At 44.1% G+C, this 139,314-nt stretch overlaps 7 protein-coding genes and 1 pseudogene across 16 annotated transcripts; 4 read left to right on the top strand and 4 right to left on the bottom strand.

Moving 5' to 3' along the window:
- Window positions 1-12,626: 12,626 nt before the first annotated feature.
- Window positions 12,627-15,195, top strand: LOC120112367 (uncharacterized). Its single transcript, XM_039131493.3, has one exon. It carries the CDS (start codon window positions 13,002-13,004, stop codon window positions 13,929-13,931), a length of 930 nt encoding a protein of 309 aa, XP_038987421.3. The 5' UTR covers window positions 12,627-13,001; the 3' UTR covers window positions 13,932-15,195.
- Window positions 15,196-18,790: 3,595 nt separating this feature from the next.
- On the bottom strand, window positions 18,791-19,720 carry LOC120112368 (uncharacterized; annotated as a pseudogene).
- Window positions 19,721-23,493: 3,773 nt separating this feature from the next.
- LOC120112370 (uncharacterized) lies at window positions 23,494-31,988 on the top strand. Of its 2 annotated transcripts, none has more exons than XM_039131495.3 (2): window positions 23,494-24,838; window positions 26,960-27,453. In XM_039131495.3, exon 1 carries the CDS (start codon window positions 23,885-23,887, stop codon window positions 24,830-24,832), a length of 948 nt encoding a protein of 315 aa, XP_038987423.2. In that variant the 5' UTR covers window positions 23,494-23,884; the 3' UTR covers window positions 24,833-24,838; window positions 26,960-27,453. The 2 variants fall into 2 exon arrangements, with proteins under 2 accessions (XP_038987423.2, XP_088570497.2); XM_088714371.2 differs by lacking the exon at window positions 26,960-27,453 and adding an exon at window positions 31,855-31,988 and having other exon boundaries at window positions 23,736-24,838.
- LOC103703266 (uncharacterized) lies at window positions 29,207-53,256 on the bottom strand. 2 transcript variants are annotated; one of them, XM_008786049.6, is made up of 10 exons: window positions 52,798-53,256; window positions 47,618-47,661; window positions 42,418-42,544; window positions 41,830-41,962; window positions 36,090-36,685; window positions 31,894-32,230; window positions 31,290-31,560; window positions 30,985-31,077; window positions 30,142-30,606; window positions 29,207-29,842 (listed from the first exon to the last, which is right to left on the bottom strand). In XM_008786049.6, the coding sequence occupies exons 1-10, from the start codon at window positions 52,970-52,972 to the stop codon at window positions 29,498-29,500; spliced, it is 2,586 nt and encodes an 861-aa protein (XP_008784271.4). In that variant the 5' UTR covers window positions 52,973-53,256; the 3' UTR covers window positions 29,207-29,497. The 2 variants fall into 2 exon arrangements, with proteins under 2 accessions (XP_008784271.4, XP_088570495.2); XM_088714369.2 differs by lacking the exon at window positions 52,798-53,256 and adding an exon at window positions 47,752-47,993.
- Window positions 53,257-54,652: 1,396 nt separating this feature from the next.
- Window positions 54,653-62,930, bottom strand: LOC103703267 (protein Brevis radix-like 1). The gene is made up of 5 exons (XM_008786050.6): window positions 62,444-62,930; window positions 61,916-62,319; window positions 56,280-56,415; window positions 55,757-56,175; window positions 54,653-55,210 (listed from the first exon to the last, which is right to left on the bottom strand). Exons 1-5 carry the CDS (start codon window positions 62,576-62,578, stop codon window positions 55,132-55,134), a joined length of 1,173 nt encoding a protein of 390 aa, XP_008784272.4. The 5' UTR covers window positions 62,579-62,930; the 3' UTR covers window positions 54,653-55,131.
- A 4,626-nt stretch (window positions 62,931-67,556) lies between these two features.
- On the top strand, window positions 67,557-101,301 carry LOC149750956 (phospholipid:diacylglycerol acyltransferase 1-like). 8 transcript variants are annotated; one of them, XR_016398945.1, is made up of 4 exons: window positions 67,557-68,022; window positions 70,592-70,766; window positions 70,877-70,980; window positions 97,191-98,052. XR_016398945.1 is itself a non-coding variant. In XM_089928346.1 (4 exons), exons 1-4 carry the CDS (start codon window positions 67,901-67,903, stop codon window positions 101,191-101,193), a joined length of 363 nt encoding a protein of 120 aa, XP_089784472.1. In that variant the 5' UTR covers window positions 67,557-67,900; the 3' UTR covers window positions 101,194-101,301. The 8 variants fall into 8 exon arrangements, 3 of the variants coding, with proteins under 3 accessions (XP_089784472.1, XP_089784471.1, XP_089784470.1); XM_089928346.1 differs by lacking the exon at window positions 97,191-98,052 and adding an exon at window positions 101,167-101,301 and having other exon boundaries at window positions 70,657-70,766; XM_089928345.1 differs by lacking the exon at window positions 97,191-98,052 and adding an exon at window positions 98,099-98,280 and having other exon boundaries at window positions 70,657-70,766.
- On the top strand, window positions 72,493-95,970 carry LOC149750957 (uncharacterized). The gene is made up of 3 exons (XM_089928524.1): window positions 72,493-74,825; window positions 74,962-77,089; window positions 95,929-95,970. Exons 2-3 carry the CDS (start codon window positions 75,593-75,595, stop codon window positions 95,968-95,970), a joined length of 1,539 nt encoding a protein of 512 aa, XP_089784650.1. The 5' UTR covers window positions 72,493-74,825; window positions 74,962-75,592.
- Window positions 95,844-102,416, bottom strand: LOC103703268 (putative lipoxygenase 5). Its single transcript, XM_008786051.6, has 9 exons — window positions 101,800-102,416; window positions 101,183-101,463; window positions 100,666-100,903; window positions 99,451-99,774; window positions 98,277-98,362; window positions 98,043-98,150; window positions 97,580-97,884; window positions 97,172-97,438; window positions 95,844-96,834 (listed from the first exon to the last, which is right to left on the bottom strand). Exons 1-9 carry the CDS (start codon window positions 102,170-102,172, stop codon window positions 96,078-96,080), a joined length of 2,739 nt encoding a protein of 912 aa, XP_008784273.4. The 5' UTR covers window positions 102,173-102,416; the 3' UTR covers window positions 95,844-96,077.
- Window positions 102,417-139,314: the final 36,898 nt, after the last annotated feature.

Below are 139,314 nucleotides of genomic sequence, written 5' to 3' on the forward strand. Positions count from 1 at the left end.
CAATAAGAATGTTAATTGCTTTAGCTGCTCAAAAGAAATGGAAGATCTATCAGTTAGATGTTAAATCAGCCTTCTTAAATGGAGTATTGGAAGAGGAAGTATATGTTGAGCAACCTCAAGGGTTCTTAGTAGAAGGGGGAGAAAATAAAGTTTATAAATTGAAAAAGGTCCTATATGGGCTGAAACAAGCTCCCCGTGCCTGGTACAGTGAAATTGATAAATATTTTACCTTGAAAGGGTTTAAGAGGAGCAAGAGTGAGCCCACATTATATGTTATGAAAGAAGAAAATTATATTCTCATTGTTTTAGTCTATGTTGATGACTTAGTTATTATGGGCAATGATGAGAAGGCTATTCAAGACTTCAAGAATGATATGATGCAAACCTATGAGATGTGTGATTTGGGGTTACTACATTATTTTTTGGGAATTGAAGTATGCCAAAGGAAAGATGGAATTTTCATTTCCCAAAAGAAATATGCAGAAAGTATTTTAAAGAAGTTCAACATGGCTGGTTGCAAATTAGTACATACTCCTTTAGTTGCAAATGAGAAGTTCAGAAAAGAAGATGGTGCCAAGAAGGTTGATGCTTCTACATATAGGAGTTTGATTGGGAGTCTCTTGTACCTTACCATCACTAGACCTGACATTATGCTTGCTATAAGTTTGCTTTCAAGATATATGCAAAGTCCAAGTCAGAATCACTTTGGAGCTGCAAAAAAGTGTTGAGATACTTGAATGGCACACTTGAGTATGGAATATTGTACAAGAGTGCAAACACCTCAAAGCTATTTGGGTATACAGATAGTGATGGAGCTGGTTGTCTTGATGATATGAAGAGTACCTCTGGTTTTGTTTTTATTCTTGGTACAGGTGCATGCTCATGAGTCTCTAAGAAATAGAAAATTATGGCTCAATCTTCAGCTGAAGCAGAAGTATGTTGCTGTAGCAAAAGCAACAGCACAAGCAGTATGGCTGCGAAGGATCCTTAAAGATATTGGAGAAAAACAAGAAGAAGGAACAACCTTGTACTATGATATATAATAAATCAGCTATTTCCATTGCCAAAAATCCAGTCAGTCATGGTCGCACCAAGCATATTGCCATAAAGTATCACTTTATCAGAGAAGTAATAGAAAAACAAGAAATTTAGCTGGAACATTGTAGAACTGAAGATCAACTAGCAAACATATTTATCAAGCTCCTAGCAGACATATTTACCAAGCCCCTCACCAAAGAGAAATTCTTTTATCTTAGAGAGTTGATTGGAGTTATAAAGAAAGTGCACGAAGGGGGAGTGTTGAAATGTAATGCACTCCTTTGTTGTAATGAATATTCTGATGTATCAAAAATATCTCTGTATGTGTCTCATCTCCAGCTGTTTCTTAGATAAGGGTCATGTAAGTGTTGAGTCTGTTCAGTTCCCTATGAAAGGCTGTTCAGTTCTATGGGAGATATGAGTAGTCCATCAGTCACTATTGTTGTACAAATAAAAAAAAAAACTCTGAAATATTCTGTGTTCTGAATACTCTGTCTTCTCCGTTGATATCTCCAACAAGGTGTGTATTCGCTGTCCTAAAAATTCATCGCTTCAATGACTGGTGAACACCTTGTGATCATAAATTTCTCTTACACTTTGGAGGAATCTGGTCTAAACTGCAAGAATGCTGTCAAGTAATTAAAATCTCAGCTCTTTAATGGCCTCTTTGGCTCCTCCATTCCTGTCAGACTACAATTGCGGTATGCCCAGACCTCAGATGTCGCTGGCCGAGAAACATGCAAATAGGAGAAGCAGCAAAGCAAATGGGGGATCCGCCCAGGTTAGTGGGGCTTGGAAATATAGAGAAAGAGCAGAGTTTTTGGCCGCGGCCTTTGAATCTTCACTCAATTTCTTAGCTTTGGAGCATGGGGTCGGTTTCCAGAGGATACATTATATGACGATTGACCTATTTCAGTTGGAAAAAAATATTGAAGTCAGTTTTTTTAACCTTAAACCCTTTTAGCTATTCCGATCTCTCTTACCTTGTAACAACTCTCATGATGTACTGTAACAGTTCCTCGCTGTTGTCTCGAGTCTTCAGGGGTGAAAGTGCCATGTCTCTGCTGTAAATTTTTCAAATTGAACCAGTAATGAAGGCCGTGGCTTTTGCCTCCCTTATCTCGATATATATATATATATTTGAAGCTTCTTGAATGGTGGAGTTGCCTTTGTTTTTTTTTTAGTTTTTTTATTTGTTATGGAATCATTTGAGCTATCATCCAACTAATAAGGTGATTTAACATTCAAAGAGCCATGATAACTGACAAAAATTCACAAGACTCTGCTGGAACAGGCCTTCTTGTTGGAGTCAATAAAGATATATATATTCATGGTTGGCTTCCATATCATTTAGACAGGCAGCCTTATATTAGTTCTCTCTTATGTAAGATATGAACCTTGAATGAACGAGACATGAGATTTCTTTTTTTGTTTCAATGAAGAACGAGATGTGAGATTCCCTTCGCAAAGTCTGAACCTCCTATATATAAACTTGAGTGGCCAAGCAACTCCGTTCTTTGCGGCTAAAGTGCAATTTGCACGTTATCAAAAAGAGGGTAAAAACGAAAGAAAAAGAAAGATTCCGGTCTTATCTTGGTTGCAGTAATTTTTTTAAAAAAATTATGACTGCGACTTAGAAAAGAATAAAGGAAACGACAGAGGATGATCAGATGGGAGTTGGTAACCGGCCTTTTTTTATACGCGGCAAAGCTCGCTGCGCACCAAAAGATAAGGACCGAATTGGCAAGAATGCATCCAATGAGTTGCCGATTGGATGCATTCATACTTCATAAATGCATTCACGTTAGTTTGGAATCTGGTCATCGATTTCAGTGTTCAGCTGCTTCAGAAACCAAGTAAAGTTCATGTGAATGATGTTAATGATCCAATACATGAGTCATGCATTCACCTAAAATGTTGTTAATGTCACGTAGAAGTCAAGAATGAAACGTGACATCCAATGACTTGGTTGTGTGAGCTCTTGAGTACATCTCAGAACAAGTTGATACTCATGGTAAATATATAGGCTATATAAGAGTCAAGTCAGGTCAATTGGGTTCTCACTGGACTTTTAACCCAGACTCAGAGGCAAAACTTCATGGGTCGTCTCACAAACTATGAACTCTCCAGGTGTTCGTGGCAGCTTTATAAGCTATGGATTCTGAACACCAAGTTATCAACTCTAAGGCTTCTGGTAGTGCATATTTACTACTATGTTTTCCACTTTTCCTTCAGCTTATGATTTTATCTTATTTTTCATCAAACGTGCTTCTTTTTTTCTTTTCTTTTTTTGGTAAAAACGGTATTCATATTGCTCTTACATGAGTACAGTCTGTCAAGTCAGAAGCAATCAAATGATACAATGGAGAAGGAACCTAAGTAATACCAGTCCAAAAGAACTCTCTAGAGTGTCAAACAACGTAGGAGGCGACCAAATCCGTGACTCTATTCGCCTCCCGTAAACATGCGCTGCCTGGAACGATGCCAAATGCCTAACCAGTCTGCGGGTCTCAGTAATCAGTGGGTGACCGTCCTCGTATCGATCAACTCTCCATATCCAATCGATCATCATTGAGGAGTCCCCCTCTAAGTATATCTGGTCTGCATACAATATCCTCCTCGCGTAGGAGATGCCCTCCCAAGCTGCTCGAAGCTCCGTCTCAATGACAGTCAAACTCGGGATGCGCCGACCCCCTGCCACTACCAGTGTGCCCTGGTGGTCTCTGATCACAAATCCAACTCCTCTATGTACTCCATCCGCCGACATGCCGCCATCAAAGTTGACCTTGAGATGACCAATGGGTGAGGGCACCCAAGAAAAGAATGCAAACCTGGGCAGTAAAGTAGTGGAACGGGTGTCCCCGATGTCCCTGGCTATCCCAAAGAAACTCAACGCAGCTTCTGCAGTGATCTCAGTAGCCTACCGAAAGGCTCTGTCCACCACTACCCTCGGAGCCGATCCACTGCCTTCGAAGAGGCGGACATTCCTATCCAACCATATATGATAGGCCAGGTATGCGCACCTGATACCCTCCTCAGCTGTGCCCAGTCTCCTCATGGCCTCCCTCAAAAAGTGTAGCAGGTCCTCAGCTGACTCTAGTGCCTGAGAGAAGGTGCCCAAAGCAAGCTCCCAAACCTGTACTGCCCTGGGGCATCTAAGTAAAGTGCGGGTAATAGTCTCCTCACAGTCTGGGCACAATGCACAGAACGGAGTGATCCAAACCCCTCGCCCTACTAACATCCTCCAGGTCGGTAGGCAGCCCCAGGCCACCTTCCATATGAATAGGGCAACTTGAGGGTGGATACGTATCTTCCAAATCCAACCTCCTTCAAGCTGCCGGCCTGGCTCCCCACTGAACAGCACATGAAGATCCCTGGCTCATACCATAGATCGCCTTACCGGTACCCATACCAATATGTCAGACTCCTCCCAGGACGGAATAGGCAATGCCAGGATCCTCTCAACCAGATGCTCCCCAAAGACCTCCTGGATTAGGTCCTCCCTCCATCTGCCCCAGGTATAAGCAAGTCACATATCCGAAGTCCGGCCAACGTAGCTATATCCACTATGGTCGGCAGATGGCTGATAGGCATTCCATCACCCAACTGTCCTCCAGAACATCAACTGACCGCCCGTCGCCTATGGCCATCTGATCGCCAGGAGCACCTGTGGGGACCTGGCACACATTTCGATCCCTCTATAACGGTGAATGTGGCATCGCGCCTAGGTGCTCGCCTCCACCGGGATGGCCCCATACTTGGCCCTTACTAGAGAAGACCACATACTCTCCGGCTCCAATAAAAACCTAGCTACATGACTCACCCCAAGGGCCTGCATCGCCAACGTGCTTCCTTCGTACCTACATGTTGAGAAAGACACATCGATAAAGTAATGATGTTTTAATTATTTTGTTTAATTAAATATGTGAATGCTCAATATTTACATTATTCTCCTTATATAACATTCGTTATATTCAAATAATGTTTAATAATGGTGGTAAAAAAATGAAAATCATTTATCAGGTGTCCATCATAGGCATTGAAAACCTTGTAGATCGTGATCGAAGTCGTTGGCATTTAAAATTCTTTCAAAAACACAAGCGGCCTTGAGGAACTAATGCCCTTGAGCTTAGTGTTTTGCATGAGATGGGCCTCTACCCGTTGGAATTCTCTCAACGGGTTCCTCAAGCCCTAGAGCCAGTAATTATCTATAGTGTAGCCAGGAACGATCCGCCAAGCTAACCTTTATATTAGGGTTGGGGCCTTGGGGGGCACCTACTAGTCCAAACCTATCTCACCAATTCCAAAATCCTTGTAATTTTCAACAATGCTATAGTGTAAGTTAAAGGGCCTCCACAAACGGACACCTCAAAAATAAGTGGTCCACTCTGTCAAAATTGCTCCTACAATTCACGCTTTTGCTCAAAACGTTCCAAACTTTTTCATTCATCCACTTGCATAGATCTCGATAGAACCATTGCACGGTCGAATGGTGGATTCCTGCGGAAGAGGCATCCTCTTCCGCACAAAAGATATAACCTCCGTCAGTAGTCATCGGCCGGCCAACGATTTGTTTCAAATCATTAGCTATTCAAAAGTTGTTGCTTCACGCAAAGTGATGGTACTCCAATGGATGCATGCCACCATTGTTGAAGAACCTATAGAAAGACAAATAGAAGATAGGACTGAAAAGACCCACATTGATTCAGGAGCAAACTCAATAAGATGTAAAACATAATTGTAGGATGGATTTATTTCGACGGAGACTCAATTAAAGCACCAATTTGTATCATAATCAGGCAGACAGTACCATATTGTACATGTATACAGCTGGACAGTAAACTAAATATCGAGTCTTTAGTAAAGTACATAATAATTCAAATTCAATGATTGGCCAAAATAAGTTAGAGATCCATAACATTGATCATAATATATGCAATCAAAATTATCTAGGAAAATCAAAAATTATATATTTTCGAGATCTTTAACTTATATATCAAGTGGGTGCAAAAATGGTTAGTTTCAATCCAAAAGATGGTATCAAGTATTCAAGTTGTGCCTGGAGGGTGGCAGACAAAACATGGGACGTCGAACTAACAAAACCTGTAAGATTTTGATCCAATATGAGCTCCACCTGACCCAATATAGGTTGAAACTTGAAATCCTAGATCCCAAATTTATGAAGGTTAGGTATGGGTCATACCGTGTATAATGTTTACGCTAATAGAATGCTAAATACAACCTCACAATCATGATTATTTGATGTCTAATATATAGACATATTCAAGTTAATTTATGTTAAAATAATTCAACATAATAATGTAGTATGGTGGATCACGAAACTTTGCAACTTCTGTTCCACAAACCATGGTTCTTTGTGGCTGGAACATAGTAATCTTCACATAGAGGAAGAAAGCAGTGCAAGTTTTTTTTTTTTTTTTTCTCTTTTGGCCCCTTCTTTAAGTTGGTTATTATTGTTTTACTCTATCTGCCTGCCAACTACAACTATCCAGCTTGTTTAGTTGCGTGGTACTCGTTTAGGTTCACTTCAAAGCTCCCTTATCCAATAGGAGGACCACGAGATGATAAGCCACCGAATTGCTCAGGACCTAGTAGCACCAAGAAGAGCCCCATGCACATACTCCTAAATATAACAGATCTATTCAAAATATAATCATCTATTTGGTTTCTAAATTAACATCATGGACTAAGCTTACATGATTTATTTTATCCCACGCTCACTTCAAGTTGGAGGAAAATAAACTGCTTCTATAATAATTTTATAGCAACAAAAGTAAGTAATAATTTCCTTGTACGAGGTTAGTGATATATTGTTTTTCTTTTTGAGGTTCTTGAGTATAGCACCTTGTATGGATAGTACCATATGTAAAACCTTAGAATAGCAATGTTCATATGTGACATGTCTTTGCCAGCAAACTAAACTAAGCCTACAGGGCTAGATTCAAAAACATTTGTCACTTGAACAAGACCACTTGGATAATGAATCTTAACAAGCTTGCTGTAACTTCATGTTTTAATTTGGCATCTCTTCATACCCGGGACAAACAAAACTGCGTTCCAAATTATACAAGCTCAAAGGAGAAAGGAGCAAAAGTCATCACTTTGAAACGGAAAATGCTTCAGGGTTCATTGGATTCACACCTGCTGATTTAATAACTCCACAATCAACAAACTCCCTTCTAAGAATGGCAATGGATAGAGTACACACAAATTTTTTCCTTTCGTACCGAACTCATTTAAAATTCTACTATCTAAATTGTCTTAAAGTTGATTAAAATTTTGCCCAAAAATTTCAAACTTGTCCCATCAAAAAATGGTAAATCCATTGGAACCCGAACCTATCCGATTAATCTTTATTCGTACCAAGTTATTTAGGTTGGATGGGGTACCCAACTTAAAATTATAAAGAAATAAATAAATAAATAAGAAAGGAGGGGGGGAGGGTAATATCAACTAAAAATGAGTATAAACAGTTTGGCAAACAATCTAAATAAAAATAATTTTTTATAGCATAGATTTTAAGGTAGAGGTGAGTTCAAGTCCCCTCACAATATATATTTTTATAAAATTTTATAAAAAATATATTATATATAATCGGGTTTGGGTAGTAGGTACCCGAGGCACAAATCCAAGATCTATCCCAAACCCTAATCAGTTTTAATTTTACATTCCAAGCACGTTCCAAATCTTATAGGATTTTACTAAACAGATCCAACTAAGGTTTGGGATGGGTTGGATACCCAAAAAAAAATTGCCCGGCTGCCATCCCTACTCCCTATCTTTGGCAACAAATCCTGCATGTTGTACCAATCTTTTTTTGCCACATGGCAAGAGAATTGTTTGTATGCATAAAATGAGAAAATTGTAGCATTACTCCAAAGTGCAAGGATAACATCACTATTTTAGTTGTCTCGATAGAAAAAATCATGCTTTTATTATCCCGTCTTTCTTGGTTGTTTATTCAAAGAAGTTATTATAAATATGGCAAGAAATTTGCATTAATAAGCAATGAGATTGATTTCTTTGTTCATGGAAATAATGTCTTACGAAGACCGGGTATGTAGAACGATGGAAGAGAAGCAAACCAAACTATACCCTCAAAGGGAATAGTTTAAATTAATTTGGATGATTTTGTTGACCACGAAAGCTTCACTCCTAGTTATGCATATGTAAAAAGGATCGAGCTAGAGTACTAAGCTAAGGCACATAAGGAGTATGATGGACTTGATGGATAAAATCAAAGATGAAAAATTGCAAATTCATCAAGAGGAAAATTTTCTCCCTCCTTTGGAAAAGAAAAAAAATGCAAATCCAACATGAAGTATGAGTTATAAGTTAAAACCTAATCCTTCTCAAAAGCTAGGAGATATTCAACTTCTTATTTGTCTTCAAACCACATACTTTGGCTTTTAACGTCTAGGGTAATTCAATGGGACAGTTATGGATATGATAGTTTAAATCAAAGATAGTGATTTGGTAATCCATCCAGACAGGAGTTCTTTCCCTCCTTTTTCCCTGAAAAAATGCAAAGCCTTCATTTTGTACTAGTAAGGAGATATAAGTTAAAACCTAAATAGTCCATCGGAGAGGGCGGGAGGTATTCAAATTTTCTTGTTGCTTCAAACCAAATATTTTGATTGCTTTTAACTATTAAAGTTCAATGGGGAAAAAGAATAGTTTAGAGATATGATATTAAGATAGACATGTCATAACTAAAAATAATTTTTGGAGAAATTAAAATTATAACTACAAATTATGGATAGAAGTTTGACATGCATGCAAAATGTTAAGGAAGATTAAGTTCTCTTTGTCAACGTCGCCTCTCATGGTGTGCGGGGTGATGATAGTGACGACATGGCAAAGGTGACAAGGTTAGGTGGTTGCAAATAAGGCAACCATGCTAATGAGGTGTTACTAGAATATGTTATTAGCGTTGGTGATGTTGAGACAATGGAGGGAGAGTGACAATGGAGGTACCGTCCAATGATGAAGCTGACAATGGTGGATTTTAGGGCCCCAAAATTATTCGCTAAGATAGATAGGAGCAATAAGATTAGATGTAGATATTGGCGATCATATCAGCAACGCTAAGTGGACAAATATATCATTTAAGATATACTTGCCACGAGTGGAAACATGGTATGTGTTGCATCCAAATGCTTTTCCCGCTAAAAAAAAAAAAAACAATTCACAAGTCTAATACTAATACATAATTAAATATCTTGACGTGCAATACTAAAATTACAAAAACGATTAAGAATCAAAATTTCAAGCTAATTAATTTTTTTCCTCGAATGTTAGTTGGATGTTTGCACCATCTACTAGTCTTGCAAGCAACTTAAATGCTTACTTGTATCTATACCTGCCCCAAATGCCATAATTTTCTCTCAAGTATCCCAAAAAAAATACAAAAGAATAGATATGTTTGTAGTATTTTTTTGTAAATCAGGTTTCTCTTGCTTTGGAAGCTGGCTAACATGAACTGGGCTTCATGTGGGATAAACATTATTTAGCACCAACTCATTTTCTTGACTTCATGTTTAAGAAACGTATTCAGTACCTTCATCCCCTTCTACTGTTCCTCTCTAATGCTGCACACCCAAAACAAAAGGGTTCCTTTCTAACGATTTTGCCGAAAAAATCATTGACTTCATGTTGGAGAAACATATCCTTAGAACAATTGTCTAACCACCTAAAGCTTGGAAGAAAACAAAGTACTCCATTTTTTTTCTCAATTCTTTTTGTGTAGGGTGCCATTCAAAGCCCACATGACCTATCTGCGCCACCTTTGACAAAATTTTTGTGTCCTAATGTACATGGACCTTGGCTAATAAGAAGCAGCTCCCCTCCGGGCATGGCACACTCCTTTTAATAGGCATTGGTTGTGTGACTTAGTGATCATCTAAGGACTTAGGTGAGTCTTGTTAGTTTCAAAATTCAACAATATCTCAATTGGTGAAGCAAGCTACAAGCAGTCGAGATCATTTGTTATGTATTCCATTGCAAATTGTAGTTAGATGTCCTTGCGATAGTTTTAGTCATTGGCATGCATGTCTTTTATTTTCTTCAGAAAAAGGCATATATGTCTTCTATATTACACCAGATATGTGTAAACTATTGAAGCACTACAAGAAAAAGGAGCTTTGGCGACGCTTTTTGAGGCTTTTACCGACGCTTATAAGCGTCGGTAATTTTCTTCCCGACGCTTTTCAAAGCGTCACCAAAGCGTCGGCTATGTCGGAGTGGAAAAAAAATTGCTGACGCATTTGAAAAGCGTCGCTAAAGTTATTTTTAGAAACCAAATAGTTATTTTTTAAAATTCTTCAACCAGTTCAATTAGCGACGCTTTAAAGCGTCGTCATAAATTTTTTTTACAGAAAAAAAAATAACGATGCTTTTGGTTCCATTCGAATCTAGGGTGTTCCCAGTTGGGCTTCAAGATTTCCACCATATTGACGATGCTTTTGATCATGTCTTGGCAGTGACAGTTCACAATCCCTCGAGGGCTTGGCTTTAATTCCGATCGAGCGATCCGGCGAGCGACCGTGGTGGGAGGAACGTCGGCGGGGCCATGGAGTCGGGATCGATGAAGCCCTCGCCGCTGGATCTGTTGTCGGCGATCCTCACCGGGAAGTTTGGCGTTGAAGGGATGTCGCAGGAGACGGGGGGCAGCGTTGATCGCCGAGAACCGGCAGCTGCTGATGATACTGACAACCTCGATCGCGGTGCTCGTGGGGTGCGCCATCGTGTTCGTGTGGCGGCGGTCGACCGGGAAGAAGGCGAGCCGGCCGGTGGAGCCGCCGAGGCCGCTGGTGGTGAAGACGGACTTGGAGCCGGAGGTGGATGACGGGAAGAAAAAGGTCACCATATTCTTCGGCACGCAGACTGGCACCGCAGAAGGGTTCGCCAGGGTTCACAATCCCTGGTGCGATTGGTACCTTGGCGGGGGAGAAGGAGGAGGGATCGGGGGCTTGGGTGGCCTGAGAAGGCATGAAGCCGACGCCGGAGAAGAGGGAGGAGCTCCATCGAACTCCATCGACACCGGAGAAGAGGGATCGGGGGCCTGGGTGGCCGCTCTCTCTCTCTCTCTCTCGCTTCTTGGAAGGATGGGTTTGAGGGATCGGGAGAGGGGAGGGGATTTGTAGAGAGGAGGGGGGAGTGGGCGAGCGGCGGAGAGAGAAGGGGAGGGGGGCGGCTGGATGGGTTAGGGATCGGGAGGAGGGGAGGGGGGGATAATGGCCTCCGACGACGCTTTCTAAAGCGTCGTTGGGAGGAAAAAAATAAAAAAAAAGGATTTTTGCTTCCGCCGACGCTTAAAAGCGTCGGCCCAAGCCACGGATTGCGACGACGCTTATAAGCGTCGGCGGAAGCCAGACTTTCTGGGAGAAAAAATAAAAAACAAGGATTTTTGCTTCCGCCGACGCTTAAAAGCGTCGGCCCAAGCCACGGGGTGCGACGACGCTTATAAGCGTCGGCGGAAGCCAGACTTCCAAAAACTTTACCGACGCTTCTACTTAGCGTCGGCAGAAAAAAGTCGGGAAAGATAGTTATTTTTGTAGTGAAGCTTACGGAGGGACAGCTGGATGAGATTCATGAGGGCAAGGAATATGATGCTGCTATCTTGATCACAACTAAACATCGCTTGTCCATGCAAACCATCAAACACGTGTTTATACTTAAGAGGAATCCAAAAATCAGGCTTTGCTATATTGCTAGACCATATGTGTGCATATTGGCCTTGTGAATTTAGTGTTTCGAGCACTTGCACATCGATCTATATCGGATTTAGGTCCAATTGGTGTAAATAATGTTCCATTTTGGTTATCTCTATAGCTAAGTTACGATCAACTAAAATTAAACTATATTTTCCATTTATGAATTCAAACATGACCTAAAATTCAATGAGTTTGATGCAGGCTAGATCATCTAGTTCAACCTATTCGAGTCGAAACTATTTGATTCGTTAAGTGAATAATGACCACAAATGAAGGAATTCGGAATCGGAGCCCTCAGGCTATCACACATAGTTTGCTTTGTTGCCTCAAAACGTATCTCCATTAATCCACTCTTCAAATATTTTTTCTCAAAATCAATTCTTGAAATGTAAGGTATAAGCTATCCGGGGCTCTAGTTGGTCAAACTACGTAATGTAAGCCTGCCCATATTGGCTGCCCTTCCACTGGTTCCCGTGGGTCAAAGCCATCTCCACACCGGTTCCCCCTGTGGTGCCCAAACACAAAAAGGCGGCTTTCAAGGCCGTTCCCTAAAAGTCCGAGACGAAAAGTTACGCGTGTTTATTTAAAAGCCCCCAAACGGCGCAGCTCTTGCGTGGGAACGACGGAACGTTAAGAGTTAGAATCCAAGCACTAATTCCAAACTGCTCCTAATCCTCCCTAGGTCAACTTTTTCCCTTAAACAAATTATCACTTTTTTTTTAGGGATAGGAATCAGCACATTTGTTGGAAGAAAGTTTTAGGCAGTATGGAACTTGGAAGGGCACTAAGACCATTCCTCCATTTCTAGATGGCCCATGGGTTCATGTCATCATGCATCACCCACTTACAAACGAGCCATTAGGTTTCAACCATGTGGTGAGTAATCCATCCCATCCCCCAAGCCAACACCCCCATTTAGTTCCTTCAAAGTTTCAAACTTTTATTAGAACCATCTAGAGTACTCCCTTTGAATCCCCACCTTAAATTCCCCCCCAATCCCTCCCACCACCTTTCCCCCATCACCCTCCCATATCCCTTCCTCTCCCTCCTCAAATCTCCCTCATGGCCCTATAAATCTTGAACCAAACTCCAAGAAAGAACACATCTCTTGGCTTTCTCTCAACCAATACCTTCGACTCAACTCAAAACTGTGTCTCAAGTAATAGCTTCACCTTGTTTCATAGCCAAATCCAGGTGGCCAACAAGAAGACTTGGTAGTTGATAGCCATGGGCACTTTGGTAGGCCATGTAGCCCCAGGGTTTGGGTTCTTAGTAGTTGGGCTATGGCACCTCATCAACCACATCAAACTCCACTCCCTCCACCCCAGCTCCTATGTTGCACCCCCATGGTTCCCCACCCCAGTTTTTAGATACCTTGAGCTCATCCTGATAATACTCGGCAGCCTTGCCTCCATCGCCATGGAGCTCGTCATCGGCCCAGAGACCCATCAGCCCTTCGACACCGACGGAACCATCCCCTCCAACCACCTCCACAACTTCGAGCACGCCTCCATCTCCCTCACCTTCCTCATCTACGCCGCCTTCGCCATCGCCTTCGACCGCATCAAGCTGAGGCAGCGCGCCGGGATGACGCAGCTCCTCGGCGCCGTCGCCTTCGGCCAGCAACTGCTCCTGTTTCACCTCCACTCCGCCGACCACATGGGCGTCGAAGGCCAATACCATTGGCTCCTCCAGATCGTGATCGCGCTGTCGTTGGCCACCACCTTGATCGGGATCTGGCTGCCGAGGAGCTTCATGGTGAGCTTCGTGAGGTCGATGAGCATCGCGTTCCAAGGTGTTTGGTTCATCGTCATGGGCTTCATGCTGTGGACTCCGAGCTTAATTCCCAAGGGATGCTTCATGAACTCGGAGGAGGGGCACCAAGTGGTGAGGTGCCGCAGCGGCGAGGCCCTCGACCGCGCCAAGTCGCTGGTGAACATCCAATTCAGCTGGTACGTGGCCGCCATGGCACTTTTCTCCATGCTGCTCTACTTGTTCTTGACCAAGAGGTACCCCGAGGCGCCGGAGTACCTGCCGTTGGTGGAGGAGGGTGTTCAGGAGGATGATGAGGACTTGGAATCCCAGAGGAAGCTCGAGGAGTCTGATAGCTTTGTTCATGCGGGAAAGGGGATGAGGGCCATGGAGCTTGAGAGGTAAGTGGAAGGAAGGGTCTTTTTCTTTCTTTTTCATCACTCAGCCTTCTTTTATTTGGTTTTCAAGGTGTTAATGAGATGGAAAGATCGATGCAGCTGGTGCAAGCTTAGGGGATTCTTTTTTTGGTTGGAGCCTTCTCTGGTTGGATGTATAGAAAGTGGGGTTTTTATTTGATCTTGAAACAATTGTATCAAACTTTCTAGTGCACTTTTAAGTTGTCACAATGTGAAATCAATATCTTGGCTATGAACGGACGCTGTTGATGGCAATGGCTAATGAAGGAGGTACAACCAAATCGGAGATACGGGTTTGTGTTGGGCTAAACATATTAAATATATGTCATATGACTCGCATGTTGCCACATATCACCTCTCCTTGTGCTAGACAATACAGGGAAGTTTCAGAAGCTCAATTGAACCCCACCAAATCCACCTACTCCCAAAAAAAAAAAGTTGTGCTTTAACCATCCTAAATATAGTTTGATATAAAACTCCAGGACATCAACGTCTACTCTAGGAGGAGAGAGATGCCACCGTCAAAATGGGGGTTTTGTATCACCACTATATAGTTTTACCAAGGTTTTAGCTACTTGAGCAAAGGAAAGGACCCTATACATCGTTGACATGTTAGTAAATGGGATGGGCTTAATTGAACCAGAGGGTTTATTGGGCAGACCATCAAAATCAATAATAGACACAGCACAACATACGCACTATTTTAAGTCCTATCATGATTGAGGACGATTGTGTTTCCAAGGCAATTTCAGATGGGCCAATCAACTCAAGGCACTAGCAATTACTTTGAGCAAGAATCTCTCCAGAACAAGGGAGCATTGTTTGTGAAATCCAATCAAAAAGGCCTAAAAGTTGTTGCCTCTGAGGTATGGGCATTCTTTTCAATGTCCTGATAGGTAAGCTCGGCGGCTGCTCCTGATCCACCGTGTGCTGGAGCCATTGCATATTTTAATTGGTTGATCCTTTTGGTGAGCTATAGCCGATTTGGAGACTTATCAAAGTTGTAAAGTAATGCTAGCCAGACCCAAAATATGGCATGCTAAATTGGCTATGATATAGACATCCAACTAGATTATCTAAATTAAGCAATGCATTTTGGGATTAAAGAGGACAACTCATCTACCTCCCCAACCCAACCCCAAGCCGCATGTAAAGGAGACCAATCTCTATCTCAACTCCCTCTTACCCTCACCTTGCTCCCGACCTTCCTCCGGCCATGCTGCTATCGCCGGCCACCTCACCACCTATGGTCCAATAACCTATTTTGAACTTTTTAGTAATCTTAAAACTTTCTAAAATGTTTAGCTAGCATCCAACTCAACATGCCATATAGGAAGTTCCAGCAATCTATCCCACATTTGGGTTTAACTGGCGCCTTCCAAGGTTAAATTCTTGTGCACTGCACTAACAGTGCCCATGATGTCCATATATGTCCATTACTTGGACTGCAACATGGGAGGAGCATGAGGCGGAACTTAAATCAAACGGTAGATCAACTTGTGACATCAAAGCCTCTGAAGAAGGATGTGGGATTGCCAAAATAATGGACAACAATTTAGATTTTAAGAGGTCTGTATGTGCATGTAAGAAAATATAAAATATATAAATAAATCTATCTCATCCTATCAGCTTAAGCTTTTGGAACAAGTGGTGATTTTAACATGGTATCAAAACAGAGGTCCTGAGTTCAAACCCAGTCTCCGCACTCTTTAACTCATTATTAAAAATTTCACATATTGGACTCACCCATTAAAAGAAAGTATGGCCCACATGTGAGGGAGAATATAAGAAAATATAAAAAAAAAAATCTGCTTTTGGAACAAGTGGTGATTTCAACAATACATGTATTTAGATTGAATGAATGAATGATCTTGACCATTCTTGCGATAGACTAATTTGGAAGATTGAAATAACTGATATGCATCCAAGATGGAGACTTATACCATTCTGCTGCCAAGGGATTCATCCATATGAAGGCCTAAATTTAGAGCCACAGGGAAGGTTGCAGTGGCTCCTTGGCTCATGACTCCATCCACTCAAGCTGCTCCCACTTGGAAGAGGAGCCAGCCACCACTAGTCATCCTTTGTTTGACAAGGAGGAGAAGAAAAAGAGAGACTATCCTTTCTTGTAGGCAAACTATCAATCATGAGATAGCGTGGGCGTAGCCCATTGGTTTGTTAAACTGCTTCAAAAAGTTCTTTAGTCATCCTTGAAAAGGATTCTGCTGGAAAGTGAAGTCTATTATTTTTCCTAACCAGAAATGAGGTTATCCGAGAACAGAGCTCAAATTTTAGACTTTGTATTAGGCTAAGTAGCAAAATAAACTTAAGCCTCTGACCTAAAGCTTATTGTGATGGTCCAACACCAAAAGGAGCAACTGTGGATAGTGCCATGGGAATTCCAGGTGCTTAATCTTTTTGACAGGCAACACATGAATATTCTAATTCAATGGTAATTGATACACTACCATTCATGCATTGATTGCGATGTTAAGAGCCACCAAGACCGTAGCATTGGATTCGCTCTCTGCAATTGGTATTCTTTACGTTTCTTTATTTGTTCTCTCTTTTTGATTTTTGTATTCCCATTTTCTATAGCGTGAACGACCTTCTTTTCTGTATGGAATATTTCAAGAAACATGTTCTAATATCATAATCTTTTTATCTGAATTGTTTGAACTATCAAAGAAATTGTTGCTGGATACCGTGGGCTAGATGGCATCAGGTTCTGGAATTCGGTGTCTTCTCATGGACAAGATATTCGGTTTGATGTAAGAGAGATGGCTTCTTTATTACGATGATTCAATTTAGAGGCACATGTTTGTTGTTGGCAGCCATTGGAAGAATGATTAGTGAGAGGGACATGTACCAGACTTTTGGTCCGAACTAAGTTTTGGATAAAATTATACTTATCTAATAGGCTTAAATTTTGATGCAGTAGATTAAATTTTAATAGATATCTATTTTTACACTTATAAAATAAAGTTTATGAGCAAGATTTATTGTTCTGGTCGCTATCGATACATATCGATTGTACTATACCAATATATAGTATGGGAATGTCCCAATAATCAGTATAGGATAATTGGTACGGAAACCGGTACTGAGATAACGACCTAGCTTCTGGGCATCTATTCTTACATGAGTCGGGATATATGTCCTCGAATCTTTTCCTCTGTATCATAATTTTAGCTACTCTCCTTCTATCAAATAAAGATATCCTTTCGAAAAGGTAAATTTAATATGTGAATTGGTAATAAGATAAATTTAATCAGATTAGGAGATCATAAATATCCATATTTCCTTTTTTTTTTTTTTGCTAAGGCGAAAAGGAGGGGGGGAGGGGAGAACCCCACCCACGTAGCAGTCCCCACTAGGCAACCTTCCACTAGGAAATGTTTGATGCCGGTAGAAATTTTCTCATACCCTCTCCAACCCCTAGGTTATCCCATGTGTGAGTACGTTACCCCAACTCCACCTCAGTGCCAGCTGGACCAAATAGCGGTCCCATCGAGCGTGTCCAGGCGGAGGGCATCCGGTCCCTACATTTAATCGACGTCCGCGTGTTTCGAACCTGAACCGCGCTGGTGGAAACAAAGCCCCGTTCCAACCGTGCTACCACCTTGGCGGCCATATTTCCTTTTTTTTTTAACTGAAACAAAAGGAGGGGAGAGGAGAATTAACCCCACCCACGTAGTAGCCCCCACTAGGCTCCCTTCCACCAGGGAATGTCCGATGTAGGTAGAAAGTTTCTCACACCCTCCCCACCAGCACGGGCGAGCCCGCGTGTGAGTACGTCACCCCAGCACCACCTCAGTATCAGAGAACCAGTAGCACCCCCAACGAGCAAACCAGATGGGGGGCATCCGGTCCCCGCATTTAATCGACGCCTGCGCGTTTCAAACCTGAATCACTTCGTTGGAAACAAAGCCTCGTTCCAACTGTGCTACCACCTTGGCAGTGCGGCCATATTTCCTTTCAAAAAGAGAACCACAATGTTGCAGAAGAACTTTTATACAAAGGTAACGGGGATCATTTGCTCCTTTACCTTCTTTAGCTCATGTCTAAAATAATGGCTGCTTTTGTCATTATAACAGCCACAATAATGGTTATAATGATTTTTTTTGAAAGTGCAGTACATGTACTACAAGTTCTAGTCTTCTTATAGGTCAACTATATTACCCTTGGGGAAATAGTGGAGCTTGGAATTTTCTCAAAAAACAAGAAGCAATGTTTGATGATTGTGCAAGCTCTTGGTGTCCATTCCTGGTGAAGAAGATTGCAGGTTTTGGGCTCAAAACTAGACCAAAATGGTGCAGGCTGGGTTGGAACTCAAATCTCCTGAAGCTTGCAAGGATGTTGCAAGAAATATCCATTTCAATTCAGTGCAATGCAGATCTTGTGTCTAAGTACGATGTCGACCTAGTGCTAAGTCCGATGCTTGAGCCACTGAGACTTGAGTTTGTCCCAAATTCTAATCCCCTTTTTAGTTGGGAACAGAACTCTAATCCTGTTTGCTCGACAAGTTCTTTGTGTGGTCTATTATTGCCCAAGACATGTAGTATTGCACATATATAGCTGAGTCATCTGAAAAGAATTCTGCAATTAAATACCTAGCAGAAATATAGAATGAACCAGGTGCAAACACATTGATAAATCAACTGCAGCTCAATAGTTAGGATTGTTCTGGAGATTCAGTTCAATAAACTCGCTGCTTTCCTCCTTGAATCATGCTGCAAGTCCATTTTAAGTTCAAATCCAGATAACAGATCTGATATAGCACCCAGTTATCGACAATTTGCCAAAAGAAGAGAATGTCGGCATGAGCATCACCATACATATACATAGTTATTGATTCTCCTAACAAGACATCTAACATATGGAAAATTTCAGAGTCGAAGAAATCCAAGCCAGGGATGAATTGCCCAGGAAACACCAGACAGACATCGATCGCCAACATAACTGAGAAGTGAGACCTGCTGCTGAGACGCTGCTATGAATTACGCTGTCCCCCGCCTTTTATGATTCCCCCAACAAGGGGATGCAAGTTGGTGGAGAAGTTGAGATGATGATCCTGATGCTGGAATAAACCTCCATTAATGCTGGACACGGTTGTAACGTTGTAGCAAGTAGGTGAGCCTGTTGCACCCGTCGTGCCATTTCGCATGAGGAGGATTTCAGATCCCGGGAGGCTCCCCTCTCCACCTCCACTCAGTTGCAGCAGAGAGGACCTGGTGGCATTCTTGACTGCTGCTGGAGCTGCTTTGGTGTTTAAGAATCGCCCACCTGAACCCCTTGCTCTTTTCATAGCATTGCAGATGCTGAGACTCATGAAGGAATGGTTGAACAAGACATGCAGCAGCAGATTGTTGGAAAAGTCAAGTTAAAAAATTGTAGCATATAATAATATGCAAGGAAAATAGAAAACCAGCAGCCCTTCACATACAAAAGGGACAATGCAACTATACAATGCTTCAAAACAGACTTTATGCTACTGCAAAGAGGTATCATGGCACAAGCAAAATTTCAGTGCCTTGAGAGAAACTCATTGAAGTTTATCTCAAATTACATAGCACTTAACCTCTCGAACCTCTCAGAGCGCAAAAAAAAAAAAAAAAGAAGTTGGAAATGACATTATGAAGACCAGAGGATAGGACCAGCAAATGTATAATAAGCTACCTTTCAACCTTTGATGAGTTTATTCTGAGCCTCTAACTTGGCATGCAGTTGCCTCTGTTGCAGTATTCCAGGATATTGTTTTGCATTGACATAAACTGATTAGGGATGCTAGGATGACAGAAACCTTGCCTCTAAATTTTTTTTTAAAAAAATAACGATAAAGAGGAATCGGCAGAATGAAAACAGTGCCAGAAGAATGAAACAAAATCCACAAATAAAGAGTTTATAAGTACAAGTATGCACAGTCAAAGATGAGCAACTATTTTAAGTTATTGCAGCCATGTCCATTGGTCATCACACCAAAAATGCACCGATGAAACAGAACCATAGTTTGAATTGCAGATGAATGTACACATACAAGCACGCATTGACCAAAGTTTGGATTGCAAATGAAGAAACTTGCTTATGCACACGCATGCACACGCGTATAGTATGCATGTATATATAGTTGACGATAAATAATTAACTTTGTATAAACAGTAAAGGATGATTTTAGTTCCTTTCAAAGCACATATAAGAGAGACCACTGAGTGCCTTGCAAGCAAGAGGTTTTCCTTTAGACATGATTTAAGGGAACAAGTCTCAGATAATGAGCAAAATTAACGCCATCATAAAATTGAATAGGTAGCCATCATTAATTAATTGACGCCTTCATAAGAAAGGCAACAGACTATATTGATTGTTATTTTGGAAATCTGGGCAAAATTTTAAATACCGCAGGACCTCTAATATTTCAAATATTCATGGACTGGAAATAAAATCTCAGTACTTGTTTTTTCAGTATGTTCTTTTATTTAAAACTGAAAATTTAGATGCTACTTGTTACCTTATCCCAAACAAACATGTGGCATCAAATATCCTGTGAAGATGTAAACAAATTCCTATACTCTTCACGCGAGAACAAAGAAATTTTCAGAAGACTGTTACAACGTATAACAGAAACTCAATGGTCCCAAGCATACACAATTCAAACAGGATTAAAAGGACAATTGAGAAAAAAAGCAAATCACCATGCCTAGCATGAGCATGAAAATGATCATACCATGACAATGTACATAACAAAATTTCAAAAGTAGTCGTAAATCCAGGGCAGTATCACCTTCATGAAGAACCAAACACTATTGATTAGAATAGTTAATAGAAGGAACTTGAAACATAAATTCCCTTTTTCTTCTTGCCAGGACTGTGACATGCTTTAAGAAATGTTATAAAAAACAAATAACCTTTTCTGCTCATGCTGTCTCCCCCACTCAACTTCTGCTCTTTATCACAAACAAAGATCCAGCAGTGGGCAGTAGACATATATGACGTAAGAAAGATGTGTCTAAGAGAAAGTATGGCAAGAAACAAAAATTTGTTCAAGAATACTAACCAAAGCATGTGAACCAAAAGCAGACAGAATCCCTCCATAGTATGGATCTGTATAAGGGTATGGAACGCAAGACTGCAACAGAAATAACAAAATACCAAACAGATAAATATATGCAGATATATTCAATTGCACAAACATGTGAAAAAAAAGACATTTGAAAGTCAAAATAATCAATTTTAAGTTCCACAAAAATTATGTGAACTCAAAATAGACTGGCTAAGATCAATTTTTTGAGGAAGGACAGCTGCTCCCAGAGTTAAAACTGGCTTCATATGACCTTCAACCTGCTTCTCAGAAGTTTAATTATCACCTGCATGAAAGTACAGTAACACCATCAGAGGCTTGTGCACAGGAGAGAAAGGTGAATCAGCAAGCTCGATAAATACAGATTACAGAATATTATTTTCCTGTCAAACATCATACCCCCAAAAAAGCTTCTGAATCATCTCAACTCAATCATGATTCAGAATTATACGGCAGAGAGAGAAGTCACTACATTGATCACAACAACTCAATTTTGCAAATTTAAAAACTTTAGATCCTGAATGCAGGATATATCTAATGTGTCTACAAAAGCAAAATGCAAAACGCATGCTTCCCTAGACAGTGCTACCACCTTACAAACAGAGAATATTACTCACCTAGAAAACAAGTTCCATCTTTTGGCCATTAACATAACTGTACCTGAAAATCAAAAGCTTGAACCATCAAAACTACTATACAACTTAACCTGTATATGCCTTATACCATCTCGCCCCTTGGAATGGCCACTAAATTAAAGCTGGAAATATACTGGTTCCCAAAAGTAAAATTTACAAACAAAATCACAAGAAAATGAGGATTCATTGATTGGCTAAGCAAAACACCTGAAATGTAGAGAAACTTGAAAAACAAATATAACAACCTGTATGCCTTATGCCATCTCTCACCTTGGAATGGCCAATAAATTAAAGCTGGAAATATACTGGTTCTCAAAAGTAAAATTTACAAACAAAATCGCAAGAAAATGAGGATTCTGTGATTGGCTAACCGGCTAAGCACATAACCTGAAATGTAGAGAACCTTGCAATTAAAACAAATATAACTAAAACCAATTGGGGCATAGCCAGAGCTGCTACTTCCTTCTTCATTTGGAGGTCCTAGATTTAAATCTTGTTGTTGAAGTGTTCCAGGATTTTCATCTATTGCATGTCAAATGATGCAGAGGGCTTTTGTCCCGCGGAAACTGAGTTCAATCGGTCAATTTTCAAAAAAGCAGGTGACCTGGAACCAAGTTGGCAGGAGGAAAATCCTAGAAAATAGTACTTAAAAAAGATATTTGAACACTAAACCTCCCATACAGTCACAGGACTCTCAACCACCAAGACACAAATTAATGCTATTTTGTTTTTTTTTTTTTTGGATAAGGAAAGCTATTTTGTTGTGATGGTATATTGTACTTAATTATAAAAACATTTCAATATGACTAAATGCTGTTGATTCAACTAGGTTGTGATTTAATAAACAATTCTTTCTATCAAAAGGAAAATAACCAATTCTTTTTCACCTTTTGGATATTTTCAGAACTTCACTATGGATTGTAGGGCTTGGTGCCCAAGTGGACCAAGGACCCTTGTATTTAACCTTCAAGCCTTAATGGCTGAATATTTGCATGGATAAGCTGTGCAGACTAAAGCATGAATGGACGCAGGCTGAAGCCTCCCATTCTCTATCCTTATTAAAGATAAAAGGTATATTGCAACAAGTATCTAGGTATATTTGCATGCGAAACTTGAAGTTCAAACTTAATGGTGATCAAGGAATTCGGGCAGGCAGAGGAAGAGGAGAGGGGCTGCGAATCGTCCACCTAGGTTTCTCCAATTGCTGTTGCTTCCCCATCCCCCTCGTCCACCCAGTGGAGAAAGGTGGCCTCGTTGTTCTCCGGCGGCGGCGGGGGTGGCGGCTCCTCCCCGATCGGGTAGAGGGTGCGTACGTTCGGGAGCTCGTCTTCTTTGGGCGGGAGGTTTTGTTCTGTGGGTGCGGAGGCGCCGCCATGTCCGTCGACCGCGAGCACATCGCCTTGCGCGCCACCACCGCAGCTGACATCTCGGTGAAGAACCCGCCTCGCTCCGCTTCGGGGACAGCGACACAGCGTTCCGTTCGCTCGTTAGACTGGGCGGCTTCTTTCTTTTTTTTCCCCCCCTTGCGCTCATGTAGCCACGTGGTGAAAAATAGTTGGCCTAGTCCCCACGTCACAATAAGAAAGCCCAAAAGAAAGTGCACCTACTATGGGTCGTTTCTGCCCCGTCACCATTACGTTCGCCTATGGAGACAGTGAGCAAGGCGACAGTGACCTCCAGTCGCCGGTAGCCAACCGTACGGAATCTCTACTTGTTTCTCGCTTTCCTCCGCCAATCATTTATTTTAGCCACTGACACGTGTCAATAGGTCGGCAAGAAATGAAAGGCGAAAGAAACCCATTCTACACCCAGTAAAATCATCCGATTCCGCTGCTTTCCCTTCGCTCGTTTTGTCGTACTCCTTTTATCGAACAGCCCTATCCATCTCGGCCCTCCCCCCCCCCCCCCCCTTCCCTTCCTTCACTCCATGAAACCCTAAGGTCCCCGCCGGAGATCAACGGGTGAGATCCGTCCACCTGTCCCCGGCGACATGGACGCCGGAGTCGGGTCCTCCTCCCTCTTCCTCGCTCTCCTCCTGATCTCCTCGAAACCCTAATACGTAATTCTTAGGGTTGGGGTTAGGGTTTCGTAATTTCTAGTAGAGATGAAGGAGAGGCCGTAGACATAGGGAAAAAGGGAGAGCTTGAGGGCTTCAAGGGGGCGACGCCGACTCCGGTGGAGGAGGGGGAGGCGTCGGCGGAGCTCCACCTCCCGGCGGAAGTCGATTGGGAGATGCTGGACAAGTCGCGGTTCTTCCTCCTCGGCGCCGTCCTCTTCTCCGCCGTATCCGCTGCCCTCTACCCGGCGGTGGTGCTCAAGACCCGCCTCCAGGTCTCCCACCCCCTGCCCCCCTCCGCCTGCGCCGCTGCCGCCTTCATTCTCCGCCACGAGGGCCTCCACGCCTTCTACCGCGGCTTCGCCACCTCCCTCGCCGGCACCATCCCCGCCCGCGCCCTCTACATGGCCGCCCTCGAGGTCACCAAGAGTGCAGTCGGCTCCGCCGCCTTCAGCCTCGGCCTCCCCGAGCCGGCTGCCTCCGCAGCTGCCGGCGCTGCCGCCGGCCTTAGCGCCGCCGTCGCCGCTCAGGTGGTCTGGACCCCAGTCGACGTCATCAGCCAGCGACTCATGGTCCAAGGCTGCCATCTCCAAGGCCCCAAATACCTCGGCGGACTTGATGTCTTCAGAAAAATCCTATCTTGTGACGGAATTCGAGGTCTCTACCGGGGCTTTGGCATGTCCATCCTCACCTACGCCCCCTCCAATGCCATGTGGTGGGCTTCCTATTATCTGTCCCAAAGGATCATATGGGGTGGATTGGGGTACTACTACTTCAGCCGCCAAGAGGAGAAGGGGAGCAATGATGGCGGCGGCGAGATGATAAGGCCTGGGTATGGGCCGGTGGTGGTGGTGCAGGGGGTGAGCGCAGCCATGGCAGGGGGAGCGGCGGCGGTGGTGACGATGCCGTTGGACACCATCAAGACGAGGATGCAGGTGATGGAGGGGCGGATGACGATCGGGCGAACGGTGAGGAGCCTCATGAGGGAAGGAGGGTGGGGTGCATGCTACCGGGGCCTGGGGCCAAGGTGGGCCTCGATGTCGGTGTCAGCCACCACCATGATCACCACCTACGAGTTCCTGAAGCGGCTTTCTGCAAAGAAGCAGGACGGCTTGGCCACATGACACGAGGTATATAGAAAAAATTTGCCTTTTCCTCCACTTCTTATGAATAGTTTCTTCTTTATCTTGTACACATTGACCTTTTCTCTTTCAAAGAAGGAAAGAGAGATGTGTGTAGAGAGAGCTTGGGTTGAGTTGTTGTAAAGAATGGTGTTTTTACCATGTAGATCTAATTCAATTCAGTTCATGGGGTTTTGTTTTTATTGCCCTTTTTTGTTTTTTAAACGAGTAATTCGATGATTTGGAATGGAAGGTTGGATGGAGAATTAGTAATGCCAAGGAGATATCTTTCAATCGAAACACTCAACACAGTCTACTACTACTTCTCATTCGAATTCCTGTTTCCCAACAGCACCCTAATGAAAAAATTAACTGTGTAATTCCAAAAGCTGTAACAAAGTCTATTAGTTGAATGATATACAATGGAAACCTTCTTTCTTTCATTAGGGTTCGTTTGATTGTACATAAAGGAATTACAGAAAAGACATGAAGTTTTTATTGCTCCTAATTCTAAGTTCTTCTATGCAATAAAGTATAAAATTATTGGAAAAAAAGTTAAAAATAGTAGAAATCTCTTAAGCTGCTGGGATAAAATTTCTGTTTTATCATGCTTTACCAATCACTTGAAAATTTTACCTGCTGAAATTCCCTTCAACATGAAAGATTTGTGAAGGTCCAGAGAGGATGTGATTAAGCTTGCCCATTGCAAAAGAATTTCCCTGTTTCTGTTGAATGGACCTTAGAAACATTACCCTCCTGTTTTTTGGTTCAGAGTTATGCTTGCATTGGGAAATTGTTTGGTTCAGAGTTATGCTTTATGGTGAAATATTTAAGTGATCCAAAATGTTCTTTACGATATACATTATTCAGATTCTCTACAAAAAGCTAAGACTTCAAGTGTTTTGTAGACTTGTTGCTTGTGTATTAAATAGTGACAAAACAATGGAATTTTAACAATATGGCTAATGACTTAATTTTGTCCATGATTCCATGGTTGGTTTTTCAACAATATGACTAATGACTTAATTTTGTCCATAATTCCTTGGTTGGAAAGCATTTCAATTGCTTGAACTTTTGGTCATAAATATATGTATTAATGCCCTAAAATACATGAGACATGATGGATGGTGAATAAGATTTGATCACTTTCCATGCATATTGATAAGGTATTTATTACTTGAGTTCATTAAATCTTGTCCCTTGTGTCGTTTTAACTTTTCTTACCATATTGAATGCTTTAAAAAGGCTTTTCTTGTTATCTGTTTCAGCACCTGTATAATGATGAACCCTAGACCTGTTACAAGTGGGTTAGTATAATTGTTCAACCTATATCTAATAGATATTTGTAGATGTTTTCCTGAATGCTGTGTAGAGAATGCTTATGTGGTGTTAGGTTGTGATTGAGATTCTTGATGTGGTATCGTAATTAAGTGAAAAAGAAATATAAATAGATGCCTTAAGATTCTCAAAATCTCATTCGTACCATGCAATATATTTCATTATATATTTGACTGAAAGGTTAGCCATCCATTTGATAACGGATAAGTTCGATTAGGTACTTTATTGATGAGCTACTTAGTAGTTGGACTTGTTTGTTAAAAAGATTCATTATAAATGCTCAATCTGTTTCCTTTATTGATGCCTAAAACATGACAGCAAAATGTATGATAAAAGTCAGAAGACCCTGTGGCCAGCACATTCGCAAAATATTTTTTTAAAGGAAATCTTTTTTGAGGGCATTGTTGCACACATCAAACATCTAAATATTGAACAGTATTTTGGAATAATAAAGTGGCATTGGCATCACACAATTACTTGTGCATCAAGTCTAATATAATGATTTGTCTAATCCATGTTTACGGTCACATTCAGGACTGTGGTATGTGAGCACTGTGAATTTTTACAGGAAGGGTTTGAAACCATTGCCTTTCGTTTTTAGAAAATAAAGGTACTTGTTTTTCTAGTGTCATCCAACCATCATAGATAGTTCAAGTAGTGGGCTTATATATAATGGTCATTATGGGTGTTGCTGAACATAATAATTGTTATCTTATATTAGCATGCTTAATCTTAATGATATGGCCTAAGATTATCTCAGGAGCTAAACATGAGTACCGCCTTTCTTGTTAGGTAAAGCTGATGATCAACATGATCTCTCTGCTGATGCTTTTGTGTGTTGGGGTCCATATAACGATTGGTTGTTGCTCTGTTACCAATGTATTTGCATGCAACTGCGACATGGTGATGGCCAATGATATCCATAGATTAGGATATAATGTAATGGATGATTGGCTTTGGGTGAGATCTAGATCAGTCTCTAGCTTGGGAACCCTTGGATGCTTCTGGGATTGGGATGTCAGAAATTTGGTAGGCTTTTGTGTAAATGATTAACATGTGGGGCAGGAAGTTTGTTAGGGCTTATAATGATTGATAGTGATTGATAGTGAAAGCTTGCTGAGAACAATTTCCATAGCAGGATGCTAATTCAATATTTTGGTTGATCGATGTATTAGGTTTAGCTTCCATTGTCATGTAGGAATCATAATCTTTGGCATTCATTTTGTTACTTTTTGTATTCTTTGAGACAAGATATGAATGGAAGATCACAGCTAGCTTAATTAGCACTTTTTGATGGTTGTACTGAAGACTTGGGATCTAATGTTGCCTTCATCAAGGGTAGGGAAGTCTGCAGATATAGGAGGGATATCACCATTCCATAGCTTGAAGTTTTTAAAGGCCTCCTGTATATAACAAGAATAAGAGAAATTTCTTACTGGTTTCATTGATACTATGCGCTTCATTAGTTTCACTAGTTTAATTCAATGGGTATTGTAGTTATGTGGATGAAGTATTAATGAATGTGACTGCTGTTGTGACCTCATCATGCGACACTTGTTGACCTTGTTAGGCCTTGATGATTGGAGAATTCCCATGTTAGCAAACTTAATGTGGAGAACAATTATCTTATATTAATTATAAAGACATGATCTAATGAGGTGGTTAGTTATTCTGTACTAATTTATGGTCAATATAATGGACTAATTTTTTGGGCCATTGATTTTGCATGTTGATGATAACTTCGAATGCCAAATATTGATGTCAACTAGCATCATAAACATATAAAATTGATGGAAATAACAAATAAGAAAACAGATGAAAATATACAACAAACTAATGTAGGGGACAAGTCTCATCATTTGATTCGGGTCAGTCCTCCTGCGCTATTAGTTCATATCTAATTTCAAGTTCTCAAATGCCTTGATGACTACCTCTGCCCTCATCTTTCCCATGATGGATTTTGAAAATTAAAATCTATTATCTTTTATCTTATTTTTAAATAGTGATTCAAAATGTAAGTGTTCAGTATTTTATGATTCTTTTTGCATTTTCTGTTGAATGGGAACATCCGTCTACTGTGCCCTTGTAATGGAGGAGCCATCTCTTGTGTAATAGGTATGTAAAGGACAAATATAGTACATTTACTAGATTGCTCCCTCTTTAAAGAAAAAAAATACCATGGTTTGAAAAAAACAGCTATCTTTTCTCTATCTCAATATCTATTAAATGAGTATGGGAGAGGCACTCTGTCCTCAATTTGAGAGAAAAAAATAAAGAAAATGGTGAAAAAAAAGACATTCCTCCATCTCAAATCTGAACTCCTCCATTTTTTTTCACTTGATATAAAAAAATTCAAATAAAATAAATACGAAATAGAAGAAAAACAGTCCCTCCAATTCAAACCCCAGCTTCTTTTTAATGGAGGGTTAAATCCTACCAACTGTGAGTCCCATAGCACCTCCCAAAAAGATATGACCGGTGGCCATATCTTAACCTTTTTCAGATTTCGAGTCATCTAGTCCTTCAACTTCTGGTTCCCAATCAAAAGTCGTAGTTCCATGAGGTGACGAGGGTAAGGATGGACATCTCTGGCCCCCACCATCATTCAAAAAATTAAAAAAAAAAAAAAAAAACAGAGAGAAGCCCACGAGTCAAACCACAATAAATGTTGCGAAAGAGCACACATGAAATTTTTATTTTTCTTTTTTTTGTCCCAAGAGCTTCACTAAAATCTTCCTATAGTCAAAAAGGATAACCAGCCACTACGCTCCCTCGCCCTGCATGGATTTTTATTATTTCCCTTGTCTTTCATTGCAACGAGTCATCAACCCACAAATGATGGTTATGGTTATGATCATGTTGGATAACCATCAATCCCCTGCAACTGATTCATCACAAGGAAACACACTTTTCGCTTCCAAGGAAGGATTACTTATCATTTCATCGAGCTCAAGAATTTGCCACCTCTGTATGGCTTCAACAACCCAACCATCAATTCTATAGAAATCACCATCTCAAAAATATTTTATTACATCTCTCTTTCCACAAATTTCAGTCAGCTTTATAAACACCTGTTGTCAATTATTCATATCAGATATGCTCAACTCCAGCATCCCAGAATGCATAATATGTGATACAGGTTAGGGTCATTCCAGTGGGGTATTAGACTAGTTGATCTACGAGGCAAAAGCACCAGACAAGAATGACTATTACTTAGATTTGGCTTGGCTTGCCATACAGTAAAAAAGAGTGCTTTCCATTACAAATAAAGCTTCAGCACCTATCTGTGCATGATGCTACTTCCATCCCTGACCATATGATACCACCCCTTCAAAAGTTGGCCATCCAATTCAGGTGACTAAGCTGGGGCTGCTGATAGGCCCCGATCTGGGGTCCAGGAGGTGCCACTCCAACTCCAACGCTCGCACCCAGGGCTGATGGGACCTGCTGGTGCACCATTTGATGGGGACTCGCGACGGAGGCCGGCTGTGGTGGATGGTACAAGCCTGGATATTGAACATTAGAGGACTGTGCTGCGGCATTGAACGAAGCATGACCAGCATGGGTTGGCATGTAAACTGCATGTGGTGCTTGCCCTGATAAATTATAATATGGTGCAGATTGCAAGCTCGAAAGCTCTTGTGGCGTCTGAATCCAGATATCAGATGTCTCTGCCTGGAACATAATAGGAAACCAAAACATATTATATTATGGATCAAGTCGATCACAGTTTGGGGGGGAAAGAAAGCACGAAATTTTGTATCAAGAAGCTTAAAGATCTGTTCCAGTATGTTTCATCCATAGACATCCATGATATCAAACAATCATAGAAATGTAGCATCATCATCAAACAAATGAGCATAAACATGCAACCATCAAAGTGTAAAACTGCCTCGATCCACCTGATTGGCCAAGAAGTAGTTGTTTTCGATTCATTTTCAACCATAAATGAAATGCTGAGGATTAGATCATACCTGGGGTGTTGGAACATAGAGGCTGTTGTCTTTGTATTTTATCCTGCTTACATCTTCAAGGCCAGCAGCACTGCCAATAGTACCAGGAGAATTGATGGTGAATCCAGCAGGATTAGCATAGTTTCCATACCCGGTTGGGCTTCCTACAGGAACAGGTTTATACTGTGAGGTAGCATACTTCATGCTACCTGCAGTTACGTGCGAGTTTGCTCCCGGCATCAGAAAATAGTTGTTCCCATTTGATGGATGAGGATATGCAGGGTTGTTTGAATAGTTCGGCATGGCCATTTGTGGGACATAAACTGGAGAAAATAAGTGACGATATGGCACAAAATTCGGGTAGTGTGAGATGGGAACTTGTGGATACAACTGAGCTACTGGCTGCTGCTGTGGCTGAATTGGTGGTGGCTGCTGAACCATGGCAAAGCTTGAAGAGCTGCTGCTCATTGAATGCGAGTTCAGGGCCTGCAGGCATAAAGTGTTGAATGGTGGCAATAATTAAGGATAGAATAAAATATGCCACTTAAGGACATCTCGAAATTCTCACAATATCAGATCATATCAAGGATTGAAATTTCAGCTGCCTAAAACAACCAAAAACTAATTAAAATTTTCAGTTTCAGTCATGTTTTGGGTGGAGGAATTGTCACATGGGCAAAAAGAAGGGAAAGCTCCAAATGAATCCACTGTGATCGGCTCTATAAACAAAAGAAGTCAGGGAAAGTAGGGACAGGAGAAACAATGGACAGAAGGTTTAAAGCATAACGAACAGTTATAAGACATATATAGCAAGGAAAACAATAAAGAAGGCATCTGAATAGGTTCGGAAGCAAGCCAAGGTACCTCAGACAGTGAAGATAAACCTTGTGAGCTCACATTTTCTTCCATCATCGTCCTAAAAAATGGGGCACCATAACTCATTTGGGGGTCGTATGCCTGTTTCAAAGAAAAAAGTTATTACTTTTACAAGTATTATACTATCTTCTTTAAGTATTATTAGTTTAAAGTATTATACTATCTTCTTTTACAAGTATTACAATCTTACAACCAAATTGTCAAACGTGTCAGCATATCTTGAAAAACTGGCTTCCATATTTCGCATTTAAAACACAAAACAGATTCTCAACATACTTGATATTTGGACTTACCAGGAAGCTTGACAGGGTTGATGAATTCTGTAGTTGCTGTGGTTCTGCTGAACTGTAGGGAGGGCTTGGGCTTTGGACCAACCCAATTTCCTCGAAACTCCCAATATTATGAGGGCTTAAGGACCCGCTATTTTCAGGTTGTGCTTCCTCAGATTCTGTAGATGATGTGGTAGAGTCAAGTTGGGAAGTTCTAGATTGGCCATCCACAAAATCTCCTTGGTCAGCGGCAGAGGCATCCTCGCTGGAGCCCAGTGGGCCAGTTGCTAGTATACTGCAGATATCAAATTAAATATAAGTATACTGCCCTATCTAGAACTGAACACTCAAAAAAAAAGTGACGCCAATCCTACACTATAATAGCAGTTGATGGGAGAAGGCATCCAAGCCCTCAACTATCAACTTTCAAATGGGCTTATAAAAAGAACAGAAAGCAAAGAAAAAGTCATGCAACCATATATGACTTCCACGTTGGATAGTTAAAGCTGAGAAGTTAAATAAAACCAACAATAGTCATTTTTCAGCATTATGAGATATTAATACCAAAATCATACCATGGTTCTTGCAGGAAATACAATCAAAATATAAGGAGGAAAAAAGGCAATACCTTAGAGTAGGTTCATTGCTGGTCTCTTGTGCATTTTCAGAAGCCTGAGAAGCAGATGTGAACCCCTTGGTGGAGTCAAAACCAGCTCCAAAACTACCAAATGTCAGTTGCGTATGTTCAGACTCTGACACTTGAAGATGCTGAGGTATGATTACATGCTGAGTTTCCAAAATGTTAATTTGTGAAAGTTTCTCTGACAAGCCAGGAACATCCGCTGGGTTTGAGCTACCAGAACCATCAGCATGGGAAAAGGTTGAACCTGTTTCAATCACACCAGGACTAATCGCAGCCGCCTTCTGAATTGATTTTGGTTTCCACTCCATGTTGGACTGCATGGCTGTTTAACCAAATATTCAGAATTTGTATGTAACAAAATCAGTATAGCAGACATAATTGTTCCATCTACTCAGGATTGACAATTTATATCATTTACAATATATAATTTAACATCTATAAGTTCAAGCCCAAATTTGTACACGCAAGTTTACCTCAAAGCTTCTCAAAACCTGAGATATAATAAATTTCCTTTTTTTGTATAATTTGCTATTTGCATTATCCATGTTCACTAGAATTATATAAAGTAAGCTAAACCCTAAACATCTTAACTAATGTGGCATATGAACAGTTCGAAAAAAAATAATGTTTGACCAATGGCTGAACATAGTTGATGATAGAAAAGATTGCAATTTGGTAGCCGAAAAAAAGATCACCATTTACTCAATAACAACCTCTCACATTTTCTAAGAAGAGTTGTATCTCCTGATAAATGAGCCAATAAATAACGAACTAAAAAAAAATTGCTCAAACAACAAATGTTGCTGCACTCTTCAAAGATTCAGCTCTGCTAATATGCCCAAGAGATCAGAAGTGAATCCTTCCCATCATTCTGTTATCAAGTCAACCAATGTTACATTCTCTCTAAATCAGAGACAACAGGTAGCATTCCATAAAAGATTGGCTATATAAAATCTTATAACTGTCCCAATATATGTTAAGCGATTGTGCCAAGCCTAAATAATGTAGATTTAGTATAGTTAATGACATGTTGAAAATGAATCATATAATTATTTGAAAATTGAAACATTGATGTATCATAGTTTGATCGATAAAGCCAACTTAATGTACATGGTATATGATATGAATGGGATAAGACTCTTTTGTGGTATTTCATTATTGTCAAACTCTAGTAAGGCCTACTCTCAAGCCAAAATCTTTATTTTTTATAAGTTGTAAAATAAAGCAAGAATCATAGAATAACAACAATGAACATGAGGACTTGTGCTTCATCTAAAAGATAGGGGGCTAGCCACTCAGAAGATGATTCATAGGTCAAAGTAGCTTAACCACTGTCAGGACTCAAAATTTGTTAGCAAAGTCTTTGTTGTAGCCCTCCATTTTTTGAACAAATAGACCATTGCCTAACCTCTCTGCTCAATCTAAGAACAACATCTCTTTTCTTTCAGCAATGCATCAATATTCTTTAATCCTTGTCAAGGTTTACCGAACTAGTACTGAAGGATATACTGGCCAGTGACTGCTTCAGCACGGTACGGGACCATGCCATTCCATGGCATACCAAAACCGAAAACAAGGAGAGGGAGGGGGAGAAGGAGAAAAGGAGAGTGGGAGGAAGCGGGGGGTGGGGAAAGGGAAGAACCGAGGGCTTACCAGTGACGGCCGAGAGGGAGCAAGTCTAGCACTATCAAAACCCTCGAAAGGGGAGGAGGGGGGCATGCCTCGACTGCCATAAGGAAACTCTCGAATGATTGCAACCCTCAAACGTTTGTGAGCTCGAACCGTCGCGGGGGGGGGGGGGGGGGGGGGGGGGGGGGGGGGGGGACTCTCGAACGATCGTCGAGTGGGAGGCAGGGAGGTTTGAACCAACGCGAGCAGGGTCAAGGGGGTTTAAAATTGAATCAGGGGGTTGGGGAGGGGTTCTATTGCGATGAACCAAGGGTAAGATAGGGGTTTGGGTCGGTTCTGCAAACAATGATCCTCATTTGATGTGTATCACTAATTTACTTTGTTCTCTGGAAACTCCTAAAGCTGCAGAATTTGGATGAAATCATGGTCTGCTGTACCGGTCCGTACCGGCCGGTACGAGCCGGTACGTACTGGTCCGGCCTGGGACCGGTACCGGATCAGCGTAAAATCCGGTACCGGTAATTTATTGTTGAAGAACCGGTACGGGAACGGTACGGGACCGGTACGGGATCGGTTTCGTACCGGTCCGGGCCGCCACCGATACGCCGACCGGTACCGGTACGGCGGACCTTGGATGAAATCTTCTCAATATTCATTCCACTTAATAATGTAACTGCTTTCACAATAGACGTTTGAAGTCTAGTCAAGAAACAATCTGTCTATGTATATATAGTATGTATTTATGGATCTATATATCTATCCATCTATGCATGCATGCATGTAGAAAAGTAAAATTTAAAATTTTATATTGTATATAACTTTTAAAGAGAATAATGGGATGTCTTCTTTTTTTCCCCTTGTCTTGTCACCTTAAAAAGAGTAATTAGAATCTAATTTGTACTTTTCTTTCCTTTTTTCACAGCTATGATTTCAGTTATTTCACCTTTAAAACAAATCAAATTTATCTAAATAGGAGTTACTTATGTATTGTAAATGAGGTGGAAGGGCAGTTCTAGAAGAAAAATGACAGAAACAGAATGGAATATTTCTCAAATTCAAAACTGTTGTTTCTGTATGTAGTACAGATATATATAAGCCAAGAGCCAAGAACTCAAGCATGATTCCTAAAGAAGTGCTTACAAAGTAGAAAAGCATGTAACTCGATTAATTAAGACATGATTTCAAACTAAATATATATCGAAAACAAAAATTCTAACAACAATATTAATATTCAATTAATTGGACAAAGTTTCCACTTACTTCAATATAGTGATGCAAACGGGTTGATTATGATCAACAAGCAACCCAAAATTTGTTTTAGGTCAAGTAAACAACATGGCCTGATGGGTCAATCAAGTAAAATTTTGTGTCAACAAGTCAGAACAAGTGACCCAAAATTGCTCTGGTAAACATGATGAATCTATCATGCCATTAATGCCAAACACTAGAGAGACCCCTCTTTCAAAATTCTTTATTGGCTAAGTAACAACCTCTCTCTCTCTCTACCACAAAGGAAGCACAGTTCATAGTACCACAGCAGAAACATCACTCCCTCATCTAACAATGGGCCACAGCAAGCCCTCTCACTATAATAGTCTAACCCACAGAAGAGGGGTAAAACTTACACAGCCATGTGACATTCGCCAGGCTTGGGTGTAAAGGTGCAATTGAAGAGGGTGTTAGGTCCAGTGAGGTCAACTCCAAGGTTACTACCATCCCTAGTATTATAAAAAAAAAAAAAAAAACTCTCACAAGTTTATTGAACATGCCATTGTTTCATCTGTACATATTTCAAACTTTCTTGTAGGCATTCTTCCAAAAAAAATAGCTGATTTTATTGGCAATGCTCCAATCTTCTCACCCATCACAAAGCATAAGATAAACAACCTTCCACTATTAGTTTCATCTCCCCTTCAAGTAGTCCTAAGACAGAACTTCGGCTTTATTGAAAGTCAAGCTTTCTCCAACAGGATAAAATATCTTCATGATTATAATCATAATTGCAACACAACATCTATGTATAGTTTTGGTGCACCTAATCGTCCATCCGCTACATCAAAAATTAGCTCCAGCTACTAGTACTTACTCCAAGAGAACATCAAACTGGTAAGAATTCTTGTCCGCATTTTTTGGAACTCATCCTTGAATTTTATGTCTTTTACCTTCAATTACCAATAACAAGCAATTTGACAAGAAGAAAATACTTCATACAAAATGATATTAGTTTTCCTTCAAAACACAAAGTTAACAGGTTTTATACATGTACTATGACATATGAATTGAAATATAAGATAAACTAGAAGTTCAGACTGTCATTTCATACAGAAAAATAGTTTCAACTTTCAAGTTATCATTTTAGCTATGAAACAAGATTACTGGAGCTTGTAGTTACTATATCAGAAATGGATGATATTATGGCATATTGGGTAGTGAACTGACATTAAGCAATACTTATGTAAATAAGACAACCGGTAATAAGCATATTTGCAATTTTACACAACGCATATCTCACAAGAAATGCAAAGGTTAAAAGAATAAAATGAGAACTGTACCTTTCCCATGACCCACAGGCTGCCTGCTATGGTGTTGACCAACTGAAAATGATCTGCTAAAAGATGTGCTAGACAAGATAGGCTCTGAAGAAGGTGTTTGGATGAATTGATTGTTCTTAGACACTGCAGCAGATTGAATCGATGATTTTGCAAGCAATGAGGTATCTTTTCCAGATAAAGGAACTGAAAAGGAACCACTTGAAACAGATGAATGAGAAGTTGGATGATTAGAAGACTGTTTCCGAACACCCACTGCTCCTATTTCACGCCGAATAGCACCAACTGTTCCAGCTGATCTGGAACTAGGAGATGGAACATGAACTGGATCTGAAGATGAACAGCACACCCCAATGATAGAGTTGGTTGATGTCAATTTAGATTGTGACTTCGAACTATTGGGGACCTCCTGTGCCTGTGAAGTAGAGACTGTTGGTTGTGTCTCTTCGGGTAGTAATGGCTTATGACTGCCACCTGAGCCTGCATATTTGGCATGATCTGCTCCAGAATGACGGGGCTCACTTCCACCTCGAGATGGGATGTGCCCCTCCGAGTTCTTGGAAACCATGTTCTTCTGATCGATTGGAACCCAAGCAGAGCTACAGTGGAAAAGTATGGATTAGCAACCATACCAAAAAGATCTAACAAATATTCATTATAGTTCAATGTGAACACATGCAAACACTACCAGCAGGATTGATAAGACTGCTGCATGGCAGAAAGAGAACTGGCCTCATTGTATCATATATCAATAAGAATATCTTTAAGACCTTGCACATAAACCATATAAAATACAATATCAGCCTAACAAGCTATTTTGGAAGATAATAAGATGCATGCATCTGCTTTCTGCCCAGTTTTGTTGAAGAAAACTGCTATTACCCAAAAAAAGTATAAAACATTAAGCAAAAATGGCAACATACTGTCAATGCATAAAGAGTAGTAAAAATGTAACAAGCAGAATCAGGATGAAATAGCATATGAACTAAACAAAGCAGAATCAAGATGAAACATCACATATAAAATTACCATAAAAAATCAGCAAATATAACTTTCATATATTCAATGCATCCAGATAAGGAAGGAAAAGCATGCCTGTTAGAAAATCAAAACGTAATAACTCTAAAAATACTTTTTCCATTAAATTAAGCTTTATAGGAGAATGACTGCACATTTTCACCTGAATGTTGATGGTCAAAGAAGAAGTGAATTTGAGCAAAGGATGCTAAATTAGGATAAAAGAGTTAAATCCTTAACGATATGCAATTTACAAATAAAGATTTCAGGGCATGGCACAAGGATATCTGGAAAACAGTGTCTATTCTCCACATTGCCAATTTCAAAAATTAAAGGGAAAAACATTACCATGTAAAAATCCAGTCACATTACTTTCAGATGAAATAACTAAACTGGTTAGAAGCTGAAAAACTTAAAACAGAAGATGGGAAGAGAAATAGGACAGTGAATGCCATATAAACAAAAAGTAATGATAAAAAAAATTAAGTTCTTAAATTGCTAGCGAGAAAAAGGGACCATTTCAGACCACCATCTTGGGGTTCTTGACTCCAATATACAAACTAATTTTATGGGGTTGCTATGACCATCAATTTTTGAAAAAGGAAGTTTATGTTAAACAATGCGACCAGACAAGTATTTGTTCCACAGTTAATTTTCAAATTTATAAGGTCCAGACTCCAGACATAACAAGGGAATTGCCAATAGAAATCAAAATTATGTAGGATATTTTGGAGTAAAGTGGCTGTCATTCATGAGTTAATAAATGTTGTTTGGGAACTTACTAGAATTTGCTTATGAGCTCCTTATGCATAAGCCCAACATTTATACAAAGTATTTATCAAGGTCACTGAGGAAATCTAAAAGGAGTCAGTTTCACATGAAACCATTGCATGGCATATATTTGTTTAATGCAAGGATCGCCGTACCGGTACCGGTCGCCTACCGAACCGGTACGGTTCCGGTTCGTACCGGAACCAGCCGGTACGAACCATTTTCTTTTTGTTTTCTTTTTCCGCATGCGGATGCGCGTGCCCCCATTAAATGCCACTCTGTGGCATTAATGATCGTGCGGCGGACGCGCTGCCCCGTGCTGGCAAGGAATCGAGAGGGCGGAGGAACCACATGGGGGCAACGTTCCCAGCGCACGGAACAGCGCGGGGGCGAAAAAACGCGCGCGGGCACGCGGTCCCGCGCGGGTGCTCTTCCCGAGGGAGCGCATGGCCCAAAAGGGCCACACGCTTTGACACCACAGCATCGCGCTGTGGTTTAAAAATCCACAGTGTCGCGCTGTGGTTTACAAATCCACAGCACCGCGCACTGTGGATTAAAAAAAAATGTACTGGTGCGAACCGGGCGGTTTGCACTGGTACCAGGCGGTTCCGACCCGAGATGGCCTGAAACCGGTTTCCACAGCTCCGCTGTACCGGTTCCAGCCCGGACCGGTCCGAAACGGCCCGAGCCAGCCGGTACGGACCAGTTCGACGAACCTTGGTTTCAAGGTTGAAGAGTAAAATAAAAATATAAATCCCCTTCACTCCCCTCTCAAGATTCATCATCCAAATGCATGATAGCTGGAGATGTTGTTTTTGTAGAAACAATGCCTTGTATCAAAGTTTGTTGTACTAGTTCATATTGTACTGTACTAAGTGTACCGTACCATACCAATACTCAATACACTGAACCTTACTGTACTATACTACATACCAACACTGTATAAGATGGTACTAGTACAAGATCCGGTACCGAGACGGCGAGCCTTACCTAGTATTCTTCGCTATTTTCCTGATTTCTTTGAACAGTGCCTTGTATTCTTCACTTTTTTCCTGGTTTCTTTGCTATGGACTACATGCAACTCTATGCTATTTAAACACTTGAATGTTTGGGACTTTTGGAGTGCCAATATTTCAAGACACATGGACATGTGGGATAAAAGAAAGCTTCAAGGCAAGGTTCGCCGGCCGAACCGGTCCGGCCTGAAACTGGTACAACGGAGCATAGAAACCGGTTCCAGGCCATCTCGAGCCGGAACCAACTGGTACGCATGCATATCGGTCGTGTACCGGCCAGTTCGCACCGGTACATTTTTTTATCCACAACGCCACGCGCTGTGGATTTTTAGACCACAGCGCAGCCCTGTGGTGTCAAAGCGCGTGGCCCTTTTCCCTTGGGGAAGAGCACCCCGCGCGCGGTTCCCCCGCACGCCCAATTCCCCGTCAACGCGGGGCAGCGCGCCCGCGATCATTAATGCCACTCTGTGGTATTTAATGGTGGAACGCGCGTCCGCGCACGCCCCCACACGCAGATGCAGAAAAATAAAAAAAAACGGTTCGTACCGGAACCACCAGTACGAACCGGAATCGTACCGGTCCGGTAGGCGACCCGTACGCCTACCGGTACCGATACAGCGAACCTTGCTTCAAGGCATTCCCAAAACAGAGTATACTGCTTATGTCAAAAAAAAGTGTTGGTACTTGAAACTGTTTCTTAGAAAGGTCCAATCAAGTACAGTTATGGTACCACAATTCTCAACAATTTTAGGCATTCAACAATTTTAGCTTAAACTTAGACACATCTACTGAGCATAATTGGATCAAACTTATTTTCTTTTTTCCACTGATTATTGATACGATACACAATAACGTACAAAATTTTGGTTAAAGTACCACAGGTTAATACTTAATCTAACTTATTTTAATAATAAATATAAATTGATTTCCTTATTTGATTCTAGTATTCATATATTAAAAGTGCCTCAATGTTGTTTTTTTAGGGTCTACAGTTTAAAACTTTTGCAGCACCCTCACAAGTAATACCTGCGCCAAGCACCAGGTAATGATGTTTGAATGGTATTGAGAATGCAGACAAAGATGCTATAGTTGGAACCTCTACAAGCAAGGAGAAGGAAATGAATAACCAGGACAATCCATCAATATGGGTAATCTCCACATGGAAAAAATATATACTGAAGCTATGCTTGATTGCTACAACAGTATGGGGAGGAAAATTTTCCTTAGCTTTTCTGCAATGAAGATTTGCTTGGATGAATACACAAAAATAAAGATGTGAACAGTCAAAGCCTCAAAGGATTACTGGCATGAGAGTGTCTCATACACCCAATGCCTCTGTGACACAACAGGGTATAAAGTTTTATCTATGACATTTTATTTCAGGCAAAACTTCAAACTTGTGATATATTAATAAGTAATTCAATTCTGACACCAAATGTTTTACCTCGTCTCAGATGGGTAGGGCAACTTGGATATGATTTTGTTCAAAATATATTGGCTTTGAGGGGAATCTGAAACATCATATATCATATCCAAAACCAGCAAATTAACAGAAAATGTACTTAACCTACCAAAACCACATAAAATTAGCTGCATCATCACTTGATAAGCAAACATAACCAAAAATGGATTTGAAACCAAAATTCCCAATTTACAGCCACCCCTAATGTTATTTCAAGATTATGAAGCACGGACACAGATATGGGATATAGGTATCGTGGATATGACACAATACGGATGTGTCAATATGACAAACATTAAAAAAGTAGGATACAGGTACGACTTGGATACGTCAATGAATATATTTGTATTTATACATTCATACATGCACATATAAATACACAAATATATATACATATGCATATGAGTATAAAAAAGTATCCAAATGCATAGTACGCTAGCAAAAATAACATAGTCTGAACTCTGAACTTTATATGATAGTAGCAAATTTTACAAGCGCATCATTTAATCACCATTCACTTCAACCCATATTCCATATTAACATCATAGACTACAAAATTGACTATTCATCATAAAAAGTTTAATATCTCTCATTTTTGTAGGTATTTGGGAATTATATCGAGTGTATGCAAGAAGTATGTGGAAAGTTTTTTTAAATTTAAAAAATAGGATTCTTTCCATGAGTATTGGACACGTACCAGGAAGTATCCAACAAGTGACAGTAGCTGATATATATCTAATATCAACACGGCATGTAATTTGAAGTATCCTTGATTCCTAGTTTTGAACTTCCCAATATCCTTTCCCACAATTTCCATTCATATTACCCAGGTCCTCCCTCATAATTCAACATCCTTCAACAGGGGCTAAAATATCCCTCCATACTAAGCCCCGTCAGATACTTGTGTACAAGTCTACACCATCTCAATCAATTCCCTATCACATTATCCTTTGCTCACCATGAACTAATAAACCTATTTTCCACCAGACATTCTGAAGCATACAGAAGAGCAGCTAGCAATAAATTTTTCGTACAAATCAGAATAAAATACACCTCTTGATAATTGTGACAGATGATAGAGCTTTGTATTTATGGTTGTCATTTAATTGTCAGGTTATAAACATCAAAATGCTAAATCACTATAAAGATTAAACTTATGTCGTATTAACATGAAACAAGTAAGACAGTAGCCAATTCTAACTGTAACTACTACAACATCAATAAATAATGTAACCTACAAAGAAAATGAAAAAAAAAATAAAACAAAAATGCCAACATCGGCACAAGGGAATGAAAACAAGCAAATCTGTGCATGAACAATCTTATTGCTGGTTTTGCTCATTGAATAGAAAAGAAGGAATCTGATAGACCTATTATCAAAGTTTTGACATTAACACTAGAAATAAAAACAGTGGAAGTGCTTAAGCAACAAGTATAATGAGATGAATGAGCCAGGGAAAAGAAAAGACAACTACACCTGTTCTCCAGAACGTTTGATACAACTTGTTCACTGCCAAAAGCTGAATGTTGAATTGACTCTGGCTTAACATCCCTATTGGCACTTTGGTTTACTCTGTTGTCCCTCACAATACGAAATTCTCGGCTGATTCCTGCATTAGTAATGTCTTATTCTTCAGATATAAAATCATAAAATTAATTTATAGCATTAAGATCCTTTCAAAAATAAAAGTAATATATATAAACAGGTAATAATATGAACAGTACACTCCAGATCAATTCACCTATATAGCAAAAAATTATTATAAATCATCAAACAAATAAAAATTCTCTTTGCAGAATGGAGGCAAAGGATTCATATAGCCAACCCTAACTAGTTTCGAATCAAGGCTTAGTTGAGTTGACTTGAGTTGAGTTAAACAAATAAACAATAACACAAAGTAGTCACCTTTGCAACCACTAACTTAAACTAAAACACCCATTGTAAGCTGCAGTGTCTAATGAAACTTAAAACTCCTAACTGATATGCACTCCAGCACCTATAGCACAATTCTTATATCCCCTTAATTACCAAACAATTATAAAAACTGACAGGAATTTGCATTACCAGGTGCCAGTTTTCCAGTAAAACCATCTCTCCGAGCATTTCGATCCCATGAAGCATGAGATTTCGTCCATTGTACGTTGTGTTCCACACTTGTTTTAGTATCACCAGAACCCATATACCCTGTATGCTGAGGCCAAGATAATGTATGTATAAATTAATATAAAATCAAAACGACGATATTCAAAATAACCAAATCTACTTCATCAAATGCATGAATGGATGCAGTAATAAAATTGACATGGCACTAACAAAACAAGGTACTCATCATGGTTGCTACAAAAATTGTGGATGGTAAACATCTTACAAAAGAATTTTAATGCTTATTCAACAGAATGATGAAGATGATCATATCATAAAAGATTTCCAAGGTGTGCTATTAAAAAAAATCAAAATACCATTACTTGAAGCAATCCAAAGATGGATTCTTCCAATTGATCACAATTCACTGGGCATCCTTATTCGCATTTTGATACAGACATCAGATAACCTTTTTGTTCTATCAGACATCTTTCAACATATTTTGTTCCAAACACATCTACCATCTTTTAAACACAAACATCATGAACCACGGGTGTTGCATTCAAGATAAGCCCATCCAGCATTTAGCAACCAAACCTTCTTTTCATTCCTGAAATAACATAATGCTTTCAAGTTTTAACCTCCTTCACTATCTGCTTCTCTTTTTGCAGATTTGACCATCAACATAGCCCATCTGTGCTCCATTTCAATCTGAGTTGCGAATTTTTCTGCACTCTGTTCTCTCTCCTAAACATTTCCTACATCATCTTAAATGCTTTAAATTCAGCTAAACTTTTAAGTACCAACTTTTAAACACAAACATCATGAACCACTGGTGTTGCATTTCAAGATAAGCCCGTCCAGCATTTAGCAACCAAACCTTCTTTTCATTCCTGAAATAACATAATGCTTTCAAGTTTTAACCTCCTTCACTATCTGCTTCTCGTTTTGCAGATTTGACCATCAACATAGACCACTGTGCTCCATTTCAATCTGAGTTGCGAATTTTTCTGCACTCTGTACTCTCTCCTAAACAATTCCTCCATCATCTTAAATGCCTAAATTCAGCTAAACTTTTAAGTACCCTTTTTCTTTGGGATTTCTAATCTCTAAAGCATGCCAAAATGTTTTTATACAATTTTGGAGGTAATTGCAATTGGCTATTGGAGCCTTTATAAATAATGGGCTGCTCTAAAATGTTCAGCAAATTACATTTTTATGTTTTCTTAAGAAACATCAAACATGTCTTGGAAATGGTATTTTGTCGTCATGTTTGAACTTAAGAGCTAATTTAGGATGTCTGGTGGCTATTTTTGGGTAGGCTTTCCTGTACAAATATGTTATGGAAAGTGGTACTTTGATGTGATCTTTTGAAAAATCTGGAACATGATAATCTAATGCTCAAGATGATTATTGAGTTAGGATGATGTTAAGGTTAGAAGCCTATAATGATTAATTTTACCATGCTTATCATGCATTTACATACAAATAATATATATTTATAATACACTTAGCAGTTTCTGGTTGCCTTCATTCTAAAAGTATCTGCAACTTCCATTTGTATTTACAAGAATCTGTTTGGCTTGCTTGCATCTAAAAGTTGTAACTGCAATTCTTGTGTTTGGTTGTTTAACATGGAGAGGATGTAATCAGCCTGCAACTGACATGATTATCATTATATTATTGTAATAATAATTATGGTATTTGTAAATCTTCATAATAACTGCCAATTTATATTATATTCTCATTTTATAATAATATTATATTATTATATCGTATTATGATAATATTATAATAATTTTTCCTTATTAGAATCATAGTAATATTATTATCATGTGATTATTGGAGAGAAAGAAGGTGATCGTAGCCCTTTAAGGCTGAAGCTAGAGCTTGCATCTTGGGATGCGGCAATTTTTGATTGCATCACTAAATGCAACAAAAGGGCCATAGGGTGCAACTTAGTTGCCTGCATTTGACCCAATTGCAGGCAACCAAACACCTGCATCTATCCACCTGCACCTGGGAAGCAACATGTCCCAGATGTAGGCAGTCACACAACCCCTAGAGAACTTTCTATAAGTTAGCGCCTCATCTTATTCAGGCAATCACCTTCTTGGCACATAGCGCCCTGAGCAATAATGGTCCTACCGCCTTAAAGGTGTTGTTTGTTTTTGACTACCTTGGATCAATAAGGTCTTTATCATGGAAAACTTTTTGTTGTCTCATCCACCTTAAGTTTAAGGGTGATGCTTGACATAAGTTCCCTATAATCATGACACGAGACAAGTTGAACTTAATGTCGATTGACCAAGTCAAATATTTTTTCTGTATTAATCATAATTACATATTTTACATGATACATATAGGACCATACTTGCTTTCCAAAGTGTCAAACTAACAAGGCATAAGACACGTGCATTTATTCTAAAAAGTACACAGGTTGTAACTAAACAATTCAAATTGTACCATGTCATTTCCTTATATTTCTCTTCACATAGTTCTTTATTGGTAATTCTCTTGACATCGTTCTCTGTTGAAGGAAAAGACAATGAGCAAATCATGTTTAATTCATAACTTTTAAAAAAATATGAAAAAGGAAGTCCAAAGCAATTGTCCATAAAGAGTAACATTATGGTAAAATAAGCTTCAAAACCCTACCAAAGATGGAAATACAAATACAAACTCTAAAAGCCCCTAGATCATAACTCTAATTTTAGTGCATCCCCCAAATATCCCAAACCGATAAAGAAAAAAAATATTTAATTTCCCCCATCAGGCAGCTCTAAGATGTGTATGGGGCATCATATGACCAATTTGAGCTCATCAAAATCAGAATGAAAGGTAACCAAAAGGGACTTGAAACTTGTAACATTCATCAAAATCAGAAAACTGAACGGAAAAGAGCCTAGTAACTAACACATTGAAGAGGACAAGTGACCAAGAGAATAGTCATTTGGCTCTATACCATTATTTACTTTGCCATCTAGGCCTGTAAAACTTTTATTGATTCTTCAACATTGTAATAGATCAATTTAAAAAAAAAAATCTAAAAAAAAGGAAAAGGTTCATGAATGCATTGACTTAACCCAAATCTTTTGGTTTTGATGGAAACTACAAAAAACATAACCATGAAACAAATTGAAGCATAAACTCAAAAAGATAATTATTATGATTATCAATATAAAATTAATTATCATTTAGAGCAATTTTATAAAAGAACAACTACAACCATAATCATCAAGCCTTGTCCCCAGTTATCCACAATCAGACATGAAACAATTTTCTAATTGTAAAAAACACTAACAAGTTGATAAAAGTAGGTTATAGAATTTTCAGTGTTTCACTACCCCCGATGTCCACCACCAAAAGGCCAGTTTTACAAATCGAGGAAAAAACCTCATCGGTCCACATGGACTTTTACTTTCTCATTCTGAAAAGGCGCTTTCAAAATTATATTCACAAACTCACAATCATGCAAAATCCACAAAAAAGGGGTGATCTATGCATGGTGATTTCACGTCCATGCATGTTGTAGATACTTGTTATAAAATTGACAGAACCTAAAATGGATGAAATACACCTCGCTTGTTCACATGATTGCCACAATGCATTCATCTCATTGCTTTACAAAAGTTCCATTTTAGATATGAGATATATAATATATAAGTGTCTCACAAGTTCATAACTGAACTAGAAAGAGAAATTTTGTAAGTAGCAACTAATATTATTAAAAGTAGCTCTGAGGATAAGCTATTCTGTATCTTATTATCTAATATGTTTGTCCTATATGTATACAACATTATATGACATAACAGCGATAATAATGGTATAGCAGTCATTATTTTGGTTCAAACTAACACCATCTCTCCCACTATACACGCAAAAAAAGGGGGAAAATGCATATGCCCATATGTGCACACATGAGCACATGCACACTCAGATACATAACAGAAACATATCTACACACATATACTTAATATGGATTTAAAGAACAGCTGTTATTTACTCACTATGCCGTGACAGGAGACATCTCATAACAGGACTAATTGTCATTATTTGACTTTTCAGAATCAAGAAATGTAGGCTTGGTCTAAAAGTATTGTTCCAAAAGCAAAAATTCGAGTAATGAAATGGAAACAATTGCATGCAATTAGCAAAGGGTTTATTTTCTACACTTGTTTATATATGTATATTATCATAATTTTCTATTATTAAGTAAGCCATTGACAATCAACTAAAACATCTTTGATCTCATCCACCAAAGGAACCATGATATGCATTAAAATCTTTGGCTAAAACTCATTTGTATCCCCACCTGTAGATAACCTTTCTGGATGTTACATAATTTCCCATCCCGAGACCTACTTTCAGACCATATATGCTACTGAAAATAATATTCTTCTTCCCTATCACTTCATTTTTCTTGAGAAGTGATATTATGAGAAATGATAAGTAGTAGCCCTCACTTATGTCTTTTTTTCTATTTTAACAAATTTTCATCTCATCTTATCCACCTCTATTCCGTGATCACCTATATTGTTGCCCTTCCAACATTAAATAGGCTTTAGTTGCTTGTCATCTCCTCAGCTATAACTCTTTCCATTTGCACTTAATAAAACAGGCTATACCGCCCTTCTTCATAACATGTCTTTTCTCTAGTGATTCCATTTTTTGTTCAAAATAATATACATAATCTCTAACTAGTGTCACCTAACAACATCCATAATCTAAGTGGCAATATGAACTCTCACAGAATTTGCTTCTATGCTGCAATCTTCATTTTTACTAGGGCAAAACCCTAAAAGAATGTCATAGCCACGTCTGTTTCTCACCTAGAAAGGTTACAGACCTGTAGTGTCACTCAAAGTATCAGTTTAGATTGACCAACTAAAAGGCACATTAAAAGGCTTTAGCAAAATAAGTCTAAAAAACATCAAGCTTCACATGGAAGAAACATACATCAAAAAGATTTTCACCTATGTAAATCATGTGCCTAAGTAGCAATGAGCAATATGTATATAACATACCATAGAATTACATGCATACTAAAATAAACAAATAATGTCAAACAGGATGACAAAATAGCTGCTAAAAAATAATTAAAAATAAATGAAACTTAAAACAAATAAAAAGTATAAGATTTCAGATCAAATTCTAAAGCCAGGAAAAAAGAGCAACATACTTCTTTCCTTTTGTCCCTTTTCCTTTTAACCTCGTGAAATGGACCTGCAATGGATAAATAAGATGTATAAATTAAATAAGGTGACACAAAAAGGATTCATTTGCACAATAGAGTAATACTTATTCATCAATTACCTAACAAAATGGCATTTTCACAAGAATCATCATATTCACTAGAAATGTTGTAACATTGGGGCGTAGCATGGATGCCAACTGCCAAGTCCACAAGTACAGCCTTCAAAAGGCATGATGTCGGGGCACTTCCCCACATGAATACCTAGAAATACGAATGGACTTATCTAAGTTCCGACATTCAGATTTTCTTTCATTTTCATTCAATATAATTAAGTTTCACTTTTAGTAGTTTTCTTAGTTTAGCCAGTTCCAATACTACCACAAAGTTCTAGCTAAAATAAATAACAAAATAGAAAGACTTCAAAATAAATAACAAAATTTAAATATGTTAAAATATATAAAAGATAAATATGATCAAAAAAGTAAAGAAAATTTATTAGAATAAGAGAATATTCTATAATAGTGATTCATGCAGAAGTATAGACTGTTTTTGGCTCAAATTTTCAGCAAGTTATTTTTAAAAAAAAAAGAATTTATATTTCACATCATTTTTAAGTATATGGATTACTATTGTTTAATTCTACTTTAGCACATGAGATGCAAAATACCCATCGAAGTACGAGCCTATTAGGCATATAATATAGTTTATAAGAAAAATATAATAATCCATAATTATAATACAAAGCATAAAAAATTTTCACTTGAAATTCATGAAAGCGCAAGGTTCTAGCCTTCAGCAACGTTGGGCTGAGATGTCAATGGCTAGATCTCCCCCGCGGCCTCAAATTGGCATTGTGCTATTCAGGTAGTGATGGGTTATTTCACAAATGGGCCAAAATAGGTCGCATGAAAAAAGTCACATTATCTTCTAGCTTCCACAAGAAAAAAAGCTCCAATCAGATTCCACCTTTCAAAAGCAGCCCATTTCAATAGAAATCATCGATTTTCCACACCTTATTATACCCCAGAAGCCACAAATAAGACATACAGTTAAAAGATGATTGATTCTACATGTAACTAGCAGGAGAAGCTCCTATTTGGTCTCTGGAATCAATATTATTGACCTAGAAAATTTACCAGAGGGAGGACTAAAAAATATATTTAAAACTTCTTCTGACTTGGAAATTGACACCCTATAAAGGGATTTGAGCTCCAATATCCAGGCTCAAACTTTTTTGAACCTAGTCAGGAATGTCAAATCTATCACAGAACTCCTTCTCTTCCCCCTAAAAGATCGGTCAAAATCCCAAAATTCCCTTAAATACTGAAAACAATTTATCTTTTCTTAAAGTTCTTGCAAATGTTTCCAATCTTGTCAAAACTCGCAAAATTTAAGATCAATTTAACTTTTGAACTCAAAAATGCACAAAATACAAAAGTAACTTATATGGCCCAAATTCATTAAATATGGACTTGTATTGATTTTGGCCATCACTATGAAAGACACCTTTGATTTGTTTTAGTTCCATGTGAATTCAAAAAATTTTATTTTGGTTTTGATTTCAGAATTTCAGCTGAAACTAAAAACCACCGCAATTATATTACAAAAAGTTCGACTTCTGGACTAAATTAACTGATTGGTGGTATCTCTTATCAGAAAACATACATTTCATGTCATATTACATTAGTTAAAAGAAGAAATGGATCCAACACTTCACTGAAAGGGTCAACTGCTATGATTTTGATAATTTTAACCCTTGATGATTTCATAGTCAATGCACCATAACTCACATTAAAGTGTCTTTTAATGGTAAACTCCAAAATACTGAGCCAAGTTCCACGTAGCTCCATACTTTAAAGGTATACCACTCCATTTTTAGTTGCCCAGGGCATACCGCATCCTCTGGAAATCCTACAAGGTGAAGTTCGGGGTGGCAATCGTGTCGGTTCAGGTCATATACAGGTCTAGTCAGATGCCAGTCGGGTCAAAAAATCTCAAACCTAAACCTGACCTATTTATTAAACATGCCAGGATTTGAAACATGAACCTCTCATGTTTAATAAATAGGTAACCCGACCTAACCAGCTTAACCTGTTTAATAAACAGGTCATACTGGTTAATCTGTATAACCTATTTAACTTCTAGATACTTGTATAAGAATGACCACTAAACTAGTTAACTTGTTCACGTGGATAAGAATGACTCTTCACAGCCATCTAAAATTAGTAGTAGTAAAGGCTAAACTTCCAGGTTTCAGGTGTCAACTTCATGCATTAAACTTCAGCAGTATTCTTAATTCCTTATCAATCCCACTACAAAATTTCCCCGAATCTTCTCAAGAGGAGAAAATGCATTGCTTTGATGCTTGTGTCATTAAACAAAACATACATGTTTCAAAATACTCAAAAATCAAAATCATGGAAGGAAAATAGTACAAATTTGTGGATTTGTGGATCCTGGCATTAGCTTTCAATTGTGCTCCTATTCCATCCTAGTAGCAAGGAGAAGAAGCATGGAATTGATAAAAGTAAAACCACCAAAAATTAAGGGATCACTTCTTTTCCTCTTAAGAAAAACATTTCTTAGGAAGAAAAGAAACAAGAGATAGAGAGAAAAACAAAGGAAAGAAGTACAACATGCTTGGGAGCAAGGGACTTCTCAGGGTCATTGGTGCAAAGAAGGATGTTCTGTTGGCTTGAGGACCTCTTCTTCTTTCCTAATGAAAAGAGAGAAGCCCTCTCTCCTCCGCGATGCCAGAACAAGGGCTTCGAAAGCCCTCTCTCCACACTTCCTCCACCTCTCTCGCTCTCCATCGCCATCTCCCTCTCTCCACCTCCCTTATTCTCCCTCTCCCTCCCTCCCTCTCTCTCTCTCTCTTTTCTTCTCTTTCCTTCTCCCTCTCCCCCCTGCCAATTTCTTGATGTGAAGGTCGGAACTGTCTCGGTCGACCTTCGATACAGCTCGGTACACTCTGAACTAGATGGTTCGAGATGGTACCACCGACCTTGTACGAAGTCTTATTAAAGAACAATGTTCTTCAACCAGGTTTAGATCTAAGATTTCCTCCATTTTCGATGGTAAAAGTAGCTAGCAACAGCAATTAAAGTAAAAAAAAAGAGGCAAAAGAAGAGTAGCAAGAACAAAGATATGAGAGGGATGAAGCTAGGGCAATCAAGTATAATCCTAAGAAGTAGGGAACATGCAGATCGATAATCTGTGATTTAGCGATCCCAACATCAATGCCTTGTTTGGATAATGTAGTAGATAAGAGAAGAAGAAAAGAGAAACAAGACAAGAGAAGAGAAGAAGACAAGAGAGCTTTGGACACAAAAGCAGAGAGAAGAAAGGAAGAGGAGAGAATCATGAACACTAGAGCAAAAAAGACATCCGAAAGAGTAAAGTGGTGGCTCAGAGTAAAACAACTTCTCCCCATTTCTCTTCTCCTCTCTCCTCACTTTACCTTCCTCTCTTCTCTCCCAACTAAATTTTTTAACCAAACAAGAAAAACTGGCATTTTGTTCTCTTCTCCCCTAACCCCGACGCATACTCTCTTTCACTTCTCTCCAATTCTCAATCCAAACTAAGGAATGCTGAACCGGCCCGTACCAACCGATTCAGCCCGTACTGAATCGGTCTAGTCTCTAGTCAATCCGGTTACCGGTTCGACGTTAAAAAACAGTACCGGCCCGTAGCAGTCTGAAGCGGCCCCCGTACCGGCTAGGCTAAATATTTTTGGGGCTTTTGGAGGCCGAAGCAGTGGTACCGGTTTGGTACCGGTTTGAACCGGTCGGAACCCGTCCGGCCGACCAGTATGCCTACCGGTACCGGTTCGGCGATCTTTGGTCCAAACAAGGTGCAAGTGCCTATTTTGAGGTTAAGATATTGAAATATTGAGTTAGACGAAGAGTCAGGCTAGGGCGCGTTTGGTTTGCTAGGATTGGGTCTAATCTAATCGGTTTGGCTCTAATTAGGTCAAGTCATGCCACTCCAGATGAGTCATGTTGAATAGGATTGCTTCAAGTTGGCCAAGTCAATAAAGGAACGCACTTGAATACATACTTTAACCATCTATGACTACACCTTACATTATCTAAGAACAATTGTACAAAAGGCAGAAATCGTAGAAGTCATCAATTCGAGCACACAAGATTACCAGGCATGGCTACTGGACTTTAAAAAAAAAGAAATAATAATGTCCCTCCTTCCAAATCTTATCTTCAAAATGCGACATATCTTCAAAGTGTGGCTAAATTTGATCTTTCTAATTTTCACAGCCTAATTATTTATTTGGTGCCTCAGGATTCGTTGGTTGAAAAAGAAACCAATGGAGAAAGGAAAAGCAAAAGGAAAGCTTTTCCCTTGGAAAAAGGAAATCCATTTTTCAAAATTTTTACGATACTGGAGATTGAAAATGAAAACTAAAAGACCCCCACTTTTCCAAGAGGGCCTTCGGTTTCACATTTCTTTTTTCCAGAGATTTTTTGCAGAAAAAAAAAAAGAAGGTACAATTTTCTCAAAATAATTTTCTTAAATTTTATTTTTCTGCCCAACCAACAACCAAAAAGATGGAAAACCGGATTTTCCAAAGAAAAATAATTCCTCTTGCAACCACTGTCCCGTACTTCTTCCTGCCCCCAGCATACTCACTGACGACTCCGACTATAAGTTTTAAGTTAGTTGGAAAGCCAACTTACATAGGTTATCTGTTGAATTAGTAATACAGCATTTTCATGTTAATTTAAACAAACTAGTGCCACCAGCATGCGCCATTTTTATGAGCAAAAGGCATTAATCAGACAAGTCATAAAAGCAAGCAAACGGCGTGCACAGTCATTGTATAATATTAACCGCATACCCGCAGCATCAAAGCTTCAGCGCATGGTCTTGAACACATTGACCACATAAAAATCACAACTTTAGCCATGGTTAACAACGTTGCACCAAATATATGCTTGCACTGGTTAAATTTTGATCATTTAAAACGCTCCAAGTGTCATCAGACTATTTCAGCACTAGAAAAAGTTAAGAACTACCAGTGAACAAAAAATTACAGTCAAATTATCAAAATCTAACACTAACTACGATCTTTCAAGAAGCAAATCCAAACAATGGGGGGAAAACAAGCAATGCCAAGAAAACTGAGAGCCAGAAACCAAAGAACCGACCCTGGTTGAGCAATTTCTGGGCCGTCTCGTTGGGATCCATGTTGGTCTCCTGGAGCATGGCATAAATATCGGAGTCGGAGTGGTCGCCGACGATCTCCTTGATGGACTGGATGGTCTTTCTAATCCGAACGGAGACTATCTGACTCCCGCCGTCCAGCCTCGAACCCAGGACCATCTCTCTCGCGATCCGGCGGGGCGGCGCTCAAGCGGCCGGCGGCGGCGAAACCCTAGCACCTCGGCGATCGAAAAAAGGACATCCAAGGAGAATTACAGAGGAGAAGAAGGAGATGAGGGGAAGGAGATGGGGAGAGAAGACGAGAGAATGGGCGCGGGAGAGAGGTTTTGGGGAGAGAAGCGAGGGTTTGAGTTTGACAGCGAGAATTAGGAGATTTCGACCCCAGGAGAGAGGGGGCGGTATTTTGGGAATGGGAGATATTTTTGGAGCGGTATTTTGGGAATGGGAGGTCTTTTTTGAGGGGGTGTATTTTGGGAAAGGAAGAATGACGAGAATGCCCCCATGGGAAAGTCGGTAGGTGCGGGAGTCGTTGGCTGCCGCCGTTAGGGTCACAAAAGCGGCATATTCTGTATTTCTGTGTTAGATTTTGCCGTCTGTGACGCCGTCGTGTAACGGGCGAAGTGCAGGGCCGCAGGGTCCGTAACGGGCCTTGATTAAACTTTTAAAAATTTTGCAACTTTTGTTCTGTTTTGGTTTGCGGTCGCTGCTGGTTACCACCATTTATACGTGGATAATGGTGACTTTGCATGTATTTTGTAAGAAGAAAATTGATAATATATTTTTATAATTCAGTAAACATATTTGCGTGTTTTGTGAATGAATATATTTGGTAATAAATAAATAAAATATATTAGTTGCAATGTCTTTGTCAAAGTGGTAACAAATTGGTATTAACTACGTATAGCATGGTCTTCATATGATGTACTTTCTACATTGATGGGATGATAAATGAATCTATAAATCTATAAAAAAAATTAAATATAATAGTGGCAAAAAGAAAAACTTTGAGCTGGAAGAAGGAAAAAAAAACTATGTCGAGCAAAATCTAGATTAGATATAGTTCTCCTCCCACCAAAAATAAAAGAGAGGGAGGGAGGGAGGTAATTTTTAAATAAGATACTCAAACAATTTGGAATAATTGTAAGGTAGATACACATCTTGTGGTGTTGCCATGATAAGAGCCAATAAACAATGGTCCTAGAGAAAGCAAAGAAAATTTAATACCATCGAACAAGATGTTTGAAAACAAAGTTGAAGGGATAAAATATTGTATGAGGAATAAATGTTTCTACTTTCTAGCATGCAATTAAACAAATAAAACTGCAACTGATTTGCATGAATGTGCAGCAGGGTATTCGCCATGCATCCACATATTTCTTCCTTTCTACGATAGTCTCTCACTTAACTTCTCATATATTGGATGATACATTAATATAAAAAGCCTTCATAGAAAGGAATAAATTGTATCAAGGCCTTTCGTATAAAATTTGAGATATAAATGAACTTGCATGACAGAAGCATTCAAGATGACACGCAGAGAGATTTGCCAAACTAGCATGAGAGGAAAGATTACATGCCTGTTGCCTAGGTGGAGGGCCACCCTCCAAGCAAAAGCTTTTGGATGCTAGGCTCTTCTTTAGGGTTCTAACTTTATTATTTTTTCAACATAGTTCATGAATGATACAGAATTCAGACATAGAGGGGGCGCAGCCCTTAGCCTATTTATTTTCATTGTTAATTTGTTACAAAAGAATTTGCCATACTTCCAGGGATGTTAAGTTCGAAGGATTCCAAACAGATGATAATGGGAAGAAAGCAGAAAGAATGACTCCTGGGGCATAGAGGAAATGACGCATTCAGCAGAGGAATATCAACATCTTCACTCATTCATGATACAAAGCCTTCCATCTACATCAACAACAAGCACCCTCATTCAAGTTTCCCCCAAGAATTCCTCCACACAATGTTCTCGGCATGTAGGAAAAACATAAATAGCAAAAGAAACATAAGAAACAAGGCTACAGTAAACCATCAAAAAACGCATTTTTTTGCCCCAAGAAAGTATGCTTGTGCTTTCTATCCAAGCTTCCCACCAGGAGCATAGGTTAATGCACGACCAGAAGCCATCGGGCATTCGAAGAAGGAAAACGGATACCGCTCAATGTCAGGGCTCAGTGTTTGCATATAGCTCGTAAATGAAGTGATGAAGAAAGAAGCTTGAGCCTTCACCGAAAGCAGCAGATGTGGTCAAATGGACGCAAAGACCATTCTAATGCAGCTACTGCTGCTGCTGCTTTAACACATCGCTTTCTCCCTCGTCATAGATACTGTTCATGAATCCTAGCTCGGTTCTCCTCCCACCACACCATTGCATGCAACTCACCAAATCTCTCCCGGCTGCAACAATTTATACCATCCAAACCCAGAATCAGAGGCCGAAACAAGGCACAATGAAAAATAACAGTGTGTAACTAAGAGTGTCGAGATCTGGTATTCAGTGGCTAAAAACAAACCAGCAAGACCCAGTCAGCAAGGCAAGCTCAGTCGAGTCCATGTGATTTTTTAGGTTTGGCATAAAATCTCATGGGTAGAGATGCCAGTGGGCCAGGTCACAGCATAGCTTATTGCAGAATGAATAGGTCCAAACCAAATTCATTCCACTTCTCCAAATAGGAGGTTCTGGGTTAAAATTTGTTGTTGTTGATTTCAAAGTATTTGACCCAGATAATTCTAATAAGTGGTATATTGTAAAAAGAAAAAAAAGAAAAAAAGGAAATTTCCAGATCTCAGAGTCATGACTGTTTTTAAGGTGTATAGGTCCCACCATAGTAAATAGGCTCTACTAGTCCTTCCCCTCCTCATTTGTCTCTGGTGCTTGCTTCAATACTTCAATTATAGCCTGCTCATTTGTTTACAGTTTAGAACAGGGAAAGGAGGGAGTACCTGAACCGTACACGGCGGAGCTCTCTAATGCCACCAGGAAGCACCCGGATGGTAATATAAACCCCAGGCTCATCCTCCTCCACCCACTCCCTCTCCTGGTCGCTGGCATTGCTCACCGACACCGATAGCTCCCCCGATCGGTCCGCCTCCTCTGGAGCTGAGCTTGTTTGCACCGATGCATCCAATGTTGATGTCTCCATCTTTGCTCCACTGATGCTTGACAGCTTCGGTGTTGATGTCAGACCCCCTGAATCATGATAGTACTGCCCATGATGGTGATGGTGGTGGCTGGAATGGTGCTTGAGTGAGTCTGATGATGAGTAACCTATCGCTCCACCACCAACACCACCTGTCCATGGCCAGTGGAAGTTGCGGGGAACCCGCTCTTTGCTCAACGGTGGCGTCATCTCCTTCGTGCTCTAAAAAAAGAAATACTAAGCCACAAGTTAACCAAGGTCTAAAGGAGTTTGGACAAAAACTAAGAAGGGATGGTTTGTCAGGAAGGATTTTATACAAGCCTCACCACATCTTCGGACCTAGGAGGGGTGGGGAGGGGAACATCCTGGCAATCGAACCTCTGGACGTTGTAGAGCTCCATGACCTTGTCATGGTTCTCAGCCCACCAACATTGAGCTTGCCACTTGTTAAACATCTCCCGGCTGCCACTCAACCAAAACCAGCATTAGAATTCATGTGTTTCCAGTGTTCAGTAACACAGTTAAAAAGAATTCTACAGATTATTTAAAATTGCTTGAAATATTCTCGATTCCATGGCCAGAAGAATCTTTGAAACACTTTTCGTAAATGACTTAATCAAACAAACATATTTGATAATTCACTAATTTATTCAAAAATTGTTCGCAACTAGTTTGATAGATACCACATGTTAACAATGTCATGCATTGCTGTTGGTGGTAACATTGTTGCTGTCCAATGTTTAAATTCTTACCTCTAGCCCAGTTGCTCCCTATGTAAAATTCTATTCATATGTAACTAGAAAAAGGGGAAAAACTATTGTATGTAACTACAAGGTAATTTAGATTATATTCATCTTGTTTTTCAGAAAATTGTTTTTATTTGACCAACGATAATTTAGTACAAGCAAAAGACCTTCATTCTATTATACCCAAAAAAAGACCAATCTAGAGGATATGCTGGGTCATTTCTTGTCATCTAAATTGGGAGAGTTAGAACCCAGTTACTTCTGGATCCTCTCTAGCTCTTCTCAGCCATCACTGTACATTATAGTGGCATCTCACCAATCATAATGGTGGGACCGCACATCAAGGATAGTAGGTTCAACCATTTTGACATACCTAAGGTAGTAATCGTGTTAGATAAGAACTGGATCTATCGTTAAACCCTCAGGCCCTCTTTGCATATGGGATTAATAGATTATTCTGATGTTGCTTTCCGATTATGTCCGCCCTTTCCCTTTTTTAGTAATTCCAGGTTTGATGAAATTATTGGAGACCAGTGGTCCAATCCCCTATTTAGGCGTGTCTGGCAGTTATTCTGAGGATAGGACTGGAGAAGTAGCTATTCTGAGGTCTATCCTGCATTCCAACTATGACCTAAAGTCGATGAGGTAATATGATTCTATCTTTAATTCCCAAATTCTTCCTTATCAAGTTGGATATGGATTTGGATATGTTACCCAATCCACAGGTTCTGGTGCTGCATTCGGTAATAGCTTATGGACTCAGATCTAACCAGATGCAAACTAGTCATACGGAACTTGGATCCAATGTTTTGTACCAATTATGATGATAAGGTGGAGTTATCCAATATTTCTAGTAGCATTTATCCTAATTCATCATTTTCTTACAATCATATCTTGAATTGAGAAAATGAATATGAAATGAATCATAAATCTAAAATCCTTGTGATTTTTAAATCAAAATAAGAAATAGCAAACACCATTAAAGTTGAACAATAAGTCTGTCTTCATGAGAAGATGCCCCAGATTTCTCAGAGACCAGCAAATAAACCAGCTGTTACTTTACTTTCTCTCCCTGAGATGAGGCAACAAAGACAGGAGAAAGCATATTAAAGTTGAGGATATAGAATGCACAGTTTCACAGTATACAAATTTCAAAAAGAGAAGCAAGACCCTAGCTGATTGTTAATTACTTTAGACCTACCGAGAAAGATTCACTAACATGCTCAAAATTAGTTGGCCATAAGGCCTATTTTGATGCTGGAAGATCAGCTGCCCGATATTTCTCTCCTCTGGAAGTAGTTGTCATTTAGGGCTCGTTTGGTTCGCGGGAAGTATTTTCCCTTCTAGGAATATGATTCCTGGGAATCAGATTCCTAGGAAGAGGATACCTAGGAAAGCACTTTTGGCATGTTTGGTTAACCATGGGAAAGTGACAAATTTCCAAAGTGCTTATGTTTGGTTGACCATCCACTTTCCTAGGAAAGTTATGTATAATTCCTATTATGCCCTTAATAAAAATTAGGTCTTTAATGCCTCTTTAATGCTTCTTTAATGCTGAAGGGTCTTTTTGGGAAAAAATAAAAAAGGAGTGATTCCCACCTCATGGGAAAGTAACTTTCCCATGTTTCTCATGGGAAAGACTTTCCCATGAAATGTGGGAATCATATTCCCATGGGAATACAACTTTCCCATCTCTCTCCTTTGAAAACTCCAACCAAACAAGAGGCATTTCATTACTTTTCCGTTGACCACACTTTCCCCCCTCCCTTTCCTGCGAACCAAACGAGCCCTTAGGGTTGAAGAAGATGATGGAGTTTGGCAGGTCACCAATCTAACAGCCTAAAGTATTAAGAATCGTCAGGTAGTCAAGCTACCCAGCTCGATTTCCCGAAAATTATGTTTATGTGGAAGATATGGGGCCATGCAACAAATTATATATGTAATTAATATGACATGACACATTACCAACCTGCCTAGCATTGATAAACATATGCTCTTCACTTCTCCCTCATGTAGCTATAGGTGACGAGAAGCACGAATGACAAGGATCGCTACTTGATCAAATATTTTATTATCTGTGCAGTATGATAAACATAAACATAATGATATTTTTAACCAGCACATTTCTCAACTCTCTTCCTGGAGTATAAGGACTACAAGAGCAGTCTATTCATTAATTGAGAACATATACATAAAAGTGTGGACCACTGAAGGAGAAGATATGAGAGGAGTGCAACAGATAATCCTGGTATGATGCGAGGAAGGCTTTGATCACACTTCATCTAAAATAGAAGGCTTTCACATCCAAGTCAGCTTCACGAGCTGTCCACCACAGTATGTCTTACTTCATAAAGCGTAGGACAGGTCGGATACACATGAGGAAGTTTGAATTTTAGCATATGATTTAGTCAAAGATATTTTCTTATTTATATGTTTTCATAAAGAAACGAGTTATACAAATTTTCTTTTTCTCACCCTCGAGAAAGATTTAAATTAAGAAGCATGCATCTCAAAAAATGCAAATGTTTACATCCTATAGGCAAGTGATAGTTGCAAGAGGTAAATTGACATTTTTGCCAAAAGAAAGACAATAAATTTGCATTTAAAAATTAAAAAAAAAATCAAATGGAACTTCTATAAAAGTTTAGAAATAAATTGAAACAGGATTAGTGGGAAATCTAGTAAGGAGACTGGTTTCATTCTCTCTTCATTGGGGTGAAGAAACCAACAAATTTAGATTCTCATATTCTTAATCGAAATAAAATTAAGTAGTTTGCTTATTTATAAGCTATGATCATTTTATAGCTAAACTCTATAGGAAAGACTTTGGACCCTTGAAGCCTAGCTTAGATCGACAAGGCATCATGATCTATGAGATTGTTGCACCAGGCAGCTGGCAGCTGCAGCCTAAACCTTGTCCTATGTAAACACGCCAGATCCGATAACCATGCGGCCCCCACATGTCACAATGCAATTGCAGGCCCAAGTTTTCTAGTGCATCCAGTGATTCTCACAAATAATCTACTCAGTTACAGCATGAAGTTTCATTCCAAATTTTAATTCAGTATTCTTCTGACATATTGACTTATTAACTCAGTGTCTGGCAAGCAGCAAATTTTAAATAAGATACTGAACTCATTCCCATGAAACTTGATATAACTAACAACTCGCCCCAAACTCAGTTGCCCAACATCGATATTAAAAAGGATAACCAAGACACTGCTTCGTTGTTTTTATCTGATTCTTTTATCCCACCAAAGTTGGTAGAAGGTGGGTCTTTTGTCTTCACTCTTTAGAGTCTAGGATGCCTTCGAAGGGTCAAGCCAAGGCCCACAGGACTAATTTAGGATCACCAACGAAGACAAAAGACATTAGGGAAGCCGGAAAAAGAGTAGAGTGATACTCAACCGTTCGTGTTGGGGGAAAAACCCCAAGTCATGCATCCACGGAGGCGCTCAGCCAAAGAGCGCCGACCGGAAAGCTGCTCGGTCAGAGAGCGCCGACCAGAGAGCTGCTCGGCCAAGGAGTGCCGACCAGAGAACTGCTCGGCCAAGGGATGCCGACCAGAGAGAGCGCCAAGAAGAGGCGCCCAGCCAAAATAATCAAAGTAGGGATGCTCGGCCAAGGGATGCCGACCAGGGGGCAAAAAGCGCCGAATAGAGGCGCTCTGCTAGAAGGTGCTCGCCTAAAGAGCGCCGACCAGGAGTACTCAAAGCGGCCCCGCCACAGGGCGCTCCATTGGGCGACCAGCTCGGCTCGGCACCCCTGCCGAGCCGATGCCTTAATGCTTAACCTCCGCCTAAAGTCCAAGTGACTTGACAACTCTTACAGCTTGTAACCTGCCGTTATCTCCAAGCCATCAAGGCATAAGATCTTCGCAGGTATTCGCCACGACCTGCCATTAATGCACGAGACTCCCTCAAGTCTCCGATGCACTCAAGTCATTTAATGAACACGGCCCAAGACGATCTCCGGATCACTGAACCATCAGAGCGTATGGCTCTACCTGACCGCCGGTTCATTCGGTAATAAATGCACTTACCATCCACGGACCCCAGGCCCACCACGGCCGGCGGTTCAACAACTCCAACAGGTCCGATCGACCGTGACAATTCCCTGGTTCCGGTCTGATCCGGTCCCGTTCTCCACTACGCCATTAATGGGCTAAATCGTGCCCAATTATCACAGAACAGGACAAACCTCATGTCACCTCCCAGGTAACCAAATCCTTTTATAAAAGAAAGCCTGGGGGGAAGAGGAGGGGGATTCTCTCCGGACGGACTCTGAGAAATCCCTAACAAAAACTCCCCGGACTCGACCCTCCGGGAGGGGGGGAGAAAGCACAGACACAATTGATGACATCATCCCTTTCATCTTCTTGATCTTATCCAGATATCCTCTGTGTCTTCTCCACATACTCTCCTCCCCGCTCTCTCCACATACTTGCCCCCTCTGACTTAGGCATCGGAGGGCCGGCGCCGGGGAGCCCGGACACTGGCTTTTTTGCAGGACAGGGCAGGACTGGACGCACCACTCCCCTCCTCGGACGCTCCCACGCCCCACGGTGGAGGACGCAGCCGGCAGGCGCACCGCCGTCCGCCCCTGTAGCAGCGGAGCTCCTCCTTCTCCGGCTTCGCGGCGGCCCCCGGTCCAATTTCCAGCAACACTTCGAAACATAACCATATCCCCCATCTCTTGCTTTATTTGCTTTTCTTTAAACTTCACTTTTTTATTATAATAATAAATATGTAATAAATTATTCCTCGAAGAGCATTTCGAGCTGTGAGAGATCACTGATTACAGCAACGCAGCACTGGGTTGCCCGGGGTTCGAGATCGATGCAGAGGGTTTCCAAGTTTAGACAGGCCAACTTGGCTATGTTTCGAATTGAAGTGAAGCACAAAAATAACCCAACGTTGTTCTAGACCAGAACGAATTTGGTCCCCTCTACCTCTCAGTCTCTCCTCAGTTAATCGACTACATCAACCACCGGTGACTACAACGCAAATTTCAACACCACCCAGAACCTATTTTCCGGCCATTTGGAAGCTATGAACTAGAATCACCTCACCGAAGGGTCCCAGATCTCGGTCACACCAAAGACAAGGATATGGCGGCGCCGGGGACCGCAGCGCCGACCCCGACCCCGACCCCCACCCCAGCCGCAACCAAGCGAAGCAACGAGATATTAACCAAAGGTGAACATAACGGCGTACCTGAATCGAATCCTCTTAAGGTCATTCCCTCCCTGGGGTAGACAGAGGAAGGTGATGAGAACCCCGGGCTCGACCTGGGCCACCCACTCCTTGGGTTCGTCTTCCTCCTCCATCAACACCGCCGACGACGCCGTCTCCATCCGCCCGCTCATCGACGGCGTCCCCTCCCCGCTCGACAGCGCCCTCAGCCAGGCCTCCATCTCCCTCCGGTACACCCTCGGCGTCGACCCCGTGCTTTCCACCGCCCGCCGGTACGTGTAGTGGAACCGATCCGACTCCGACGCCCCGTCCGAAACCGCATACCCCCCGCCGCCGCCGCTGCCTCCCCCGCGGTGCCGCCCCGACCTCGCGCACGGCTTGCAGTGCCTGTACGCCCCCGACGCCTTCAGCGCCACATCCTTGATCTGAAACACCACCCCCCCCCCCCCCCCCGGCGAAAAAAAAACAATCAATCCAAAAATCAGCAAAAAAAGAAGAAAAACAAAGAACCCAACAAACCCAAACCCTAGCTCCGCTTCGACCTCTCACCTGGGCAGTGAGGGATTTGATGGCCTGGCGGGTGCTGGGCGTCCCGCCGGCGGGATCGTGGTCGTCGTCGTCGGTGGCGCGTTCGTGGAGGGGCCCGCCGCCGAGCTGCCTCGAACACGCGACGCAGGTCAGCATCCCGGCCGGATCCGGCGGCACCAACAAGCTTCTCCGGCGGATCCAATTTGATCCCGGCGGGAGGAGGCCGGATCTCGGCAACTGGCCGGAGGGGAACGTGATCGAGGTTTGCTTCTTTTATGGCGCGACAGAAGCGACTGCTCGGCCTCGGTGGAGGAGGACTTTAATGGCCTGCACAAATTTCGGCGCTCAGAGATTCTCGGTCGCTTTATATCTCTTGTCGGGAAGGGCGGACACGACAAGGTCGCGAACGAGAGCGTTAATGGCGGACTAGGGCACGAGTTAGAGAGAGAATTTATTATTTTGTTGAAACAGAGAGAGTTTATTTAAAGAGGAGAAAGACAGGTGTGCTGCTTCGCTCTGGAGTTGTCGCATACGGGAAGCGACGCTCCGGAGCGGGGAGGTCAGTGCGCGTCCTACGTTGTACGAGTGGACACGTGACATGAAGTCCCTTTCAAGGGATGACTTGCTTTTGTGGGGTGGAGACGTGGAGTTCCGGAATCGCCATCATGGAGTATGCCAGCTTTGATGTGTGAAAACGATATCAACGGCTGTGTGAAAGCGATCTCATGCACTCATGGCGTACATGTACGTAATTACCTTTTCTTTTTTTTTTGGGAACATGTAGTTGCCATTTATACGGTGTCATCACTATTGAGTGTGGGGCACGAGGGCCATGCACACGTGTATTTACTCGCATGCACACCCGTTATACATTAAATAAATTTTAAATACTAATACAAGATCAAAAAATTTAAATAATCTCTTACAGCTAGATTTTTGAGTAAGATTCTAAATTGTTGCAAATAATATCAGAACATCTCTTGTTCGTAGTCTATATAAACTAGAGAATAGTGTAACACATGCCCATTTGAATTGACTATAATCTCATCATAATGTTTGCGATTGAATTTGAATGAATTTGAACATTTTGCTCGACAAGGATATCAGAGATTAAATGAAGAGAGTATATAAGAGCCATGCGGACATGTATTTAGTCCTGTATTAGCTATATACTATGTAGATTTTAGGTACTTATATAGAACCAAGGAAGCGAATCTAAATAACACCTCCCAGCTATTTTTTTGGGTGAAGTCTTGGGGTTGTTGCATTGTTCGGCCTTAGTCAAAGAAAGTGTGTATGTAGCATGTACCAAATACCATTTTATATAATTCAACAGGGAGTAGAATTGAATTTTTGATGATTTAAAGGTTTGGTGTTTTGGTGTTTGATGCGTCGACCTACTTTTCTCCTCTTCTATTCTCTTGTTTTTTAGTTTTATTCCTGAAATAGGGTGGTAATATGGCTTGGTGGTGGTGATTTTCATTGCAACAATGAAAACATTAGGATGTAGATTGGGTACCGAGGAGGCGGTGACGGATGGGCATTTGCTGGAGAGTTCATCCCAACCTCCTTTTTTATCAAAGTTGGATGGGCTCCACGGATATCAAAGAAGAAGCCAGATTTGCTCCGATCCATCCAACTCTAGGACCAAATAAGTGGAGGTTTCTATTCTTTCTCTATCTTACTTCTAAATCCTATTTTACTAGTGGTATATTAGGAGCTTGTTCTAATATATTAGGTGGTATGTTACATTTGTTAGAATATTTCAAAATTTCAAGTCTGCCCTTCTTTGTCTTTTGTCTTTTGTCTAGTGTATTTTCTTCAGTCCCCTACGCGGGTGCGGGAGGTGGGCTTGAGTCTGACTTCTTTTTGCCATTTAGTTTTTTGAATTTAAATTTTATAATTGTTTTGTCAGGTGGTAAAACGCCGTGTCTTTTAAATAAACGCCTCTTCCTTTTTTTTATAAATCCTATCAGATCCGAGGATTAATATAAGCAAATCTTATCTTCATTCTCTCTCTGTTTTCGGTGTTCCCGAGAGTCTCTCTCTATTTTCTGTGTTCCCGAGAGTCTCTCTCTATTTTCTATGTTCCCGAGAGGATACTTTCTCTCGGTTCTGTCTTCCTGAGCGGTTCTGGGCTGTTCGATAGAGTCACTGATCTGCAAGCGTACGCTTGGAGTGATCCAGTTGTTGTATCCTGGAGGATAGGCCGCCATTACCTGCTATACTGAGATTCATTCTCCGAGGAGCGCGATCTATTCTTAAGGACAGTGAAATCACGTCTCAACTGATAAGTTTTTCCTTACCATCTATTATTTTTGCAACAACATTTAGTGGGCTAACTAGGTCTACTATTGATCTTGCTCGATCCGATTTGTTTATTAAACAGATTAAGTAGATCGGGTTAGGTTATCGATTTATTAAATAAACAAGTTCAGATTTTAGATCCTGATATATTTAATAAACATGTCAAATTTAGATTATATACAATCTGACCTAGTATAGTTGCCACCCCTTAGTGCCATATAATCCAAGAAATATTGAAATGGAAGTTGACGTAGGGGTTAATTGGTTATTTATCTAAAAGGCCTTGGGATTTGTACTATATTTTGGGCTAGTTATATTTAGATCCTAAAAAATTACACTTAGATCTTAAAAATTTAAAAAGTTTCAATTAGTGACCAAAACTTTATTTTTGTTTTAATATGACCCAACAGTTTTTTTTTGGTTGAAACGGGCATTTCATACATCAGGTACGAATACACCCAATAAAATCAGAAAACAAAAGATCCCAAGTGCTTAGGGCAACTCACCCTCCCCAGTCCATAGGGTCTCCTAAATGGCTCGCTACATATGCGGCTACGCAGTCGGCCGCCTCATTTGCTTCACGATATACTTGCATAGCCTGAACTGTAACACCCTCTCTCACCATCGTCCAAATATCGCGGAGCAGGAGATGTACTCCTCCGTCACTGCTCGGTCCCTGTCGGACCCAGCTGACATCATTAACTGAGAGAGAAGAAAAAAAACAAAATACCCTTGTTTCAAAGAGTCCGAGTCATGGCTTTCCCGCAATCTAAAAGCGCTTCGTGGCATGCACAGATCTTAAAGCGCTCCCCTCTCGATTATTCATCCATTTGCATAGATCTCGAAGTGTTCCATCCTTTATTATCCATCCACATGCATAGATCTCAAAGCAGTCTGTTTGTCATCTATTTATCTAAACAAATCTCAAAAAGCTCCAACCTTTATCATCAATCATCTTGCACATATATTAAAGCATTCTATCCTTTGTTGTTCATCTTTCTACACAAATTTTAAAACACTTCGTCCTCTATCATCTATCCATCTACACATATCACAAAGTGGTCCATCTTGTCTCGTCCACCTATGCATATCTCAGAGTACTCTATCCTCTATCATGTATATCTCCAAGCTCTTTGTCCGTTGTCATCCATATGCTTGCACAAATCTCAAAGTGTTTTATCCTCTATCCTTCATCCCTCTACAGAATCTCAAAGCGCTCTATCTTTTATTAATCTACACAGATCTCAAAACACTCCATTCTCTGTCATTCATCCGTCTGAATAGATTTTAAACCTCTCCATCTTCTATCATTCATTCGCTTACACAAGTTTTAAAGTGCTCCATCTTTTGTCACAATCCACCTTCAGAAATCTCAAAACATTCTATTATCTGTCATCCATTCATCTGCATGGATCTCAAAGCATCCCATTATCTACCATTCATCTACCTACAAAAATTTCAAAGCATTCTCTTTCAGTTTATGTCAAAACAAAAATCGCTTGCTAAGTTAGTGAAAAAAATTATTTTAAAATTTTATAAAAAATTAGTTATTAGATAATCCCCACGTGATACTTATCACGTTTTGTAACGTCATGTTAAACATCTCCAAATTTTAAATGCGCATGTTTGCATATTGTGGTTAACATCTGCGTAGAAATCTTATACACACACGTACATCAATTTCTGCATAAAAATTCCTATGCGGATTTTCATCCACATCAAGATTTTATCCTGTAGCTACGTCACGTGGAAATTCGCATAAGATTTTTGTGTGATTCTCGTCCACACCAAAATATTATGCATCATAGATATCTTATGCACCCAAAATAAAATTTTGTATGCAGATTCAATTTTTTGCTCATGCTGCATGTTTATACATGATAGTCCGCATAAAATTTCTCTTCTATTTTCATGCGCCAAAATTTCTATGCAGCCCAAATCTTACAAATCAATTTCCGCATGAACCGTATATGCGGACTACGTCCGCATAGTGCTTTTATGCTCGTGCTTCATCTTCTTAGTCGGGTGTCCCCAAAATATTTCTGTGCGGTTTTCATCCGCATAGCCATATTATGCGGCAGCGTAAAATAAGCAAGCATTATCCGCATATACGTTATTATGCGGTTTTTCACCGCATAAATATTTTATGCTCGTTCTTTGTCTTTTTAGTTGGGTGCCCCATAATATTCTGTGCGGTTTTCATCCGCATAGAAATATTATGCAGCATGCGTGGTAAGCATGAATTTCCGCATATAAGTTATTATGCTGCTTCACCGCATAGATATGTTATGCGCTTGCTTCGTCTTCTTAGTCGGGTGTCCCGATAATAGTTCTGTGCGGTTTTCATCCGCATAGACATATTATGCGCTTGGGTGCGTAAGCATGCATTATCCGCATATACGGTATTATGCGGATTGTTACCGCATAGATATTTTATGCTCGTGCTTCTCTTCTTAAGTGGGTTTCCCCATAATATTTCTGTGCGGTTGGTATCCGCATAGAAGATTATGCGGTACGATAGTTTGCATTTATTTTCGCATATAATGTTCTATGCGGATTTATCTGCATAGATATTTTATTCCCCAGTACTTTTCGCACATGGTTGTCCGCATAGCATTGCTGTGCGATTTTCGTCCGCACAGAAATGTTATGAGCTACGGACATTGAATGCGCACATCGGCGTCTATCTCAGCATAGACTTTATATGCGTATTAAGTCCGCATAATAGCCTACGCTGGAGTGTACGAACGAAGGTCCGCATTGGGAGATTCAGTGCGGACATTCGGATAGTAAATTATAGTTCGAGGAAGGTAACCAGTCTCTCGCCTAACCCTCCCGCGCCGCCCACGTCCCCCCCGCTTCCCCGCCGGGCGTCGTCGGCCCCAATCCCTTGCTCCCATCCTCCTCAAGAAAAATGATCGTGACCCCCCTCTCGATCTCGTCGATGGAAACCCTCGTTCCAAGCGGGGGCGTGGTTCGATCCAAACCCGAAGAAGGAGAAGAAGGGGCCCGGAGATGAGCGATAACACTGGGATCCACATACGCATGGGCAAGCTCGTTTTTGTTCTAAGTTAGGATGGTTGGTTCTTCAAAGTCGTGCATCCACATACGCATTGCCTGGTATTTATGGTTGTGCTGGAAAAAGAAGTTGAACGCTAGAGATAATCTCATATGAAAATGTGGATCATCTCTTCTCAAGCTGTCATTTTTTCTCCAATCTGGAAGAAAATTTGCTTATCCTTTGAAGTTCTTCGCCCGCAATCAACTTTCGAAGACCTGTGCTTGGATTGGAGGTATCAATTCCATCAGCAGCTGCAAGAGGCCTTGCTCAGTTCAAAGATTGCCCGGTCTTGTGTGGTCACAATCTCCTCCCAGAATTTACAAAAATCTGGAATGAAATAAATCGGATGCATAGAGGTTTTCTTTGATGCAACTAAAAAACATGTTTTTATTATGAAAGCTCTTCCTCAAGCTGTTGTTGCATTACTGCTGCTTTTTTGAAGCCATCCAAGGTAAGTTCTGTATGAAGGAGGTGATGCTCTCTTTGCTCTGCAGGGATTCCAACCAAGAGCCTTATCATGAAAAATTTCATTTGTCTCTGTTCCGGATTTGGCTCTGCCACTTTCTATGCTTTTTAACTTTTTCTCATCTTAGTTGATAAACTGGGCAGACCTTGTAGTAGAGCAAAATCCCTTCCTTTGTTATAGTGAAAGATAAGGGACATGTAAAACTTTTTGGAACTGCTCCAAGAACTGATCACCTTTTTGTACTTTCTTTTCTATAAATTACTAAAATACGGGTGGCTCTCTTTTAAGCCTCCCTTATCATTAAAAAAAAAGTAAAAAAAAAGAGAAAAAGATTAACATGGAGCATCATATATGAATAACACATTCTGTATAAAATAGATTCCTGGACCCTTCCCTGATGAGAATTAGGTGCAACTCCAGGTAAGTTAGATGTTATAGTATCTACTCTTTTTTTTCTACTTAAAAATAGTATCTTTGCAGTTATCATTGAAAGGCACTGTATCTGAGTCTTTTCATAATTCTACTTTGGGCTTTGTCATGGCTTGTCAGTACATTGCTGCGCTAGAAAGCGTTTCCCATCATATTCTCCTTCTCTTTTGATGTTCCAGCCCTTCTCCTAAGTCCTAACTAATTCCTGCTCTAAAGCTTGAGAATAGGTTGAGGATACAACTGCATCAACTAAAAATGAATGGTTCTATCAAGTTATATAAATATAAAAAGTATTTAATTAAATGATGAACTACAACCATACTATCATTCATGCATGCATCACAATCATCCAGAAGTTCCATCACAGCCAAAAATATATAGTTTAAGATAATTGTTTTGTTATCTTTTCCAAACAAAAGTCCCAAGGGTTGGTCTTTGTCATCTTATCCGCCACCGCTCATTGCTCTAATCTTCACATTTCTTCAAGTGAAGGGCTATTTCTCATGCTTCAATATATTCCTATTTATAATTGTCTCTTCCTAGTGGAATGGTGCGAAGTTAATTCAGCAAGCTGTATCTACCACGTTCCTTGACAAAAGGAAAATATTCAACATCTCTCTCTCTCTCTCTCTCGGTGCATGTATTTGCGCTCTCAGTGAGTGCATGCATGTATGGCCTGCATCTCTTCTTATTGTTTCTCAACTGACAACGCAGTGTAAAATGACTAATATTGTAGGTGATGAATCTTCCTGATTGCCTTAAGTTTTGTTGGTTATTTGCATATCTTCTTCCCTGGTGTTTTTTTGAATGAAAATTTATTCATGTAGGACTCAAAATTAATGAACAAGATCTAATATGCAAAGTGTAGCTACAAAATGTAGAGATTCTGCTCTTGTTGCAATTGGATGTAGCACATTTGTTCTTTTATTTACTCACAGCGCTATTTGAATTCCCCTTCATTGTGGCTATAACTTACCATTAGAATATGCTAATATCTGGGAGCCATTATGCAATTATTATTGTTATTGTTATTGTTTTATGTCATTTTATTTTCCACCTTCCTGCAATAGATGTTGCTATCTCCAGTGCATCAGCGATTTTTAAAGCTTGCATCTGTCACTCTCACTAAAGTCTTTATTCATCTACTACATTTTAAGTGGGAAGATTCAAGTTAATTCACATGTGGTCTCAGTAATAGCATTATCCATCGCAACAGAGCCCACTGAAACCATTGTTGACCATTATAATGGTTATAATGGCCATTATTCGCCTTGAAAAAGTATTATTTTAAATTTTCATTATTAAAATAGTCTCTGTTATAAGGTTCTAAATGGCAATGTCAGCAAAATAATGGTGTTATTTTTCATATTTTTTTCAGATGGTACAATCTATTTTTGGAGGGAAATTTGATGCAAAAAATTTAAATTTTGAAAAAGTTGATTTTTATTTACAGAAAAGTACAAGTGAAAAATAATGGCCTTGCATTATAATGGATTGTTATAACACTATATAATGCATTATAACAGCCATTATCTCTCCCTGCTATTATGTGTATATAAACACAATGGAACTTCATGGATGTGCCATGCTTAGAACTTGGGAGTTTCAATATATAGTAGAATAGGTAACATAGTGGAGGGGGTCCGAAGCAATTATAAACAGCCATTTTTTCTAAACCTTCGTAACAATTAAGCTTCTCCATGAATTATTTACAGTTTTTATTGCTTTTTTAATTTATTAAGATTTTAGATAGCGAAGAACTTAGGATTCTTTGTCGCACATTTAATGAGGAACAAGAGAACTTGTCTTCTATTGATGATTAGTAGATGTTAATGAATGCTCAAAAATCCATTCTTTCACACCGCATGGAATATAATGTTTTTCCTTTTTTTTTTTTTTACTTCAGAATTCCAGTCTGATTATGCACAAAAGGAAAAGGGAAAACCTCATTACTATTTTCTACATGAATAGGGCCATTGCACCTGGTGTGTTAGATTCTGATTTATTTGGACTTCAGACCCTACGACATGTTATGCGTATGACTCGTACATGGGACTCAACTATGTCAATGATTCCCAAAGGTGGCGATACTATTTGGGTTGGTCTAGATTAGTCACCAGAAGAGGATATGACTGCAACATTAAGAGGCAGAAGAATCATGATTCTCATGTTTATCGTGGTGCTAATGCAGAGGCTGGTTGTCAATTGCATGGTGTCAACTATGGCAGGATCATGCCTTTTGGAAAGGATGCAGCAGAGACACCTTCAGCCAAGATTGAGCGGATAGATTTCCAGGTATTTTTGCTAATTTTTTTATTTACTTTCACATCTTCCAGAGAAGTATCTTTACCATTAAACTGGATGGATTAGTTCATTCATTCTTTGCTGCCATATCTTCTGGTTGCATCTGAACCGGTTACTTCTCTCTCTCTCTCTCTCTCTCTCTCTCTCTCTCTCCTCAGTATGATTGCCATGGAGTTTATTGCTTTTAAATAGCTTAGATGGTCTATACTGCTGATATAGGTTAAGCTAACCGTTACCAACAAGCCTTATCCATTTATATGTGGTTGGCAATATTTATAGGTCAACTCCCAGGTGTAATATTATACAACTTTTTAAATCAAATTTTAATGGATGGGGACAGTAGCGGGTTCCCATGAAGTTTGTTGGTGTAAATAATCACATTTTGAAAATGCCACATTTTCGAAGACTAGTCCAGCTGCAGGCTGTACCCAGTAGTAAGACAATCAAACTCATGTAAATGGCCTATATATACAAGATAGTGGTTTCTCTGGAAGTAAATTTCAATCATTATGTGATACAAAAATATTAATGTCCACACAATCAAGTAACACAGAACATACTCTGATTAGACTGGAATTGCGGAAAAGAAAGAAGATGAGAGAGGAGGATGCAATGTAGTTGCTCAGTTCAAGAAATTTAAGGGTTTTACAGGGTTAAGACTGTCGAATTTAAATGTGGTGTGCATGTGCATGTGCATGCCTTCTCACTTGTGCCCAATAATGTGGAAGGAGTCTTGTTCAATAAAAAGGGCTACTATGTCTTGTAAAAATAGCATCTGTCTTATTTTTGTTTGTTTGAGAAATTGTGATGTGTCCATCAATCTGAATTCAACCCTTTACCTACTTATTTCAGAACTGGATTTATTCTCTGATTCAAGATTCTTTTCATATAAAATCTGGCTTGAAGCTGTTTTCCTACCAAAATCTAACCAGCGCAATCAAACTCTAGTTTCAAAGATTTGATCCAAAAGCAGATCCATAGGAACTTGGCCAACAAAAATTGTGTCCATGCTACTCCCTGAGACGACAAACTTTAAACGACACAGCATACTTAAACAGCATGAAGAATTCTGCAGCAACATGTGCAAATAATATATTATTTTACATAGCCAGGATTGCAAAAATGATTCATTATTGTGTGCAGATGGAGCAAAGGATTGACAGGAAAAGGTTGGTATTGGTGAAGCTAGAATAGTAGAAGTTACAAAAGACAGTGCAAGCTGCAACCAATGCCTGATAAAAGTAACATGAGAAGGGAAAATTTGCATACCTATGATAGGGTCTTCTAATTAACTTCTATACTTGCACAAAATTTGCAAGTGCAAGTCTGGATAGTACTGGCTTTCAATGAAAACATTTTTCTTTCAATGGCTTTCTGACATTTGTTAGATCAAGGAAAATTGCAGTATTACTTTGAATGCAGAAAATCTTATGGAACTATCCATTATCATTTAGCTTTAATGATTAATATGGGCAAATGGCAACAAAGTAACAGACTACTAGAAGAATATCATATAAAATGATACGACTAATTTTAGTCTTTGGACATTAGCTGTGATGAAAGATCAAAGACAGCTCGTGTGTTGGGTCTCTCGACTTGAATTTCATGGATAACAAACACCTGTTCAATATCAAACTAAGTAGATAAGAAATAGAGGGACCAAAAAGAGACCTGTTTCAGATATAGGGAAGTGAAACATGCACCTACTGGTTATCTTATGCACAGAGGTAGCAACTGCCATGGATTTTAAGGATTGTAATGTTAAGAAACAGGAGGCTGAGCAATGGTGATGGGGATGCTGCCTTATACCAGCGGAGATTTATTGTGTCATGAAGCAACTTAAAGTTCCCTCTGCAGTCAGGGGCGGAGCCAGGATTTTTTTTTGGAGGGGGAGCAAAGTATTAAGACTTAAGAGGATTATTAGACTATTGTCTTTGATGCAATAGCACATCAAATGATTTTTACACTAGCTTATCTATTAACATAATTTTAAAACTTATGAAATCAATAAAACATAAAAATAAATAAGATCTAATTTACTTTTTGTTTTGAGAAAATATAAATCCAATTTATCAATATACAATTGATAATAAAATTATGTCCATTTATATATAAAATTGAAATCTTATTTTTTATTAGCTTGGGCAGGCCCTCCTTCTAACAATTTAAGCTTTTGGGCTGTGAGTCCGTGATAAGTGGAATCAAAGCTAGGTCTACTATGTGTCACCATCTTTATTAGTCATCTGGGCATCTTGTTGGAGAACACTAGGGTTGTGGCGGACTCGGTAGAGTCGAATAAGACTTGGGTCATAGACTCATGGGTGGGTAGCCCTTTCTCATGTCGAATAGGATTGGAGAGTTATGAGATTAGGTGGAAGAGATTGTCGTAGTTCCATTTTCGTTATTAGCCTAAGCCGGTCCTTCTCATAATAGCTTAAACATTTGAGCTGTGAATCCATGACAAACATGTAGAGCCTAATAAACATGTGCTGTTGTACTTTGAAAGTTCACACCACAACTAGGTAGCCAATCAATGCCTTGACTTTCTTCTTGATAAACATGTGCTGCCATCAAATGATGAAGAGTCTAATGTAGAGCCTTTGGCTTGAGTCCAACTATCTGTCAAGAATAAATACAGAAACACTGAAGGGAAAAGAACAACGCAATCCAATATACGGCTGTTTTACCCTCTTCACACTGTACATTCATATAGCCTCCATTCCTAGCAAAGCTAATTTATTTTGGAGCACCCAAGTAACACAAAGAAAAGATCTTTATTTTATTCTCCATTCATACATTTATGCATTTGGAGATAAATGAAAAATCCTCTATCTCCATCAGCCAAAAAGTGACTAAAAGACATATAGTTGCAATCTTGCATGAACTAAAAGGAGTTTGGTTAAATTTTACTAAATAGACTCATTCATAGACTTAATTGCTTCTATTGCTGCTCAAAATTCAATCCGACGGATGGATGAGCTGACGAGTGATGTTGCTATGCTTGGAGCTGATTTGCAACTACAGAAAATGATCAAGAGGCCGTCTGAACATGTATGGCTAGAGACCCTTCGATATTAAAGTCAGGTAGAGTTTCGAGAAAAAATAAGAAAAATGAAAGAGATATTGAAGTATGAGTGTAGCATTTATATTTTTTTCATTCCTTGAGGATTTCCGTGCCTGATATTTATAGAAGAGAGGATGTGGATCTGTTCTATTAGAATCGCGTAATTCGTGAATGAGTAGTTGAGCTCTTTTATTATCTGTTGATCGGGGCGGTTAAGATATTTCTTTTCAGATGTGCCGAGATCAGACATTTTTTTTATCTATTGATGTAGTACATTATAATATTTCTTTTCAGACACATTGAGCTTGTACCTAGCTATAACCTATTTTGCTAATTGTTTGGAGATGTGATCGATCGTTGATTTTGTGGGATATGTGTCGTTATTCGGCGGGCTAAATTGTTCGTCGAGATTTTAAAGATGGCTAATTCGAGCCGGAACGGCTCCCCTTCCAACACAGCTAGTTTTCTATCTTAATTGCTCTCCTTTTCGCCCATCATAAAATGAATTATGCATCAAATGAATTTTATGATCAATCACAGATTAATTTAGTCTTCTCCTTAAGAATAAGACAAGGCGAACAATGCTTGCCTGCCCCTAGTTACATTGTCATCAATACTATCTGTTACAGGGGAACTTAGCCGCCACGCCCCACGTGACCGGCATGCGCACCCAGGAAGACTACGGCAGTCCCTTGATCCAGTAATCCGACCCCGAGTCGGATATCTTCGGCTCCGCAGCCTGACCCCGAGTCGGCTGCCCCTTGATCCAGCTGTCCGACCCCAAGTCGGATATCTTCGGCTTCGCAGCCCGACCCCGAGTCGGCTGCCCCTAGATCCAGCTGTCCGACCCCGAGTCGGATATCTTCGGCTTCGCAGCCCGACCCCGAGTCGGCTGCCCTTTGATCCAGCAGTCCGACCCCGAGTCGGATATCTTCGGCTTCGCAGCCCGACCCCGAGTCGGCTGCCCCTTGATCCAGCAGTCCGACCCCGAGTTGGTAATCTCTCGACAACGACAGGCTGTTCCCCTGAAGCACGCCGCGGCCCTCTGCTCCACTACTCTCTGCAACGGTCGTATCCGGCGCTGCTCCACGATCCCCTGTAACAGCCGTACAAAGCGGAGCTCCCCTACGCCCTGTCATGGCCGTACCCAGCGCTGCCCCACGACGCCCTGTAACGGCCATGTCAGTGGCAGCTCCATCGTGCTACACGATGACCAACCCCCCAGAAGGACCCCCCAGCCTGGTATATATGCGGCTGGGGGGAGAAGGGGGGAGGTAAGAAAAAGTTTTCCAGAGCATTCTCTTACCTGCTACTGCTATCTCTCCTTCTCCTTCAATCCTCTCTGACTTGATCGTCGGAGGGCCCCCACTACCCCAGTGGTGGTGCGAGGCTTGCTTGCAGGTTTCTCGGTGGAAGGTGGAGCGCAACCAACCCAACTCCAAGGGAACCCCGTTCACACCGCTGTGCCAATCGTTCTCGGTTTGGACCACCAGCAACAGTTGGCGCTAGAGGAAGGGACCGGATCTCAGAGCGATCGTAATGGCACGGCGAGGTGGTCGTGGAGCTTCCAACGCTTCCGGTCGCGGGGCCTCTCGCGCCTCCGGCCGGGAGGCCGCTGCATCTCCAACGCGCTCTCAGCAACACTCCACCGCCCCACCGCCTATTCAGACGGTCGAAGCCGCTCAGTTCGACCAGCTAGCCCAGCAGGTTCGCACCCTCGCGGAGGCGGTGCAGAATCTGCAGGGTGTGATGTCCCGGGCGCCGCAGCGGGCTCAGGAGCCGCTGCTGCCTGAGCGTTCGCCTGCTCTCCTCAACCCGCGCTCCTTCCTCTCCCATGGGGAGGAGCGCCGGCGCGAGGAGGATTCTCGAGCGCGTTCCATTCTGCCGGGACCTTCTCATCGGAGCTGCGCGGGGTACGAGAGGCGGACCCGGGCGCATTCCCAGACCCCCCAGTCCTCGAGGAACCCGCGCTCCAGTCGGTCTCCCTCCTGCCGCTCCTTGTCTCCCGCCCACCGGTCGCGCTCCCTGGACCGGCGGGTGGACGATCTCCACCGACAACTCCAGGTCCTGAAGGGCCATTCCAAAGATCCCTTCGCCGACTTGGAGATCTCCTCCCAGCCGGCGCTAGCCTCGAGGATCCTGCGGACCCCGAATCCGCCGGGGTTCAAGATGCTGGCGATCGAGCCCTATGACGGGGCAGCGGACCCGCGGGATCACGTCGAGAGTTTCAGGACCCTTATGCTCCTCCACGGAGCATCAGATCCTCTCCTCTGCAAGGCTTTCCCAGCAACCCTCCGTGGCCCGGCAAGGGCGTGGTTCGCCGGCCTGGAGGCTAACTCAATCCAGTCCTTCGACCAGTTCACTCGCCTCTTCATCACTCATTTCGCCGTCAGTAGCCGGCGGCGACTGGTCTCCGACTCCCTCTTTGATGTTCGGCAAAACGAGGGAGAAAGCCTGCGGGATTATCTCACCCGCTTCAACAAGGCTACGCTGGAGGTCCGGAACCTGAGCCAGGAGGTAGCTCTTTCAGCCCTGAAGCGCGGCTTCCGGAAGGGCAGACTCACCTTCTCCCTGGACAAACGCCTGCCGAGGAGCTTCCCGGAGCTGTTGTCCCGGGCGAACCAGTATGCGGACGCCGAGGAGGCGGCCGCCCACCGGAGCAAGGAGGCCGCCGAGATCCCTCCAAAGCTTGGGAAGAAAAGGCGAAAAGAGGCACGCCAGAGGAGGAGCCCGACGCCCCAGCGTCGGCGCAGAAGCCCGTCGCCGGCGAGGAACCACGGCCCCCCACGCCCTCGTTCTCCGCCCCGACGTTTCAACCGGTACACCCCTCTCCTGACTCCCCGAGCCCAGATCCTTATGGAGATCAAAGGGCGGGAGGACCTCCCGGCCCCGAGACAGATGTGGAAGATCCCTGGGAGGAGGCCCTCCCGGGCGTACTGTGAGTACCACCGGGACCACGGCCACGACACCGAAGACTGCTTCCAGCTTCGGGACGAGATCGAGGATCTCATCCGCCGGGGGCGTCTCGGACGATATGTGAACGACCGACGTCCCCCCGCGGACCCGCGTCCAGCCGACCCGGCTCCTCCGGAGCCTCGGGAGCAGAATCGACCCGTTGCGGGCGTGATCCACACTATCACTGGGGGCTGCTCACGGCCCGTGAGGAACGCAGGGGGCTCGGCGGAAGCGTCAGGGACGGCCATCGTAAAGAGGCAGAGGGTCGGTAATGTAATCACCTTTTCTGATGAGGATGTAAAGGGGGTTCAGACTCCCCACGATGACGCCATGGTGATCTCCCTCACTATGGCAAACTATGATGTAAGGCGTGTTCTTGTTGATAGGGGAAGCTCAGCTGATATTTTGTTTTACGAGGCCTTCCAAAAAATGAGCTTGACCAGACAATTGTTGCACAAAACATCCACCCCCTCATCGGATTCACTGGTGACGCTGTCCCGGCCGAAGGAGTCGTTGAGCTGCCTGTGACTGCGGGCGTTGCACCCGCAGAAGCCACGGTGCGACTCGGGTTCTTGGTCGTCCGTGTTCCCTCGGCCTACAACGCTATCCTCGGACGACCTGGACTGAACGCCCTTCGTGCGGTGGTCTCTACGTACCACTTGCTCATGCGGTTCCCCACGGCGGCTGGGATCGGAGAGGTCCGAGGTGACCAACCGACCGCACGGCAATGTTTCCTAGCGACTCTCAAAGGGAAGAAGCCCGTGGAAGCCCTAAGCGTCGAGTCCCTTGATGCCAGAGACGAGGTGGCCTTGCGGCAGGGGGAGCCAGCCGAGGGTGTGGTCGAAGTTCCCCTCGAGGAAGGCCGCCCAGACCGGACGGTCCGGGTCGGCGCCAATCTCGACTCGGGAGCTCGGGCCCGGTTGGTGGAATTCCTCCGAGCCAATGCCGATGTATTTGCCTGGTCGGCGGCCGATGTACCCGGGATCGACCCGAAGGTCATTTCTCACGCCCTCAACGTCGACCCGACCCACCGACCAGTAAAGCAAAAGAAGAGACACTGTGCCCCGGATCGGATCCGGGTGGTCGACCAGGAGGTAGACAAGCTCTTGGAGGCAGGATTCATAAGGGAGGTGAGTTACCCGAGTGGCTGGCAAATGTCGTACTTGTCCGGAAGGCGAGCGGGAAGTGGAGGATGTGCGTCGACTACACCGACCTGAACAAGGCATGCCCCAAGGATAGCTTTCCGCTTCCGCGGATAGACCAACTGGTCGACGCGACTTCCGGATATCAGCTGCTGTCTTTCATGGACGCCTTCTCCGGCTACAACCAGATAATGATGGCCCCACAGGACGAGGAGAAAACTGCTTTTATAACAGACCGGGGGCTGTACTGCTACAAGGTGATGCCTTTCGGTCTGAAGAATGCTGGCGCCACTTACCAGCGCCTCGTCAACAAAATCTTTAAAGAGCAAATCGGCCGGAACATGGAGGTGTACGTGGACGATATGCTGGTGAAGAGCCGCCATGCAGATCAGCACATCGCGGACCTGGAGGAGACTTTCACCACCTTGCGGAAGTTTCGCATGAAGCTGAACCCAGCGAAGTGCGCCTTCGGCGCTTCGGCCGGGAGGTTCCTTGGTTTCATTGTCAACCAGCGGGGTATCGAAGCAAACCCGGACAAAATCAAGGCTATCCAAGGTATGTCCCCCCCGACCAAAGTGAAGGAGGTTCAGGAGCTCGCTGGAAGGGTTGCCGCGCTCGGACGATTTGTGGCAAAATCGGCCGAACGCTGCCAACCATTCTTCAAGGTGTTGAAACGCCCGAAAGACTTCCTCTAGACGGCCGAATGTCAAGCAGCGTTCGACCAACTCAAGGAATATCTGGCGTCTCCTCCCCAGCTGTCCAAGCCGCAAGAAGGGGAGATGCTCTACCTCTATCTGGCGGTCTCCCCAACCGCGGTCAGTGCGGTGCTGGTTCGAGAAGAGGCAAAGCTCCAGAAGCCCGTGTACTACATCAGCCGGGTCCTACGGGATGCCGAGACGCGGTACACGAAGGCTGAAAAGATCGCCTTCGCGCTGCTGACCGCGACCAGGAGGCTTCGCCCCTATTTCCAGGCCCATTCGGTCACTCTCTTAACCGACCAACCATTACGACAGATCCTCAGCAACCCCGAGAATGCGGGACGGCTGGTGAAGTGGGCAGTAGAACTCGGTGAGTTCGACATCCGCTACCAGCCTCGACCCGCCATCAAGGCCCAGGTGCTCGCGGACTTCCTCGCTGAGTGCACGGTGCAGGAGGCGGAACCTAGACCGCCGGAAACGCCCAGCCTCGACCTCCCGATCTGGACGCTTCACATCGATGGGTCGTCGAACCCCGAAGGAGGAGGGGCCGGGCTGGTCCTTACCAGTCCTGATGGAGTGATAGCCGAGTATGCCTTGAGGTTTGGATTTCCAGTGACCAACAACGAGGCGGAGTACGAGGCCCTAGTCGCGGGACTCAAACTCACCAAGGAGCTCGGCATCCGGCGTCTGAAGGTCTTCACCGACTCCCAGCTGGTGGTCGGGCAGGTCCGTGGGGAGTTCGAGGCCCGGAGCCCGACCATGCAGAACTACGTCCGGAAGGTGCAAGCGCTCATTCCCGACCTCGGCAGCGTCGACTTCCAGCAGGTCCCCAGAAGCGAAAACGCCAGGGCCGACAGGTTGTCCCGCTTGGTGGGCGCAGAGGCGCACAACTTGTCGAGGGCGATCTACCTAGAGACCCTGGATGCGCCGAGCATCGGCGAGGCTGGAGTGGTGATGGCGATTGATCCGGAGCCGTCTTGGATGGATCCGCTCGTCGCCTACCTCGCCGAAGGGATCCTCCCTGAAGACGAAGAGCAAGCTCGGCGACTTGTCAAGAAGTCCGCCCACTACGTACTCTATGAAGGGAGGCTGTATCGGACCTCGTTCACCGCCCCCCTTTCAAGATGCCTCCGCCCCTCGGAGGCGGTCTACGTCCTCGGCGAAGTCCACGAGGGCATCTGCGGATCGCACTTGGGGGCTAGGTCCTTAGCGCACAAGATCATGAGGCAAGGCTATTATTGGCCTACCTTGTTGGAGGACTCGAAGGATCACGTGCGGAAATGCGACGCTTGCCAGCGCCACGCCAACGTCCAGAGAGTCCCTTCTGTCCCCTTGGCCCCGATCACCGCACCCTGGCCCTTCGCACAGTGGGGAATGGATATCCTCGGACCATTCCCCGTCGCTTCAGCCCAGCAGAAATTTTTGATTGTTGCAATCGACTACTTCACCAAGTGGGTAGAAGCAGAGCCGCTGGCCACTATCACGGAGGCGCAAGTCCGGAAGTTCGTGAAGAAGAACATCATTGTCCGATTTGGGGTACCTCGAGTCCTCATCTCGGATAATGGTCGACAGTTCGACAACAAGCATTTCCGTGACTTCTGCGAGGAGTTCGGGATCGAGCATCGGTTCACATCTGTGTCGCATCCCCAAACCAACGGTGAGGCCGAGGTCACAAATCGGACGATCCTCCAAGGAATTAAGGCGCGAATCGGTCGGACAGGGCAAGCTTGGGTCGAAGAACTCGAGAATGTCCTTTGGGCGTATCGGACCACGCATCGGACCCCTACCGGGGAGACGCCATTCAGCCTAACTTATGGCACGGAAGCGGTCGTCCCTGTGGAGCTCGGACTCCCCTCACCTCGGGTGGCCGCGCACCGACCCGAGGTCAATTCGGAGCAGCTCCGAGGGAACCTGGACCTCTTGGAAGAAGCAAGGGAAATGGCGCAGGTTCGGATGGCGATGTATCAGCGGAGGGTGGCCCGATATTATAACTCCAAGGTCCGACCGAAACTTTTCAGAATCGGAGATCTGGTGCTAAGGCGAGCCAAAGCATCTCAACCCGCGGAAGGTGGGAAGCTGGCGCCGAATTGGGAAGGCCCGTATAGGGTTCGCTGGGTAAACCGACCTGGCTCCTACCAGTTGGAGGCCCTAGATGGTCGAGAAATTCCAAGGAGCTGGAATTCCGCTAACCTGCGGGTGTATTACCAGTAGAACGACAAAACCAGGAAGACAGTTCGAAGAATGTACAACTCTTTTCATTTCAATAATTCTTGGTTACAACGGTGTGTTCGTGTGATTACAAAGAATTCCCAGGGGGGAATTAGGGAGTAAAGAAAGCAAGGAAGAGGTGGAGACTCCGTGGAGCTGAAGATCTGGGATCCCGAACCCTCCATCCGAAGCAGCTGCAATCCCGCCGGGCGTGGGTGCTTCTCCCCGGAGGCGCCATGGACGCCTCACGCAAAAAGACGAAGAGCCAGCGCGGACGAAGAAGAAGTGGACGAAGAAGAAGTTCCCGCTGCCTCCAGAGGAACGCCACCTCCAAGGGATATCCCGGTCCTCCCCAGGTTAGGGGAGAGAAGGAATACAAGGGAAGAAGAGCGCGAGGAGGCGCGATCCCGGATGGAGCGTCTGGCGCAGAGCTCAATCGGGAGGGGGGACTGAAAGGAGGGGGGATGTGATCCCGGATGAAACGCCTAGAGCGGAGTTCCGCCGGGGAGAACCTCCTTGTTGATCCCAGATGAAACGGCTAGTTGGCGGAAGTCGCGAGGGGCGCGCCTCCCGTTCCTCCAGCAGGGGTTTCCCAGCCACACGCCGGAGAGGAGGTCCACGATCCATGGCAACCTGAATACCTTCGGCTTGGCAGACTCCACCACACCTGCACTTATATTTATAGCCAAACTGAGGCCCCCCGGTCGTTCCGATGCGGGTGGCTCCAATAAAGGCGGGCGCACCGAATCCGGAGCCGTTCCGGCTCTCGAGGCGTATCCTCCCACGATCTCCTAAGCGTCGTTCTCCTTAATTGCATTCTTTGTGCAGGACACTCCGGGCGGCATGTATCCCTCGGTCCACGTATCTCCGCTCGCGCCCAGGCCGCATCCGCCTCGAAGAACGCGCGTATCGCGGCCGCTTAACTGACACTCCTTGCAAGCAGCAACTGGCGGTCCGATTTCCCAGGTAACGCTTCAATTAGCATTTAATGCCCTTCTGGTGTTCCCCAGGCGACGCTTGGAGAGGAGGAGAAACACGATCGTAGCTGGACACGGAGAAATCCCGTCGAGTGGTAAGCGACAGGCGCGTGGCCAACGAGCGGAATTTCCCGAGGCTCGGCCCTCGGATGCCAGGCTAACCCGATGACCATCCCGGGAGCAGACTAGCCTGAAGCCCCGACCGGTCGCCTCGGCTTGCGCCAGCCTTGGCCGACCAACGAGCGGAATTTTCCGAGGCTTGGCCCTCGGATGCCAGGCTAACCCGATGATCATCCCGGGAGCAGACTAGCCTGAAGCCCCGACCGGTCGCCTCGGCTTGCGCCAGCCTTGGCCGACCAACGAGCGGAATTTCCCGAGGCTCGGCCCTCGGATGCCAGGCTAACCCGATGATCATCCCGGGAGCAGACTAGCCTGAAGCCCCGACCGGTCGCCTCGGCTAGCGCCAGCCTTGGCCGACCAACGAGCGGAATTTCCCGAGGCTCGGCCCTCGGATGCCAGGCTAACCCGATGATCATCCCGGGAGCAGACTAGCCTGAAGCCCCGACCGGTCGCCTCGGCTTGCGCCAGCCTTGGCCGACCAACGAGCGGAATTTCCCGAGGCTCGGCCCTCGGATGCCAGGCTAACCCGATGATCATCCCGGGAGCAGACTAGCCTGAAGCCCCGACCGGTCGCCTCGGCTTGCGCCAGCCTTGGCCGACCAACGAGCGGAATTTTCCGAGGCTCGGCCCTCGGATGCCAGGCTAACCCGATGATCATCCCGGGAGCAGACTAGCCTGAAGCCCCGACCGGTCGCCTCGGCTTGCGCCAGCCTTGGCCGACCAACGAGCGGAATTTCCCGAGGCTCGGCCCTCGGATGCCAGGCTAACCCGATGATCATCCCAGGAGCAGACTAGCCTGAAGCCCCGACCGGTCGCCTCGGCTTGCGCCAGCCTTGGCCGACCAACGAGCGGAATTTCCTGAGGCCTAACCCTCGGATGCCTGGCTTAGCGCCGGAAGAATTTCCTGAGGCCTAACCCTCGGATGCCTGGCCTAGCGCCGGACGAATTTCCTGAGGCCTAACCCTCGGATGCCTGTGTCACGACCCCCGCTCCGTTCCCGGCGGGCCGCCGCGACGGTCCTAGGGTGCGGGTAGGCATAAGGCCACCAGCCACCACGTAGAACCCTACTACCTATCAATCATCAATAAATCTTGAAAAATTTGGCATGATACATGCACAAAATGATCACTTTTTCTATAGTGACCTGTCAGGATTATCTCAATACATACAACAACACTACCTGTCAGAGCAGCAATCACATAATCTGTCACATAATGAACCTGGACATATATATCAATACATCATCTCAGGCATATAACTCATCTGCACACATATATATATATATACCTGCTTCCTAATCCATCCATGGTCAAACCCATATCCACAACAGGATCTATGACTGTAACTATGCACTATATACAATAGAAGGTTTATAATACACCAAAAGGTATAAACCTCTATCTACATTATATTATACTATACTATGGAGCGGCACAGCTAGCAGGTAACCACTAACCCTGCTCTTCTCTATACAATACCTGCCCTGCAATCAAAAACACCAAACTGGGGAGTGAGTATATAAATACTCAGTGAGTGGAGTAGAGAGTACTATGCACATGAGACAAGATATAATCATGGCTCGAGGTAAAATCTCAAGATCAATAACAAGATGAACATGAACTCAACATAAAGAATATGGAGTAAATCATCAATATCACCACAATCAATATCAACTCATCTGAAGCATATATGGAATAATCAAGTAAACATATATGCTACTCATGAATATGCTCAATAGATCATAATGCTGGAACATACAAATTAGGTGTCAATATGCTGAAATCATCACTAGACAGCTGTCGGGAGGTGGGTTTTACGCCCCAGGCGAACCAGCAACAACTCCCTACTGTCACATGCATATGCAGGATAAGACACCACACTGATCATGTAAACGCTAGACAGCTGTCGGGAGGTGGGTTTTACGCCCCAGGCGAACCAGCAACAACTCCCTACTGTCACATGCATATGCAGGATAAGACACCATATCGATAATGTAAATGCTAGACAGCTGTCGGGAGGTGGGTTTTACGCCCCAGGCGAACCAGCAACAACTTCCTACTGTCACATGCATATGCAGGATAAGACACCATACTGATCATGTAAATGCTGGCCAGTATCCAGAACAGAAATCCATCTCACATCTACATACTAAACGGCACCTCGCGGAAATTCTACATCCGCGGAAAGCCATACTGCACCTCGCGGGGTCTTACTATGCCCGGCGGCAAGCAGAATATAAGTCGTAGGACCGGCCGATCCTACGCCTAGGGCCGTGTCCCCCCCTAGGAAGGGACTGGGCTCCGCCCACCCAGAAGGCTACTATGTGCACAAAGGCCGATGTTCAACCCCATCGACTATAGGTGTCCTGCAGATACTGCCAAGCCATGCATAAATGCCATAATGCACCCTCCCAATACTCTACTAAAAAGGAGTATAATCAAGATTACCACTCACTCGATCATGACCCAATCATAAACTAACATCAGGGTTGGGAGTGAGGAATCACGGGAGTACAATGCAACTCAATATACCATGAGAAGGGCTCTACAAGTCTTTGAAATAGAGGAAATGAAATCAATTTACAAAAGAAGTCATTTCACAATTCAGATCCAATTTAATTACTCATAAAGGAGTATAATCAAGGCTACCACTCACAAGTCTTTGAAATAGAGGAAATGAAATCAATTTACAAAAGAAATCATTTCATAATTCAGATCCAATTTAACTACTCATAAAAGAGTATAATCAAGGCTACCACTCACAAGTCTTTGAAATAGAGGAAATGAAATCAATTTACAAAAGAAGTCATTTCACAATTCGGAATCAATTTGATTACTCATCAACCCCTCGTAATTCCTCTCAATGTTCCCTCACATGCATGTACAGAATAATCAAGCATGGAGAATCAAGATTATAGAGGAATCTACTACAATATCAATCAATATGCTCAAGTGGAATCAATTCACACTTGGCGACATTCATGAAAATGAATTAAGAATGCTCATAGTGCAAAGTACATGACTCCCACTCACCTGTCAATCTGGCACAGCCCTGATACGCCTCCAAAAATCTACAGCAGGCAGTGGGGAACTTCTTCCTCTTGTTCCCTAGCTTCTTGCCCAACTGTGACATGCATTTACAATACATTTAGTCTTGTATCAAGGGCTATAATCTACGTGCCAATTATAACATAGGAAACTTTAATTGATTCAACTCCCATGTTCTCTAAATCTTTTCTTTTCTTTCTTTTTTTCCTTTTTAATTAATTAACTCACCATTTATGTGTATTAGGGACTCCTTTGCATGAGTACAAGGTCCCTTTTAGCTTGATCTAGGCTTAATACTCTATTATAGCATGAAATCCCCTATTTTCCACCCGGATGAACAGTAACCCGAACTGACAGTGGGTTACTTCATCCCGGTTTTGATCCACTTTCAGGACTCCAAATTTGATGAAATTTTTACCTAACATTCTACACTCACAGAGGATTCCAAAGAGATAACATGCATCATCATCGGAGGCCGTTTGACCCCCTAAATAATTTGCCGAAGTTGGGACTTCGACACAGTTTTTCCGTAGTGCCGGAAAAATTTGTCAAAATCCGATTCTTCTTCTTTTAACCACCTCTACAACCCTTATCCGACCCCTCTAGACTATATCCACCCTTTGTATAGCCTAATGTCATCAAAAGACTAGATAGAGATGGATATTTACCTTTTTCTTTTTGGAAATCGAGGTCCTTGCGTAGAGGGGAAGGAGATCTATGTTTTTCCCTTCAGCTGGCAGCGCAACCGGGATCTCCTTCCTTTTATTTTTCTTCTTCTTCTTCCTCTTCCTTTCTTCCTTTCATTTCCTCGCCTTCTTTTTCTTCCTCTCTGTTGCCGTCTGTGAACCCCCTCCCTCTTTCTTTCTCTGCTTCATTCCGTAGCTCAAACCCTCCAATTAAATCACATCAAAACACTATTCACCCTTTTTTAATATTATTAAATTCCCAATTTGCCTCTGCCACTTCGATATATCCGCAATTATACCATTATCTTTTGATTCCTTCCCATTTTGCCCTTAACACTTCAACACATCTACTATTATGCCATTAACTTTTGATTCCTTCCAATTTTACCCCTTATATCAATTTTAAAGGACTATTCTATCCCTTTTTTATAAAAAAAATTTTTTTTGGGGTTATTACATCCTCCCCCCCCTTATATAAAATTCGTCCTCGAATTTAAAAGAGTAAATTACCTGATTACTCAAAGGGGTGAGTGTATCTTCTCTTCATTGTAAGCCCTACAAGTTCTATAGCTCTTGCATCAGAACAGGGCAGTCTCCGTATCATCTTTTCAGTCTCCTCCAGGAATCTTTGAGGATCTTCACCTTGATCTTCACCTTCTTCCCCCTTAAACTCCGGGGTTCTAAGCCTCAGAAATTCTTGTACAGTAATCCCCTCATCATCTAGAGCCCGCCTGGCCAAACTTCTTGGCACAGGTACAGGAGGTGGGATGGATACTACTGACGGGGTAGGAGGTTTTCCCCCGAGCAATCTGCTCCCTCAGAGCCTGATTCTCCGCCAGTAACTGTTCCATCAATGTATCTCTACTTCCTACCTCTCCTTGATCATTAACCCTCCGTCTATCAGCAGGAGGAGATTTTTCTCTTTGGGGCTCGACATGTGCGGAACCCGCATCCAATACTATATTTGGCTCCATCCTCTTTCCAGGACGAGCAGGTCCTCTCCTTGGAGGTATTCTTTATATCTCTCTAAAAAAGTCAAAAAGAGAGGATAGTCGTTACACACTGAGTCATGATATATTTTACTGAGTTGTAAATGACTCATAAAATAACATACAGAAAAATCCTATGCTCCATAGTATAATCCTATACTTAATCCTGACTCATCCTATTGCTCTGACAGGACTCTTCTTAACCTTTGCTCTGATACCAAGCTTTGTCACGACCCCCGCTCCGTTCCCGGCGGGCCGCCGCGACGGTCCTAGGGTGCGGGTAGGCATAAGGCCACCAGCCACCACGTAGAACCCTACTACCTATCAATCATCAATAAATCTTGAAAAATTTGGCATGATACATGCACAAAATGATCACTTTTTCTATAGTGACCTGTCAGGATTATCTCAATACATACAACAACACTACCTGTCAGAGCAGCAATCACATAATCTGTCACATAATGAACCTGGACATATATATCAATACATCATCTCAGGCATATAACTCATCTGCACACATATATATATATATATACCTGCTTCCTAATCCATCCATGGTCAAACCCATATCCACAACAGGATCTATGACTGTAACTATGCACTATATACAATAGAAGGTTTATAATACACCAAAAGGTATAAACCTCTATCTACATTATATTATACTATACTATGGAGCGGCACAGCTAGCAGGTAACCACTAACCCTGCTCTTCTCTATACAATACCTGCCCTGCAATCAAAAACACCAAACTGGGGAGTGAGTATATAAATACTCAGTGAGTGGAGTAGAGAGTACTATGCACATGAGACAAGATATAATCATGGCTCGAGGTAAAATCTCAAGATCAATAACAAGATGAACATGAACTCAACATAAAGAATATGGAGTAAATCATCAATATCACCACAATCAATATCAACTCATCTGAAGCATATATGGAATAATCAAGTAAACATATATGCTACTCATGAATATGCTCAATAGATCATAATGCTGGAACATACAAATTAGGTGTCAATATGCTGAAATCATCACTAGACAGCTGTCGGGAGGTGGGTTTTACGCCCCAGGCGAACCAGCAACAACTCCCTACTGTCACATGCATATGCAGGATAAGACACCACACTGATCATGTAAACGCTAGACAGCTGTCGGGAGGTGGGTTTTACGCCCCAGGCGAACCAGCAACAACTCCCTACTGTCACATGCATATGCAGGATAAGACACCATATCGATAATGTAAATGCTAGACAGCTGTCGGGAGGTGGGTTTTACGCCCCAGGCGAACCAGCAACAACTCCCTACTGTCACATGCATATGCAGGATAAGACACCATACTGATCATGTAAATGCTGGCCAGTATCCAGAACAGAAATCCATCTCACATCTACATACTAAACGGCACCTCGCGGAAATTCTACATCCGCGGAAAGCCATACTGCACCTCGCGGGGTCTTACTATGCCCGGCGGCAAGCAGAATATAAGTCGTAGGACCGGCCGATCCTACGCCTAGGGCCGTGTCCCCCCCTAGGAAGGGACTGGGCTCCGCCCACCCAGAAGGCTACTATGTGCACAAAGGCCGATGTTCAACCCCATCGACTATAGGTGTCCTGCAGATACTGCCAAGCCATGCATAAATGCCATAATGCACCCTCCCAATACTCTACTAAAAAGGAGTATAATCAAGATTACCACTCACTCGATCATGACCCAATCATAAACTAACATCAGGGTTGGGAGTGAGGAATCACGGGAGTACAATGCAACTCAATATACCATGAGAAGGGCTCTACAAGTCTTTGAAATAGAGGAAATGAAATCAATTTACAAAAGAAGTCATTTCACAATTCAGATCCAATTTAATTACTCATAAAGGAGTATAATCAAGGCTACCACTCACAAGTCTTTGAAATAGAGGAAATGAAATCAATTTACAAAAGAAATCATTTCATAATTCAGATCCAATTTAACTACTCATAAAAGAGTATAATCAAGGCTACCACTCACAAGTCTTTGAAATAGAGGAAATGAAATCAATTTACAAAAGAAGTCATTTCACAATTCGGAATCAATTTGATTACTCATCAACCCCTCGTAATTCCTCTCAATGTTCCCTCACATGCATGTACAGAATAATCAAGCATGGAGAATCAAGATTATAGAGGAATCTACTACAATATCAATCAATATGCTCAAGTGGAATCAATTCACACTTGGCGACATTCATGAAAATGAATTAAGAATGCTCATAGTGCAAAGTACATGACTCCCACTCACCTGTCAATCTGGCACAGCCCTGATACGCCTCCAAAAATCTACAGCAGGCAGTGGGGAACTTCTTCCTCTTGTTCCCTAGCTTCTTGCCCAACTGTGACATGCATTTACAATACATTTAGTCTTGTATCAAGGGCTATAATCTACGTGCCAATTATAACATAGGAAACTTTAATTGATTCAACTCCCATGTTCTCTAAATCTTTTCTTTTCTTTCTTTTTTTCCTTTTTAATTAATTAACTCACCATTTATGTGTATTAGGGACTCCTTTGCATGAGTACAAGGTCCCTTTTAGCTTGATCTAGGCTTAATACTCTATTATAGCATGAAATCCCCTATTTTCCACCCGGATGAACAGTAACCCGAACTGACAGTGGGTTACTTCATCCCGGTTTTGATCCACTTTCAGGACTCCAAATTTGATGAAATTTTTACCTAACATTCTACACTCACAGAGGATTCCAAAGAGACAACATGCATCATCATCGGAGGCCGTTTGACCCCCTAAATAATTTGCCGAAGTTGGGACTTCGACACAGTTTTTCCGTAGTGCCGGAAAAATTTGTCAAAATCCGATTCTTCTTCTTTTAACCACCTCTACAACCCTTATCCGACCCCTCTAGACTATATCCACCCTTTGTATAGCCTAATGTCATCAAAAGACTAGATAGAGATGGATATTTACCTTTTTCTTTTTGGAAATCGAGGTCCTTGCGTAGAGGGGAAGGAGATCTATGTTTTTCCCTTCAGCTGGCAGCGCAACCGGGATCTCCTTCCTTTTATTTTTCTTCTTCTTCTTCCTCTTCCTTTCTTCCTTTCATTTCCTCTCCTTCTTTTTCTTCCTCTCTGTTGCCGTCTGTGAACCCCCTCCCTCTTTCTTTCTCTGCTTCATTCCGTAGCTCAAACCCTCCAATTAAATCACATCAAAACACTATTCACCCTTTTTTAATATTATTAAATTCCCAATTTGCCTCTGCCACTTCGATATATCCGCAATTATACCATTATCTTTTGATTCCTTCCCATTTTGCCCTTAACACTTCAACACATCTACTATTATGCCATTAACTTTTGATTCCTTCCAATTTTACCCCTTATATCAATTTTAAAGGACTATTCTATCCCTTTTTTATAAAAAAAATTTTTTTTGGGGTTATTACAGCCTGGCTTAGCGCCGGACGAATTTCCTGAGGCCTAACCCTCGGATGCCTGGCCTAGCGCCGGAAGAATTTCCTGAGGCCTAACCCTCGGATGCCTGGCTTAGCGCCGGAAGAATTTTCTGAGGCCTAACCCTCGGATGCCTGGCCTAGCGCCGGACGAACTTCCTGAGGCCTAACCCTCGGATGCCTGGCTTAGCGCCGGAAGAATTTCCTGAGGCCTAACCCTCGGATGCCTGGCCTAGCGCCGGACGAATTTCCTGAGGCCTAACCCTCGGATGCCTGGCTTAGCGCCGGAAGAATTTTCTGAGGCCTAACCCTCGGATGCCTGGCCTAGCGTCGGAAGAATTTCCTGAGGCCTAACCCTCGGATGCCTGGCTTAGCGCCGGAAGAATTTCCTGAGGCCTAACCCTCGGATGCCTGGCCTAGCGCCGGACGAATTTCCTGAGGCCTAACCCTCGGATGCCTGGCTTAGCGCCGGAAGAATTTCCTGAGGCCTAACCCTCGGATGCCTGGCTTAGCGCCGGAAGAATTTCCTGAGGCCTAACCCTCGGATGCCTGGCCTAGCGCCGGACGAATTTCCTGAGGCCTAACCCTCGGATGCCTGGCTTAGCGCCGGAAGAATTTCCTGAGGCCTAACCCTCGGATGCCTGGTCTAGCGCCGGACGAATTTCCTGAGGCCTAACCCTCGGATGCCTGGCTTAGCGCCGGAAGAATTTTCTGAGGCCTAACCCTCGGATGCCTGGCCTAGCGTCGGAAGAATTTCCTGAGGCCTAACCCTCGGATGCCTGGCTTAGCGCCGGAAGAATTTTCTGAGGCCTAACCCTCGGATGCCTGGCTTAGCGCCGGAAGAATCTCCTGGGGCCTAACCCTCGGATGCCTGGCTTAGCGCCGGAAGAATTTCCTGAGGCCTAACCCTCGGATGCCTGGCCTAGCGCCGGAAGAACTTCGAGAGTCAGGAGTCGGCGAGACGCTACCAAGAGTTAAAAAGAGGAAGGACGAAAGTGAAATGAAGAAACACTCTGTTTGTATTAACTTTCATTGCTTCAGGGCCGAGACCCATACAACATGGCAAAACGCCAACATACAAAGAAAAGATCAAAGAAAAGTACAGAGGGTCAGCTTGGAGGAGCCCCTGGGTCGGGAACGTCGGGCACGTCCGCAAGGGGTAGGGAGGCGGCAGGAGAATCAGCAGGCAATGGCGCCGGAGGGGAGTCGAGGAGGGAGACCCCACTCAGGTCAATCCCGGGGTATTTAGCCGACACCCTTGCCAAGCCTTCATCGAAGCCTAAGACAAAGGAGTCGGACCCCGCGTCCGACATGTCACGGACGAACTCGTCGGACTGACGATAAGCCTGTACCGCCTCCGACATGTCACGGGTGAATTCGGCGGACTGACGATAGGCCTGTACCGCCAGACGCCCGATTTCCGCGCTCTTCTCGGCCAGTGCTGCCTCTGCTCGCTCCGTAATCTGAGCCTTTGCCTCCATGACTTTCGCCACAATCCGGTCGTCCGCCTCGGAGGAGACCCTCAGCAGATCAGCCTGAGCCTCCTTGTGCTTCGCCTCGGCAGCAATGCGAGCAGCCTCAGCCTCTTCCAGGCGCGAACGAAGCTCCTGGTCGCTCGCGCGGGACCCCTCCAAGGCCGACTCCAATTCGCCCAGCTTGGCTTCAAGAGACCGGGTTCGGTTGCGGGCGTTGTCGGCTGACTGCTGGGCCTTCTCCCACCTCTCCCGGAAGTCGGCAGCCTTCCGGGACTGCTTTTTGGCCTGCTCCTCCGCCTTCCTGATCTCGCCCTCGAGACTCGAGGCGACCTTGAGTTGCTCTTGAGTCTCCAACAGTTGCCTCTCGAGGGCAGCGAAGCCGAGTACCCGCTCTTCAGCCACCTGGAGCCTCGTCTCGAGGTCCCCGGTCGTCCTCCCCGCCGTAGCTTGGCCTCCCTCCTCTACAGCCTTCAGTTGGCTCTCGGCCCTCGCCAGAAGCCTCGCCTGTTCCTCGTGGCTCTCCTCCAGACGGATCATGTACTGGGCGAGCTAAGAAACAGAAAAAATGAGGGCGTCAGGCGGGGATCATCAATAGAGCCTATAAATGACGAAAGCGACCAAAAGGACACTCACCGACATGAGACAGACGCAGCTGGCAGCTCCGACGTCAGGGATCCCCATCTGCCGGACCCGCCTACGGTCGCTCTCCAGCAGCACCGTCTCGATGAGGTTTCGGGCGCCGGCGAAAGTGAAGGCTGACCCAGACTTCACCCCGGAGCCGGACGGTGGTTCTGCAGCCTTACCCTTACCCATCGCTTGGGGAAGAGCCATGCTGACCGTGCTCGGGGCGGGGGCCGCTCCAGGAATCGACAGGGTCCCGCTCGGCCGGGGCCTCGGCGCGCCCCTCCTTCTCGTATCGTCCGAAGCCGACCGAGTCGAAGGCCGGGCTGGGGACCGATCGCGTCCGACCCGGCCGTCTCGGGCGCGCCCGGGTGACACCTCCGGAGAAGCAGTAGTCTCATCACCAGAGGGCTGATGCGGTGTCAATTGTCGGTCTGAGCCCGCAGCGTCCCCCTGATCGTTGGGCCCTGAGCCGTCTGTCGGCATCGGAGTCGCCTGCTGGCGGGACTTCTTCGCCGGGGGGGCCCCGCTCGGAGGAGTCCGTTTCTTCTTCCGGACCGCTTCCAGTAGGGACACCCTACTGACAGCCTTTGCCTTGTCCGACCGCATGACGTCGTCGATTTCTGCAAAAAGGACGGGGTGGTTAGAAACTGAGAAACTGATGGAAGGAAGAAACGGAAGAGGAGAAAAGAGCTGAAAAAGAAGAAGCGGTGGCAGGCTCACGGTCGACGGGCACCGAGCTCAGACCGACGTTCACCAAAGTATCCTCGGAAATAAGGCGAGCCACCGGGGGGAGCCGGCCCTCGGCGACCAACCCCTTCAAGACGGCGACGCCATTGGATTCCTCCCTCGACAACCTCGATAGGCCAATCGGGGACTTCATCGGCGTCTCCCAGGTTGCCCCGATTCCCCAAGAGGGATCTACGTCGATGAAGAAGAAACGCTCCTTCCAGCCATGAATGGAGGAAGGAGCCTCCTTGACGAGGCCGCACCCTCGCCGCGCCGTAAAGCACCACCACCCTCTGTCCTGGGGGTGGCCGTTCAGGCCGTAGCATTCCCAAAAGACATTCAGGGTGGCGGGGACCTCGTGCATGCGGTAGAGAACCTGGAAGGCCGTCAGGGCGCGCCATGAGTTCGGCACCAGTTGCGTCGGCGCCACTCTTAAACCCCGAAGCACCTGCACGACTAAGTCCGAGGGGGGAAAGCGGAACCCGGCCTGGAGGATGCCCTCATTGATGGCGACCTTCCCTGGAGGAGGATGGGACATCCTCTCCTCAGGCCCCGGGAGCGTAACGTTGCAGGCTTCGGGAAGGTGGTACCGAGCCACGAACCTATCTAAGTCTTCGGAGGCCAGCTCCGACTGAATGCGGTCTGCTCTCACTTCGTCCATACCTAATGGCCAGTGAATCTACGGTCAGGACGGGGTCAAGAAGGGGGAAAGGACCGGAACGACTGGAGTACACTAATACAGAAGGAGAAAGTATGGAGAGCCCTAAATTGAAGAATGAGGCAACTCACCGGAAGGGAAGGAAGAACGGCTCCGAGAGCGTCAAAGGAGGAGCGAGCGAACAGTCCGACGGCAACGACAGCAGCACAAGGGAGAAACTCGAAGATGCCTGTGAAGAGAAGAGCGGACGGGGGAGGGCCCCCGGTTAAATAGGTGGAAAGGCGGGTGACGCCTCGGTGACGCCAGAGGACGCCTGGCTGCCGAAGGATCGCTCGCGCCCCAAAGGCGAATCGACGCCATTAAGGAAGGATGTCCGCCGAAATCCGCAGACTGCCAGATCAGCGACAACCGCTATACGCCATAAAGGAGGCGGGGAGCTCGAAGCGCGCGCGCCTTTCCGAGGGATGGCGGCAATCTCGAAGCATCACTCCCTTCACCCGTTCCCCTCCTGGTTCCAGGCTCGGAAGTGGGGGGCTACTGTTACGGGGGAACTTAGCCGCCACGCCCCACGTGACCGGCACGCGCACCCAGGAAGACTACGGCAGTCTCTTGATCCAGTAATCCGGCCCCGAGTCGGATATCTTCGGCTCCGCAGCCTGACCCCGAGTCGGATATCTTCGGCTCCGCAGCCTGACCCCGAGTCGGCTGCCCCTTGATCCAGCTGTCCGACCCCAAGTCGGATATCTTCGGCTTCGCAGCCCGACCCCGAGTCGGCTGCCCCTAGATCCAGCTGTCCGACCCCGAGTCGGATATCTTCGGCTTCGCAGCCCGACCCCGAGTCGGCTGCCCCTTGATCCAGCAGTCCGACCCCGAGTCGGATATCTTCGGCTTCGCAGCCCGACCCCGAGTCGGCTGCCCCTTGATCCAGCAGTCCGACCCCGAGTCGGTAATCTCTCGACAACGACAGGCTGTTCCCCTGAAGCACGCCGCGGCCCTCTGCTCCACTACTCTCTGCAACGGTCGTATCCGGCGCTGCTCCACGATCCCCTGTAACAGCCGTACAAAGCGGAGCTCCCCTACGCCCTGTCATGGCCGTACCCAGCGCTGCCCCACGACGCCCTGTAACGGCCATGTCAGTGGCAGCTCCATCGTGCTACACGATGACCAACCCCCCAGAAGGACCCCCCAGCCTGGTATATATGCGGCTGGGGGGAGAAGGGGGGAGGTAAGAAAAAGTTTTCCAGAGCATTCTCTTACCTGCTACTGCTATCTCTCCTTCTCCTTCAATCCTCTCTGACTTGATCGTCGGAGGGCCCCCACTACCCCAGTGGTGGTGCGAGGCTTGCTTGCAGGTTTCCCGGTGGAAGGTGGAGCGCAACCAACCCAACTCCAAGGGAACCCCTCCTTCTAGCGCCAACTGTTGCTGGTGGTCCAAACCGAGAACGATTGGGGGGGGGTGCACCCGAATTTAGTCCCACATCGGCTAGTAGCGGAAAGGTTCTGTGCCTTAAATGGGGGGTGGAAATCCTTTCCTCTCGAGGGCCCTTTTGTGGGACAAAACCGTGAGGGCACCAGTCTCCCCCCGTCTGCGCTGGACGCGCGGGCCGGAGCGCCCAAAGCGGACAATACCTCGGGAGGAACGCAGTCCTCTTTCTCTGCTAGCTTAATGTGGGCTAACTGTTGCGTGAGGCTCCGGCCAAAGCGTCCGTCCCCGCAACAGATTGGCGCTAGAAGGAGGGCCGCGCCCCTTGCCGCAGACTACCCCCTAGGACTGGGAGGCGCCACAGGAACCTTCCCGCTAGGGGGGCTATGTTGTGGGGGGGGGTGCACCCGAATTTAGTCCCACATCGGCTAGTAGCGGAAAGGTTCTGTGCCTTAAATGGGGGGTGGAAATCCTTTCCTCTCGAGGGCCCTTTTGTGGGACAAAACCGTGAGGGCACCAGTCTCCCCCCGTCTGCGCTGGACGCGCGGGCCGGAGCGCCCAAAGCGGACAATACCTCGGGAGGAACGCAGTCCTCTTTTTCTGCTAGCTTAATGTGGGCTAACTGTTGCGTGAGGCTCCGGCCAAAGCGTCCGTCCCCGCAACACTATCCATATGCTTTATCTTTTATTATGTAAACAGCCTTATCACATATTTGCTTACAATATACTACACTACCCATAAATGGCCCCCAAAACCCTCCCTCTTTCTCATTAAAAAAAAAGACAAAAAAGAAAAATCAAAGCTATTTTATGAATTAAAAAAGAAAACCAATAAAAAAGAGAGGCCTCTCAAATGGAGGCGCTGTTGGGCACTCCCCTGCAGGTGATCCCGGGCGGCGAACTTGGCGCCATCAATTCATACGGCAAAACCCCGGCGCCGCAGCGATTCCTCCTCGCAGGGTCGGCATTCCGCCGCGCGATCTCCTGGTCGGCGCGCCTCACCTCCTCGGCGAAGTCGTGCCACGCGTCCACCATCGCGTCGTCCCCCGTCCACGTGTACGAATCCCGGCGCTCCCCGAGGTACTCCTCGTCCGAAGAGTGCGTGGAGAGCGTGTCGATGACGGCCATGAACGTGGTGGCCTGCGTCAAACTCGGCAGCGCCGAGAGGAAGAATCGGTGGGGGTCGGCGAGGAGGCTCTCGTACTCCGGGTCGCCCTCGGCGGGGACGAGCCGGCGCATCAGCGGGGGGCGGCTCGGGACGTAGCCGCCGAGCGGGTACTGGCCGAAGTTGAGCGCGGCGTGCTGAGCCGACGCGAGCCAGAGGAGGGTCGTGAGGATGGAGGCGAGATCGGCCGGGGAGCCGAGCCGGGGCCACCAGTCGGCGCTGCTCTTGTCGGCGTGGCCCACGTCGACGGCTTCGGCGTACCAGGCTTGGAGCTCGGAGTCGGCTTGGACCGCGTGCGGGGTTGGGTAGTAGGCCTGGACGTAGGTCCGGGCCCACGACTCGAGGGCGGACCACAGGAGGAGGCCGTCGTTGGCGTAGGGGTAGTCCTCTATCACAAGCTTCAGCCCATGGGGTTGGCTAGGGTCCTCTATGGCCATGCCTCTGTTGTCCCACAAAATAACATCAAATATATATTAATATTGTCAAATTGGGAGATCATTTGAAGTGAAATATATTAATATCTCTTTTCTTTTCATAGATTCTTGTTGAATAATTGCAAAGCACTATTCTTGTTTAATTTAGTCATAAACTTGGCTAGCCATGTTTGATTTGCTAGTGAAATATTTTTCCTTAGTGATGGAAAACATAATATTACTTCTAATTTTGTGTTTTTCGATTTTTGATTAAATTGTTCTTGAATGTTGTAAACTTATGTCAGCAACATTGGTGATGGTTGTGTGTAACAAAGTCAAGTTGAAGGTAATCGATCGATACTTGCCTTCTAATGAGATCGGCAGGGAGGCCCTCTCGGTCGAAACGCCAGTGGTCCCGATAGAAAGAGGCACTGATCTCCATGCAACAAGATCTAGGGGTGAAGCCATACTCGATGACTCCGCCGCCATTGATGAGGATCTGGCGAGCGAGAGCATTGATCTCAAGGGTGTACCGCATGTGGGGCTTGAGCAGCTTGAAGATTGGATGCATGGCGCTTAATTGTCGATGTGCGGCTATTATGAAGGGCTCCATGCATGCATGGGTCCTCAACCTGCAGCCAATTTCGACTAAAATGTTATCATGTCGTCGCTTGAATTGCAAATTTGAAGTAGGTGCAATCTATTAGACTTCATTAGGCTACACCCATACCAACTTTCATGATTTACTTGGTATATGAGTGGATGGAACTTACCAATGGTTGACAAGTTGGTGAACACCAGCATCATTGGAGGAGACGTGGGCCTTGGCAAGGTGCCATAGCCAATTGCTAGTGGCATCAATGGGTGGCGTGAGGACACGTTTGGCCCTTGAACAACCAGGTGTTGCCGGTGGGAGACACAGCTCAATGGCTATTGGCTTTAGAGTCCCAAGTGGAGTGAGAAAGAAGAGAGTTCTTGTACCATAGGCCTTCCTTCCATCTTGTGCATTGATCCGGTCAAGAAATGGGAGGTAAACATCATGGTAATCCAAGATGAAAAGCTTGTTCTCCTCCAATGCCTGTTATATATATGAGAAGTTTGAACAAAAAATCAGCAAAATATGGGAAAATCTGATAGCATTTAATCTGACAAAGTAGCCTTAATTGTAGGCTCCAATACAAAAGCATTCCAACAGGAGTGTATCAACTTGTTTCTTTCTCAAAAGAATTGAATTACCTGTTGGACTGACATGCCATTGAGATGGCCGATGATGTGTTCTTCTTTGATGGCAGATTCAGGTGGACCATGGATGGCAGGATCGAGCTTGCTAACAGGAGGGAATACCTGAAGGGAACAAAAAAAATAAACCCTTAATATTTGCGAATTTCTCACTTCCAAGAACCTGAAAATAACTTAAGCCAATTTTTTACTGAAACGAAGAGAACTCATCCTTGGAAATGTTATAATTACCTGAAGCCGCTCGATATTGACGGGGTTAATGCCGGCGAGTGCTTGTCGAGCGAATTCATCATCGCGCAGCCATGCAAACTTGTCCTCTGCAAGAAGGCATCCGAGAAAACCAATGGTCAGTAGATATACAGCACAAAGATAGAGCTATGATGACCGTATGATTGCAAATGATATACTGTGGTGATCCCGCGTAGAAATCTGAGGCAACATGGCTTCGTATGAACTGTGAGGACTCATGCGGACATGTGTTTAGTGCTATATTGGTTATTCGTTGGCTAGATTTTGAGTATTTATATAGGATTAAGGAACCCAAATAATATTTTCCGGCTAGCTATTTTGGATAAGGTCTTGAAGTGTTACAAATGATATCAGAGCGAATCCAACCTATAACCTATGTGGACTAGGTAACACTATAGCACGGATCCATTGGGTTGACCATGGACCGATCATTATGCTTATGATTAGATTTGAATGGATTTGAACATTTAAATTTTCAGCATGACGAGGACGTTCGGGCTTAAATTGGAGCGAGGATATGAGGACTCGTGTTCCACATCGATTATTTTTTAGATAGATTTTGGATACTTATAGAAGATCAAAGAACTCAAATAAAGAGGATCCATGCTAATAATAAAAATTTCATCACTCGAATACGCTCTTGCGCCATCATCGGTAGCATCTCGTTCCAATTTTTACCTTGTTGGAGGTAGAATTTGAAAAAGTGTTTACTCGAACCAAGCATATACCTTCCATTTGTTGAAATGAAGATGGGTCTTGGTCTCGGGACTATATAAAATGGCATATGGAATGGAACGTAACTTGTACTAGCCATCAGCATCGAGTCGCATTCATCAAAAGGAGGCCAAGATCTATGTGCATAAAAGTGCCACGTTAGGCATGGTGATCGGTAGCGAGCAGGTGCAATCGCCCACAACCAAGATGCTTGATGTCCATGACTTCCAATAATTAAGGGCTTGCAGGATGTAGTTCCAGACTCTTTGCTTTTAGCTCGAGGTTTGACACAAATGATGTCAAAGTTAGATGGCACAGGAAATGTGCATTTAATTGAAAGCAATGGATTTCTTCCATCCATGGACTTTGACATGCTCAAACTATCTCAATTGAGTTTTGTCAAACAGTTGTATGATTAAGGAGAAGGTGCTTATTAGCTTACTTGTTATGATGTCGGGGGTGTCGTATCGGAGCAGGCCATGGCTTGACTCTTCAATCTTGCTCACAAATGGGATCTTATGGAAAAGCTGGTCTTGCAAGGTCTGCTTCAAGCGAAGGCCTTCTTTGAAGAGGTTGTCGATGTCATGGAAGGCCTTGAAGTCATGGCTCTCCGGGGAGATGGATGCAACAAGAGAAGGCAACAGGTTGTGGAGCATTGCTTTCAGTGCACCTGCCGATAACATCTCTTGCTTCGCCTCCTCGAATGCTTCATCGCGAGGCACATATATTGGCAATGGATCCTCCACCCGGCACTCCGCATGCATATCTGCAGCACAAATGGTTGATCAATAAGAATGTCATAAGATTCTTGTTAATTCAAGATATCAGGAAGCTTTTGTTTACAGAATTCTTTGTCTTCTGAAAGGTATTGGTGTTCCACAAAGTTGGCTTCATGGAAGTGTATACATGTTTGGGGTCATTTTTGTTGTTAATTTGGTCAGTTAGGGTTGGTAGGGATTAAAGAAGGATTAGACTTGATCATTTCAGACCAGAATCAAGACCCGTTCCTCCTATCCTCTTGCACTTATTCCATGTGGCCAAGTCAAACACTCCATAGGATTGCATGGCTTTACTAGTCAAAAACTTTATACTGAAAAACCAGAAGAATATTGTTTCCATGGAAGCAATTGAGAACACATACAACTCTGACCGGCATCCAGCTCTTGCCGACGCAAGAGATATGTGCATGGTGACAGTATATTGTTTCAATATGTGTAACCCTTGTCATTATAAATATACCTGTCAATTTATCTGGCTATTAATTATCCTACTTCTGAAAGCAAATTATCATAATTTGATGCCAATAGGACTTCAGAGTTTGCAGGTTCTTAGTCCTTAGTGCTAGAGAGAGGTTCAGTGTTTGAATGTAAATAGTGAACAACCCAATTGATGGATAAGTATTCTAATACTGAAGAATGTCTTTGTTCCATCTGCCAAATTTTAGTCCAACCCTGGCCTCAAATTTTGCCACTTAGTGCAGAACAAAGTTTAGCTTAGGATCAACTTCAGAAAGCAAACCAACTGGTGAATTCAACCTAACCTATATAAATTTATAAAATATCTCCACATTTTAGTTACTGTCATTTGTTGACACCCATGCCTTTGTCTTAAAAGAATTCACTATCACCATACCAATCTGATAGAAATGTGCCATTACCTGCACTGGTTGGTGGCCTCCCTGTTCTACATCTCCTTGGATATGGTGTTTTCTCTCCTCCAAGGACCGGCCGCGCATGCTCGATCCCCTTGTCGGGGTTGCCCAAGTCATTGTAAGTAGCATAGTCATAAATTCTATCAGTGAGCTTCCTCTCCCCCGTGCCGCCGCCCCTCAGCTCCTTCAGCTCCATTTCCCTGAGTTCCTTCAGGCCAGGGGGTGTCTCTGAAGGCAAATAGGGCTGCTCCAACCAAACCATTAAGACAAAAAGGCTCATTAATTAAGGCAACTAGTATGGACTACAAGTTCTAGTGGCTTCAAAAATAGCAGTAACCATATAATTTAAAGTATTAAAGCCTATATTTGCATCATTATAACTGCTAGTTGTTATTGTTAATCATCAAATTGTGTATACAATTTGTTTATTGCAACTATAATACTTTAAGTATTATCATGATTAGTGTTAATTATTGTTATGATCATTTTTGAAAAAAATGTATACAGAGGAGGGATGGGAGACCTTGTTGCTGAAGAAGACCCTCTTGTTGGGGTGAATTCTGGTGGGTTGGACCCAAGAGTAGCAGGAGAAGTGGACGGCGCCGCAAGCGAAGCCCTCGACGACGATGCTCTCCAAGAAGAACTCTCTCTGGTGCCGGTTGAGCACCGTGATGGCTCCCGGCATGCCGAAGCTGGAGTCCACCATGAACTCAGCTGTGTACACCACCCTCTCTCCCCTTCCATTCTTCCTCTTAAACCAGTCCCTGAGAACTGCCTGGTTGCTTGTCTTTGGCCTCTGTGTCCCTTTGGTATTGAAGAAGCAATTGGGGATCAGAGGTAAAATTAACAACTCAATCAAAATACTAGAGAAAAGAAGAGTAGAATCTAATGAAGAAAAGTCATGAAACCAATTTATATTGTTTAGAAATATTTAGTTCCAGGTGGGTACGGTAAGCAAGCAGGTCAAAGTATTGCAACCAATGGTCTCCTCCAAGAAGCTCCAGCTCAATGGAAAAAAAAATGCAAAGAAAAACATTTTTTTGCTAAATGAATGAACAAACAAATAACGTTCCAGTAATCAAACCAAAACAGCAAAAAGTTGAAATAAATCTCGAGAAATTGGAAAGGACATGGACTTACGTGGATCGATCTCGGTGCTGACAAGCTCCAAAACAACGTTCCTACCAATCTGATCAGAGAAGGCATCGAGCTGGCTCGCAATCTTCTCTTTGAAATCCTGCTTCTTTTTCTTCCTCACCGTCACTGCCGCCCGGACCTTAAAGGTCACCGGCTTCTCGGCCGCCACCTTCGTCACTCTTTTCGTGACCACCGCCGCTGTTGGTGTTCTCGCAACTCTCCTTACCCCACAAAGACTCCTTTGTCTCAATGGAAACAAAGCAGAGGGGAAGCAGAGCAAGCTCTGCTCCCCTCGAAGCATTCGAGAGCTCGGAGAAGGAAGGAGGGGTGATTTTTGGATCAAAGAAGTACCCAAAATCTCGATGGAAGCCGCCATTAGCTATATTTTTTCTTTCCAAGATCTCACCTTTGTGGATCAAACAGAGAGCTGGGTGTTCTGCTTCCTTGCTCTGTTGGTTTGGTTCCTTATAATATTTTGGTGGGAAGAGGGGAGAGGAGAGGGCCTCTTTTACGCAAGAGAGGAATTGGGGGTCGTTTTGGTCGTTAAATGGACGCTTATACCCCTACCCTATCTGAAATGACATTTCAGTCCCAGATGAGCAAAAAGGTTTTGCCATCAAAAAGGTGTAGTGCTGTGATTGGTGGACCAGCTGGAGTAGTGGTGTGCCCCATCCACAAAAAGGGGAGGGAGGAAAAGGGGTAGGATTTGGCTTTGGCACTCAAGCCTAAAGTAGCCATAGCTACATGATTGTGGGAAAATTCTTGTGTTGATATTCCGTATTTAGTTTGTGCCCGAGTATGTCTCGCAATTATGGCTAGAACAAGCTTTCTATTTATAAAATTACTATTAAGATATATGAATCTATACATAGATAAAACTTTGCAAGAGATCAGATTTAGTGCTCTTTCTGAGTATTTCTAGTAAAAAGAGTCCTATAAGAAATGAATTATGCAATCAAGATAGCTCTCCTATGATATCCATGAAAATCTCCAATCCTAAATCTAGGTTTTAAGGATAGGCATCAAGACTTGTTGCTAGCAAGCTAAGCTTAAAAGATAATTTAATGTGATAAAAGGATTATGTCACTTAAAGCACTACTATAGCTGTATAAAGTTTCATTATGTCCTAATGGTTGATGGTTGGTGGTATATTGTATTAACAAATCCGCATATGACTTTATTTAGGGAGAAGCAGAGGTTTGCTTGTGCTCATAAAAATTTGAATCTTCCATGATGTATTTATCAATTTTGAGATCTTATGGTTATCTAGATGACTCCTAGTTGGTGAGATTGCTCCTTTCCAATGAGTACATTATAGCTTTAAGTCACTTTCATGGCAACTAAAGGTTTTAAGTTTGTAAAGCAAGGATGGTGATTGAGCGAATTTGTGTGGTAGAGTGTGGATGTAGGTATAAGGCTAGGATGGTGATTGAGGCCTAGCTTTCATATATTGATCTAAGCACCAAAAACAAAGGAGATATAAAAGTAGTTCATTTGAAAAGTGATTTCAGAGTCAAAAGACAAGGATGAAAATTTGGATGCCAGTCATAGTGGTTCACTACTATTTCTATCTCAGTTTTACCAATAGCGTAACTTTAAATTAGCTAACTCCATTGCAACGCAATCGAGTTTTCAAACTAATTTTTATGAAAAGATTATGGTCGAATACATGTTGCTTCAATCTTTTTTATTTTTTTCCCAAAGTCAAGCTAAATGTTTGTGGATTGACGGATTCTAAGATCTATTCAATTATCATGGATGACATAATTAAGGGCAGGTGTGAAGGGATGGGATTGGGGACAACATTAGTAATGATTAAAAGTCAACACTAATTTTTGAATTGGTTGATCTTACCAAATTTTACCATATTTGTATAGGAACGTAGTTAGCCGATAGTGACTAGCATTTTAGAGTGCCTCTATGGAAGATTTCTCTTTTCTACATATGAGTAAATAGTTATATGGTTTGACAACAAACAAAGTTATGCCATATTATCAACTATATGTTTAATTTTGAGAGTCTAATATATAACTGATGATGTTACATATTGGATCATCAGTTAATTGCACTAAAGCCAAAAAAATGTGCTTTTAAATAACTTATCATATTAATGTTAAAAAAAATAGCTCAGCATCATTTGGTTATATCAACAAATAACGAAGGTTCACAATATAGACACTTGAGATAACTACTGTACACCTTATTTTGATTAGAATTGAAGATAACTCGATGGGCATCATATTTGATGAGATTATTGGCGGCTTACTTTTGGTCTTCGCTTTTTGGAGCTACTTATGCATAACTTCCAAACCTACACCCTCCATATTCTCGAGCAGGCTCCATGACTCATTCTATTGAAGGGGTAAGCCAAAATAACATGGAACTTTCTCAGCAAATTATCTCCTATGAACCTTAGATATCCTAAAATAATTGAGATAAGCTTGGATGGTTCTGATTATAGGCATACACAATGAACCTTGGATTTACCCAGATAGTTTCCTGTCATTAAAAGAAAGTAGAAGGGTAGATGTGTCATTTCATCTCTTCATGGAAAGCAGACCCTGTTGACCCGAATCCTCCGCGCGCGCAGTCAAAACTAAACCCCTGCCGCTGCGGTCAAAAAAAAAACTAATAATGGCATACGGCGGTGCAGATCCAGCCACGTGTTCTTTAGCTGGCCACAGATTAAGATCATTGGATACGTTCCAGGAAACATCCAAGCAGACTCTCCCCTTCAATTGCTAACCGTGTGATGATGATCGGATGGCTGCTAGGGAAGAGATTGTTTATTTTTTCAGTGTCTTCTCCTTTCGTTCTTCGCTGGCACGATATTGAAGTGGTGAATTAACTACTTGCTCTTCCGTACCAAGTGCGTTGTTTTCCGTACTTTTAATTCTGAAAGTAAACGCAAACAGTGTCGTCTTCCGTTTATGCATGAGAATCGGGGTTCCAAAGGTTGACACGTCCCAATTTTGTAGTCTCAACTAGATTAGGGGCTATCCTTGCCATATTTTAAATAAGTGTTAGTTGGCATGATTTAAGCTAGTTGCACCACTGGGTCCCTTTGCTTTATGGATGTGGATAAGTTGGTAGGTTCCATCAAGCTATATTTTGATTTGGGTGGAGTTGCAAATTAAATTGCATACTCATCCGACTCGATTGGTTGACATTTTTAACCTTTCGTATAAGGTACTAATTCTTGTTTCAGCTTCGTTTGCTTGAGTAATTATTGTTAATGTCGTCAATAAGTAGACTTAGTAGCAATTTGGTAATATGAAAGGCAACATTTGGCAACTATCACTTTCCCTTCCTCTTTATTTCTCTGTATCAGGTAATTTCTCTCTCTCTCTCTCTCTCTCTCTCTCTCTCTCTCTACTTCTCATAGTCATGTCCCAATGCTAATGGTGGATTGACTTAGGTGGGAGAGCATCTATTGAACATCAACGATAGTTGGGGCTTTATTTTCTTCTTCTTTTTTTGATACAATAGTGACTCACACACAACAGGTGTGGGTACACCTAACAAACTCAAAAAAAGAAAATAGCACAAAGGAGAAGTAGCAGACACGTGGTTCTCCTAGATGAAACCTCCGGAGTGATGCACCGCGTAGGAAACAACCCAGTCAGCAGCACTATTCGTCTTTCTGTAGGCATATGTGGTTCGATAGGAGTCACACCTATCCAAAAGTCTATGGATGTCGTGGAGCAACGACATCCCGCTGGCAGCACATCCGCAACCCCGAACCCACTCGATCACCATGGCTGAGTCTTCCTCAAGGAGAATGCGGTCTGCACCCAAGATACGCCTCGCATAGGTGATGCCTTTCCATGCGGCTCTGAGTTTGGCACCGACGACAGACGTATCGAAGATTCACCGACCCCCGACCGCCACTAATCTGGTGTCGTGGTCTCTGATGACAAATTTCACACCTCCACAGTTCCTTCCCTCGCTGACACTGCCATCGAAGTTCACCTTGAGAAAGCCAGGGGTGGGGGCTCCTAGGAGACAAACACGGTCCTGGATGCTGTAGGACCAGAATGGAAACTCCAGATTTTTCTAGCCGTCCCAAAGGATGACGATGTAGTGGTGCCAAAAAGCTCCGCCACATGAAGTAGAGCTTTGTCCGCCATCACCCTCGGATGTGCTCTGTTGTCCTCGAAGACCTGAGAATTTCTATCTAGATAAAAGTGGTAGGCCATATAGGCAACCCCGATCCTCCATTCTTTGAGGCCGGGCCTCCATGAGAAAACCTCCAAGAAGTCCAGAAAACTCTCGGTCGATGTCCACCTCTACTACATTTTGGGAGAGGCCAAGGTGCACCCCCAGATCTGAGCAGCCTGCAGACATCCAATGAGGATGTAGAAAATAGACACCACCTCCGAGTAGACCACACAAGCTGGGGGATACCCACTTCTCGCCGAGCCAGCACGTCTCTGGTTGGTAGACACCCCCATGCCACATTTCAAACAAATAGGGCCACTCGGGGGTGAATGCCCAGCCTTCAGATCCAACCCTCATCAATCCACTGAGCCAAAGTCCTCCTGACCAACCCGAGTAAGTTCCAGGCTTTCATCTCTGACCTTCCAGTCTCTCCAGACCCTTTTGTACACAACTTCCCCTACAGGAATCGACAGTGATAGGACGCGCTCGGTTAGCTGCTCCCTAAATGCCCGTCAAACGAGGTCCTTGTTCCGCTTCTGCTCTCTTGGTGCAAACAGATCGCAGACTGTACACCTATCCAGCCAGCCAGGGTCGATCGAGGTGGGCCAACTACACAATAGCACCTCGAACAACCATCTATCCTCTAAGACACCAATGGCCCGTCCGTCCCCAATCTCCCATCTGATCGCCGAAAGAACCGACGGGGCGTGGGCGTAGATCTCTTGCCAAATTAAGGAGTTGGGCCGATCAGTGCGGAAGACTATTGGATCGACCAGATCTCCATACTTGGCTCTCATCAGAGAGCCCCAGAGATTCTCCGGTTCTAGGAGAAACCTGACTGCCAATTTGGTTGCGAGGATCTTCCGTCGGTCAATTAGTAAGTGGACTCTCACTTCATCACTGCTGGTTGGTTGGCAGATCGTATCCCATGCCAACAGGTGAACATCGCTGCTACCCACATGCCGCCCCCAGATGAAGCTTCCGAATAGTTGCTCCATGCACCACAATGCTGCGAGGGGCTTTATTTTTTACTTGGGCTTCTAGTTAAGGTACATGTTAGCTTTATCATTGGGGTATATTATGTTAATAGTATGGATTTAGAGTAGATTGGAGAAAACAATTGGAGTAGAGTTGGTTTTGAAAGTCAAGATTCAAGTTACGCATGCATTGTAATTCCTAGAAATATTTAATTGGGTTAGATAGGCTAAATTGAGCAATTATACTTTATGGGTTCTAGGTTGGGGGTATCAACCCTTGCTCTCATTTTGATTTATCATATTTAGGTGATAATCAATTGCTTTGAACACTCTTGATTGGATAATCTGTTGTACATTAGAGGTAAGTATCCATCTCACATGCGGTCCATTTTTTCGTATATATATGAAACCTTGTGTTATACGAATAAAAGAATACGATTAGACATTTTTTTTCTTGAATGAAGATATTTTCATGAATAATTGGTTTAGAATTGATGTAGTGAAATTTAGAACCCTTAACTTAGAATAAAAAATATTTTCATTTTGTTGAATCATGAATTCAATTTTGTCTATAGAACTTAAGTTTGGATGTGGAAGAAAACGCTTGATCGGTTCCATTTACTTTAAATGAGATTTTCTACATAGTATGATAATGGGTTAGCATCATATTTATGAATGAACAGTGACAGCCGAAGTTGATTATTATTTTCTCATTAATTTATGAACTATTTGTACATGAATCGAGATCATGCTCGGGACTAGAGTTCAAGACATGGATATAGTTATTTGTTCAAACATAAATATTTATTTGTTCTCCTATTGAGGAATTTTGAGCCTTCATTGTTTTAGATCCATGTCATGCAATTGTAGAGTTTTGTTTATTTTATAAGTGGATGAACTTGCATCCTATTTATTTATTTATAGATAATGTATACCAAACAACTTTATGATCAATGAATTTTCTATTTCTCTATATGTGTATGGCAGATGCATTTATTCTAATAATTCATTCATAATTTCGTGTGTGGGTTGTGGGAGCTGTTGAACTTATATCCATTCTCTAATAATTTCCAGAAGAGCAGGATACTTAGAGATTGTGTGGCTACAGGTTGCTTGTGAGAGAATGGTTCTTAGATTTTAACTCTAGCAGAGATTTTAGATTATATTAGCTATCTTTGAGGTTTCTGGAATCTTAGTATTCAATTGAAAATTCTATATTTTTTGGTTAGATGTGGCCATGTGTGTTTCGTGTTATAGTTTATGCTTTAAATTTATGTTTGATATGTTTACTTTTATATCGAAGGATTGGGTTATTTTCATCTTAGAACTGTAAATTATTTTATTGTTTTAAAAATAATGTTCATGTTGTGTTCAATATTATAAGTTATCGTATAGGTTTTAAGGTCTTGCATATTTCATAGGACCGTGTCCTATAGAATATGGGACCCTATCATGCGGCCAGTTGGTATGGTGTGTTTAAACCATGATATTTATATTTAATTTTGTACATATGAATTGCCTTGGGCTTGCATTTTAAGATTGTTGGTGTTGTACCTCAAGATAATTTTTCTCATATTTCTGGCCATTAGAAACTTGTGTATTTAGTATTTACTAACTAGCACATTTTAAATTGCTATGGTGATGATGAATTCATCAATTTATGAACTTTCTAAGTTGTGGAAAATCTAAAATTATATGTCAATATGCTTTGATTGAATATGAAATATAGATCAAGTTAAAGATAAATGAAGGAGATAGCCATCCTTTTTTCCTTAAATAAATAGAAGCTTCTAAATGAAGTCATCACTTCGTAGTTGACCTTAGAAGAAGAAAATGATGAAAGGGCATTTAGGCACCTAGGGGATGGTTGTAAATTTAGGATTTTATGAGATCTATTCAGAATATAAAAAAGGGTCGCATAGGAACAAAATGAGCTTGTTAATCTTTCAACTTATAATTGTCCTTTTCCATATGTTTAATGTTGCTTTAATGTTGTCCTACACTACTCTTTATGAATTGATGCCACCTGACCATTATAATTAGATGATAGTCATTGATGATAATTTTAAACCTTAAATATGTTTTGTTTGCATAGATTTTCTCTAACAGAATTTGTCACTATGTAGGAAATGTTATGGAATGCGTAAGTGGACCAAAACTTTAGAAACATCTTCGCATTAATTAGATAATGGTCCACCACCCTCCATGTATCAGAGTTATAATTTTTATTTTTATTTTTTATTAGCAATATGGTGCTAATGTCCCACCACTAAGATTCAAATCCTCGATCTTTCTCAATAGAAAGCCCACAAAAAAAAGTTTGCCAACTAGCCGAAATAAAAAATACTCATAATCAACTATCAGAATTCTGACTTTTACACAACCATTGGATGATTATCCAATGAGAAATGAGATGGGCGTGTTGAAATTTTCTATTTATACAGTATTTCTTATAATACAAAACAAATATTTCAACAACTTTTAAGTTCTCAAGTCTTAAACATTTTTGACACTCATGTAGAATCAAATATATGCTCCTAGTAAATCATGAAACAATCTAAAGCTATTTTGGTTATATCAGAAAGAGCACTAGTTCAGCCTAGATCCTACCGATCGATAAACATTCCAATGTTGCCATTCATGGATTTAATCAACCAATGTGTAAGCCATCCCTCATCTTGATGCTTCATTCTATACTATTGTAAAATTTAGAGTTGACCAAGTTTTGAACCATTCAACTATATCATTACACTAACCAAGACTAGAAATACTAGAATCAAGGCAGACAGCTAAATCCAATTTAAACTTATCTTATAGACAGGTATTAGTTCAATAATAGAGCCGACGAAGTCTAGAGCTAGATACAATCGAAGTCTCAATCCAACACCATGATACATCGGACCTAAACATAGCAAAAACCTCATCTTTCTTAGACTTAGAAATTATGCATTAGATTTATATCAGATTAAAAGATAGAGTGAGAAATAAGGTTGCTTAATTATGGGTCCCAGGAAATCTTACACTTTCTTTGAGTTTCTCTACATCAAAAAGAAGTCAAACAGATCCTGTGATCTAAAGGCACGCTTCCACTATCGAGCAGTATCCTCTAATTGGTTGGTGTCAGTTCTAGGTCAAATGCTTGCTCCTATCTATTGATAGATCCCGTGATCTAAAAGCACTTTCTTCTACAAGGAGATGCATTATCTAGAACCCTGTTGGTGCCAATTCTAGATCGCATTAGTGACTATATTACATGGTAGCGCTTTCGAGGATATGAATTTATTTTGTCAGCAAAGAAAAGAATTCAAATTTATCGATGAATATAAAGTCTGTTGTGAAAGTGTCAAAAAGTAACCATTCCCTACCAGACCCAGACATCAGGCCAAAGAGAGGCTACAAAAATGTTACATCAATTAGTAAAAGGGAAAAAGAGTAATCTTAGTGACAGTTTTTAGCGACAATGGCACTCTGTTGAATGAAACTAAGGGCTCGTTTGGTTCGCGGGAAAAGAAGGGGGGAAAGTGTGGTCAACGGGAAAGTAATGAGATGCCTCTTGTTTGGTTGGAGTTTTCAAAGGAGAGAGAAGGGAAAGTAGTATTCCCATGGGAATGTGATTCCCACATTTCATGGGAAAGTCTTTCCCATGAGAAACATGGGAAAGTTACTTTCCCATGAGGCGGGAATCACTCCATTTTTACTTTTTCCCAAAAAGTCCCTTCAGCATTAAAGAAGCATTAAAGAGGCATTAAAAACTTAATTTTTATTAAGGGCATAATAGGAATTATATATAACTTTCCTAGGAAAGTAGATGGCCAACCAAACATAAGCACCTTGGAAATTTGTCACTTTCCCATGGTCAACCAAACATGCCAAAAGTACTTTCCTAGGCATCCTCTTCCTAGGAATTTGTTTCCCAGGAATCATATTCCTAGGAAGGAAAATGCTTCCCGCGAACCAAACGAGCCCTAAAATGGATTGAACAAAAGAGAGCCGCAGTTCATTTCCCTTGACTAGTCCGACTGAAATCTCATGCTTGAAATTGTTGCCACGGGCGTCTTAATCATCCTCTTGCAGGTGAATTTGTGACCTCAAGTGCCAAAAAGGATGGAGGAAATTAAGCAAAGGAGCCACCGCCTAAGGATTTCAAGTAGGACCGGCCATCTGAAATTGCATGCTGTTCTCACTATTGACCATGACCATACTTTCCTTGGCATTCAAAGTTGAAGCTGGTTGGACAACTAGAACCAAACCTACTTCTCATCTACTTTTTTCACAGAGGATATGGTCAATGTCTTGTAGTGGTAGAATCCATGTACATGGTTTCAAGGCCTTGTGTTTCACAAGATCTTGCAAGACCTTAGCAAGAAAAAATAGGCAAAAACCATGGAATTAAGCCAAGGCTGTGGACTGATCGGCAGGTAGGAAGCATGGAACATTGGTGATGGATGCTTTAAAACTTTGTTTCTTATAAAAAATAAATTCAAGGATTCCCCATGGAAATTCAGAATCCCGAGTTGAAACACCCAGCTACCTAGAAACATCAAGTTGAGAAAGGGTATTAGTAATTGGCAGCCTGATATTTAGAAAAGAATGGTCATCCATCAGAAGTTTCTTACATCAAAACAATTAATAGCTTACCAGGGTAGCACCATGCCGTTGCTAGATGCTTGCATCTTAAACCTCACCTTGTCATCTTTTGTGACCTAAGAAATCTCTCTAGAAAACAAAAACATGCTACCATTATTAAAATGAGATAATAGTTGCATCAAGATTATATCAGACAAATGATTCTGATTTTTGTCAAGTGTTGGGGGAAAAACCCCAAGTCATACCGCCACGGAGGCGCTCGGCTAGAGAGCGCCGACCAGAAAGGCGCTCGGCCAAAGAGCGCCGACCAGAAAGCTGCTCGGCCAAAGGATGCCGACCAGGAAGGCGCTCGACTAGAAGGCGCCGACCAGAGTGCGCGCCAAGAGGTGCCCAACCAAAATAAGCTGCTCGGTTAGAAAGTGCCGACCAAAGACAGCGCCGAGGCGCTCTGCTAGAAGGTGCTCGCCTAAAGGGCGCCGACCAGGAGTACTCAAAAGCAGCCCCGCCACAGGGCGCCCCATTGGGCGATCAGCTCGGCTCGGCACCCTCGCCGAGCCGATGCCTTGACCAAATGATCAACCTCCGCCTAAAGTCCAAAGGACTTGACAACTCCTACGGCTTGCGACCTGCCACTATCTCCAAGCCATCAAGGCATAAGATCTCCTCAGGCGTTCGGCACGACCTGCCATTAATGCATGAGACTCCCTCAAGTCTCCGATGCACTCAGGCATTTAATGAACACGGCCCAAGACGATCTCCGGATCACTGAACCATCAGAACGTATGGCTCTCCCTGACCGCCGGTTCATTCGGTAATAAATGCACTTACCATCTACGGACCCCAGGCCCGCCGCAGCCGGCGGTTCAACCACTCCAACAGGTCCGATCGACCGTGACAACTCCCTGATTCCGGTCTGATCCGGTCCCGTTCTCCATTACGCCATTAATGGGCCACATGGTGCCCAATTATTACAAAACAGGACAAACCTCCTGTCACCTCCCAGGTAACAAAAATCCTCCTATAAAAGGAAACCTGGAGGGAAAAGGGGGGGAGGACCAAAAAAACCAGAGGAAAAAACCCGGAGCTGGAGAGAACCCTCCTAGACCGGAGGAAAAAGGAAGAAAACAGCACAGACACAATTGAACACGAGATTCTTTTTGTCTTCTCCACATACTCTCTCCCCTGCTCTCTCCACATACTTGCCCCCTCTGACTTAGGCATCGGAGGGCCGGCGCCGGGGAGCCCGGCCACCGGCTTTTTTGCAGGACAGGACAGGACTGGACGCACCACCCCTCTTCGGACGCTCCCACGCCCCCCGGCGGAGGACGCAGCCAGCCGGCGCACCACCGTCCGCCCCCTGCAGCAGCGGAGCTCCTCCTTCCCCGGCTTCACGGTGGCCCCCGGGTCCAATTTCCAGCAACAGTTGGCGCTAGAGGAAGGGCCCGAGTTCGCTACCATGAAGCTAAGAAGCAAAGGGGCTTCCAACGCCTCTCGACGTCCTCCACCAAGCCCAGAATGTTCCGTTCGGAACTCACCACCCCCGGTTGAGCCAGCACCTCAAGTTCAACCGGAACAATTTGATGCCCTGGTGCAGCAAGTGCAGGCGTTGGCTACCGCCGTCCAAAGTTTGCAACCCAGGGGCATCCCAGCAGCACCGCCTCCCCCGGCTCCAGTTCAACCGGAGCCCCCTACAAGCGGGCTTCCTCTTCGAGGTCAGGACTTTCAAGTCCAGGCCTCCCTCTGGAGAGAGCACCCAGTCAGAAATCACGGAGGCTGGCCACAGCCTTCAGAAGCTGAGTCGGTTCCAGGGCAACCTGCACCCGGAGGAACCGCTGTAGCGATCCTCCAGAATGATGAACTCGACAAGAAGGTCGAAAAGCTGGAGCGCCAAATCCAGGCACTCCACGGAAGAAAATCGGGACGTAACGGCGACTTCGAGTTCAATACGAAGTCGCCCTTCTCCCAGGAGATTGAAGATGAACCGGTTCCCCTCCGGTTCAAGATGCCCCAGGTGGAGCCTTACAACGGCAAGACAGATCCCTTTGACCACCTGGAGAGTTACCGGGTCTTAATGGCCCTACAAGGAGCCTCGGAAGCCATGATGTGCAAGGCTTTCCCGGCGACACTCCGAGGACCAGCCCGGCTTTGGTTTACTGGGCTGAAGCCGAGTACTGTCTCTTCCTTTGAGCAGCTCGGCAGACAATTTGCTGGCAACTTTGCCGCCAGCCAGCCCCAGCGGCGGACATCTGACTCCCTCCTTGATATCAAACAAAAGGAGGGAGAATCCTTCAAGGAATACTTGGACCGGTTCACCGCCGCAACATGGGAAGTCCGGGAGCTTGACCAGTCAATCGCCATGTCGGCGCTGAAGACTGGAGCCCGGTCCTACAGATTCCTCTTCTCGATTGAGAAGAATTTTCCAGCGGACCTTACAGAAATGTTCGCTCGAGCCCGGAAGTATGCCAAGGCTGAGGAAGCCGTGGCCGTCAGGCGGGGCGGGACCGAGCAGAACCCCAAGAAGAGGCGCCGTGAGGAACGCAGCCGACCCAGAAGCCCGTCTCCACGACGAGCTAAGAATCCGCCCCGCCCGAAAAGTCCACCCCGGTTGAGAGGACCGCCGCAGCAGAGGTCACTCCGCCCGAGGTTCCCACTGCAGGCCCGTGCACCTGAAGGGAGGTATGAAGAGTATACTCCCCTCAATGCTCCTCGGGCTGAAATCCTCATGGAGATTGAGAGTCGGGATTGCATCCGGCTCCCCCCTCCAAAGCCAAACACCAGAATCCGGCGTGATCTCCGGAAGTATTGCCGTTTTCACCGGGATCACGGCCATGATACCGAGGATTGTTATCAGCTCCGAAATGAGATCGAAGCACTCATTCGCCGAGGAGTGCTCGATCGGTTTGTACAAGGCCGGCGTGAAGGAAAGAAGCCAGCCGAAGGAGCAGCACAGCCTGAAGGTTCTAATGCCAACAGGCCCATCGCCGGCGTCATCAACACTATCCGAGGAGGGACCTCGGCTGGGGAAGCCTCAGGGGAAGGAGCCTCCTCGAAGCGCCCGCGCACCTCTGAAGCCATCTCCTTCTCAGATGACGATCTAGAGGGAGTCGAAACTCCCCATGATGATGCCATGGTCATCTCCATGATCATAAATAAATTTGATGTAAAACACATCCTGGTTGATAATGGAAGCTCGGCGAATGTTTTGTATTTTGATGCTTATTGTAAAATGGGGATGACAAAAGAACAGCTACGGAGGATGAATGCTCCGCTAGTTGGATTCACTGGGGATTCAGTCCCAGTAGAGGGCGAGATCGACCTTCTGGTCACAGCCGGGCTCGCCCCTCGTGAAAGTACCGTGGGTATGAGCTTCCTTGTGATACGCCTGCCCTCGGTTTACAACGCCATCCTTGGAAGGCCAGGACTCAACGCCCTCCGAGCAGCGGTCTCAACTCACCACCTGCTGATGCGATTTCCCACCAGCCAGGGAGTCGGTGAAGTCCGAGGGGACCAAATGGTGGCAAGGCGATGCTACCTAGCGACCCACGAGGCAAGACGACCAGCCGAGGTGCCCGCCCCAATGACTGACCAGCCCTCAACTGAAGTTATGGAGGCACGGGTCAACCCCCAGAAAGAGCGGGTAGAGCCTGGTGAGTTGTTAATTCAAGTTCCCTTACGAGAGAACTTTCCCGAGCTAACCGTGCAGATCGGCTCTGGCCTTGGCGAAAACGAGAGGAGTCGCCTCGTCGACTTCCTACGGGACAATATGGATGTCTTCGCCTGGTCGCCTGTAGATATGCTGGGGATAGACCCGGAGGTCATGGTCCACCGGCTTCAGGTGAAGCCGACCTGCAAGCCCGTGCGGCAAAAGAAGCGACGCGCCGCCCCTGAACGACAACGAGCAGCAGCCGAGGAGGTCGGCAAGCTCCTTGAAGCCGGTTTTATCCGGGAGATATCCTACCCGGAATGGCTCGCCAATGTGGTCCTCGTCAAAAAAGCTAGCGGAAAGTGGCGTATGTGCGTGGACTACACCGACCTGAATAAAGCCTGCCCGAAGGACAGCTTTCCACTTCCCAGCATTGACCAGCTCGTGGACTCCACCTCGGGTCACGAGCTGCTGGCATTCATGGACGCCTTTTCCGGATATAACCAGATCCGCATGGCGCCAGAAGACGAGGAAAAAACAGCCTTCATCACCGACGGGGGAACCTACTGCTACAAAGTGATGCCATTCGGTCTAAAAAATGCCGGGGCGACTTATCAAAGGCTGGTCAGCCGGATCTTCAAAGACCAAATAGGCCGAAACATGGAGGTCTACGTGGATGATATGCTGGTGAAAAGCAAGGCGGCGCAAGACCACATAGCCGACCTCAATGAAGCATTCTCCACACTCCGAAAGTACCAGATGAAGCTCAACCCAGCTAAATGTGCATTCGGGGTCACCTCCAGCAAATTCCTCGGCTTCATCATTACACAACGAGGAATCGAGGCCAATCCAGAGAAGATCCGAGCCCTCCAAAGGATGACGCCTCCTAGGACGGTCAAGGAGGTACAGCGGCTCACGGGCCGAGTGGCAGCCCTCGGGAGGTTTATCTCCCACTCAGCCGAGCGCTGCCTTCCATTCTTTGCAGCCCTCAAGAAGCCGAAGAACTTTTTGTGGTCGGACGAGTGCCAGCAATCTTTTGAAGAGCTCAAGCACTTGCTGGCTTCCCCTCCCCTACTCACGAAGCCTCAACAGGGTGAGCTCCTCTACTTGTATTTAGCTGTCTCCCCTGTAGCAGTAAGCTCGGTCCTGGTCCGAGAGGAGGGGAAACTTCAGAAACCGGTGTACTACACCAGCCGGGTCTTAAGGGATGCTGAGACACGATACTCCAAGCTTGAGAAGACCGCCTACGCTTTGGTCATCTCAGCTCGGAGGCTCCGACCCTACTTCCAAGCTCACACAGTGGCTGTGCTGACTGACCAGCCGATCAAGCAGATCCTGCAGAGATCAGATCGTGCGGGTCGGATCACTAAATGGGCCATTGAGCTTGGGGAATTCGACATTGAGTACCGGCCCAGACCGGCGATCAAAGCACAAGCACTCGCAGACTTTATAGCCGAGTGCACCATACCAGATGAGGTCGAGCCTGAACCTGAGCCACCGTTGGAACAGACCCCAAGTTTGACATGGACTCTACATGTCGATGGCTCTTCAAACTCGGGGGGTAGTGGAGCAGGATTTATTCTCACCAGCCCGGAGGGGGTGGTCGCCGAGCAGGCCCTGCGCCTCGAGTTTTCTGCTTCCAATAATATGGCGGAGTATGAAGCGCTCGTCGCCGGGCTTAAGCTAGCCAAAGAGCTAGGAGTGAAGGACTTGAAGGCCTTCAGTGATTCTCAGCTCGTCGTCAACCAAATTGTGGGCGACTTCGAAGCTAGAGACCCGACCATGCAGAAGTATCTCCAGAAGGTACGGGATCTCGCCTCGACCTTGGACTCTTTCCACATTCAACATATTGCCAGGTCGGAAAATCTCAGGGCCGACCAGCTATCAAAGCTGGCGTCCTCTCGCATGAGCGAGCTTCCCAAAGAGGCAGTCCTGGAATATCTCCAAAAGCCCAGCACAGACGAGCCCGAGCAGACCCTCTGCACCGAGCTCGAGCCAAGCTGGATGGATGAACTCATCAGCTATCTGCAAGACGAAACCCTCCCTGCTGATGTACGAGAGGCTTGCCGAATCAAGCGCCTCGCCACCCGATACATACTATACGAGGGAAAGCTCTATCGGAAATCCTTCACCTCTCCCCTTCTCAGATGCCTTCGCCCAACGGAAGCTAATTATGCCCTGCACGAAGTCCACGAAGGAATTTGTGGAAACCATCTGGGAGGACGAGCCTTGACCCATAAAATTCTGCGCCAAGGATATTATTGGCCGACACTCCAGAAGGATGCTATGGATTTCGTCCAAAGATGCGACCGGTGCCAAAGGAACGCCAATGTTCAGCGCCGGCCCTCGGCTCCTTTGACTTCTATCAGCTCCCCTTGGCCTTTTGCCCAGTGGGGAATTGACATCCTCGGGCCATTTCCTCTGGCCACCGGGCAAAGGAAGTTCCTGGTCGTCTCCATCGACTACTTCACTAAGTGGGTGGAAGCTGAGCCCCTCGCCCGGATCACCGAGCAGAAGATGCGGGATTTTGTTTGGAAATCCATCATTTGCAGATTTGGGCTCCCCCGCATCCTTATCTCTGACAACGGTCGCCAGTTCGACAACATCCATTTCAGAGAGTTCTGCTCCGAGCTTGGCATTGACCACCGCTTCACCTCGGTCGCGCATCCTCAGACGAACGGAGAAACCGAGGTAACAAATCGTACTATTTTGCAGGGTCTCAAAAACAGGCTCGACAAATCCAAAGGACAATGGGTCGAAGACCTATACAATGTCCTGTGGGCTTACCGGACTACGTTCCGCGTCCCCACCGGCGAGACTCCCTTCAACCTGACATATGGGACGGAGGCCGTCATTCCACTAGAGATTGGGCTCCCCTCTCCAAGAGTCGAGCACCACGATGCTAGCTCCAACTCTTCGTAGCTCAGAGGCAACCTCGACCTGATCGAGGAAACAAGGGAGGTCGCCCGAGTGCGTATGGCGAGGTACCAACAAAAGACAGCTCAGTACTACAACGCCAGGGTCAAAGTCAAATCTTTCAGACCAGGGGACCTTGTCCTAAGAAGAGCTGAAACCTCCCGACCAACTGAGCGAGGGAAGCTGGCCCCGAATTGGGAGGGACCATACCGAGTCACGCGCATTCGCCGACCCGGAACTTATCAATTGGAGTCTCTAAATGGGACTCCCATTCCGCGGAGCTGGAGCTCTGAAAATCTCCGCGTGTACCACCAGTAGAACCCTAAGGGGTCCCTCATTATTCAACCATTAAATTCCATTCTATGAATTTCACTCTATGAATTTCATTTCACGATAAACTGATGGTTTGCGGACTTATTCCGAGCTCACCAATTTTCTTGATTATCCCATGGCATCAGGTTTATTCTTCTTCCCTAACCACGGTTGGGATGCCCTGATACCTCGGGATGGAGTACCTGCGTGGACTCCCTGAAGATGTCCATGAGTTTATGGTGCGCTCTCCATCAGCGAGCTTGGCTCGTTCTCCTACCCTGGCCACGGTCAGGATGCCCCGAGGCGTCGGGACGCCCCGGTTACCGGGAAGCTCGAGGCGTCGAGACATGAGTAGCGGTCCTCTCTGACCGGACGAGCTCGGCTCGTGCTCCATCGACTATTGAGTAGCGGTCCTCTCTGACCGGACGAGCTCGGCTCGTGCTCCATCGACTATTAAGTAGCGGTCCTCTGACCGGACGAGCTCGGCTCGTGCTCCATCGACTATTGAGTAGCGGTCCTCTCTGACCGAACGAGCTCGGCTCGTGCTCCATCGACTATTGAGTAGCGGTCCTCTCTGACCGGACGAGCTCGGCTCGTGCTCCATCGACTATTAAGTAGCGGTCCTCTGACCGGACGAGCTCGGCTCGTGCTCCATCGACTATTGAGTAGCGGTCCTCTCTGACCGGACGAGCTCGGCTCGTGCTCCATCGACTATTGAGTAGCGGTCCTCTCTGACCGGACGAGCTCGGCTCGTGCTCCATCGACTATTGAGTAGCGGTCCTCTCTGACCGGACAGCTCGGCTCGTGCTCCATCGACTATTGAGTAGCGGTCCTCTCTGACCGGACGAGCTCGGCTCGTGCTCCATCGACTATTGAGTAGCAGTCCTCTCTGACCGGACGAGCTCGGCTCGTGCTCCATCGATTGTTGAGCTCGGCTCGTGCTCCTACCCCGACCTCGGCCGGGATGCCTCGAGACGTCGAGACGCCCCGGTTCATCAGGATGCCCCGATATGTTGGGATGTTGTCTTTATTGGCCAAACGAGCACGGCTCATTCTTTACCAGCTTCAACCAATGAGCTCGGCTCGTCCCTTCATCGATGGATTTCTCTGCCGACGTCCTCGAAGAACGGAGTCCGAGCAGAGAAGCGTCTTCAGTCGCCTCGGCGCAAGGACGCATACGGTACAAGGTACCCATTTATTTGATATTTTTATATTACGCATTATTGGATTTCTCTGCCGACGTCCTCGAAGAACGGAGTCCGAGCAGAGAAGCGTCTTCAGTCGCCTCGGCGCAAGGACGCATACGGTACAAGGTACCCATTTATTTAATGTTTTTACATTACCCATTATTGGATTTCTCTGCCGACGTCCTCGAAGAACGGAGTTCGAGCAGAGAAGCGTCTTCAGTCGCCTCGGCGCAAGGACGCATACGGTACAAGGTACCCATTTATTTAATGTTTTTACATTACGCATTATTGGATTTCTCTGCCGACGTCCTCGAAGAACGGAGTCCGAGCAGAGAAGCGTCTTCAGTCGCCTCGGCGCAAGGACGCATACGGTACAAGGTACCCATTTATTTAATGTTTTTACATTACGTATTATTGGATTTCTCTGCCGACGTCCTCGAAGAACGGAGTCCGAGCAGAGAAGCGTCTTCAGTCGCCTCGGCGCAAGGACGCATACGGTACAAGGTACCCATTTATTTAATGTTTTTACATTACGTATTATTGGATTTCTCTGCCGACGTCCTCGAAGAACGGAGTCCGAGCAGAGAAGCGTCTTCAGTCGCCTCGGCGCAAGGACGCATACGGTACAAGGTACCCATTTATTTAATGTTTTTACATTACGCATTATTGGATTTCTCTGCCGACGTCCTCGAAGAACGGAGTCCGAGCAGAGAAGCGTCTTCAGTCGCCTCGGCGCAAGGACGCATACGGAACAAGGTACCCATTTATTTAATGTTTTTACATTACGTATTATTGGATTTCTCTGCCGACGTTCTCGAAGAACGGAGTCCGAGCAGAGAAGCGTCTTCAGTCGCCTCGGCGCAAGGACGCATACGGTACAAGGTACCCATTTATTTAATGTTTTTACATTACCCATTATTGGATGCTCATGACACCGACACATTGTTGCAAGTCCGGTGAATTCCCGTCACGGGCTGACGGGTATGCAGTCCATTTGTAAGAAAAGAATCCGGTTCGCCCCGGCAACCCGAGGCTCGGATTCGAAATTCGTCGCATTAAGAAGTCCCAAGTCCTAACGACCGCCCTAGGGCTTAGTCGAATTCTGGACTAGGCTCGGAAAAACGTTCCGAGCCCAAACCCTTGGTATAAGCACAAGCGTTGCTACACCATTAGTCGAAGAACCGAGCAATGGAGCTCGGCAAGCCAAACTCTAACTCAAAACCCTGTGGCGGGAAAAGCTCAGGCCCTAGAGCCCATATCCTCGGAACCTAAAACAGATCCGAGCAGAGAAACTTGTTTAAACTACAATAGACGAATTTCCACACAAATGAATATTCATTTCAAAAAGCCCGGAGGCCTAGTACAAGAGCTCGGACCCGGCCTTAACAAAGTATAGAGGCCGCTCCGGCTTACAAAAAAGAAAAAGAAGATAGGAAAAAGGGGAAAAACTACACCAAGGGCTCAGGCCCGGCGACTTCAGGAATAGTTGGCTCTTCTGCGGCCGAGGCCCCCACGATGGCTTTGGGAGCTGCCTCGGTGACCTCGAGAGCGATCTCGCCTTCTTCAGCTTGACCCTCCTGGTCGGTCCCGCCAGAGGTTGGAACCTCTACCTCCGCCTCCGCTTCTGGGTTTTCGACCCCAGCGCCTGGTTGAAGCAGGCTAAGGTCGAAATCTGGGAGAAATCGCCGCAACTGATTGCGGAAGTCCTTGAAGCCCTGGATGAGACCATTGACGCCTTCCTCTTCCATCAAGTCGCGAAACTCTTCCGATTCGCGGAAGAGCTTGACGGCGTCCTGGGCCTGCTCCCGGGCCTCCTTCTCTCGAGCCTCGTGATAGGCGGCCTTCCGCTCCAAAATCTTTATTTCTCTCTCGCGATCCGCGAGCAGAGATTACACGTCAAGTAGACGGATCTCGAGATCTCGGACCTTTATTCGAGCCTCCCCCACCTCCTGCTCGCGTATAGCGAGCGACGATTCGGCCTCCGTCCGGCGGGCCTCCGCGGCGCGCACTTCAGACATAGTCAAAGAGTGCGCGCCCTTCTCCTCTTCAAGTTCGGCGACCAGAGTCCGAACCTCGTCTTCGGCCGCCCCTAGCTTCGCTTGAAGCACTTTCTGCTCGGCCTTAGACGCGAGGAACTTTGTTTCGGCCTCCTCGCGCCCCCTTTGATGCCTTCGGGCCCGGTCCCGATAGTCCTGGATGATGTGAATCATCGTCTCGGTCTCGTGGAGGCGCTGCAAGAGGGACATGTGAGAAACAGTTTTAAGCCGAAACACAAATTTGCACAGAGATAAAAGTTGACTTACTCGGATGGAAGAGCAAATAGCGGAGTCCATGAACTCGCCGTAGTTCATGGACCGAATTTTGGCCTGGTCGGCCGGGAGCAGCGCGACCCGAAGAACTTCGCGCGCCACTTGTGCATTATCGAGGGCCGAGTCGCCCTCGAAAACAGCCCATCCAGGAGCGTAAGGCACCCGCTCCTGAGGACCCGAAGAACCCGCCAGACCAGCCTCAGCTGGCCTGGGTGCGGCCAACCCCGTTGCTTCTTGGCTATTCCCCAGCTCAGAGCTGGGGAATTGGGGTCGAGTAGACGGCTGACCGGACCGCTGCGTGGTAGAGGTGGGGCGTGCGAGTGCCAGATCTGTTGAGGTCCTCCCTCCCTGGTCAGAATTTGGAGCTTCCCGCCGACCAGGGACTTGCGAAATCGGCACCGGACATGGAAGTGCCGTCGTGGCTCCACCAGAGCCCACGCCCTCTCCCCGACCAGCCTCAGGGCGCACGGGGCGAGAGGCGTGCGCCTCAACTGTTGTGGTCGTCGAGGTCTTCGTCGAGGTCTTAGCCGAGGTCTTTGCTTTCTTCCTCGGCTCGGTCGGTTCTCCTGAGAGTTCGGCCGCCCTCTTCTGGAAGCGGGCGAAAAGGACTTCGCTCTTGGTCACCATTTTTGCGATGTCTGCAAAGATAAGCAAAATTAGAACATTAGAACAATAAGGAAATAAGAAGTTGCTATAACTATCCTTACCCTGAGGACGTGCCGAGCTCAAGCCCACGTTCACCAGGGCGTCCTCGCTAATGAGGCCGTTCAGCCAAATCCCGTCCCCAAGGCTGCGGATGATATCGAAGATCTCCTGCTCACGCGGAGAAAGCTGGGGGAGCCTGTTGATGGATTTAAGTTGGGCCGGCCTCCACCTGGGGTCAAACCCCCAGGACCGTTCAGAACCCAGGAAGAAGAATTTCTCCTTCCAACCATGAATGGATGAGGGGGCACCATGAAAAAGTGGCCGACCCACCCGGAGGGCGATGTAGAGCCACTCCCCGTCTCCCGAGTTCGACTTGAAAATAAAAAGTCACCGGAAGACGTTGACAGAGGTAGGAATCCCCTGTAGTAAACACAGTGACAGGAAACCCATCACTGCCCTCCAAGCGTTTGGAGTGAGTTGCGCCGGAACCAACTGGCATACCGCCAGCAACTCATTCACAAAGCCGTGAAGAGGAAATCGGAGGCCGGCCCAGAGTGACTCCGAGTGCACTCCGATCCAGCCTACCGGAGGATCGGTTACCCGATCCCTTCGCCTGGCGGGTTCCAAACGGAACCCGTGAAGAGGGAAAAACCACTCTTCGGTCATCTCGACCTCCAGGACACTCATGGTGGATACTACTTCGCTAGGCGACGAACCCATTACAAGAGAGGGAAATCAAAAATAAGGGGGACCTGGGAAAGATGCCGGAGAAAAGGGACTTCGGTCTGAGGAAGACTGGAAGAATAGGAAGCTGGAAGCAGAAAGCAATAGAAAGAGGACAGGGGGCCGGGGGAGAGTTTATATAGACCTCCCCAACGGCCCGGATCAGCGAAGAAAACGCTGCGTCCCGGTTAGATGATAATACGTGTCGGTCTAAAAGACAGAACGACGCATTTAATTAGGGCTAGCGCTTCGAACATCGAAGCGCCCCATCGGATCGTGCGGAAAGGCGTCCGCAATCGAAGATCGTGCGGCCCCAACATGAGCCCACGACGCGAGGACGCTTCGCAAAAAGTGCCCCAATAATGAGACTCTTCGGGAAAAGAGAGACGCCGCCTATTAAAGGCACCTCAAAGCGCTCGATAATTCAAAACGCGCAACAAATTAAAATTTTCGGAATCCGTAGTGCCCCAACTAAAGCTACTTCCCACGCTCCAGCTGGTAGCCAACTGGAACTCGGAAGTCGGGGGGTAGTGTTGGGGGAAAAACCCCAAGTCATACCGCCACGGAGGCGCTCGGCTAGAGAGCGCCGACCGGAAAGGCGCTCGGCCAAAGAGCGCCGACCAGAAAGCTGCTCGGCCGAAGGATGCCGACCAGGAAGGCGCTCGACTAGAAGGCGCCGACCAGAGTGCGCGCCAAGAGGTGCCCAACCAAAATAAGCTGCTCGGTTAGAAAGTGCCGACCAAAGACAGCGCCGAGGCGCTCTGCTAGAAGGTGCTCGCCTAAAGGGCGCCGACCAGGAGTACTCAAAAGCAGCCCCGCCACAGGGCGCCCCATTGGGCGATCAGCTCGGCTCGGCACCCTCGCCGAGCCGATGCCTTGACCAAATGATCAACCTCCGCCTAAAGTCCAAAGGACTTGACAACTCCTACGGCTTACGACCTGCCACTATCTCCAAGCCATCAAGGCATAAGATCTCCTCAGGCGTTCGGCACGACCTGCCATTAATGCATGAGACTCCCTCAAGTCTCCGATGCACTCAGGCATTTAATGAACACGGCCCAAGACGATCTCCGGATCACTGAACCATCAGAACGTATGGCTCTCCTTGACCGCCGGTTCATTCGGTAATAAATGCACTTACCATCTACGGACCCCAGGCCCGCCGCAGCCGGCGGTTCAACCACTCCAACAGGTCCGATCGACCGTGACAACTCCCTGATTCCGGTCTGATCCGGTTCCGTTCTCCATTACGCCATTAATGGGCCACATGGTGCCCAATTATTACAAAACAGGACAAACCTCCTGTCACCTCCCAGGTAACAAAAATCCTCCTATAAAAGGAAACCTGGAGGAAAAAGGGGGGGAGGACCAAAAAAACCAGAGGAAAAAACCCGGAGCTGGAGAGAACCCTCCTAGACCGGGGGAAAAAGGAAGAAAACAGCACAGACACAATTGAACACGAGATTCTTTTTGTCTTCTCCACATACTCTCTCCCCTGCTCTCTCCACATACTTGCCCCCTCTGACTTAGGCATCGGAGGGCCGGCGCCGGGGAGCCCGGCCACCGGCTTTTTTGCAGGACAGGACAGGACTGGACGCACCACCCCTCTTCGGACGCTCCCACGCCCCCCGGCGGAGGACGCAGCCAGCCGGCGCACCACCGTCCGCCCCCTGCAGCAGCGGAGCTCCTCCTTCCCCGGCTTCACGGTGGCCCCCGGGTCCAATTTCCAGCAACATCAAGCATGATAAGAATCAGAGATGGGCACTGGGCCGGGCCGCCCACGGCCCGGCACGGCACGGCACGAAGCGGGCCGTGCCTGGCACGGCCCGCCAGCTACAGTGACGGGCCGTGCCTGGCACGGCCCCTTTGATAGGGCCGTGCTGGGCTAGCGAATCCTGGCCAGCGGGCCGTGCCAGGCACGGCCCGCTTCGGGCCTGGGCCGGCACGGCCCGGTCTAGGCACGCGGGCCAAGCACGGCACGGCCCATAAGGGCCTGGGCCGGGCTGGCACGCGGGCCTGGCACGGTCCGGGCCTGGGCCCGGCTCGGCCCGATAAAATTTTTTGAATACATTAATAAATTATGAACACTAAGAAATCTTGATTTATGAATATAAAGCCACCTTAATGGTGGGGGGTTTGGCATAGACCCCTACCAGTTTATTAATTTCAATCAAAATGGTACATGAAGGGAGGTTTGGACCTTGGTCTGACCTCTAGATTCTAGAATACAATAAGAAACTAAGAAAGGGCCGAGGTTTGGACCTTGGTCTGACCTCCAGAATACAATAAAAATGTACAATTATAAAAAATTAAGAAATCTTACTAATCATCAGTGATTCAGTGAATCAGTATTCACTCTTCAGTCTTCAGTCTTCAGTCTTCAGTCTTCAGTAGTGTTTGTATCATCATCATCAGAGGATGTTGTATTATGTCCACCTTTATCTTGAAGTCTTGCCTCAGCATCCAGCCAATCCTTGAAGCAGAGAAGCATCTCCACCGTTTCGCCCGTCATCCTACTTCTCTTTTCGTCAAGAACACGCCGACCTGCACTAAAAGCGGATTCCGATGCTACCGTGGACATCGGCACAGCTAAAATATCGCGTGCAATTGCAGACAGAACAGGATATTGATTTCTAACACTCTTCCACCAAGATAATACATCTAGATTCTCTATTTGATTTTCATCATATGCAGACTGAAGATCATTTCGTAAATAAAATTCTAGTTCACTACTTAAAGATGAAGAAGATGAAGAGGAACTTGAAGCATGTGTGTGTGTCTTCTCTGTGCAATGAATGAAAAAATAGATGACGAACGAGAACTACTAGAAGGAGGAATAGAGGTTTGTATTTGTGTTCTAGATCCACGAATTTTTTCATCATATATAGCATAAATATCATAAAGAAGTTGTCTTACCTCATCTTTAGCAGATTCAGCATCTTGATTCATATTTTCAGCGTATGCATCAAGTAAAATTAGCACGCCATTTAATTTAACTCTAGGATCAAATACAGCAGCTAAGTTATGCATAGGACATATCCTGTCCCAATACTCATTCCATTTAGATTCCATTAGGTGAATAATAGGCATTAAAACATCATCATATCTATGTTCTGCAAATTTTTGACTAATTATATATGCTTGTTGTAAAAATGAACATGAAGTAGGGTAATAAATACCAGAAAGAATACCAGAAAGAACATTGCCAGGCACGGCCCGTTTAGAGTTTTGGCCCGGGGGGCCTGGGCCGGGCCGGCCCGGCACGGCCCGTTGCCCAACTCTAATAAGAATTATGATGGAAGGAAAGCCTGGCTGAAATCATAAAGGCATGATCGATCGAATGGAGACCTTCAAATCAAGATCTGTACAACAGATAACCTTCAAATTGATATATGGAAATTTATATGTAAGCAAGTCTTGTGCAACATATCACCCCTCAGATAGCTTTCATGGCAGCCTATAAGGATGACATAGAAAATTTGATGGATAAAATATGTAACTCCGGCTGGTTGAAGTCCCACATACCATATGCCTTGGCAAAGAACAAAATGCCCTATACACATGGAAATTGGTATACACTGCCCAAATTTTGCATACTTATAGAGTCATGTTAAAAAAAAAAAAAAACTACAGATTTGGATTTAATCTAGACACTTAGTTATTCAAGATTTACTAATCTGCTTGACGGTAGATCCCCGGATGGATAGAAACATTGGGATAAGGCAGGAGGGCAGGTGAGGCCTGACACTTACTCCCTCTATGAAAGCACCATGGATCTCCTTCTTTCTTTCTTTCTTTCTTTTTTTTTTTTTTTTTTGGTGAAACCGGCAATTCATATAACTTTAACGTGAGTACATCCAGCCAAATCAAAAGAAAGTAAAATGGAAAATAATGGAAAACACCATGGACACGCTTAAGATCCAGTGGAGCTAAGATTTTAACACCTGCTCTAGTGGCTGCACACAATTATATCCCAATATGTACACAGCTACAAATAGCTGTGTCTACACCGGTATAAGTATGTGCAGGGATCGTATAATTATGTATAAGAACTATTACAAGTTTATGCAATATAAGTGTAAGTGTGTGCAAATCTTGCATAAGTGTATGCAGGATGAAAAATTAAATATTAACAGTCAAAGAACCATATGTTAAAGCCGGGTCAAAGAAAAGATCTAGTGTTAAACTATAAAAAAAAAATGTTATATAATGTTCAGTGCACTCGGAGAAGGGATAGACTAGAAAGGGGCTGTGAAAGACCTGCGCACCTGAATCGCTCCCATAAAAAAATAGCTTCTAATTCGATTCACTAACAGTACTCATCACTCAAATATTTTTGAACAGTATCTCTAGTTCTACACTTCTACTCGAATATGAACATCAAAGTGCAAAGCATAAATATTTTTTTTTTTGGGTTGTGGAGTGTAATAAATCTTTTGGTTGTTTTGTAGGAATGTGGAATTATAGCATAAACGTATACATTACTCTGGTTTATTATATGCCCAAACCATTCAAAGCTGTTCATGTTTAAGATGGGAAGTATAAGGGATCTTAAGCTGCTCCCCATCATTGGTCGTAGCCTTAACACCAATTAGAAGAGGATGCGATACACCATTACATTACTAAGATTTTAGCAGGGAAGACAAAAAACCATTAATGATGCTGAAAGTATGAATGCATAATTTTGAACTTGTGCAAATATTCTGCTATTCTAATGCCAAAAGCTATGGCGATTTCATTTTCAAAAAATTAAGAGCGTCGACAAACTCATGGCCACTGCTTTCTCTCCACATCCTTGTCAATTTCAGAAAAAATTGATTTGCAACTATGAAACATGTGGTGGTGATTATTTTTTCAAGCTTGCAGTGTCTTATCTTTCCTTACTTGGATGATGTTCTTGGCTTTGCAGGTCTATTAATTCTTCCCACTGAGAGCAAGAGCAAGAGAGTTTGTGCAAGTTAGTAGACATGTAAAGTCTGAGCTTCAAACCAAAAGGGTCATTTTCGTTCCATCGTAGAAATATCGATATCCGATTGGTGTCTCATTTTCAGTTCATGTCTGTGTTTGAGCATGTGAAAATTAAGAGTTAGGGTGGTCTCCTCTCTAGAAGATATAAAGCAACAAAAAATGTTGTAAAATTCTTTCTCTGGCAATAAATCATCAGCTACTTTGCACCGCATTTTCAGGTTAGAAATCATTCTATTACCACATACGATATTAAATACAAATGTTTGATCATGTAATATAAGCACGTACCATAGTATGAGTGACCTTCTGAGTTCTGAGCCAAGTTTGTCATACTGCCTTTTTCTCCTGAAGGTAATTGGGCCAGGATAGTAACCTCATGTATAGGCCTGGATGATCCTGAACCAAGAAAGGACACCCAGAAAAACCTGGTACATCCTGCACACATACACACACATATACGTACGCACGTACGCACGCACATACATGTACATACGTACATACATACGTACATATGTACTTATCAATGACATCAGTAGTAGCAATCCATGCTTGCATCCTTTTTTTTTTAAATTGAAGTTCTTACTACTTGTTAATCGTAGCATTTATAATTTTTCTTTAAACATAAATAAATAGTATACTTTTCTTCTTGCATTGAATCCAAACATATAGCAATTTTTTTTTTTGTTTTTTGAGGAATGATGGTAGAAGTAAGACACTTCTCCCGTGCATATTAAAAAATAAGAAAAGGATTGTGGGCTGCTACAGTTCTCAATCAGAAATCATTGAAACAAGGAGGTAATTAGAGAGCTCATGAGTGGACGGTGAAGTGCAGTTTTTCTATTAGAGCACAATTCTCATCAAACCTGAAATATATGTAGAACTTTGTGAAGTACCGTGTTAACCAAGATTTTCTTCTTAAAATAATTCGCGACTTTTTCTCCAATCAAATATGCCAACAAAGTACAATGACTAGCTGATCCCAGGCATCTCTTACTGGCCTTCTAACATGTTGATATCTCCAAGAGGTTTAAAGGTCTTGTAAGATAGCAGGCCAGCCATTGAATCTGATGCATGCCTTTAAGGAGGACCATATACTTATTGGAAAAGGACAATAATAAACGAAGGAATCACTGTTTTTAAGTTATCTTCAGACAAAGTGTCACATAAACCAAACTTGACATAGATCTGAATACATTTTAGGTTGGATCTGATCATGGTTGGCTCAGCCTAACTCAGATAATCCAATAGGTCTAATTTTTCATGAATTCGGTTAGCCAGTTAAGTCGGGTTCAAGTTTAAACTCTATACTGTATCACAACTCAAACACTAGAAGTTGAGCCACGCAAGGCTGGAGTGACAGATTTCAAAGCCTGAAGCTGTTCGCTTTTTTTATTTTTTTATTTTTTTTTGCCAACATGCTCCTGGTAGTAAAATGAAGAAATAAAGAGGGGGAAAAGCACATTGGAACTGGTTGCAATCTTTTGGTACCATTAAAGTCTAAATAAGTTCGCAGGGTGTACTAGAAGGATTTCATTTTGTTGCATGCGACTTGGGTTGTGACTTCAGGGATTCCTGTGGGGACTGGAAAAAGCCATCTAAGTATTAATATCTATGTAGGAAAGAAACATTTTATCATGCATGATGGTAATGCCCAATGCCAGAAAGAAAACATGGGTTGGGTCTGTGCCATGCTTGCTCAAGTATGACTAACCCAATGACAAGTCTATCAGAAAGACATTAGTAGCATGTATCCTATTCTTTGGCCTTGATGTTAAGGTCCTATATATTTAGCCCTTATATGGGATACTGGAGTGCATGAATAGAGGGATATCAATGGGCTTTGCTGGCCTAACTGTTTCAAAATTATTTAGGTTAGGTTTTCAGCATTTACACCTCATGACCCAAACTTGGACCTCATAAAACTAAGTGCATGTAAGTTTGAGCTAAGTTAGAGCATATAACAGCCCTTTTCTAGCTTGATAAAGTCTTGTTTGTGGATACAAGAGAACGGGGTCAGTCCTGTCCTCATCTAACCAAAAAGAGCTTCCAACCCCCTTCTACTCTCAAAAGGACAAGAATGGAAAGAAGAACAAGAAGAACAAGAAGAAATTTTCATGCATATAAGAGAACGAGGTTCGGTTCTGTCCTCATCTAACAAAAAATAGGTTGAGACATTACCCTTCATGATCTGAGGAGATGCATTCACAAATCCTAGTGGAAAAGTTGATGATCTATTGAAAGTGGCCATAATAGCTGTAGCATCATGGTGAGACAATCCTTCATGATTTGAGGAGATGTTGCATTTGAAACCCAAACACATTGAAATGGCATTGCAGCAGTAGCATCATGATGAGACACATTTGTTGCTGGAAATTGGATATTTGGCTAAGGTATGGGCTCGGCCTGCTGTGCTCGGCCTTCTGGTCTCGGCTCTCTGGTCTCGGCCTTCTGGTCTCGGCTCTCTGGTCTCGGCTCTCTGGTCTATGAGCTCGAGAGCGGAAGAGCCCGATCACTTAGGATGAGCTCGAGAGCGGAAGAGCCCGATCACTTAGGATGAGCTCGAGAGCGGAAGAGCTCGATCACTTAGGATGAGCTCGAGCTTGCTGATGGATTTGGGTGCTATAATTACATTTGTGGGGTGGTCCATTTTTCCACCAACACTACCCCCGACTTCCGAGTCCGAGCTGCTTTTTGGCTCGGGCGAAGGAAGTAGTTCAGTCATCGATCGTCCTGGTGCTGTGAGCGTTCTTACACCAAGGCGACTGAAGACGCTTTTTCTGCTCGGAGTCCGTTCTTTGGGGACGTCGGCAGAGAAGAATCCAAGTAAAGATAAATGAGAATGTAAAGACATTAAATGAATGGGTACCTTGTACCGTGTACGTCCTTGCGCCGAGGCGACTGAAGACGCTTCTCTGCTCGGACTCCGTTCTTTGGGGACGTCGGCAGAGAAAAGTCCAAGAATAAAATAATGTAAAGACATTACATAAATGGGTACCTGGTACTAAGTGCGTCCCTGCGCCGAGGCGACTGAAGACGCTCCTCTGCTCGGAGTCCGTTCTTTGGGGACGTCGGCAGAGAAGAATCCAAGTAAAAATAAATGAGAATGTAAAGACATTAAATGAATGGGTACCTTGTACCGTGTGCATCCTTGCGCCGAGGCGACTGAAGACGCTTCTCTGCTCGGACTCCGTTCTTTGGGGACGTCGGCAGAGAAATCCAAAAATAGAATAGACAATATAGAGATTAATGTAGAAACATTAAGTAAATGAGTACCTTGTACCGTGTGCGTCCTTGCGCCGAGGCGACTGAAGACGCTTCTCTGCTCGGACTCCGTTCTTTGGGGACGTCGGCAGAGAAATCCAAAAATAGAATAGACAATATAGAGATTAATGTAGAAACATTAAGTAAATGGGTACCTTGTACCGTGTGCGTCCTTGCGCCGAGGCGACTGAAGACGCTTCTCTGCTCGGACTCCGTTCTTTGGGGACGTCGGCAGAGAAATCCAAAAATAGAAGAGCGGGCTGAGCTCGTTGGCTGAAGACGATGGAGCACGAGCCGAGCTCGTCCGGTCAGAGAGGACCGCTACTCATCTCGATGTCTCGAGCATCCCTATAGCCGGGGCATCCTGACCGTGGTCAGGGTAGGAGCACGAGCCGAGCTCGTCCGGTCAGAGAGGACCGCTAACTCATAGCCGATGGAGCACGAGCCGAGCTCGTCCGGTCAGAGAGGACCGCTAACTCATAGCCGATGGAGCACGAGCCGAGCTCGTCCGGTCAGAGAGGACCGCTAACTCATATCCCGACGTCTCGGGCGTCCCTATAGCCGGGGCATCCCGACGTCTCGGGGCATCCCGACGGATCGGGGCATCCCGACGTCTCGGGGCATCCTGACCGTGGTCAGGGTAGGAGCACGAGCCGAGCTCGTCCGGTCAGAGAGGACCGCTAACTCATAGCCGATGGAGCACGAGCCGAGCTCGTCCGGTCAGAGAGGACCGCTAACTCATAGCCCGATGTCTCGGGCCATCCCGACGGATCGGGGCATCCCGTTGTGGCAGGGCATCCCAATATATTGGGGCATCCTGACGTCTCAGGGTAGGAGCACGAGCCGAGCTCGTCCGGTCAGAGAGGACCGCTAACTCATAGTCGGGGAGCACGAGCCGAGCTCGACGGTGGAAGCCGATGGAGAACGAGCCGAGCTCGTCTGGTCAGAGAGGACCGCAACTCATCTCGACGTCTCGAGCTTCCCTATAGCCGGGGCATCCCGACGTCTCGGGGCATCCCGACGTCTCGGGGCATCCCGACCGTGGTCAGGGTAGGCGAACGAGCCGAGCTCGTCTGGTCAGAGAGGACCGCAACTCATAGTCGGGGAGCACGAGCCGAGCTCGACGGTGGAAGCCGATGGAGAACGAGCCGAGCTCGTCTGGTCACTTAAGACCGCACCCCGACGTCTCGGGCCATCCCGACGAATCGGGGCATCCCGTTGTGGCAGGGCATCCCAATATATTGGGGCATCCTGACGTCTCAGGGCATCCCGACCGTGGTCAGGGTAGGAGAACGAGCCGAGCTCGTTGGCTAACCTGAAAATAGATAAAATATTGAATTTATTTGAAGCCAAAGTGGCGTCCTGTACCTTTTGGAGATATTTTGATAGCTCTCGAGCTTCGAAGTCCCTCAGGACTTGGTTCGGCACCGGCCTTCTTTGGCTTGATTTTTTAGGTGTTTTGCGCTCGGATTTCTGAGCTCGGTCTGCATGAGCTCGGCGGGGGCTTCAGTGATGGCGACGCTCTGAAAGGGGAGCAATGTCGCAGGCGCCGTCCCAAGGACTTACGCCCGTAAGGAGGGAGTACATGTTGGTTTCTTGCTTGCTGCCGGAAGACAGAAGACTTGGAAGGATAATGGGATTTAATAGGGCTGTACCCTTTGTCACAGAGGCTTACAATCCCATTTTAAAGCTCCATAACTCTCCTTCTCCAGACCTCAGCTTTTATTTCTCTTTCCCCCCAACTCGTTGACGTGAGACTTGGACTACTACTTCTCACTGGTTGCCCCCACATACGTCGTTGCAGCGGGAGCCATGCCTGATTCGAGATGGCTCGAGAGTCAGGAGAAAGTTTCTTCCTCTGCTTAACATGATTCTGTGGAGGCGGCACAGGAGGGGCCTCCACTTGTTGCAGGCTTTGGGCTGCAAATAGCTAGCGCTTGGACTTGCTGCACAAGCGCATCGAAGTGCTCGAGTTGGACTTGTGGAACTTGATCTACCGGAGATCTTGATGGTGAATTTTGGACTGAGCGTTTGGGACTTGGAGCATGATACTCGAAGGGGAAACCCGCTTGTAGGGGGCTCCGGTTGAACTGGAGCCGGAGGAGGCGGTGCCGTTGGGATACCCCTGGGTTGCAAGCTTTGGACAGCGGTAGCCAAGGCTTGCACTTGTTGCACCAGGGCATCAAACTGCTCCGGCCGAACTTGATGAACTGACTCAGCCGGAGGTGGTGAGTTCCGGACGGAATGCTCAGGACTGGGTGGAGGACGTCGAGAGGCATTGGAAGCCCCTTTGCTTCTTAGCTTCATGGCAGCGAACTCGGTCCCTTCCTCTAGCGCCAACTGTTGCTGGAAATTGGACCCGGGGGCCGCCGCGAAGCCGGAGAAGGAGGGGCTTCCGCCGCAGGGGCGGCGATCGATGGCGCGCCGACTGGTGGCGTCCTCCTGGAGGGGCAGGGCTCCGCCGCTGGAAGGGTGGTCGCACCAGAGCTCCGCCGCTAGAAGGGTGGTCGACGGTGCGCCGGCTGGTGGCGTCCTCCTGGAGGGGCAGAGCTCCGCCGCTGGGAGGGTGGCCGACGGTGCGCCGGCTGGTGGCGTCCTCCTGGAGGGGCAGAGCTCCGCCACTGGAAGGGTGGTCGACGGTGCGCCGGCTGGTGGCGTCCTCCTGGAGGGGCAGAGCTCCGCCGCTGGAAGGGTGGTCGACGGTGCGCCGACTGGTGGCGTCCTCCTGGAGGGGCTGAGCTTCGCTGCTGGGAGGGTGGTCGACGGTGCGCCGGCTGGTGGTGTCCTCCTGGAGGGGCAGAGCTCCGCCGCTGGGAGGGTGGCCGACGGTGCGCCGGCTGGTGGCGTCCTCCACTGTGGGGTGCGAGTCCTGCAGGAAGACCGGTGGCCGGGCTCCCCGGCGCCGGCCCTCCGATGCTTAAGTCAGAGGGGGCAAATATGTGGAGAGAGCGGGGAAGAGAGTATCTGGAGAAGACAGAGAGAATATTTGGATAAAATCAAGAGGATCAGTTTCCTCAATTGTCTGTGTTGTTTACTTCTTTCCACCCGGTCTAGGAGGGTTCTCTCCGGCTTCGGGTTTTTCCTCCCTTTTTTCCCCCCTCCCTTTTCCCCCCAGGTTTTCTTTTATAGGAGGATTTTTGTTACCTGGGAGGTGACAGGAGGTTTGTCCTATTTTGTAATAATTGGGCACGATTTGGCCCATTAATGGCGTAATGGAGAACGGGACCGGATCAGACCGGAATCAGGGAGTTGTCACGGTCGATCGGACCTGTTGGAGTGGTTGAACCGCCGGCTGTGGTGGGCCTGGGATCCGTGGATGGTAAGTGCATTTATTACCGAATGAACCGGCGGTCAGGGAGAGCCATACGTTCTGATGGTTCAGTGATCCGGAGATCGTCTTGGGCCGTGTTCATTAAATGACTGAGTGCATCGGAGACTTGAGAGAGTCTCGTGCATTAATGGCAGGTCGTGCCGAATACCTGCGAAGATCTTATGCCTTGATGGCTTGGAGATAGTGGCAGGTTATAGTGGAGTTGTCAGGTCCCTTAGAGGGTTAGGTGGAAATTGGATATTTGGCTAAGGCATGGGCTCGGCCTGCTGTGCTCGGCCTTCTGGTCTCGGCTCTCTGGTCTCGGCTCTCTGGTCTATGAGCTCGAGAGCGGAAGAGCCCGATCACTTAGGATGAGCTCGAGAGCGGAAGAGCCCGATCACTTAGGATGAGCTCGAGCTAGCGGAAGGATTTGGGTGCTATAATTACATTTGTGGGGTGGTCCATTTTTCCACCAACAACATTGATATATAACGCCAGCTAAAGTGAGAATTTGTTTCAAGCTGGTATTGTTCACCCACAATGTTGTTGTTTTTTTTCCTTTGTCCTTTTGATAACAGACAAACTCAACTCCACTAAACTCGATGTTGTTTTGATCGTGGTTTGATATTTGGGATGTTTTAATAAGATTTGTTATGGCTTGAGTTTAACCTCTAGAAGGATTTGTGACACTTGAAGTAGAAAATATAACTTAGGACGCTACTGATCACTATGCTAAGGCCTGCAAGTTGTTAGGCATTAGAGTGATATCGTATGATGAACTCGAATGCAGAGGCTATGTAAGGCCATTTATGCTCAATCGATCCACCTATTTTTGACGGTTATCAACTTTTCTTGCAAAGACCTGCAATGGAACCATGGATGATACTTCAAATTGGCAACGTAGGAGGATCCAATTGTTCTTGAAAATCTCATCAACTCATTTGTGACTGATATAGTGTCGTGTATCAATCCATGCACGTAGTTCCACCAAAAAAAGAGAAAAAATTCAATCCATGCACGTAAGCATCAACAACGTAAATCGAGTCTCTTTCATCAACGCCCAAACCATAACCTCTCATTGTCCCTCGAGGGTGTCGTCCATTCAATAGGCTTTGGACTTGAAATGCCTCAAAAAATAGGTGATACGTAGTTAATTTAGAAAAATGATATAATGACGTAACACCTGTGCATGAGCCGCGAAGAGGAAAGAACCAAGTTTTGAGTGATCGAATGCAAATTGATGAATTACACTAGCAGGAACGAAATCCAAAACAAATTTTGAGTGATTCAAATCAAATGCCTCTTAGGTAGATAACTGGTCTAAAGAAGGACTAAAGGTAGATATAGGTCTCACACCCTCACATATCAAGATCTCAAATCATTACATGGAAGTGGGTATGTATTCCTTTTGGATTGGGTTTTTGTTGGGATCCTCAACTGAATATTAGACTTGGATTTGCGTTTGAGAATCTCACCTGAATCTTACTTATTGCAATCCCTATAGATCTAGAACTTTTTAAAATTGAATTTTGTAGTAGCCTATCATCATAAACAACAAAGCAACCAAACATTCCCAAGACTGCAAGCATGTGCACGTTGACATTAGCTTTCGAAAAATTGTGCCTTCAACTTCATGAACAACTTAATAGATCATGCGTGGTAATGGCGGCGCCATGGTTGTCTTAAAATAGGTATAGGTATGTTTTTGCTTATAATAAATGGCATGATCACCTATCAAGGAACATGGTCTCGAATTGTAGTTGCTTAAGAATTTTTTGTTGATTAGTTGCTTTAATTAGACCACTAGATTAGTAAATTACTTCAAAAAAACTTACCTTGAATATGTCGATTTATTTATAAAAATTTAGAACGGTAAATAACTTAGAAAGGAAATTGACATAATTTTTTATTTTTCTATAAGAATTCTTTTAGAATGGTCTTACCTAAGGGCATTTAAACATCCTATAGTTTACTATGGCAAGAACTCATTCGCAGATATAAGATGTAAAATTTTCAGAATATATAACTTCACTCCTCATTTTTATCTAAATAGTATTTTTGAAGCCTTTCTTTTAGTAGACATGAGTCTCTTAAGAACTAGTTTGAGTCCAAAAGCTACTTCCCTGTCAATAATTTCTTATATGGGACTATCTTAAAAATAACGAACATATCAATTCAACAAAAAATTCAAAAAAAAATTAAAAAAATTAAATTAGGTGACAGAAAGTTAATGTTTATGCAAAAAACATGAAAATAAGAATCATGGAGAGCCAAGAAATTGAAAAATGTGGAAAACCAAGGCAAATAACATTAGGTACTAATATAATTCATGAATATATTATAAGCTAATTAGCAAAATTTGAAAATTTCTATATATGTGGTTGATAATTCATGTGAAGTATAATAGAATGTTTAATATAACTTATTTAACAATTTGGCCTAACTTTAATAATCTTTTTAGCTATTAATGCATCTTTTCTTTGTTTCTTTTAACCACAGGATGCCTCTAGATTCTTAAGTGATAATGATCTATGAAAATCTCTATCATGTACAATTTTTAAGAAGTGCAAGTTATACAATTTTTTAAAGTACTCAGTTCTCGTGTTATATTCTCTTCTTTATCACAAAACGTTCATCTTTTCCATGCTAGTTCCATGTCTAATTAGACCTAATTGTTGCTCTAACCCATCAACATTTCTTCCTAACTTAAGATGAAAAAGGAACAGGATTGGTGGTGAAGTAGAAATTCAACATACTATAAACAATGGAAATGTCAATTATTGTAGCTTAATTCAAAAGAATCAAAAGAACAATTAATGCAAGAATCATTTAATAATTCAAAAGAAAAAGTTCCACCTATGATTAAATGATCTTGCACTTCAAGAGAATGAAACTAAAGTCTACTAGTTGTTGTAAAATATCAACTATAATATAATGTAACCAGTCGCCAACTTTGTAGGTAGATAGGTATGAGCATCCAAAAGGCCCCACAAATGGTGTGGATAGGAAGTGATCATAGAAGTAATAATATGAAATAAATGGGAGAAGGAAAGAGGTGGGAGTCAAACTTAATTAGTAGGTAGGCTGTCCGAAGCCATGGCGTAATATATTTATTTCATGCCTGCCAACGCAAACCCTAATCCATCCCATCATAGAACTTGGCCCCCACACCACCAACAGTGGGGGACTCGCATAAATTAATCCATGAAAGAACCTTTCCATGTGGGAGGGAACAAAGCTCGTTTCCTCTTCTGAGAACCTTAAACAGAAGTCTTGAGGAGAAGCAGCCATTTATTAAACAATGGAAGAGGGCAGGACAAGATCTTATTATAGATTACGTAGCTGGTACATATCCATGTTGATGAGTCCTGGGTCCATTCCTAGCTCCAAACACCTCATTAATTTATGTTAGAAACTGGTTGCGTTTTGCCATCTTAGTCCCACCCCAACTTCCCATTTCGACACCATGACATTTTCATGTTGGGAACCTTCATACTGCGAGAGAGAGAGAGAGAGAGAGAGAGAGAGAGAGAGAGAGAGAGAGAGAGCATGCTTGTTTAGGGTCTTAATCACATTTATAAGTTTTGATTGTATTGTTTTTTTTTTTTGATAAGAAGGGAGGTTTAGCTGCCCGAGTTTTGTTTATGTGTTAAAACATATATATAAACCATTTTTGATTGTATTGATGTTAGATTAGCAGCCAACACTAGAGGATTAGTAGTCCGAAACACCCTAATGGATGTTAATTTGGTCACTACTCTTATATACCTGCCTCAATTCCTCCTGAGCTTCAAGGTTTAAGAATATTAGCTAACATGCATGTAATGATAATAATAACTACTAGTTTCCATGTTAACTCAGTATGATACTTTTATCTTACCAAAGGATTAGGGTTGAGTCTCCATCGCATTGGTACAATGTCCATCAAATTGTCGTTCATTACACAGATGAGTCTGAAGTTGTGGTCCAAAGTACCCTAATGACTGATGACAATCAAATTGGTCCCTACTCTCACGTATCTACAGGATACCTGGCTTAATATCGAAGCTTCGAGATTTAAAAATTTAGACTACAAGTATAAGCTAATTGCAACTACTTATTTTCATATATGTCTAAATCCTAAGATGCCCAAGTATCATAGTAAAGAGGGAAAAAAAAACTTTGCAGATCCAGCATTTTTCTGTAAATATATTGCTGGGAAAATGAAGAAAAAGAAATGGAATTTCGATCACCGAAGGCTTTGATATTGTAAGCTTGCATGAGCATCCAAAATCAGCTGCTTTATAGACATACTTGATTGATAAGTTGAGCCAAGCCTTTACGTTTTTACCTTCAAAGAAAAACAAATTTGAGTGAAAAAAAATCTGATTTCTTCTGTTGGCCATTGAGAATGAAAAGAATACATGGATCGCGACATTGTACAAATTGCTTCGCTATATTATATAAGACAAATCTCACCATGTATCATTCCATGAATTGCACCAATCCCCTCATTTCTTTTTTCTTTGTCACCATGGTG

This window comes from Phoenix dactylifera, chromosome 18 (assembly GCF_051530095.1).
Source record: "Phoenix dactylifera cultivar Ajwa chromosome 18, Ajwa_hap1_PhDact_Kaust_v1.1, whole genome shotgun sequence".
Classification (NCBI taxonomy): Eukaryota; Viridiplantae; Streptophyta; class Magnoliopsida; order Arecales; family Arecaceae; genus Phoenix; species Phoenix dactylifera.

Bases quoted from the DNA above. Each gene is read 5' to 3' on its own strand.
- LOC103703267 (XM_008786050.6), bottom strand. From the start codon at position 62,578: ATGCTGACCTGCGTCGCGTGTTCGAGGCAGCTCGGCGGCGGGCCCCTC. The intron at 62,320-62,443 runs GTGAGAGGTCGA...GTGGTGTTTCAG, and splicing joins TCAAATCCCTCACTGCCCAG to ATCAAGGATGTGGCGCTGAA. The intron at 56,416-61,915 runs GTACGCCGTTAT...GTTGAGTGGCAG, and splicing joins CTTAAGAGGATTCGATTCAG to CCGGGAGATGTTTAACAAGT.
- LOC149750957 (XM_089928524.1), top strand. From the start codon at position 75,593: ATGGCACGGCGAGGTGGTCGTGGAGCTTCCAACGCTTCCGGTCGCGGG. The intron at 77,090-95,928 runs GTGAACGACCGA...TTATGTAAACAG, and splicing joins GGGGGCGTCTCGGACGATAT to CCTTATCACATATTTGCTTA.
- LOC103703268 (XM_008786051.6), bottom strand. From the start codon at position 102,172: ATGGCGGCTTCCATCGAGATTTTGGGTACTTCTTTGATCCAAAAATCA. The intron at 99,775-100,665 runs GTAATGGCACAT...TTTGTGCTGCAG, and splicing joins GAGGCCACCAACCAGTGCAG to ATATGCATGCGGAGTGCCGG. The intron at 97,439-97,579 runs GTAAGTTCCATC...AATTGGCTGCAG, and splicing joins CACCAACTTGTCAACCATTG to GTTGAGGACCCATGCATGCA.
- LOC103703266 (XM_008786049.6), bottom strand. From the start codon at position 52,972: ATGGTCCTGGGTTCGAGGCTGGACGGCGGGAGTCAGATAGTCTCCGTT. The intron at 36,686-41,829 runs GTGTAGTTGTCT...TTTCCACTGTAG, and splicing joins TCAAACGTTCTGGAGAACAG to CTCTGCTTGGGTTCCAATCG. The intron at 31,561-31,893 runs GTATTGCCTTTT...TGATATCTGCAG, and splicing joins AGCAATGAACCTACTCTAAG to TATACTAGCAACTGGCCCAC.
- LOC120112370 (XM_039131495.3), top strand. From the start codon at position 23,885: ATGCTGGACAAGTCGCGGTTCTTCCTCCTCGGCGCCGTCCTCTTCTCC.
- LOC120112367 (XM_039131493.3), top strand. From the start codon at position 13,002: ATGGGCACTTTGGTAGGCCATGTAGCCCCAGGGTTTGGGTTCTTAGTA.
- LOC149750956 (XM_089928344.1), top strand. From the start codon at position 67,901: ATGAAAATGTGGATCATCTCTTCTCAAGCTGTCATTTTTTCTCCAATC. The intron at 68,023-70,656 runs GTATCAATTCCA...CTACATGAATAG, and splicing joins GACCTGTGCTTGGATTGGAG to GGCCATTGCACCTGGTGTGT. The intron at 70,981-72,132 runs GTATTTTTGCTA...TATTGTGTGCAG, and splicing joins TTGAGCGGATAGATTTCCAG to ATGGAGCAAAGGATTGACAG.